We start from the raw sequence: 133,747 nt of genomic DNA on the forward strand, positions 1-133,747 counted from the left end.
GGCTCGCCGCTCTGTTGACTAATGAGTTTGCCTACCACTGACCTAGACTCTGGATTCCAATAATTACAGCCTGTTGTTGTTCCTTGTGATGAAGCCCCTATGCCTGTGACTCTGTAGAGATAAACCATAGCCGACCGAGAGAGTAGCATTCTGGTTTTCCATGGAATTTCCATCTCTCACATCCTCTCTCTGTGCTCCCAAATGATCCCTGACATGGTAGGTGGGAGAGCAGGACAGTTACAAGTCCTATTGGAGCCGTCACGCCAGGTGGGAGAAGAGTGGGAAGGCCCTGACGACGCATTTTGGAAAACGTCACTGAAATTATGAGTGCAGACATCCTTTAATGAAGTTATCCTTCGTAAATACTCTTGCACATGGACAGTGATGTGTGTGCAGGACTGGTTCAGTCAAGTACATATATCCGTACAATACCATGAGGTCGTGGACACTACGTATAGTTTGCTACTATTTGTGTAGAAACGTTGGGAGAATGTTCCTGTCTATGTATATGTATAAAATGCCCTCAGAAAGATACAAAATAAAGTGGTAATTTCAGTTTCTTTGGAGAGAGGAACTGGTTGCTTGGGAGCCTGGATGGGAGGGAGATTTCCCCCTTGCTGACTTTGTGATTTTTGAACTTTTCAGTGCATTAAAAATATGTACAATTTTAAACGTAAACCATTGTTTTATAAATGTGGATGCTAAATAAATTTTTTTTCCAATGTGAGGAGGAACTTAATAAAAATTATTCACTTAATATAATCAAAGCAGGGCCCCAGCTGCTGCTCTGAAATTCATCCCTGAATTTATATTCAGGCCAGGCCATGCCTCCTAAGGGTTAGTTCCTAGCCCACTGGGGACAGAAATATTGATTTCCCACTGCAGGCCAAAGCGTGTTTGTGAACCACTGTGGCTTCTGCTGTCAGCTCAAGTCTTCTTAAAAACTTAAAAGTTTTTATTAAATATACTTATTACATATATACAAGAAAAGCAATCACAGTTTAAAGAACATCCGGGTTCTTGAATACAAGCTACGGTAATGAAATAGCCTGTCCTCCTCCCTTTCTCCTGTTCTAGGGTAACCGTTTATTTCTGAATTGAAATCCCTTTTAAATTCTCGCCATATTTGTGTCCTTAAATTATCGTTAAATTTGCAAAATTCTGAGCTTTACAGAGATGCAATCAGACCAGTTATGTTCTGTAAGCTGCTTCCCTCCCTCCTTCCTGTGTTGTCACTTGTCACTGTAATTAACTTTCACTAGTCTTTTGTTATATGAATAAATTTTACTTTTCCAGCAAACAGTTTTGGACATTTGGCTTCATTTTAGTGCACTGCTAATACAGTCGGCAGCAATGGATCTTTTAAAAAACATTTTTATTGACTTTTAGAAAGAGGGTGGGGGGGAAAGAGGAAGATGGATGTGAGATGTGAATGCTGAATGTCAGTGGCCTGCTTCCTGCACGACCACAACCCAGGCCCGTGCCCTGACCGGGAATCGAATCGGCACACTTTTGGTGCACTAGATGATGCCCAACGGAGCCACACCAGTCAAAGCTGCAATGAATCTTTTTACCTGCTGTTTCTTGAGTAGTGGTTTTCAAACTGTGGGATATGTCCCGACTGGGGATCAAGCCTAACCAATTGAGCTGCTGTGCCAGTGCCAGAACCAACCTTTTTGAAATGAATGAATTTAGGATGAATTTTAGATACATCTCATATTGTAAGGTGGCATTTCCCGCAGTGTTTGCATGTTGCAACACACATCCATATTCCCTGCCCCTCGACAGAGCCGGTCCTACCACGTAGCTCCTGGTCTGCTGCCCATCCACACACGCTCAGTAGTATGGTTTTTAAGGTGCGCCAATCTGGTGGTAGTGAAATGGCTTATCACTTTGGTTTTAATTTACGTTTCCCTGACTACCACGAGGCTGAGCAAGTTTCCTGTTTGTCAGCCTAGCTGGATTATTTTTTTAAAAGGTAATTTGTTCTCCCAATTGCACAAACTTAAATCTTGAACAAATCCATCTTTGTAACGAGAAGACTGCCTTCTGTGGACATTCGCTTGGAAGTGACGGCTGCGGGGCGCACACACAAACACAACTCCTCTCAGGTAGAGTACGATGTCAAAGGCAGAGAGAGGCAAGGGAACGGCCTCTGGATGAGCCATCCTTAAAAGAACTAAATTCTAGAGTGATCGACAGCAGACCTTTGATAGTCACAGGGATATACCCCAATACCTTTGAGAAGCATTTCATTATGAAATACTACTTCAGAATAATTTCTCTAGTAGAAGCCTGTGCAATAATCGAGAAAAGTAAGGCCGTACGTAGGAGCGGATGCTTGGAAATCAGTTGGGCTGATTCGTTGGATTGCATAGGCCAGCCTGTCAATCCTGATTCAAATCTGTGCTTCTGCAGAATCTGAAGTGACTTTTCTGGTTTTAATGCTTTGGAGTTATGTGCAAATAGTTGAGACCACACGTGTTAAGAATTTGAATGCTAATTGTCTTCTGCACTTCCTTTTATTATCATCGTAGCCTCTGCATCAGGATACACAGCAATGATAGCAGATTTCTTTTTAAAGCTTAGTATTAAATATTAAATATCTCTCCCCATTTTACATTACTCTGCCAAGAAAAAAATTGAAACTCAAGTTATCTGAAGCCTGGACACACTCCCATGATTAGCTGCTGCCTCGAAGTCGGTGACTTCTTCCTGCCGTCAGCAGATCCAGGCCCCAGAGGGACCAGTTACAATCATTTCTGAAAAGTGTGCTACAAAATGGATGGCCTGTTCTAAGCCACGTTACAAAGTAAGGACGGGGGTAAGGGAGGGACGTTTTCTTCCAGAAAAAATTTCTGAAGAGTCCCAGTCCATCATTTTTCCCCAAAATGGTTGGAGGAGGGATAAAATCTCAACGTGAGCTTCAAAGCGCTCTGTGCTGAGGGGACAGAGCTGCCTTGCTGAGGAGGCATGGCCAGTGGATCACCCCTCCTCGCGAGGGGCATGGAAAGCTTTCCCCCGCCCTGAGGTGGGAAGATGGGCTGAAGCCTGGCTGGCACTGAATTCTCTAAGAGGTTTCTTCTAGAAACAGACAACTCAGACGCTTCCTTTCACTTCAGCAAGGAAGTTATTTTTGAAAGCACTTGGGAAGGTCCCCTCCAGCCTTGCGGGGAGGCTCAGAGAAGAGAGTCATCAGTACAGCCGCCCTCCAAGCCGTAGCGGAATTCCTGAAGGTTGGAGACCCCGTAGAAGTGGACGAAGGCTGCTGCCACCACCAGGACGTGAAAAATCTGATGCGACTGGAACTGGGGGAACAAGAGATGACCCTCAGGGTGATGGCAAGGAGGGTTCAGACATGAGAAGAGAGCTCTTACCTCATCTAACTTCTCTCAAAGTTTTATATAAAAAAATGATATATTTGCTATGAAAAAATTTTAATATTTTTATTGATTTTAGAGAGAGGAAAGGGGAGGGAGAAACATCGATCAATTGCCTCTGGCATAGACCCTGACTGGTGGATTGTATGCACAACCTGGGCATGTGCCCTGACTGGGAACTGAACTAGCGACCTCTTGGTGCACAGGACGGATGCTCAAGGAACTGAGCCACACCGGCCAGGGCTAGGAATTTTAAAAAGTCTTATCAGAGCTCAGCCAGCTTGGCTCAGTGGTTGAACCTCCACCTAGGGACCAGGAGGTCATGGTTTGATTTCCAGTTACGGGCAGGAGGCAGCCAATCAGTGACTCTCTCATCGTGATGTTTCTGTTTCTCTCTGTCTCCCTTCCTCTCTGAAAAAAATAATTATAGAAATACACCAAAACATTCATCCTGATCACCTCCCCTCCCTGCCTACTTCCCCTGTACATATATGTACCCCAAACACTACATGACCCCATGTCTGTACTGCCTTTCACTCAGACCTTTCACTGGGGCCGGTCCCTGACCACAGGCACTGCCGGCAGGGCCGCTTCTTACCCATATGTCGAACTTCCCGGGAAAGAAGCGCTCAGGAATCCGAGCCGCGTAGAGGCCGGCCCCGGTGATGTACATCACAGCCATGAGGAAGAACCAGCCCATCTGGCCCACGGTGGTGGCCTTGACAAAGCCCTCGGCGATGGTGAAGTGCATGGTGGGCACGACGCCGCTCAGACCGAGGCCCAGGAACACCCCTGCACGGAGCAGACAAGACGGTCAGGAAGGGGACGGGGACGGCTGCCTGGAGGTGCACACTGCTGCTTCTCTCTGGAGTTCAAGTGTCTATGGCCATCAGCTACTTTTCAGGAAATTTGGCCACAAAATGGAGAACCGTTAGCAGCTATTTCTTCAACATCCGGAATGGGAAGAAGGCTGTGAAAGTGCTCATAAGGATATTACCCTCTAAACAGCACCAAGAACAAGCATCTCATTTTTATCGCTATTTGGTAGGCAAAGTGACAGACCAAACCCTCTGGGGCATCAGATCTGCGAGCAGGTACAACAGGTGAATGAGTCATCCTTCACCTGCTCGAAGCTCTGCTGCCATCAGGACTCGATGGCAAAGCTCCAGGTGCCTTTGAGGTGGGAGGAGTGGAGTTTCTTGTAAGATCAGAAAACATTAAGTAGCCAGGCTCTGCCCTGAGCAGGCAGACATTCAAGTTAGAAGCTGTTGTAGCTATTGGGACAGACAAGTGAGGTAAGAGGAAGGGGACCCCTGCAGTGCACACAACAGGGAAGCAGGGGAGGGGGGGGGGTCTGGGGTGGGGGCGGACAGGGACCACCTTCTCCACTCCTAGATATACCTCGTTAAAGCACCACGCCCAGCATGTGCTGATGCTTGATGAACATTTAATTCTTTTAACTCAGTTACAACATTCCAGATGATGATGAGGTGTTGCTGCAAGTAATGAAGCTGGAGAGAGGAGTGTAGGTGGCACAACTGAGAGATGCTCAGGCTTTAGCTGGTCCAGTGGCTGACATCCATTGGAGGCCTTCCGTATGCACCCGACCTGGGACCAGACCGACAGCCTGACTGGGAATGGAACTGCTGACCTCTGGGTGCAGGGAATGATGCTCAGTCAGCTGAGCCGCCCTGGCCAGGGCCGTACATTTTCGTAAGAGCAGTCATTCCTATACTTGCAGCCAGTTGACAAACTTGGTCATAATGTGGCTCATTAGCGTGCTTATGAAATATGAAACCTGGGGGTTAATGGAGCTTTAAAAGTCCATGCTGTTGCCTGACCGCCGTGGTTCAGTGGTTGAGCACCGTCCCAAGCACCAAAAGGCTGCTAGTTTGCTTAGGGCATATGCCCAGGTTGTGGGTTTGATCCCCGGTGGAGGGCATACGATCAACGTTTATCTCTCATCGACATTTCTTCCTCTCCCTCCCAGTCTCTAAATTAATAACAACAACAACAACAACACTGCTCTCAGGATTCCAAACACAAATCAGGGTTTGAGGGGCGTCCTCAAACTGCCCATCTTAGGGCCTAAGGTTGAGCCTATTAGGATCAAGGTTGTGCGATTACATCACCTTCGTACCCACCTGCTCTTGTCTGCCGGTGTTTAGGCGTGGCAAACCGGTCCCACTGTGCCACAATGATGGCGGAGATGCCCAGGACACAGATGATGGAGAGGTAGATGAGCCGTGGCTGTGGGGAGCAGTAGAAGGAGTAATAGAGCCAGGGGACAAAGCTCCCCATAATCAGTAGGGCAATCCCTGAATAATCCAGTCTGAAAGAGAGCCAGAATTAAAACGCATCAGTGGAGAAATGAAGGCTTCTATGGCTCGTTCAGCTGTGTTTTTATGTTTTCTCTTCTCCATTGGCTCGCAGACCTGACCATCGCCCGTCTCTCATCTGTATCCTGGATTGAAATCCCACAGGCCACACACCTGTCTTTGCAGTGAAGAGTTGCTATGAGTCCCAACCTCGGAACTCTCTTCCTCTCAGTCATGAAGAGCCACCCCCCTCCCCACCCCGGGCACTTAAATTCAGGAGCTGCTTCCAGCTTTTCGCTCGGGCGGGCTCTGACTGTCCCCCCAGCTCTGACAAGTTGAGTTCTAAAAACAAATCCTTAAATTGGGAGTCATATTAAGGGGTACTGCTGTTCTAATTGACTTTTAAATGATAAAAATGTATTTCCATTACTGGTGTTATTGGGGAAAAAACAAAACAACCCACCACCAAAACCAAAACCAACAACAAGAAGCAAACACGAACTCCAGCTCAGCACGGGGATTACGGGAGGCACCGGATGACAGGCATCGGGGCTTCCAGCGACGTGTGGGCAGCAGAGATAAGCCGCTTGGCTGCGGGTAGGCGCACAGCAGCACAGGCCACGCCGCCACGCCCAGTGACCCGGGTGCGTGGTCCTGAGAGGAGCCCACTCGCACCCAGCTCACACGGGACAGCACGAGGCAGTGGGAACCGCACTCCGCAGCTGGGTTCCAGCTGCTGAGGCTGCCGTGAGTTTTTCATGAAGGATTTAAATGAGCCTCACCGACAAGCTAGAAAGCCTTTCCTCTGGCACAGCAGGGTGTCTTTAGGGGTCACAGGACGTGACAGCAGGGCCTGGTATTCTCCCCCCGCCTCCCCCTCCCACCACACCAACCTCAGGTCTCCCACTCACTTGGAAAAAGTCCGAGAGACTTTCTCGGAGTGACAGTAGACGGTGTGAAAGAGCCAGGAGAAGCTGAGGCAGAGCACGGCGCCCAGGAAGAACATGCCGAACACCACCTTCTCCTGCAGCGGGGCCATGAAGTACATGTTTGGTCTCAGCATCGTCAGGATCCCCAGAAACAGGAACAGCACAAACCCTGGAAGAGGAAGAAAAGAAAGCCTGAGGAAGAAGGGAAGGTGTGCATATCGATGGTGTTAAGTCAGCGCTGACATGACAGGGTTTAGCTGTGGGAACTGTAGTCCAAAGTTTCTGGAGAAAATGGCACCAGGCACATAAACCCAGACAAAACGATCATTTAAGAAAGTGCTGGCATTCTGCTGTGACAAAGGGAACGCAGGAAACGGAAGGAGCTGTCTCCATGCCTCCAGCTTCCAGGGAGACCAGACAACACACCTAGTTGCATTTTCTTCTCCCATTTCTCATCTTCCCCCCCCGCCCCCGCCTGTCTTACAGACCAAGGACCAGAGCCGACCACGCTCACTGGCAGTTTGGAGGCGCAATACTGGCTTCCCACCGGCCAGAGCCATGGTTCTTCCTTCCCAGAGACACAGGCTGTAAAACTCCTTTCCCGCCCAGATCGCTCACCGAGCAGATGGGTCCAGATGTTGCCGGTCTCTGTGTGGATGCGGAAGATGCTCCGGAAGCAGGCCCGGAAGGAGGGCATGGGCGGGCGGTGGCCGTGGAGCAGGTAGTCGTTGTCTTTCAGCCAGTCAGGGAGCACGTCATACGGGATGACCCTCCAGCGTCCCTCCCAGACCTGGGGCAGGTGGGACATGAATATGCATGTGGCCCCCTTGACCCAGTCCTGGAGAGGCTGGCTGCCCCTGCTCTGCCCTTCCCTCGAGAGGCTGAGACAGTGTCCTTTGGAGCAGGGGCTCTTAACTCAGGACACATGGACAGCGAGCAGAATCCAGGACACTCAACATTCCCCTCCATCACAAGTGTGAGCAGCAAACCACAGTGGGATTAGAACTGTGACTGTCATCAACAGAAATCACAGATATTTTCATACATTAGTTTTACAGATATCAAAATATTTTTATTCATCACTACTTAGAACTTATAAATTTTGTCCTGGCCGGGTAGCTCAATTGGTTAGAGCTACCCAATACATAAAGGCTGTGGGTTTGATCCCTGGTCAGGGCACATACAAGAATCAACAAATGAATGTATAGATAAGTGGAACAACAAATTGATGTTTCCTTTCTTTCTTTAAAAATCAATAATAATAATTTAAAAAACCATGAATTTTTTTATTATTTTTATTTTTAAAAAATATATTTTATTAATTTTGTACAGAGAGGAAGGGAGAGAGATAGAGAGCTAGAAACATCAATGAGAGAGAGTCATTGATCAGCGGCCTCTTGCATACCCCCTACTGGGGATATGCCTGCAACCAAGGTACATGCCCTTGACTGGAATCGAACTTGGGACCTTTCAGTCCCCAAGCCTACGCTCTATCCATTGAGCCAAACTGGTCTCAGCAAAAAACCCATAAATTTTAATATAATATTTTAAAGCTTGTCATTAATGTGTATTTAATGTATTAATAAAGGAGCCCAATCACATTTTAATATTTTGATGACTGCCAAAGGGATCCACAGCAAAAAAAATAAAATTGAGAGCTCCTGTTCAGAACATATATAAATTTTTATTTATTTACTTATTTATTTTTATTGTTTAAGGTGTCTCCCCCCCGCCCCCCACTAACACTCCTGCTCAGAACATATTCTGAATAATGCTTTAACACACCAGGCAGTAAAAATCTGCTAGCCCGGTATTTACTGCACCTTAAGCAAAAACAAATCCACACGCAGTAACAGAAGGTCTTTAGCCCACCGTAGGCCCACCGCCCTCCCCTCCGGGCCTGAGCGCTCAGCACCTTGTACACGAACTCCTCCATCTTCTCCATGGCATGGTGGGCCTGCAGCGGGAGGGTCAGGACCCTCACCTCCTCCTCCTCCTCCTGGGGCGCTGGGCATGCTTGCTCTTCTTCAGCCTGCGTGAAAAAAGACACACAAACCAACCCAGCAGTCATCTCCTGCACGGGGCTACTTCAGGTCAGCCGTATTGGGGAAACCAAACGCAGTGCTGGTGCACAGGGCCTTGTGGCCTCTTCTCTGAGGCAGGACAGTTAAGTTTACGACACTCTGTTCAAGGTTTACTGATGCTGTGTGAATGCTGGCGTGAAGCTCAATTCACACCCAGGAGACAGGCTGATGGGAGCTGGAACGAGGGAGGACACAGGATCAGCACATAGTCCCCCCATTCTTTAAGTCTGAAGGCCCCCCCCTCCCCAATCTCTAGAATAGCGCTTCTCAAGTCCCCCATTTCCCAAATACTTCCATCTTCCAGACCACGAGATCCTCAAACAGTGAGCAGGTTTGAGGAGAACTCCTGGCAGAGGAAGGAACTCCGGAAAGACAACTCACTTTGGCTGGGTCAGTGATGCCGCAGGCACCCTTCTCCTCCAGCAGGGGCCCCAGTTCAGCCAGCTCCACCGTGTCGGTCTCCCTGTTACTGGCAGGAGCCCCATTGCCCTGTGCCACCGCCGGTCCTTTGTGAGCAGACATTTAGCTGGTACCTCAATGCCCTGCAGCTTCAGCTTGGGGGCGGGCTGGGTGTCTCGGCCCCAGGAGGCAGAGATCTCCCTGTGACGGCAGACACTGAAAGCAAACACAGGTGAGAAGGGTGCTGACAATTCGGTCCTCTCACAGTTCCATTTCCACAAGTCAGCACTGAGTAAGATGCTGATAAACTCACTTCTGTCTCCAATTCTCAAGGCCAATTAATTGCTAGAATGAAATCTGTTCCTTTTCCCTCTTTAATAGTATCCTTTACTCAGAACCCCACTAATCTTACAGGTGAGGCTGAAAACAGAGCACCTGGTTGCTTGCCTTCAAAGCATCTATGGTTTTTATACCAAACGGTCACCACAGAAAAACAGGTGTCTACCCTCAAACCTCCTCTCCCACCAATTTGTATGGACCCCATTGAGTGAGAAGAAATAGCCCATCAATCCCAAAGCTATTCTGCCCAAGGAAGGTCTGGCTTTGAGACTGTGGAGCAAAAATACGAAGTCAACACCTGGCTGTAACTACAAGCCCTCCCAGGCTTGGAAAGGAAGTGAGTGCCAGCTGACCCAGCTGGGTCTTCCCTACAGAAGCTCTGAGGAGTGCAGATGCCTGCATGCAGAGGAGCCTGTGGGCCAGCTGCCCAGTGGCTAACTTCCTGTACGGCCTACTATTATGATTCTATTATAGATTAGAGCGTGGGCTCCACACTCAGAGAACACGCTTCCCCACAACTTCCCTTTAAAGGAACAATAACTTACCTGGAAGCAGGAAGCGGAGGACAATCAGGAAGCCTTGCCCTTTGCCACACAAATACCCAACAACCGGCTCAGCGAGAGCTTGGCCAGCTACCACAGGTCGTAACCAAAGCCCCACTCAAACTTAGCTTTTCAGAAACCAGACAGGCACACAGATTCTTCCAGAAAACCAGAGAAACCTAGAACTCAGTTTTCTAGGAAGTCTCCAGCCCTTCAGGTGTTCCAGAGTTGGATTTCAGACAGCAGCCTTTAATCAGGCCTCAGGGTGATGAAAATATTGAAAAGTGCCCAAAGTGACCAGGTTTTCCCCCTCTCTCATAAACAAAGGAGTTTATTACTCACAGTTATAGCAGTCGCCATAGTATTAGCATTTTCTTGCCCTGGTCATCTGTGTCCCTGTAACTCCAGGGCAATGCAGAGGACCAGGTAACACCTGCACACGAATGAGTTGCTTTACAGGAGTGGAAACTAAGCTCAGGGAACCAAAACGTTTATAAGGGACAGTAAGGTGACTGCTCCCAGGAGAGACTGTCTCTTCCATGGCTTGTGACTGCATTTTGTACCAGTTCTTCTTCTAAAATCCAAGAGGAATCACACTTCCTTCTCAGAGATTATGGCTGGGTTTATGTAGTCAAATGAGGGCAGTCCTCAAGTTTCAAAAGTCATGCTGTGCTCAACTCTCAAGCACAACTGAAAGCAACAAGCAAACTTGGTTCAAGAGACAAACAATAATTCACCGTACAGAGGCCTTTACACCGTGTCAACACAGAGAGAGTTCCTCTTTCTTCAATTGCGCAAGACCGGCAAGACAGATGCCACTTGGGCAACAGCGGAGCCCGGGAGAACAGGAAACGGGAGAGGCAGCCCGAGTGAGAGGGAACGTTGGGAAATCCCTGTCAGCAGGCTGACCACAAAACACGTCTCCTCACAGGGAAGCACTCCCCCATCAACAGCTTTCCTAAGAAATAATGTATATTGCCGAAACTGGTTTGGCTCAGTGGATAGAGGATCGGCCTGCGGACTGAAAAGGTCCCGGGTTCGATTCCGGTCAAGGGCATGTACTTTGGTTGCGGGTACATCCCCAGTAGGGGGTGTGCAAGAGGCAGCTGATCGATGATTCTCTCATCGATGTTTCTAACTCTCTATCCCTCTCTCTTCCTCTCTGTAAAAAAAATCAATAAAACATATTTAAAAAATAATGTATATTGGAAAAAACATATGAACAGCTTTGGGCATTTTCAGAAGTCAGTCTCAAAAGGAGGATGCACGTAGCTTGGTGTACTGCTGGCAGTACTTCAGGGGTGGCCAAAACGTCCCTCTCAGGTGCAGGGGTCTAACACCACCTCGCTAGTAAGTGGATTCCTATCCCCGATTCCAGTCAGAGCCCTCAGTCCACAAGGAATGAACGGATGAACAGGGCAGCTTTCCAGCCAGCAAGCATGTGACTCGTTAACTTTTTATCACCAGCTGAGGGTTTATGCACTCTCTTGTGTTTGTTGGGCTTTCCCTGTCACTGAATATCGAACTCCTGTGTTTAGTGCAGACCCTAAAGCGTTCTTGGGTACGGTGCAAAACACAAAGGGGAACAAGGTGAGTCCTTTTCTTCAAGGAGCCTACAACCAGATGCACAAGGTAATCTGTGGCCCGTGCAAAGCCAGGGATACAAGAACCCTTGACCTAGCACAGCCACACACAAAGTTCAGTTTCTCTGGATGTTGGGAAACTATTTTACGGGAAGCAATCAAGAGTAATACAGACAAACTTTAAGTTGGGCAATTAGGGTCAGGAGATCAGATGCAGAGCCCAGCTTGGTAGCCTTAACACCTCATTTGATAAGAAAAGTGCCTTTGCCTAGCATTCTCCCGGGATAACCTCAGCCTTTGGCCACCAGCAAAGTCTTTTTTTTGTTTTTGTCCAAATCACTTGCTGCTAATTTTTCTGATTCCCTCCGACTCCTCTATTACTCACTCATATACTCCCTCCCCCTGGCATTGTCTCCTAGACTCAAGTCACTAAGCCTAACACCCGGTGACTCATGAACCCGCCATTGGCTACAAGATACGTCATGCAATGAAATACATACAGAGGAGGTCATCATAGTGAGCAAAAGTCCACTGTCCACTTTGGTCTTCTAAACTGTAGCAACACAGAGACAGGAGAGGGAGAGAGAGGGATCGGAGGTCTGGCGAGAAAGAAGAGCAGGTGATACTAGGACCTGAACATACAATTTCTGACAGGGCAGACCACTCAAACAGCTGGACGTTATTGCAAACAGTCTCTAGAACACATAAAACCTGCACGAAGCCCTAAGTTGTTAAGACGGGTTCTGTGAGCACTAAGGACTTCAGCCAGCTATATCCTTATGTATTTTAGAAAATTCACCACACCCGATAATAGCAAATTATAATTGGGCCAAATCCCACCAAATGCATTTTTTTTTTTTTTTGAGAGATTTCTTCAATCCCAGCTAATAAGTCTTTACCACCAAGCTTTCTATCTGGGTAAACCAGTATCAGGGAGTAGACTATGGAGGCAGGGAGGTGTTTGTGCTCCTATAAATTAGATAATCTTGTGCCACTCTTGGGAAGGACTGACTCTCAATCACTCGCCAGCCAGCTGGAGAGTTTACGTCCCTCACAGGTCTCTGAGACACTTATGCTGCGAGCCAGTTCCCAATGTTCCAGGCTACTGCACACTCCTTCCCTGCAGTCAGAAGCACAGAGCTTCTGGAGGTTTTATTCTGGGGTCCCTGCACCCCTAGAGGTTCCAAGGGTAGGCTCAGCCTATCCTGCCAGATTCTCACTAGTTCTAAAGCAAGGCTAGTCTAGCGGAAAAGACAAGACAGAGCACAGCTGCCTTCTCCCCGCACGCTGCTGGGAAAAGGTCTACTGCTAGAAAATTACCAACTGCAGGGACAGCCTCCGCTTTCCTACTTGATGCCAAGTCACTGGCTTAAGAGTCTGAAGCGGAAAATCACAAGCTTACGTCCTTTGTAGCTCTTCTCCAGCTAAAGCAGTCCCAGCAGGAGAGGTTTTTTATGCCCCGGCCCCCCCCCCCCCCAGACAGGCAAGCCTTTCAAATGCCATGATTAAAAAAAAAAAGAAGAAAGCAAGCGGTACACAGGCACAAGCAGCACTCTTAGCCAGTCCCCGTTTTTACGTGAATACCTGGCTATCAGTACATTACAGATACACGGTGAGTAGTCACACAGCATGGTGGTCACTCACACTGGGTGCCCCGGAAGCCCCAATGAAACAAACGCAAACCAAGCACACACTTAGAAGCCCATGACTGAGAACAGGTTTGTCTAGGGGGCACTTCCAGGGTCCTTTCGAACCAAGACAGCTACAAACTTTATAAGGAATAGCCACACCCCAACACTTCTGAGCAGGAAAAGAGAAATCGGAGTGCAGTGAGAGGAACAAAATCCAGGGAGCAACATCAGGGACGAATGCACCTTAAGGAGAAAACGTCATGATTTTAATGGGTGTCAGCACCAGCAACCCCCCCCCCCCCCACACACACACACTTCATAAAACTTCTAATCTAAAGATGGATGTTCAGTTCGCCAGGGTGACCACAGGGAGATGGAACTTAATGATGTCGTGTACCAGGAGTGTCGGTTTGGCTTTATGTTATAAGGAAGCAGAGACCTTCCAGGGAAATAGAGAACTGGCCTAGAAGGAGACATACATTTTGTTTTTGTTCTTTCTTTTTCTTATTTCCACCCCCCCTTTTTTTAGTCCTCCCCCCACCCCACTTTTCCATAAAGGATTTGTGGAAAGGTAAACTGAGGCCAGCCTGAAGACCCGGAAGATGGTCTGACAGCCGGCCATTAGCTGATGGAGCCTCCTGCCGCTTCCTGAAATTCTTTCCCACTTGCAGGTACAGTGACCGGATTTTTCTAATCCCTTGAGAATCACAAAAATGCTTGGCCACAGAACAAAAACACTTTCTGACTCTACTCTGCGAGCAGGTACAGTGGACACGCTCGATGGTGGGCCTCCACAGGCTCTGAGGACTGATTCCCCCCAAGGACCAACCAGGACCCTGGGCAGAAGGCACTCCCGGAGTAACTTCTGTGGCTGGGAGCTGGGACCTGTGATCTGACATCACGATCTGTTGAGCACCGCCCAGGGTGCACTCCTACTGCAGACGCTGTAAAAACATGGGGAGCAGCAGCTGCACCACAACAGGTGACCCTGGCCCTACCGAGAGAAAGCGGTGGGCAGACCCCACCGCTTCGTTTCAGAAAAGAACCATTCACTTGGTCTCAGTGGGCAGCGTCGCTCCCTTTTGCTGTCGGTCTTCTAGCTCCCGGGGGAGAGACTACGGGTAACTCAGGGAAAAAGTCCTACGTGGGCTCCGATGGCTCCTCCCACACCGGACTGTGTGAACTGAAATGCCGCGTCAGTTTCCCAGGAAGCAGGAAAAACCGAGGGGAAGCATCTATCTACTTTGTTTTCTTAAAAAACCAAAGGCGTGAAGGGCAAACCTCACACATTAAGATGACATACATCAGTGCAGAATTTCCGAGGGGATGAGATTTCCTTATCTGCACAAAGTAGTTGAGCCTCTGCTCCATGTCAGCGTCCAGGATTCCCGTAAACAAAGGTAAACTGCCCACCAGCCTCCGCTTTTCCAACACCAAAGGGGGGGGGGGGGGAGAGACACTGCCTGGGTCCGATCTGACAAAGATTGTAGGTCGAGGATCCTACAGGCAGGCGGTCCTAGGAGCCAGCCAGGCCCCCAGCCTCACCCCCGCTCCCCACGCGCTCGCGCCGCGGCCGGGCCCGGCCTTCGTTCCGGGCCCGGCCCTGCCCCAAGCCTGAGCCTCAGCCCGAATCCCGTCGCCTCTCCCGGCGGCGGGGCCCGGAGGACGCCGCACTCACCAGCTCGGCCGGCAGCTCGGCAGCCGGGGCCGCGGCCCATCCGCCCGCCAGCGGCTCTGAGGTCGCCCCGGAGGCGGCGCGCGGCGGGGAGGGGCCGGAAATGTTTACACCGCGGACCGCGGGGGAGCCGGGGGCGCGGCCGGCGGCAGGGCGGGGTGTCTCGGACCTCGGGGCGCCCCCGCCCCTCGCCGGCTCGCTCCCGGAACTTACCGCCGGCGACGGGCTGAGCTGGGGCCGCGGACGCCGCGCTACATCCCGCAGCGCCGCAGGCGGCCTGCAGCCCGGCGGCCCTGGTCCTGACGCTCCCCGCGCCGGAAGGGGGCCAGGCGCTGACGTCACCGCCGCGACGCAGCTCCTGGCCACGCCCCACGGGGCGTGTCTTCCTCCAGCGGGCCAATCACAGGCCCGCTCTCCTGAGCCACGCCCCCGCGCAGCTCCAATCCCGAGCCCCGCCTCCTGGGCTTCCTGAGGACCACGCCCCCTGCTGCACGCGGGAGGGTTGTCAGGGAGTTGGACCGGACCCCAACGAACTTCATCCAATGCAGGCAAGTCCCCCCATCTCACCGTGACCGGTGCCAGTTGTTGGCTCCTCCAAACACTCTGGGGTCCCTCCCCTATTTATTGAACGGAACCATCACGTGCCGAGTGCTAGGGTAAGCGTTCGTTGGGCGCCTGCTAGTCTTTGCAGAAACATAGTTGCTTCCTTCCTGGCAGGAGAACTCACTGCCAGGTTGTGCTCCCACGCTCCCCTTTTTCCAACTCCCCCCCCCCCCACCTGAGTGCAGGTCTGGGAGACACAGGTGGTGTAGCACTCCTCTTAACCACAGAAAGTGATTCGAGGCAGCGATTTTCGACCCAAGAGTCAGATCAGCAAAATTTATATATTTTTTAGTGTGCTACAGAATTTCAGTAATTAAGTTTACATGGGCTATGAGATGAAAAAGGCTGGATATCACTGATCGGAGGAACCACTTTCTCAGTTCTCCAGAGAATGGTGCATAACTAGTGCTACTTTAGATGGTAGTTGGTTAACGTCTATGGATGCCTGGAGGCAGTGAGATTCTCTTGGTGCTGGTTAAAAGCAGGGGCTTGAGTAACACAGACCCAGGCTTCCATTCCTGGTCAGCTGATGATCTTGAGCACCTTACTGAATGCCTCACCTGAGGAATGGGAAGAAAGCCGTGCTACTTCGCTGGGTCTTTGTCAGGACTGAGATGATTTACGCAGGCTCTCTCGTATGATGCCAGGTGAATGGCAAACGCTTCATACGTGTTAGCTGCTAAGTGATGTCTGTTGTATAAAACCCTCAGAAACATTCATTGTCCACAGGACTGACTTTAATTTTCTTCAGCGAGACCTTGGCCAAATCCTTAATCTTAAGACTCAGGATTATCATAAGGATGAAATTGTGAATACTTAAGCAAGTGTCTGGTTTGTGGCTGTGAACTCAGCCACGCTTTTTCTTCTTTTCCTCCTCCTCCGAATCCTCCACCCATCCATATCTTTTATCTCTTCTCCGATAATTATTTATCACACGTCGATCTTATTTTAGACTAGGAATTCTTAGGGGGTGGGAGACCAGTTTTGTCACGGTGTTTGGCACATGGCAGGCCCTAAATAAATGTTTGCATATTGAGTGGATGAGACAGAAACCCGTGCAAAACAAGGAACAATGACCTTGTGTGTGAAAAGTTTTGTGTGCTGTGTGTGCTGCTGTACTATCTGAACCCAACAATCCTAAGCACAATTTTCCTTTTTGGAGATGAGGAAGCTAAGATTCTTCCCTGTATACACAGCTAGTAGTGCACACATGCTAGCTGACCAAGAAATGTTTGATGGAAATACCAGTAACAGAATTTACTGGTTCTGCTTTATGGAAGGGTTGAATTCTCAGGGTCCCATAAGCCGACTTTTAGGGGCCCCAGAGAGAGCAATACATGGTTCCATGCAGAAAATCAATGCTGGCCTTTCCTCCTGAGACAGATGCAGTTTTATCCCAACGGGACTAACAAAAAGCTGCCTGGTCCTACCCTGGGAGTTGGGAGTGGATTGGGTCATGATGTCATAACAGGAGAGGGCAGACAAGACGGATGGGCAGGGGAGGGCAACTCTGTCCAGGCACCAATAAGTCTGGCCGGGCTGATGTCAGGTTTTTTTTTTTTTTTTTTTTAATGTATTTTTATTGACTTTAGAAATGATGATAAAGGGAGAAATAGAAACAATGACCAGAAAGAATCACTGATTGACTGCCTCCTACAGGTCCCCTCCTGGGGATTGATATCCCACCCGGGCATATGCCCTAACCTCCTGGTTCACAGGTGAACACTCAACCACGGAGCCACATCAGCTGGGCTTAGGTTACTTTTAAAGGAGAAGGCTTCTCTTCCAAACAAAAAGACAATGCTTTTATTTGTGTGCCAGGTACCCTGAAGGGTGTCGATGGTGAAGGAAGGGTCAAGAGGAGGGAGAAGGAAGAATGGCCAACAAAAGGACTACTGGACCTGGGCTCAAAACGCATCCCCTTTCAGCTGTACTCTGTCCCCCACCTGAAAAGCCTCCAGGGAGAGAGTTAAGCTTCTGCTTCTGCTGAGACAGCTGCAAAGATGATCACAGTTTGGGGACAGCTCATTTTAACACCCAGGACAACTGCTCAAGGGTTCTTGGGAAGACCTGGAAGAATTCTGTGCTGAGAAGCCCCCTTCCTCCCAAAATTCTCAGGTGTGAAAAGCCTTGGAGACAAGACCCCTAGACACAATAGCCCTACAGGTATCCCACTGGGGCCTCAGTCCATTTATTCGCACAGCCAGGGGTTCCTGCCATAAGCAGCAGCCTCAGGCTGTGGACAGCCACTTCCCTCTAGCCTGGGCTGGGCAGGAAGAGTCAGACATACAAGTACATATTTGAAATTCCTTTCTCTGAGGCCTGCAGGTCTGAAGAAACCACTTGCTCCTCTCCTGCAACCTCAGTGAGACTAGCTCTAAAAGTCTGCTCAGCTTGCACTCACAACGAATCTGCTACGAGTTAAGCACTGAGCAGTAAGTAAAACAAATCACATAGGTTGTTCCTTCCAACACAGACAAAGAAGAGTGCGATGCTACCCAGGAATCAGCCAGGCTTGGAACGAACGTACACTGCTCCATGGCCTGACCTGGGCCTTTTGTCACAGGGAGGTTTGGAGGGGCCTTCCAGGGAACAACTCAGCCTTAGCTCTCTTCCAGGGCTACAAGGATGCGGTTCCTGTAGGTGTACCATCAGATTTCAGCTTCAGAGAAAGACAGAAGGCTTATCCTCCAAGGAAAGAGATCTAGGACTTACAGCAGCCGAGCACTGACCGGGAACATGGCCGGGAGCGGTCAGTAGGTGAAGCGCATCTTTTGAGAGTAGCCCAGTTTGTCCAGGGTGGGGTGGCAGGCCAGCTGCACCATCGGGGGAGGCCCGCAGAGGAGCAGCAGCACATCGCCCCCCGGGGGTGGCAGGTGCTCCCGGATCATGTCCGCAGTCACAAAGCCCCGGCTGTAGGCCCAACCTGCAGTGGAGAGGAGAACAGTCACTCCAGACCCCTGCTGGCAAGGGGTGTAGGGCCCTGAGGTGGGGAGGCCCAGGAAGGCTCTGGGGAAGGAGTCAAGTGAAACACAGACTGCACTCAGCCTGCCTCAGCAGCACAGCCGTTCCTGCCCCCGCCCGGTGAACAGGAAGCTAAAGGAAAGGGCCAGGGGACCACTGCATCCCGGTACACAGACGTGGGAGCCCAGCAGTGTCAGGAAGGTTGGTTCCATCGAAACCAGAACCCAACAGGGGTGAGGCCCTGCTCCTGGGATATCCAGCATGGGGAGGGTACCTGCTGGGGCATGATCCAGAGTGAACCAGAGTTTAAAGCGATCAGGATATTGCGCCTGCAGCTCCTCCAAGTCCTCCCGCAAGATGATGTCCTTTTCAGTCTGACATGAAACGGAGAAACAAAGTCTTTAGGAATCTTCTCAGGCCCACATAACATTTTGTAACCAGGAGAGAAAAAGAAAACACGACTGTTTAGGTTGTTAGGATGAGGGGCAAGGAAAGGGGAGCGGGTTTTATTTACACAGCATGGTGAAATAAAGATGGCATATTTAACCCAGGTAACCCCATGAGCAAGTTTTTATGCTCAGGACGATATTCCAAAAATGTTTTCTTCTTTCCTTGGGCCCAGGGGAGGAACTGGCTCAGGGCTTTGTCCTCTTATTGTGGCAGAGGGTCCTCTAGCTACTGGGGGGTCTTGGGCACTGGCCTGTTTCTGCCCATGGGTGCCACATCTCTGAGCTGACCCACACAACTGAAGAGTCCCAGGACCGAGAAAAGCAAACCAACCTGGTTGGCAAAAAGCAAAGAGCAGTGGGTTGGATCTGTGGGGTCTTTCAGGATGGCCCGGATCAGCTGAAGCATCGGGGTGATTCCTGCACAGACAGCCACAGGGAGACATGGCAGCCACAGCTTACCTGTTCCAGCTCCTTAGCCAACCAACGCTTTTATCTGAATGCGTCCCGTTCACCACCGCACCCACCTCCATTCAGTGTCCAAATCCTCTAACCTCCTGTGTGTTCTCCAGCACCCACTTTTCTAGGTAGACATGCCTCTTACCATAAACTCACAACAATTCCTATCTGGTAGGTGAACTGTAGTCATGCTCCATAGTCACATAAAGCTCATATTGTTAAAGTCTCTCTAAGACTTCCTCTCAACAATCCCTGTTGGTTAGGACTCAGATGTCACAGGTGTGACTCAGTGGGACAGGGCTGAGGAGGGCTGGCAGGTTAAGGTCAAGTGTTCTGGGACCAGGCAGAGCTGGACACCAATCCTTTACCTCTTAACCTCTTTGCAGCTGCATTTCCTCATCTGTAAAAGGGAAAAGCAACTACCCACTTCACAGACTCAGGCGTAAAGAGACTACCACAGTGGTGAATATTGGAAATGTCCAATGCTAACTCCCTTCTTGACTGGCCTGTTCCTAGCTGTGTCCCTGTTCTCATCTGAAGGAGATCCATTCCGTGTGAGGTCTTAAGGAGAGTACAAGTGAATTATTTCTCATTCTGTCGGTTAAAAGAACTTGCTTTTGGTTTCTACCTGATCATGATTTTATTTTTCAGGTACTGGGGAGCCCTGGGCATTGCTGGGAGTCCCAATTCCCAGCTTGATCTTGATCCCAAAACCTTCTGAGGGCCCCTGGGAAGCTCTCATGGCGACATCAACAATGGTGGGAGAGACGGGCCCCCAAGCAACACACACCTGTCCCGCCGGCGATCATGCCCAGCCTCTTCGCCACGCGGGTCTCTGGTGGAGACTTTTTGTTGGGCTGAACGCTAAAATTCCCTGAGAAGTCGAGCGAAGAAGGGGCGGAAGAGTGGAGTCAGCGGAGCAAACGAAGAAAACAAATGCAGCGCTAAAAACGTCCCAGGCCAGGTTAGCAGCTGCAATGAAATCTGACCCTGGAGCCGGGTGGACATCTGAGTTGAGCCAAACCCTAATAATACACAGGAGGGACAATGGGGCCGGGGCCACATTTATTAACCACCAGTCAGTTCAGGCCCACACAACTGAGTCAGCAGCTGCTTTGGGCAAGAGGGTCACCCCTAGTCAGGGCAAGGGGCCTGGGGACAGGTGTGAATCTCCTCTTCCAAGTGCGCAGAGCAGCCCCAGGGACTTGCTCAAGCTACTCCCCTGGGAAGGGCTAAAAGCTCTCTGAATAGCTCAGCCTGAAGGGCGAATCTGTGAGGCAGGGCTGCTTCACTTATCTCCACAGCTGTCATGGTGGGCGAATTCAGGTGGACAGGGAACTGACCCTGATCCCGGTGACAGGTGGGCTGAGACCTCTGCCCCTCTATACTGTCAGAGCTACGTGTACAGGAAGGGCAGCCCTGGCCCCTCTGCACGGCACGTGTGCCCAGAGGACAGGAGAGCTGGGGGGGCTCAAGGAGCAGAAGGGCCGTTACCTTTCCCCGTGTAAGTGAGCAACCCACTTGGCCCTCGAAATTCCACCACATCCCCAATCTCCAGGCTATCCAGGTACTGGGACATCTTCCCTCCCTCAGGAAATTTGGGGTGAACGCCTTTCAGGTAGACCTGATAAGACAGAATGGAAAAGACTTTATTTGGGAGGGCATACAGAAGGCCAAGAGACACATGAAAACATGCCCAAAGTCACTGATCATCCGAGAGATGCAAATCAAAACGACAATGAGGTACCATCTCACACCTGTCAGAATGGCAATCATCAACAAATCAACAAACGACAAGTGGTGGCAGAGGATGTGGAGAAAAAGGAACCCTCGTGCACTGCTGGTGGGAATGCAGACTGGTGCAGCCACTGTGAACAGTATGGAGTTTCCTCAAAAAACTAAAAAATGGAACTCCCATTTGACCCAGTGATCCCACTTCTAGGAATATATCCAAAGAAACTAGAAACACCAATCAGAAAGGACATATGCACCCCTATGTTCACAGCAGCACAATTCACCATAGCTAAGATTTGGAAACAGCCTAAATGCCCATCAGCAGATGAGTGGATTAAAAAACTGCGGTACATCTACACAATGGAGCACTATGCTGTGGTAAAAAGAAGGAATTCTTACCATTGGCAACAGCATGGATGGAACTAGAGAACATCATGCTAAGCGAAATAAGCCAGTCAGAGAAAGATAAATATCACAAGATCTCACTCATTTGTGGGATATGATGAACAACATAAACTGATGAACAGGGACAGATCCAGAGACAGAGAAGCATCGATCAGACCGTCAAACCTCAGAGGGAAGGTAGGGGATGATGGGGGTCAGGGGGAGAGATCAACCAACGGTCTTGCATGCCTGCATATAAGCCTAACCAATGGACACAGACACCAGGGGGATGAGGGCATGAGTGAGGGTGCTGGGGGTGGGGGGACAATGGGAGGGATAAGGACACATATGTAACACCTTAATCAATAAAGAAAAAAAAAGACTTTATTTGGACTCTCTAGGCTGGGGCCATGTATGCACATGCTGTCTTTTCCCCAGTCCACGTACTCTTCATAGCTACAAAGGACACCCATCTCCTGCTATCTGACAAACTTAGAAGTTTCCTCAAATCCCAGACAAAGTAGGGTGGAGAGCTCCCAGGGTTCCTTCCTATCCCCTTACCTTGATGACAAGATCCACATAGCCTTGGTCTTCGTCACTGGAGACAGGAGTGTATGGTCTGATGACCAGGCTGCCATCGATTCGGGCTGATAGGTAGACATGTTTGCCTGGGGACCATGCAGAGAACGAGATGAGGGTGGCTTGTGGATGTGCTGCCTTCCAGTTACCTTTCAAAATACCCAGGGAGGTTTGAGAGAACGAGGACATCTTGCCCCCATAAGCTACCAGGCAGGGAGGACTCACCCCTTGGAGCCCCCAGGGGAACCCCTCTTCAATGCCCAAGGGACAAACTCTACTCAGTTACAACCAGGGCCTTAGCAGCAGCAGCAGCAGCAGCAGAGAAGCTAATGAGTATAAAATGAGTGTTTGCTCAGGGGGAGGAAGAGCAAATCCTGCGGGGAGGAGTGGGACTGCTGAGTGTTAAAAGATGTCTGGGGCACAGAAGCCACACCCGAGAATGAGCCAGTGACAACCTGGAGGATCCAGCCAGGCGAGGAAGGGGAGAGAGTGAGGAGGGAGGGCATGGACGGAAGCTGCGTGTTTTGGGAGACTCCAGAAGGAGAATCGCACTCTTAGGATGCCAGGAAAAGGAGCCCACACGTTCCTTACCCACAGGCAGCCCCAGCGTGTGCTGGGCGGTGGGCAGGGCAAATCGGAACCTCCTGGTGTTGTGGCTCACAGTCTGGAGGGACGGATGACAGTGTCACCAGGACATCCCAACCGCAGTGGACGCTGTGGCTTCACATCAGGAGGGGAGCTCTGGTCCTGCCTCTACCCCAAACCCCTTCCTCCTCCGCAACTCACCGTCTTATCTAGCAGCCGCAGCAGGTACTTCTCATTGGGGTCCAGGAGAGTGACCAGGGGGCGGCGGGACCTCCGAAGCAAGTAGGAGCCCAGGGCCAGGCCGAGCAGAGTCAGCAGCCCCGCCCCGAGGGAGGCCAGCAGGCCTGGGCTCTGTGGGGAGAGGAGGCGCGGTGACCGCCCCGCGGAGGTGACCGTCCCGCCCGAGCCCCAGCGCGGGAGCAGGCGCAGGCCGGAGGGGTTCCCTGGGCAGGGTCTTGGGACCCGCCATCAGGGCGAGGGCGGAGGGGGAGACCCCAGGCCCATAGCCGAGGGGCCAGAACCAGGTGGAGTGGAGTCCCTGGGGCAGGGCCTGGAGTCCGGTCTCACCAGCTGGAACCCCATGACCGAGCACCGCGTCCTCCACCGCTGCGCCCGCGGGGTGTTCCCACGAGTCGCCGCGGGGCGGGCCAGAGGCGGGGCCTGGAGAGAGCTGGGCTGGAAGGGGCGGTCGAGGGCCCGGAACCGGGGAGGCGGAAGGGGCGGGACAGGAAAAAGAGGTGAGGCCTTACTGGAAGCTGGCCGGAAAAGCAGGCCCGGAAGGGGCGGGGCTAACAGGAGTAAGGGGCCGGAAGCCAGAAGAGGGGTCTGGCGACGGAGGACCAGAGGGGCGTAGCGCTGGGGGTTGAGGCTGGAAAGAGCGGGGCCTGACAGAGCACGAGGCAGTGTCGGGAAGCGCCGGCCTGAAAGGTGCGTGGCCTGGCAAGAGTGGGGGTGGAAGCGGCGGCGCCGGAAGGGGCGGGGAGGCGGGCCTGACCGCAGTATCAGCCCGGAAGAGGCGGGGCCTGTGCGCAGCGCCGGGGAGGAAGGAATGGGCGTGAAAGGGGCGGGGCCTGTACGACAGGGGTCGGGCGGAAGGGGCGGAACCGGACCCAGGGTGTGGAGACCGGAAGTGGCGGTGCGGAACGGAGCGGGGCACTCCTAGGACTTTTGGTTCCAGGCAGGGCAGACTCCTCGGAGGAAAGATGGGAGCGTAATGCTTGTGTGCAGATAAAAAATAGGGCAGGTCTTGCCAAAACCGGTTTGGCTCAGTGGATAGAGCGTCGGCCTGCGGACTGAAGGGTCCCGGGTTCGATTCCAGTCAAGGGCATGTCCCCAGTAGGGGGTGTGCAAGAGGCAGCTGATCGATGATTCTCTCTCATCGATCTTTCTAACTCTCTAGCCCTCTCTCTTCCTTTCTGTAAAAAAATCAATAAAATATATTTAAAAGAAAAAAGAAGTAGGCCAGGTCATGGCACCTCCTTCCCCCTCTCTCTGGCCCTTGGAAGCCAAAAGGACTTTGTCTTGTTTCTCCCCCTTCCTCAGACTGTGCCGTCTATCTTAAAATCCCACAAAACTGGATTAGGTTGAACACACACCTCTGCTTGTGGGGTACAGGCTGGCTGTCCTCTGCGGTTGTGTGCTTCCTTTCCTTCTCTCACGTACCCCCCCGGCCGGCCCCCCCCCTCCCCGGTGTGGACAGTAACTCAACACGGTCACCCCACTCCGAGTGTGCACAGGCTTCGACCAGGTTCTAGCTTTATTTCCTGCCAGCCATGTAGGCTGGGTTCCCGAGACCAACAATGCCTGCAGAATCCCCTGGGTGCCTCCAGCTCTCCTCTTCCTCGGGCTGAGTCCAGACCCTGATCTGCCTGATGAAGAGCCAGGAGTCCTGAGAGGCTAGCACCAGCAGCCGTATGCAGCTCAGCTTCTCCACGGTGCCTTCCTCGTAAAACACCCGCTGGTCCAGGTTCCCCTGCACCAGCGGTCCCAGCAGGGTGTAGCGCGCGCAGCCTGCGGAATGCGCCAGGGGGCTGTAGCCCAGTTCTACCTGGCCCTGCTGCAGCCGGTACTGCCCTTCCTGGTCCACACCTGTCAGCACCTCGATGCGGATGACTTTCTGCGGCTTTTCCATAATCACCACCAGGTAGTTGCCCCTTAAGGCTTCGAGGGTGACGAAGCCCTCCTCGTTCAGGACATACGCGTACTGGGGAAGCACGTCCCGCACGGGGCTCATGTCCGTGAGGACCTTGGCCAGGGGGTTGTCTGGCTCACCAAAGGCCACTTCCTTCTCCACGGGAAAGCAGGCGTCCTCGGACGCAGAATAATTGCCCGCGGGATAGAAGACCGAGGGGCTGAAACGAATGGGAACACGCTGGGCCAGGAGGAGGCGGAATTCAGAGAGGAGCGAGTGGGTGGGCGTGTCCGTGGGGAAGAGGAGGAGGAAGGTGGTCAGGCGGGGGAGGTCGCGGCTGTGGAATACTCTCCCGGAGAAGCTCAGGCTAGAGAACTCCAGGGTCACCCAGGGTCGTTCTTCCCAGCCTGCCAGCGCCCAGTAGACGGTGGAAACGAACTTGGGGGCGCAGTCCACGTGATCTTCTACCATCAGGAAGTATTCGGAGAGGCTGACGGCAAAGGTCATGAGGAGGGCGTAGTCGGCTTTCTGCCTGGAATAGACGGCTTCACAGGGTGAGGGGTCGTTGATGTGGCCCAGATCCCCTGGGACAAGAGAGCCACTGAGGTGACCGTGGATCACAAGCAGCTGCTGGGCCTCAACACGAGCTCGGAAGAGGCCTGATATGTTGGCGACCATTTGGTGGAGCCATGCAGGGTCGGGGTCTGACAGGTGGACCAGCACCACAATACAGTCCAGCTCGGGCTCCGAGGAGGCTTGGAACAGGGACTGCAGGGTGTGCAAGAGGGCGCTCCCCTGAGGATGCTGCGCCGAGGAGATCCCCACCGTCAGTAGTTCTGGGGGTGGGAGGCATAGGGCACCATTAGCACTCTAGGTGGTGTCAAGACCCTCCTCCCCTCTCCCCTTAATGCCAGCCCCTGGGGACAAAGTCACATTTCCTTGGAGAGTGTGGTTGGATAGAGATTAATCTTTGGTCAGAGGTTGTGAGGTGTTTTTTTTTTTTTTTAATATATTTTATTGATTTTTTATAGAAAGCAAGAGAGAGGGAAAGAGAGTTAGAAACATCGATGAGAGAGACTCATCAATCAGCTGCCTCCTGCACACCTCCCACTGGGAATGTGCACACAACGAAGATATATGCCCTTGACCGGAATCGAACCCTGGACCCTTCAGTCCGCAGGCCAACGCTCTATCCACTGAGCCAAACTGGTTTCGGCTGTGAGGTGGTTTTATTTGATTACTACTTTACCAGGTCGTTGGAGGACAAGGCTCTCTGATGGGGAAGGCTGCCATGTACCAAAGGAAAATCTGCTGGCATGTGAGCCTGACTGTGACCTCAGACCTGGGTGGCAGGGTCTGCAGGGGTGGAGGAACCTGAGGGCTCTCATAGTACAGTGTCCAATGCATTGGCACCATTCATGTTCATCTCCCTCTGGTTCCTCTCCCTCCCTCTTCCCTCAGTCTGACCTCTCTCCCACATACTCACTCTTCTCCTGGGGAAGGGCTCCCGCCAGGACTTTGTAGCTGGTGAGCTGGCGCACCTGGGAGGGTCTCTGCATCTCCTTGAAGGTCTCCAAGCGCTTCTTGCTTTCAGAGCTGATTTGCTCTCGGTCCAGCTGCTGCAGTATTTTCTTCTTTTCCTCCTGCTAAAGATGGATAAGCATCAGCCCTGAGCTTCACCCCTGCTCCTCTGGAGACAAATGAGGGAAAATCCCCCTTCTAAGGCAGACCCAGTAAGCCCCATGATCCAGCCACCGGGGAGCTCCAGTATTGGGGCTCTGAAGCGCTGTCCCCACCTCATCGTGAGAACACCCATGGTGCTGGGAGGGTGGTGGGCCTTAGGGTCAGGGAAATGGGGCTCTCCAGTTCCCTGTGGAATGCCTGTGGGAAGCTTCCAGGCAATAAGAACCAGCTGCCCACCTTGCCCATCTCTCATTTCTCCACCATTACAGCCTGGCAGGACCCCTACTCTGCTTGGACCGTGCTGGGTGCTGGGCCAGCTGCTGAAGACCAAGCTATCTTGTCCTTAAGGAATTGCACATGGTGCCTCAATTCTATAGCTGTTTCTTTGCTCCGTTCTGGCTGCACACTTCCCCACACCCACCTCCCCCTCTGCTCTAGCTCTTCTGAGGCACGTAGAGAGAAGGTGGACCCCAGAACCTGAGCATGACCTTGTCTACCTGCAGACGCAGTGCACGTGGGAGGAGTCATCTTAGGGCTTGAGCCTGTCCCTGAGGTGAGGAGAGTGGCAGCACCCAGGCAGCTCCCTCGCATCCTGGGCCTGGCAGGCAGCACGGCCGCCAAGAAGGTCTGGGCAAGGCTCTCTCCACGGTTAGAATGCCCTCTTCCTCCCTCACCCTATTCCAATCCTAGCCATATTCAAGGCTGGGTTAATATCCTTTTTTGGACACTCTCCTGAATCTTCAAGCGCCCTCTTCTTAGAACTAGGGTGGTACTCGAGTGTTTACATAACTGGACGTACTTCCTCCCCGCCGAGGTGTTGGGAAGTAATCCATCTCAGTTTCCGGAACTTACCAATGACACGCTGTACTCAAGGTGCTTGTTCGTGGTGTCCCGGAGGAAGAAGCTCAGGGAGATGAAGGACACAGCCAGGAGGGAGTATTTCCATAGCGTCATGGCGCTGGGCCTGGCACTTGGCAGGAAGTGAGCGGGAGTTGGATCCTGAGTGAGAGAAGCCCAGACTGTCCTGTTGCCTGTGGCCTCCCCTCCCTTCCCCCACCCTTCCTCCCGGACACCTCTGCCAATTTTCTTCCTGAATCCTTTCCCACCCACTTCGACTGCCCCCTCACCCCCATGTAGCCGTCGAAGGAGAGACGAAGGTTCTATTCAGCTGCTGCCTTCTGCAGCGCCTGTCTGGGCTTCCAGGTGGAACTGGAGCGCGTTAGGTCAGCCACTTGGAGTAGAGGCCCCGCCAGAGGGGGGGTGTTGCCAGGAATCAATGCTCAGGTGTTAGCTCCCTAAACTCATACTTGAGTTAAAGTCTCCACTGGGGGTTACTTTGGACAGGTGACGAGGTTTTGAATCAGGTCAGAAGGGCCAAGGGAAACTCTTGTGTGTCTCCCCCACCCCGGACCGGAAGGAAGGATGGAAACGTAGAAGTGGCCGGAAATTTCTAATCCTGCGGGTGTCGTGACCAGGCTTGCAGAGGCACAGCGATTGGAGGCTCTGTGTCTAGAAAATGCAGCTTGATAAACCCCCAGAGGGCAGGGCTTTCTCTGAAATCACAGAGAGAAAACTCCAGTGCTGCAGGTGGGAGCCCAGAGTGGCTCCTTTGAGGCACTGGCCACCCTCCCGGGAGACCCTCCCTGACAACCATTGTTCACCCTGAATGGGGACTGCCCGCATCAAGCACCTGCTTCTGGATGCGGCGGGAGTAAGGGTTTAAAGCCAGCTTTCCCGTCTCATCTCAACCCAGAAGCTGAAAATTAACTGTCCGCTTGAATCAAATTGACAGGAGTGGATACTGAGTGATCCCTTCCTTATTAGAGGGCCCCCCACGGCTCCTGGAGGAACCATCCATGTCCCAGGATATCCAGTCATAGGGCATGTGCCCTGACAGAATCGAACTGGTGACCTCCTCAAATGTCTGGGTGTTCCCCTTTCCCCAGTTTACAGCTCCCCAGGTACATGTCTGCAAGGCGCTGTGGTGGCTGGTGGTGGTGGGGCGTCTGGGGAATCTTACAGAATTTGTGTCTCAGGGACCTTCCTTCTAGGGGCCTGCCCACCTCTTCCATCAGTGCACGTGGACCTGAAAATTGGAGATCCAGAACCAAGCAAGGGATCGTCTTATTGGGGTGACTGTCAACCTCCTGCCCCTCCATTTTTACTTTTAAATATATATATATATATTTTATTGATTTTTTACAGAGAGGAAGGGAGAGGGATAGAGAGTTAGAGACATCGATGAGAGAGAGTCATCTATCAGCTGCCTCCTGCACAACCCCCACTGGGGATGTGCCCGCAACCAAGGTACATGCCCCTGACCGGAATCAAACCAGGACCCTTCATTCTGCAGGCCGACGCTCTATCCGCTGAGCCAAACCGGTTTGGGCCATTTTTACCTTTTGTGGTTGTCCTCTCCTTACCTACTTTACCCACAGTGATGCTGTTCTGTTAACCTATTTTAACCTCTATTTTCACAATTACCTGAGCATCATGAGGAAGCCAGACCCAAATCCCCACCTTGCTGTCCATTTCCCCAGAATACTCTGAGCGCCCCTATGCCAGTTCACACCCACCCAGCTGCTGACAGGAGCCTGGGATCATGCATCCCAGAGCTTCACTGGTGGAGGGGACGGGGCAGGGGAGGCTTCAGATTGCCGTCAAGGTCTGACAAGGGTGGGAGTGACGAAGGAAGGCTTGGCCAGGTTCTTCCCAAATATCCCTCTCAGAGCTCTCCTTTCCTTTCTCCTCTCTCCGCCTTCATGGATTATAGACAAGCTAGTGAAAACTAGACACTGCACATTAGCTGAGCTCAGGACTCAGGTTTTTATGGAAATAAAGATCTCATAGCCAAACTGAACTAAAAAAAAATAGTAAGCCGAAGCCGGTTTGGCTCAGTGGTAGAGCGTTGGCCTGCGGACTGAAAGGTCCCAGGTTCGATTCCGGTCAAGGGCATGTACATTGGTTGCGGGCACATCCCCGGTGGGGAGTGTGCAGGAGGCAGCTGGTTTATGTTTCTCTCTCATCGACGTTTCTAGCTCTCTATCCCTCTTTCCTCCTCTCTGTAAAAAATCAATAAAATATATATTAAAAAAAAAAGAAGTAAAATATCCAAAGGTTTTCCTATCAGAAACCTATATTACCTTATAGTCCCAGAGATAAGACTGCTGGACAGGAGCTATCACAGATCAGAACAAATGATTTTCAGTAGCTTGGAGGCTATTTGAAAAGGAATACCTGACATGTTGGGTGACCATGGCGACGAGGACTCTGCCTGACCATAAAGGGATCAGTAGATTGCATCGAATGGCCACCTTCAATGGGAAATGAGACCACAGAGCACACAGTTGTGTTTCTTTCCTGCCACACAGGAAGTTCCGCCTTTAATGAGTCCATTTCTGCTGGTGGAGAGACCCCTTTCCTGTCGTATGATGTGAGCATCCATCAGTTCTACCCACATGGTCCTGCTGTTTCTGCTCCAAGGGAAGAATTCCGAATGGTAGACCGTCTGGTGAGTAAACCAGGAAGGCTTTTAACACGCCCACCTCGTCCACCAGTGGTTCTGGGACCAAGAGCACTCTGCCTTTCAACACCCCTCTTCTGAATGAACAATCCTGAAGGGACCCATGTTCAGTATTTTAATGTTTTGATTATTTAACCTCTGTAGACTCTAACCTCCAATCTGACCACTCCCAGCTCTCCTGGTGGCTTCTCCATTTATCACTCAAACCTCAGTTGGTCCAGAGGTGGATGTGCCTGACCACTATTCCGGAGGGAGCAGCGGCTGTCACAAGCAGTCTCACACATTTCACCTTCTTCGCTGACAACGTGGGAGATAGCACCTGCTTGTTCAGGATGCCATTCACCACCAGCCCCAGCAGAGTGTAGTCGTCACAGTCACTGACCCTGTTTGTAGCGTCACAGCCCAGTTCTACTTGTCCCTCTTCCAGCTGGTTCCAGCCTCTCAGGTCAGAGCCAGTCAGCACCTGAACTCGGGACACGTGGGCAGGTACATCCAAAACCACGGTCAGATGGCTGCCAGGCTCAGCCGCCTGGGTGTAAAAGAAAGTCTCATTCAGGCTGTAGGCATGTGAGGGGACCGAGTCGTTGGCAGCCTTCAGGCTGGTGTGGATGGAGGCGGCAGGGTTGCTGGGAGAGCCAGCGTCCTCTTCCTTAAAGGAGAACGAGTTGCCCACGTGCTGGAAGAGTGAGGGCAGGAACTCAACTGGTGTGTGCCGTGTGAGGTCCTGGAAATGGGCGAGGAGGCAGTGCCAGGGCAGTTCTTGGTAGAAGAGGAGAAGGAAGTGAACCAAGCGGGGCAAGTCTCCTGTTCGAAAGAGCTTCCCGGTGAGGCCCAGCGGGGAGAACTCCAGAGTCAGCCAGGGTCTGTTTGCCCAGGCCGATACTGCAGTAGCTATGTGGGTGACAAATCCAGGGGCACATTTCACATCGTCTTCGACCATCAGGAAGTAGTCGGAGTGCTGGGTGGCAAAGTTCATGAGGAAGGCATAGTCCATGTTTTGCTTGGAGCGGACGGCTGCGTGGCCAGGAAGGTCCTCAAAGGTCATTTTAAGATCCTTCAAAGGGAGGTAGCTGGTGAGAGGAGTAGTGATCACCACCAGCTCTCTGGCCTGGATGTGTGCTTGAAACATGGTGGAGAGGTTGTACATCATCTGAACAAGCCATTTGGGGTCAGAGTCTGCTAGGTGTACCAGAACCGTGAAGTGTTTCCGCTCGGATGAGGAGGAAGCAGAGAAGAGAGACTGCAGGGTGTCCACGAGGTTGCTCCCTTCAGGATGCCGCCCTGAGGAAATCCCTATGGTCAGCAGTTCTAGGGTTGGGAAGAAGAGAGGACCTTTGTCAGCTTACGGAAGTGAGGAACATAGCTGCTACGGGTAAGGTCGTAATACTCGCGTACACCAACTTAATGTCTTCCTGTGGTTATTGTACATTTTCTCCCCCAGTCCACGACTATGTTAGGAGTTAATAATCTGGTCATGAGTTGTGAGTTAAAAAAAATAATCATTACCTTTGAGAAACTATTGTTGGAGAAATAAAGATGATAAACTAAAAACATTTGCATTTATGTCTCCTCAACCAGAGTCCCACTGAAACACCAGAAAGGTTGCCATTAGAGAACTGTAATATTTGCAGAATTCCCAGAAGATAGAGAACATGGAACGAGGGGGGCGGGGGGTGGCGAAAAAGTCTTAAGTAGAAGAATTCGTAGTTCAGAAGACACACGGAGAAAACAAATGCACAGATGTCGTTTCATACTGAAAGCCTCAGAGGAATTCTAAGTTCGAGCCTCCACACGAAAGGTGTGAGCTCTGGGACGGTCCCCTGGGTAAATCAGCCACAGGACTGCTTCCAGAACCACTGGGCCACTGACCACTGAGGGGCTGGCTGTGGCAACATCCATCGCAGGCAAAAAAGTGCTACGATTTTCTACGTAAAGTGGAAGGTCTGCCTGGGGAGAGGCTATGGGTGAGTCCTGGGCTGGCGGGACCCCAGGATGGAGCAAGAACCCTCACACAGCAGGAGGAGAGGGCAGAGCTAACATGGCAAGTTGGATCCTGAGTCTTTCTGATACAAATTCAGTCATTTTTAAAGGCTTTCTTGCTATCTGATGGGACGTTTCCCGCCCTGGACCTGGAATCAGCCCGGTTATTTTCAGTGGAAAACAGTATTTATGTAACAAAGGCTCACTTCTAGGACATTGGATAGAACCAAAATATATATTTCTAAAGAGAGAAAATACCATCATGAGTTCATACTGATACTTCATAGCGCATTTAATTAAAAAAGTACAGCATCATAGCCAGTGAGGTTTATATAAAGTGGGACTATTGCTAATTGAAAAATAAAAAGCATTTGATTTTGAAGAAAAAAAGTTTTTCTTTATTCAGCATTCTTATGTTATTGTTTTTTTTTTTGTTTTTTTTTTTAATTTATTGATTTGAGAAGGAGGGAGGGAGAGAGAGAAGCATTGATTTGTTGTTCCACTCATTCAAGCATTCATTGGTTATTTCCTGTATGCGCCCTGAGCAGGGATTGAACCTGCAACCTTCGTATATTGGGATGACACTCTAATAGGCCTGTGCTACCCAGCCAGGGCAGAGTTCTTGTATAATTAAGGCCAACATTCTTCAGCCCCCTTGAACTTAACTGTATTTTATTAACATAATAGCTTTGTTTTGCCCTTTGAATTCTAAAACTCTTTGAGTCAGAAAAAGCTTATTCTGTTATGGTTTGTTTTTTTCTTATCATTGCAACTTATGAGGATCCATTGAGTACCATAGGCTGACCTCAGGAGGGTCCAGTCCCAAAGGGAAGCTTGCCGAGCAGAGGGAACAGCAAAGTCCAACCGAGTTGACAGATCAGAGGCCACATGTTGTCTAGACACAGATCTTAGCGACAGCTAAGATCTATGTCCTTTTACCGTAGTGGGAAAAGGACACTGCAGGGGTCAGTGAAGACCACAGACAGATCTAGCTGGAGCTGTATTGTGAGAGTAATGGGCCTATAGATGGTACTTAAAGCTGTGAGATTGGGTGAGGCCACCAAGGCAGTCCAGACAAGGACTGAGCTCTGAGCACTTCAACATCTAGATGCCGGAGAGAGAAGATCAACCAGCAGAAGACACTGAGGATCTGTGAGTGAGGCTGGAGGGAAACCAGAGATTGGGATCCTGGAAGGAATCGGAGAGAGTGTTGACAGGGGAGTGGTCTACTATGCCAGATGTCATAGGTCCCTGCTCTCCACCTGTCTGTCCCGCCCTTTCATGGTCTAGACCCCTTGTGCACACTCACTTTTTTTCCTTGGAGGGTCTCCGATCAAGATATAGGAGTTCACGTTTTTGAGTCGTTCTGAGTTTTTCTGCATAACTTTGAAAGTTTGCAGGTGGCGTGTCCTACCAGGGTTAACCCGCATCCGCGCTTTCTGCCAAGCTACCAGCTCCTTTTCCTCCTGAGAAGAGAGTAAGTTGCAGCTCTGAGTACTGCCCTTTGAGAAGAATGGCTGGGTGGGTTCTGCTCTGCATCACATAATAAAACGTCTCCAGGATACAGGCAGGTTGCTCAGGTTTCTCCCTTATCTTCTGATAAAGTCCTACCCTGGGATTCTTGTACAGGTTATGGGTGCTGTGGTGAAGGGAGTCCAGGTTACATATAGGAAATGAGATCGTCTCAGTTCACGCCATTCTTCCCCCACAGTCATCTCTCTGACTAGTCTGATATGGGCCACTTAATCCCATGAAGGGCAAAGCATGTGCTAGGCATGAGAAGAGACAGTGATGCCACTGCAATGCCCCAGTCTAAACCCTTCACCCTCCAAGTTCTTTCCCTCCCACCCCCCTTTTTTTTTCTTTTCTCGGTTCTGGTGAAATTTCTCATCCCCTTACAGTTTTTCTTGGCTTGGAAAAGTGAGTTAACTTTGAAACCATAGGAAAGAAGTATAATTTCTTCCCATCCCTGAATTCTTTCTTCCAGAGTGCCACCTCCTTTATTGCCCCATCAAAGAAAAATATGTTGAGTCATCAGGCTTTATCATGTTTCTCCTGTGAGTGTCTACAATGTTAGTGACTGTGGCACATAGACAGACACTTAGACACTGTCTCCTTTTTCTCAGTCCATGGACTTCAACTTTGCCCGACCCACAGCTTCTGGTACTCACCAAGGACAGGAAGCTTGTAGTGTCAAAAGGGTTTTCTTGAATGAAGTAGAAGACTGAGAACAGTGCTGCCGCTGCAGAGAGGAGCATGCACAGGACGTCTCTCATGGTGCCCTGGCGCCGGTGGGAAGGGCCTACAGCGGCTTCTTCATCTGTGACCATGGGCGTTCACTCAGATGTCTGCACTTACACTGTCAAGAAAAGTTACCATTGGACTGTAATGTGTTTTTAAATTTTTATTTTTATTGATTTCAGAGAGGAAAAGAGAAGGAGAGGGAGAGATAGAAACATCAACGATGAGAATCATTGATTGGCTTCCTCCTGCATGCCTCCCACTGGGGATCGGGCCAGCAACCCTGGCCTGGCCTGAAGTTTCAGCTCACCTTCTTATCTGTTGATTTTACTAAGGATCCCTTGTGTGTGATTATTCCTCTCTCTCACTGCTTTTCAGATTCTTTCTTTGTTTTGAAAGTTTGATTATGTGGCCTGGTGTGGGTCTTTTTAAGTTCATTTTACTTGGAGTTTGTTGTTGGAAGTTTACACTGAGTGGCCAGATTATTATGATGCCTGAACTCATATCAGGCCCGGTGCATGAATTCGTGCATGGGTGGGGTCCTGCCAGCCTGGCCCAGGGGAGGGGACATGAGTGGTTGGCCAGCCTGCTTGCTGGTCGAACTCCTGGTCAAGAGGATAATTTGCATATTAGCCTTTTATTATATAGGATATACACTGAGTGACCAGATTACTATGCGTTCAGAAATCATAATAATCTGGCCACTCATTGTTTATTCGTCAAATTCAGGAAGATTTCAGCCATTATTTCTTCAACTGTTCTCTTTGACCCTTTCTCTTTTCCTCTGGGATTCCCATGCTGTGTGTGCTGGTCTCTCTCTGCTTGAGTTGGGACATCCATTTTCTTCTGCTTTCAGACATTGGATCCCCTGGTTCTCAGGCCTTCAGATTTGGACTGGGAACTACACCAGCAACTTTCCTGGGGCCTCCAACTTATAGACAGCAAAAACCATGGGTCTTGGTTTGCTCATCCTCCATAATTTTATGGGACAGTCCCTCATAATAAATCTCTCTTTTCTATATATCCTGTTGGTTTTCTCTGGAGAACCTAACAGGCACTTATTAAGGATCTATGATTGGGATCAAGTCAGAGATCTAAGAGGCCAACTCCCTTTCTGAGAGGCACCTTCGTTCCTCAGGGAGTGTGAAGAGGCATCAAGGAAATCATGTATCACCTTGACTGGAGCTGTAGTTCCATCTCAGATTCCTTCTTTCTGGGTACACAGGAACTCAGCGCCACACTCCCGAGTGTTCAGGACTTTTCCCAAAGTCAACAGAAGAAAATGTAGTGCTTGGGTAGTAGTGGAGAGGCTGGGATGGGGCAGAATATGCATCCTCTGAGGCAGGACCAACTTGGTCACTGCTCTCAGATGACAGCCTCCCTGACAACCATTGTCTTCCTGGCCACTCCACCTCGCACCTAGCACCGTCCTCAGGGAGGGTCCCCAGGAAGCGGTGAGTAAGTCCTGCTATCAGCTCCACGGGTTTCCGATCTAGATCCAAGGCTGTGGACTGTAACGGCGCCACATTTCTCTCCCAATAAAAATAGTTTCATTGATATTTCCCCAAGTATAACTACGATACATGTTCAATGTAAAACACCGAGTCAATTGAAAAAAAAAAAGTAAAAATCAAGATGCCAATGGTTAGAGAAATCTTTGGTTAACACCTGGAGAAGCAACAGAGCTGAAAACAGGAAGGGTGCAAATCGCGGAGCCCCGAGCACCCAGCCCCGACAGCGCAGAATGGTGACGTCACCACGCCTGTCGCTGATTGGCGTCCGAAGGGGACGTCGCGCCGGTGGGACGCAGCTCCCGGGATGAGTCATCGCGAGAGCGGCGTCCTGCGGCGCGGGATGGCCACGGCGCCGAGCGGCGCTGTCCCGCGGCTCCCGGAGCCGGCTCGGGGGCCCAGGACATGGCCCGGGGTCCCGGCCCGCTAGGGCGGCCTCGCCCCGACCCGGCCGCCATGCCCAAGCGCGGGAAGCGACTCAAGTTCCGGGCCCATGACGCCTGCTCGGGGCGAGGTGAGCGAGGGGCGGGGCGGTGAGCGGCCGCCGGGGCTGGGGGTCGGGGAGGCGGCCGGGCCCGGCGCGGGGAGGTGGGGGGGGACGCTGAAGGGAGAAGGCCTCACAGGCTCCTGCTTGTTTCAGTGACCGTGGCGGACTATGCCAACTCGGACCCGGCCGTCGTGAGGTCCGGACGAGTCAAGAAAGCCGTCGCCAACGCCGTCCAGCAGGAAGGTAGGCTGCCGACGGGCCTCCGGGCTCGGGCCGCGGGACCGGGCGTTCTGCTCCTGGGGCTCCATCAGTGTCGTCCTTGCAGCCCTTGGGGCATCTTCCCTAAACGAGTGGGCTCTCCCCGGGCTTGCTCCATAGATTCCGGGAGCGCCAGCACTTTGTGCAGCAGAAATGTCCTGTGTCATTTTTATTGATTTTTCACAGAGAGGAAGTGAGAGGGATAGAGAGCTAGAAACATCGATGAGAGAGATACATCAACCAGCTGCCTCCTGCACACCCACCACCAGGGATGTGCCCGCAACCAAGGTACATGCCCTTGACCGGAATCGAACCAGGGACCCTTCAGTCCGCAGACGACGCTCTATCCACCGAGCAACACTGGTTTCTGCTTGGTTAGTCTTTTTCCTGCAGTTTGCCGTGTCCTCCACGAGCTCTGCAGTGTTTGCTTCTCGTGGAAGAACCTTGAAGTCTATTCTTTTTCTTCTCCCCTGTTTCTCTTACTTTCAAGCTTTGTACTTACATATCCTTGAGACTTGTGTGTTTAAAAAAATATATTTTAATTGATTTCAGAGAGGAAGGTAGAGGGGGAGAGAGAGAGAGAGAAACATCCATGATGAGAGAGAATCATGGATCGGCTGCCTCCTGCACACCCCACCCTGGAGATGGAGCCCTGACCAGGAACTCAACCCGGAACTCCTGGTTCATAGGTCACACTCAAGCAGAGGCTTGTGTTTTTATGACACCTACTGTCTTCAAGCCAAGAACGTGATTAAACTGGATTTAGTGCCACTCAAAACGCTGGTTCTCAGGATGTATGCAAATGAGAACAGCACTGCCTTTAGTTTCAGCCCATGCAGGTTATAGTGGGAGAATAATGCACTCCCTTTTTCTGCGCCTCGGAGGTTGGCACTTTTCAGGAGTCCGTTTGCCCATTACTTTCCAGGTTTTTCTTTTTTTAATTTAAAATGCTTAATTTTCTTCCTTTTTAGAGTCTCAGATTTTTTCCAGCAGACTCTCATGCTGGTTATTTCTTTTGTTCCCCCCCCCCCCCCCCCCCCCCCCCCATGGATGCTGATGTCCTGCCTAAGCCGTTTATATCTCTGGATGGGACTCTGCCTTCTCACCCATTCCTTATTTCCTTCCAGTAAAATCTCTGTGCGGCCTGGAAGCCTCTCAGGTTCCCGCGGTGGAAGCTCTCTCCGGGGCCGAGCCCTGCGATGTCCTGGACAGCAGTGACGAGATGGATGTGCAAGAGGAGAGCATCCACGAGAGGCCCGTCTCCAGAAAGAAGAAGAGCAAGAGGCACAGAGGTACGGTGCTGGCTGGCTTCACTGGGGCAACAGGAAGCAAACGTTTCCAACAGCTGGTTCTTTAGTCCTGTGCGTGGCGACTGCAGTAGAGAATCTGAGTTGGGATCTCGAGAGTTGGACAGGGTTTAACGTGCCACGAAGCTTTTCCTTACTGACTCCATTTCGACATTTTGAAATTTCTTAATAATTATGTTTAAAACACGGTTCTTTAATAATTACTGAGTTTTGACCCTCAAGGCAAATTTAAAAAAATATATATATTTTATTGATTTTTTACAGAGAGGGAAGGAGAGGGATAGAGAGTTAGAAACATCGATGAGAGAGAATCATCGATCTGCTGCCTCTTGCACATCTCCCACTGGGGGATGTGCCCGCAACCCAGGTACATGCCCTTGACCGGAATCGAACCTAGAACCCTTCAGTTCACATGCTGATGCTCTATCCACTGAGCCAAACCGGTTTCGGCTCTCAAGGCAAATTTTTAATCACACTCTGCTTCGTGAAAGTTCTGATGGGTCTCAGGGGAGGAAGTGCTGGGGTCCTCTCTCTCAGACAGTGATGTAATGGGGCCCAAACACGATAGATAGAGCCTGATAATGATTGCAAGAAAGGGTAGGAACCAGAAAAGAGGATGTTTCTTTAGAGGCCTTGGTCTCTGAAAAGAGGAACTCAGCTCAAGAACCTGATTGAGTCAAAGAACTGCTGGGAGAAATTACCTAGAGAAGCCGAGGCAGCCGTAGGCAGATGGTGTAGGGGCTTTTGCCCAGGAAAGAGAATTAAGAAATCTGGTTTTTGGATAGTTCTATGACAGGTCTGAACTAAAGGTTAAAGGTTATCTTTTGGATTGAATGATTTAATGTATGCAACATTACTTTGAAAACTTCAAAATAGCATATAAATAATTATTAAGTAAATGCCTTAAAAACGAGACCTATTCACTGGGGCAACAGGAAGCAAACGTTTCCAACAGCTGGAATAAGCAGGAAGTGATGAGTTTGAGAGGCTTCCTTGGACCTTTAAACCTTTTTCTTAGCTGTGCAAGACCTGAGAGAATCTAAGTGTGGGGGTTTTAGATACATGTGTAATAGAAGGTCAGAGTTTATGGAAGGTGATTTAACTAAGTAAGGGCAGAGATTATAATTCTTTTTTCTGTTTCAGAAGACCTGGACGGGGCTGGGGGTGAAGAATACCCCATGGATATTTGGCTCCTGCTGGCCTCCTACATCCGTCCTGAGGACATTGTGAATTTTTCCCTGATTTGTAAGAATGCCTGGACTGTCACTTGCACTGCTGCCTTTTGGACCAGGTTGTACCGAAGGTGCGGCCACAGGGAGCTCCCTGTTGTCTGTGTAGCTGATTTCATGCTGTTTGTGATGTGAAACTGCTCCTGGGATGGTGATCTTTGCACTTTCTCTACTCCAGGCCTGGGGTGAGCCTGGCTTTGGGTTCCTTGAGACCCTCATTTAAAATTCACGTTAATTCATCGAGGCAACAGTCTTCCCTGTGGTTATCTCCTCCCCTGATCCAGTATCCATTTGCCGCAAAAGTGTTATTTCACGTTTTAGAACTGTCTTTGATTTTTCCTCGGGGTTGTCTTAGCTGGGATTTTCAAAAGCTTCAGATGCCCACCTGTTTTGTCTTTCCAGCCAGACTAGTTTCTTATATTTGCTGGTCGTCTTGAAGTACCATATAGTTTGTTCTTAAGCTGCCCTACATACACTTGTAGGGGTGAGGAGAGGGTGATGATGTGACTAGTAGGAGGGCTAGTTCTTGATACTGGGTACAGAAGTGTAGTGAGATTAGGAGCTGTCAGAATGTGGTGGGAAGGAAGTAGAGAACTTGGTATGTCTTCTGGACAGGGTCTGAAGTATTTGGACCTCCTAGCAAAGCTAAGACTTTCCTCTTTTTAGGGCGAAATACAGGTAATTAGAAATTTTGAAAAGGATGGAGAAGTACAGGATTATAAGGTATATTTAAGTTGAGTTTAACATAGCAACAGTAGCTGAGAAGTGAAGAGATGGTGGGGTGTGTGTGTGTGTGCGTGTGAGTGAGAGTGAGAGCGTGAAGTCACACGGAGACCAGGAGTCACAGGAGACTGACCTGGAGCCGGAGAGACAGGCCACACGTTGGTAGGAGTAATGTGTCGTGTTTCAGGCACTACACGCTGGACGCCTCCCTGCCTTTGCGCCTGCGCCCAGAGTCCATGGAGAAGCTGCGCTGCCTCCGTGCGTGTGTGATCCGATCTCTGTACCACATGTACGAGCCCTTCGCTGCTCGAATCTCCAGACACCCAGCCATTCCAGAAAGCACGCCCAGCACGTTAAAGAATTCCAAAGTAAGTGAGAATCCACGTGGGGCGTGTCTCCAGCTTTCGTGGGGGGGTGGGGGGGAGGCCTGCGGGTGCCAGGCTGCTAAGGGACTAACAGGGCTCAGGGTTTTCACGTCTCCATGCCGGCCTGGCTTCCTCATGCTTGTCTCATATTCCTTATTCTCTTTGTCTTACTTTCATGCATTATGTCCACGTTAGATGGTTTTGAAGGTGTGGGATAGGAAGAACACGCTCACAGGTCTCAGCTGTCATTCTAAGTGTTTTAATCACGAGGCAGAGGTAGAATGTGCACAGCTTACTGGTTTTCTCTTCTCGGGACATGGACATCTGCATTTCCCTACTTGTTGACCTGCTTTAGGGTCTTGGTGTAGACCTGCTCTCTTAGAATCTGCTGGCATTCTGACTGTACGTAGGTATGTTATCCTTGGTCTGTTCTCTTTCTTCTCTGTAGGGCAGATACTATGATTCAGGGCAGTTGATGTCCCCGCCACCCCCCCCCCCCCCTTCCCAACTAATATTGTTTAAATTTTGTATCTTTTGAGTCTGTAGGTAATTTTTATTCCCAGCTTACACAAAATCTGGTGTTCTATAGCACTTTCTACTCTCTTGTATTTTGTTTCTATGCTTTGGATGGTACAATGATTCTTCTTCCCTAGTGTAGCCCAAGTGTGATAATGCTCTACCTGATACATAGTGATTAGAAGGTACCACTGATTTCAAGGTTATTCATCAAGGTTCCTCCCAGGGTTGCAAATGGAGGTGGTCAGGACCATTAGCGGAGCTCAGTTCAATATCACGACAGCTGATGGATATAGGGCTAGGGTAGAATTTCACCCAGCAGCTGTTTCTGCTTGTAATGTGAGTGGACAGTGTATTGTGTCACGTTTACAGTCCCCCACACCCTCCTGGATAGTGATAGGGTCAGACTAACTCTGATGAGGAGGGCATCGCCTCAGCGCTGACCAGCCAGGGGCAGGTCGGCTGCTGGAAGCAGAGCAGCACCGGGCAAACTCGTGCTGGCACATCGTAGCGGCTCCAGTGCCCAGTCCTATAGGACCTGTGTCTTCACTCTCTTATCACCGCCTAGCAGCTCTTACAGGCAGTGTGGAATGATAGCTAACGTCTAACCCAGATAGTGAGCCCAGGCTGCCTGGCTGCTGCTTCTGTGCCTTGTGGTTAGAGGTCTCTGAAGAGGACGTGGGACCTGCAGTGCAGCTGTCCCACGCGTGGCCTTGCCACCTGTACAGCCACAGTCGCATGGCATTCAGGGAGCTGCCAGCACGCCTGAAGGAGCGGTCCCATGTTCCCGGACTCCAGCTTTTCGTATACGATTCTCCCTCTCTCTCTTTTCAGTAGCATAGCTTGTGTGGGACACTGGAGCCGTTGTGATGGCAGCAGAAGTGTTTGCCCCTTAAAGCCAAGCCCATTATTTTTGATGGAACATCAGGACGTACAGGGCATGTCTGAAGGGCAGGACAGCTGGCACGGCGGACGACCCACCCCTTACCCCCTGGGAGGTACTTGACTTCTTGTGCTTACACGTAGCTGTAGCCTGCCTTCACCGAGGGGCATGCTGAATCCAGCCCGGTTCTGGAGTGTCCACCCTGGCGGTCGGCTCCCAGAGGGTCCGAGTGGCTAGCGCCTGTGGATTCCAAGGCTGGCCTCCTCGGCCTGCCTTGGATCCCATCTTGCCTGGTGGAGTGGCCTGCTGACTAAGAGAGTGCCCCAGGCCCTAGAGACCATGTTTCTGTCCTCAAAGAGGAGGGTCGACTGCACAGCCTCTGAGGTTGACTTAACGTTGGTCCCTCTTCTCTGGACTGAGTCGCCCTGGGACTGTCTCTTCACATTGCACAGCATCAAATTGGGGGGCGGGCCTCTATCTGCCAGAGCGAGCCCATAGCATTGGAGCTGGCAACCAGAAAGGGTTCTGCTGATTATTTTTTTGTTGTCTTATTTAGACTTTTTTTCTTTTTTGTCTTTTATTTATTTTTGGTTTGTTTTCTTATAGTGCTTGCTTTTCTGGTGCCGGAAGATTGTTGGGAACAGACAGGAACCAATGTGGGAATTCAACTTCAAGTTTAAAAAACAGGTACGTAATTGTATCTCCTCTTTGTTTTTCAGATATTTGTTGTAGTAAGTTGAAGTAGGCATAAAGTTAACTTATTAAAATACAATACACATCAAAACCTGTAATACTGCCGTGAAGAGAAGATGAAGAGGGAACTCTCCTGTGAGAGAACACAGGGGTAGCAGGTGAATGCAGAGGGTGGGCCCTTGGCCCAGGAGCTCGGCCATGCAGGATGCCTGGGAGCGGAAGCCATGGTGCCGCCCTTTGTACAGCACACGTCTGCAGTGGGCATCACAGGGAGTTTTCAGTCTTCCAGACGCTGGAGAGCCTCTGACAGAGCTGTACGTTCCCATTTCTTGTCGGGTGGCAGGAAACAACCATCTCACTGCAGCATTGCACCCCCTGCCACATTGCCTATCCAACGGTGCCCCTCTCAAAGAGTAGGTTTTCTTGACCTCTGTGGAAACAAACATGTACATAGGAAAAGAGGAGAAAACAGAAACACGGGTCTCGGCATCAGTTGAGCCATAGAATTTTCATTGGTGGAGTTTTGTCCATGAACATGTTCTTTTAGCCATGAGATTAACTTTCCGTTCTCCTCAGTCCCCCAGGTTAAAGAGCAAGTACGTGGGAGGGTTGCAGCCTCCTGTTCAGTACCAAGATGTTCACACCAACCCCGACCATGACTGCTGCCTCCTGCAGGTCACCACTCTCAATTTCATCTTTATTCCCATTGTCATGGGGATGGTTTTCACCCTGGTAAGTGGAGACAAGGTGTCTCTTCCACTCTTGCACAGACTCTTAACTGTACCTAGGGTTTGAAAGAAATTTGTAGATTTAACCATTGAAGAAGAAATCTTTAATGAAGATTTTAAAAAGTCTGAAAGCAGACTTGTGTATTGGGAACAGACAAATTTGTGTAGAAGTTACACATGTTTGAGATATTTTACCTCTATTCTCTGTAGCAAAGGGAATGTTTCTGCATCTCCTTTGTAGAGATTGATAATGTGAGAAACATTATCCTACTAGGGACAAGGATGTGGCCATACGTGAGCCCTATATAGCTTTTTTTTTTTTTTTAATGGTAAAATAAATAATACATATTACTTCATTTGAAGAATTTAAGTAGCGCACCTATAACTTACCGCTGCAGTTTACCATTGGGGATTGTTCTTTAATGCGTCTGTTGATCTGTGCATGTGCACTCGGCCCTTCTGCAGTAGTTGGTGTGATGTCATCCATGCTGCTCTTATTGTAGGCCCCTGTCCCCTTCCTCTAGGCAGGCCACGTTACTGACCTAGCTGTGTCTCACTCACACACCAGGTACTTGATACCCATATTGTGGCCTGCACATGCATTAACATTTAGAGGTTTTGTATATTTTACTGAGAAAACAAAAACGGGATCTGGGTGTGTTTTATGAATCTTGATTTCACTTGCTCAACAATATCTGTTTAAAATCCCTTCGAGTCATCCAGCTCTCACCCAATATTTAAAAGTTGGCTTTGGTGGTAGTCTTTGTGCATATATCCTGATTTATTCATCCATTGGAGAGGCATTCCTTAGCCTACTTATATACTATATCAAACTAAGCAGAACTTATAAAATCACACTTAATTTTTTATATCTTTTCAGGGATTATCTTGTGGCCTTGCCAATGCAAATTTTTTCCAGACTGTCTCATTTCAGAGGGGGCTGTAGGAGAACAAGGTTGTTCAGTTTGGGTGTGGGATGTAATGCCATTTGCTTTCCCTTCCCTCCAGTTTACGATCAGTGTGAGCACGGACATGCGGCATCATCGAGTGAGGCTGGTGTTCCAAGATACTCCTGTGCACGGGGGTCGGAAACTGCGCAGTGAGCAGGGTGTGCAAGTCATCCTGGACCCGGTGCACAGCGTTCGGCTCTTTGACTGGTGGCACCCTCAGTACCCGTTCTCCCTGAGAGCCTAGGCCTGTGTTCTGTCCTGTGGCGGGGGTGGCTGACTGTTCCTCTGGTTGGTGATGCACATGCTCTTCAGGCTCCTGGGGCTCCTGCTGGGCGAGGGAGGAGGGTTGACTCAAGAGGAAAGACCACGTGACTTCTAAACGTGTTTTGATGGAAGAGTTTCATCTGATAGGAGAAGCTGGGTCCTATTTTCTGTTTTAAACTCACTTGGTGCTATTGAGTTTGTTGTTCTTTATTCTTTTATCCCAATGAAAATGGATGATCTTGCTCTAGGAAAAAATTAGACTCTTGAATCAAACAAGGAAGTTGAAGCATTCCCTTTGGATCAGAGGAACCTTGGAGGCATAGAATTGCTGCTACTGTGGCTTCCAGTTTAGCTGCTCCTCAAATTCAAGTGACTATTCTCCCTTTACCCTTCTCCAGAAATAAACCAGGTGACAGGGTTTTCAGAATCTTATAAGATTGGCTCGTGTATCTTTCTTTAAAAATAATTTTTGGATATTTATCACATAAATATTATTTTGCCAGTTTGTGATTTTAGGTATTTTTTTTGCATGAGGCTGAAAATAGTAATAGTAATAACTGTGTCTTAAGTCCCGAACTAGGAACTTTACGTAATATCTCTAATTTCCACAGTCCTGCAAGGTAGTGATACTGCTCTCACCCTGTGGTTGAGGACACGGAGTCAGTGACATAGGCAGGACTCCCACCCAGGACCCTCAGCTCTCCCACAGATCATTCTTGGTTTTCTTGTGGTAGATGGTGGCAAGGGGAGTAGGCAGAGTGCACATAGAAAAAGTCAAAGGTGAGTGAAAATTTGATTGTATTTGTGTGCCTTATCCCTAATCAACCTTAAGTTGTATAATGTTGATGAAAGAGTCTGTTTTTAAGTAAAATGTAAAACAAACCAGGAAATTTATTACAGGAAAGAGGGTGGCATTTTCACTGAATTGTTAGAAAGGCATTTATTATACTGACGGTCATTAAAAAACACATCCCCTATTGGAACCGGTTCCTGAGCTACAAGCACTGGGACTCCTGCTCCGCCCCGGGCGGTCTGGCCTCCTGTCTTTCTTGCAGAAGCACAGTTGTCAGAGGTCGGGCTGTGGCTGTGTTCTCTGCGAAGGGCATCCTGACTTGGATTCTGTTTTGTTTTGTTTTTGCTAACAATAATCCTGCTGCTTTTTGCCTCCTGCTCCCCTGCCACATGAGCCGGAGCTTGCCATGAGGTGGGTGTTAAGATGATACTCTTTAGATAGGAAAACCTTGTCACCATACCGCTAAATTAGTGTGTTGTTTTTTCCTTACCATCCTCCCTGCCCCCTGCTATTTAAGGACTGTTCTTAGGGAGCATCTGCTGAATACTTCTGCTGACAGCTAACCTTTAGCCCACACCAAGGGGGGAATTAAAGCCGTGCACACAAAAACAGAATTGGGGCATTTAAATGATAAAGACAAAAGCCAAGACCGTAAGCACATTGTGCATCTCTGTAAACATTGCCCCTGAGGCAGGAGAACAGAAGCTCAGATCCCTCCCTGGTCCTGGAACTAAAGGGGGCTCTCCTGGTGGATTTCATGGCCCCCATTTAGAGTTCCGTTAAAAAGGGGAGTGAAATGCATTTGGTTAGTTGTGTTCTGACAACTTCTGAGGTTTTGTATCGAGCTGTGGTATGATGATTGACAAAATAGACGATGCTTCAGCATAGCGTTGACAGACACTTGGTTAACATGGCTTTAGTGTTCCCTCTTCACTGGCTGAGTTGCCTTTTCTAAGGTGATTTGTGTTTATTAGTGAAAGGATGTGAAGTGTCTCAGGGATTTCCCTTTGATGAGACTCCCCCCCACCCAAAAAAAAAAAAAACCACCTAGAGCAGTGGTCAGCAAACTGCGGCTCTTTGGCCCCTTGAGTGTGGCTCTTTCACAGAATACCATGGCCTGGGAGAGTCTGTTTTGAAGAAGTGGCGTTAGAAGTTTAAGTTTAAAAAATTTGGCTTTCAAAAGAAATTTCAATCGTTGTACTGACCTAGTGAAGGTTTGGGACTTTGGGGACTGCCTTTGAAAAACCTGTTTTGTAATTTTCACTTCCTTAAATACATACTTTGATTTTTCTCTGACGGTCTGATAAAACGGACATTTAGCTTAATTTCTCACTCCCTAAGTACATCACAATTATTTAGATTTTCATACATCTTACAAAAGATACCTGGAAACTAAGCTAAGTGGTGAATTTATTGTAGGGAAAAAAAAAAAAGGTTATATATGAAACTGACCTCACCTCCAGCCCTGCTTTAGTGAACACGTGCACATCTGCAAATAGGTACACAGCGTACACATACAAGTTCACACCGCTGCAGTGCACTCGCCTGTGCAGGGCTGAGCAGGCTCAGGATGAACACAAACCAGATTGGAAACAGGCATTAATAGCTACACCACATAGGGAGGAGCAGGTCAGGAAAATGGGGAGAATACCATAGTTTGTCAATCAGGAGTTTTGGCGTTGAGACTGTCGTCTTGATGTTAACACTCACCAAGGGCTGGGATTGATGAAAGTGACACAGTTCTCTAGAGTGCACACCATGGACATGTATCTGGACTTAAAAGTTTCTCCACTAAAAATGGGTGCGACCAAAGGAAAATACGTGGGCACGAGCGAGCAGGTGTGAGGTGACCCACCAGACAAGGCCAGGACGGAGGCCACTCTGGGGAGCAGGTGGCTAGATCTGAGACCGGGTGGTTCAAAGGGAGGGCGGGTGTGACGTCGCCCGGCTTAGCTGAAACCACGCAGCCTCCCAGCTGCTCTCGGGTCACGTGCTGGGGCGGGGCTTGAGGGTTTTAGCAGGCCCCGCCCCGGGGCGGGGCTCCGCAGGGAGGCTGCAGTGGTGTGTAGTCACGTGGGGGCGGGGCGTGGTCTCATTGAGGGCGGGGCTTGTGCCTGGGAGGCTGCAGTGGTGTTTAGTCACGTGGGGGCGGGACGTGTTCGTTGGGGGCGTGGTCTCGTTGGGGGCGAGGCTTGTGCCTGGGAGGCTGCAGCTGCTCGGTCCAGCCAGGGGCCTCGCAGCGACCCTGGGGCTCCTGGCCCAGCCGAGCTGCCGGGTCTCCAGGGACTGCAGGCAGGTGAGCGTCTGGAGCCTGGGTTGGGGGAGAGGTCTCCACCTTGGGCTTTGGCACAGTTCGGAGAGGGGTCTCCTGCGCCTGCAGCATCAGCCCGTCCCTCTGCCGCCTCCCCTCGCCGGCCGGTTCCCGTAAGGTGCAGTGCCCTTGGGGTGAGCGTGGGGGCGATGCCCAGTCTGCCGGGCGGTGGAGTGCGTGCTCATCCATGGACCTCGGGGGAGGGGGCTAAGCTGGCAGGTCCGGAGACAACGGGAGGGGCTGCATCCCCATTCCTCCCCCCCTACCTCCAAGCGTCTCAACTCCTGGGCCAGCTCCGCTCCAGAGATGCCAGGGGCACCGCAGGGCTGGGCACTTGGCGCTCTCCTGGGGCGGGGTCTCTCCCAGCGCCCTTCTCAATGTCGCCAGCTCTTCACCCTCCAGCTGTCAGGTGCAGACTGAGCCTGGGATGCGGGTCTGCGCAGTGCCAGCCCGAGGTCCGCTGAGGTGGGGGCGAGGCGGTCGCCCCTGAGAAAGAGGGCGGGGTGGGGTCCTGGGCAGTAATAGGGTGAGGGTGCGAGCTGACCACCACGCAGGATGGTTTCCAGGGCCGACCCTGCAGCTTCTGGGGTGGGTGGGAAGAGAGCTGCCCAGTCCGGTTGGAGGACTTGGAGCCCCGTGCGGGTGCTTTCTTTGAGCAGGAAAGGGGTGGAGGACAAGGTGCCGCTGGGTGCTGACGTCACCTCTGAGGAGAGGCACCAGCGTGTCCGCTAAGGGGCAGGGGGTGGGCGGCTGCTCTGCTGCTGCTGCAAGTGAGCAAGTGGTGAAGGGGAGGCTCTGCTTAGCGTGGGGACCACTCCCCATGCGGCCCCTCCGCTAGCTGGGCTTCTCTGAGGTGCTGGAGCTGGTGCTTAGTACTCTGTTCAGCACACATTGGGCACCTGCTGTATGGCAGGTGGTGCTGGGGGCTAGGTCTTTTGAAAGCAATTTAGAGCCCCGGGGCAGTTGGAAGATACACAGTTATTAGGGTTAGGGTTAGGGGTTAGACACTCGTAACAGTCCCCCCGCCCCCCCTCACTTTGTCATATTGCTGTTGGGTTAGAAAAGGCCAGAGCCATGAGGTGGGATACCAGCACTCCCAGGGGAGCTGCCTGCTGCCAGGAGGAGCAGCTTGGATGGTCTCCCTCGGCTGTTTTCTAGGACTTGGTCCTGAGGCCTGAGGAGGCTGCCAGGGCACATGGTATCTCGGAATAATGAGATGGTGAACATCCTCATGGTGGCTGCCTCCCTCCCGCGGAATGCTCTAGACACCTGGCCTCTGGGGACTGCGGCTCTGGGAGATGGTGGAGTGTGGGGGCAGGGGGCGTGGGAGGTGACAGGGTGGTGCTGTCTGGGCACATGATGTCAGACCCCGGGGTGTGACCTGGCCACTGGGTGTGCAGGAGGCATTGGGGGGCAGGGAGCCATGCTCCTGGGCCTCTTGCTTGCTAAACTCTTAGGGTTGGGAAGAGTTACCAGGGGTTTCTGTGGTTTTTTTAGAGCCTCTGAGGGTAATGGTGCGAGTTGGGGAGAAGGACAGGCAGTCAGGCTGTGGGGGCAGGGAGGCATGGAGCTGGGGGCAGAAGGTCTTTAGGATGTGAGGGAGCTAGCTGTGGTCACTCTATGCCAGGGATACTCTCCCCTGGGGCTTAGGCCCTGCATGGGTTGCTATGGAAACATGGGGTGGTGTGGAGCTGTGTGGAGTATGTGTGCTGGAGAGGAGGGGCTGGTACAGAGTAGGGCTGACTGAGGGATGGAAAGCTTCCTCAGGCCCCAGGTAGAGAATTAGGAGGAATGGAGGGGAGGAGTGGGCATTGCAGCCACAGGAAGTCACCATCTGTCCCCCTTCAGCCTTCTGGCTCACTGACTTCTTTCTCATCCACGTTCTTCACTGCACCCCCATAGTTACACGGATTTAAGGACCACACACACAACCACAGTTCAGCAGCTGAGTCTTGAGGAAAGATAGCTCGTCACTAACTCCTGGGAGCAGCTAAAAAGATGGGCTTCACAGATAGAGGCCCAGTGGCCTCATCAGTGAGCAGGGTAGCTGCTACTCAGAGACCTGCCCCCGGGGGCAGGGGGAGCTGTCCCTCGGCCGCAGCACCCCGACACTCTGGTGAGGGTCAGAGAGGCCTGAGAAAGGCCATGGGGTGAAGGCCCCTCTGTGGGCTCAGACTGGATTTGAACCTAGCTCTTCCTCTTCCTCCCTGTGGAAACTTGGTTATGTGACTGTGGGACCTGATTCCCATGTCTCTGAAATGGGAGGAAGAATTCCGTGTCCTTGCAAGGAATCGTGAGGACTGGACTGAGTTAAGATATGCCAACCAACAGCCCAGTGCCTGGCACGTGGTGAAAGCTGAGTAAATCATAGTTGCCATCATAACGGTTATTTTCCTTCGTCACACCTCCCTCCCCATTTCCTGCAGGCGAATTGGGAGGGTGACCTTCCTCTCAGCTCTTTGCTCTGAGGCCCCATCTTGGCTCAACTCATGGGCATTGAGACTTGAGCACCGACTGGCAGCTTGGCTGGGCCCTGTGGCCTCCGTGGGGTCGCCGGCTGGCCCTGGCCACGGCCACGCTTTCCCAGTGCTGGGGCCTGCCATCTGGTGGGGCAGCGGGGAGTACCCGTTCCTCCTGTTTGATGGGATGGGATGGGGGTAAGTTTTGGGAAGCCCAAGAGACCTCAGAGTTTTCATGACCCGTGTTTATGAGCCCCAACTCCTCCCTTCTCACCTGGAGCCCTCGTCCGCCGTTGTACAGCCTGCCTGCACCCCTCACTGGCAACCTCTCCATCCCCCCGAAATGCTCTGGGGGCAGCAGCTTTCGCCTCTGAGTCAGGGCCTGTGCGTGGTCCTGAGAGGGCAGGCGCTTTGTCAGGCTGAGGTGGTAACGCGCTATTTAAAGGCTGACTCTGCAGGAGCCCTCTGCAGGGCATCTGGCTCTACCTGGTGGCATCTTGCCACGACAAATGGAGTTGCTACCTGGTCCTGGTTGGAGGGCGGCTGGGGAGGGGCCAGTGACAGCGAAGCTGGCTTCTCGGTTGCCAGAATGACCAGGAGGACTGGGGGGAGGCCAAGTTGGACCGGATAGCCCGCATGTCCCAGTGTGCAGCCTGAGAGTCTCCGGGCCATTCCCATAGGACCTGTAAAACCTCCCGCGGGCCCACCTTTGCCCACCACTGGGTGCTTCATGCTCTGCATCCCGGGTGCTTCCTGCTGTTCCCAGCTCTGTTATCCATGAGCTCATCCCTCGGAGGGAGCAAAGCAGCCTGGTGGGGTCCATCTTACAGCAGAGGCCTCGGTGCGTGGTGAGAAGCCCAGGGCCACCCAGGCAGACTCCTCAGTGCCAGCTTTGGGTAGCTTTCCATTCCCTGCAGGCTGCCCGGGATCAGTGCCCCTCCTCAGCAAGCTTCTACCGCAGCCTCCTCTCCCGCGCTCTCGTTTCTTCTTGGGGTGGCATGGGGGAGGGGAGGGGGGAGGGCCTGGCTGTGCTGGGCTGGGGGAGGTGGGCGTGGGGTCCTGGGCACTGGTGCTGGTAGCATCAGTGAGACAGCAGCTGGCTTCTTGTTCTGGGGGCAGGGATGTGGGATGGGCAGGTGCAGACCAGGGTGCTACTTTTTTGCCTCCAGGGTGCTACTTTTTTGCCTGTCAGCTTGGGGATAGGATCCCCCGGGTCAGAGTGTGTCTGGGAGCATGTGCGTAGCCACCTGTGTGTATGTCCAAGTCTCTGTGCTCTGTGTCTACCTCTGTGCATGTGTGGGCAATACCCACACGCCTGTGTGAACCACCGTTCCTCTAGTTCTCACGCTGGCACTCTAGCTTCCTCTGGTCCATCGCCACGTTCCTCCCCATCCTCCCTCAGTGCCCGTTTCTGCCCACATCATCAGCACTTTGGGGGAGGGCATGGCAGGTGGGTTGGGGTGGAAGAGGCTTGGCTCCTCTCTGGTTCTCCCGTGGGTCTGACCTCACACTGGGGCCCCATGTGTCCTGTCCTCTCCCATCTGCCGCCTGAGGGTGGACAGGAAGCTGCCCCTGTGGCTCCAGGTGGAGGGGGAGGGGGAGGGAAGGAAGCCTCTCCGGTGGCAGGCGCTCTGCACAGTGACTCGGGGAGTGGCCTGCAGCAGCAGCAGGGAGGCTGGGAGCCGGCTGCAGGCAGAGAAGTCCCCAGCTGCCTGCTGCCTCCTTTGATCTGATCACCGGGCATCCCTGTGCCAGGCTCGGGGCATAGCTGGAGCCAGGCCGTGCACACGCTAGCACAGCACCGGAATGGCAGTTACACGGAGAGAGAAAGAAGCTTCCAAGCCTTGAGCAGGGCCCCCACCTCTTAGCCCTGCCCCAGGAGAGTGATGGCCCCACCCCATGTCCACCTGGATTTCCTCGAGTCATCTGGCCGTGGAAGCAGAATGGACACTGCCGCTGCATGCCAGGTTTCAGGCTTGAGGCGACGAGCCAGAGCCTCCATCCTGAATGCTGGGCCTCAGTGTCCGCCGGGCCTCACCAAGCAGCCTCTCTAGGGAGCCAAGCGGCACTGTGATCAGGGCAGGACCCCCGGTGTCTGCCCTTTAACCCCTTCTTAGAGACCTCTAACCCCTCTGTGCCAGCCTCAGCCCGAGTGCGCGGCCAGAGACCCTGGTTCCTCCCCTCGCTCTCTGCTCTCAGGAGGGCTCCGGGCAGCCTGCCGCTGGCTGGCTGAATCATTTCTATATTTGGCCAGGGAGCCACGTGGGTGGGAGCCACTCCACCACCGCTGCACTCTGACAGCTGAGGGGAAGCAGGGGCAGAGGCTGTGGTGGGAGTGCATTCCCCAGAGAACTGAGCGGGTAAGCTGAGAAGGGGCGTGCACCGACACCTCCCTTCCCTTTCCTCCACCCTCCCCTGGGCGCCTTCTCCACTCCTCGGGTCCTCACAGCAGTCTCTCTCTCCTCCCACAGGCCACTGCCCTCCAGAACCATGGGTGTCGCTGGACCCAGCTGGGACTCTGCCAGGCTCCAGTGCTCTGTCTAAGCAAAGGGCCTGCTTCCTGCCTGCCATGGCCACGCTCAGCTGCTGCCTGCCTGCCTGGGAACTCAGCGCACCCAGCCCCAGCCCCAGCCCCAGCCCTGAGGGGTTGAGCCAGGCCCTCGGGCCCCACTTCGCAGGGGCGCCCCAGGCACCAGGCGCCTTTCAGACCAAGAGCAACTGATGCCATGGGAGGAGCCCCCACCCACCTGTTTGCTGGCCTGGCACTGCCCGCTCTGAGGACCCTGCCCCAGGTCCCCCTGGAGGTGCCAGCCCTGTGAATCTCTTCCCTGCCCCCCACCATGTGTGAGGTGATGCCCACCATCAACGAGGGGGACCCCCTGGGTCCCCCACACGGTGCCGACGCGGATGCCAACTTTGAGCAGCTGATGGTGAACATGCTGGATGAGCGGGAGAAGCTGCTGGAGTCCCTTCGCGAGAGTCAGGAGACCCTGGCGGCCACACAGGGCCGGCTCCAGGACGCCCTGCACGAGCGGGACCAGCTGCAGCGCCACCTGAACTCCGCCCTCCCCCAGGTAAGACCGAGGCCTGCACGCCTCCCTCCCCGCCCCCAGCCCTGCTGAGCCCAGTGTCCTCAGGGCATCTCAGTCGTGTACCAGCAGAGGGAACCCTCAGCGCCTCCACAGCCCCTCACCTCCCTGCAGGGTCCCTTCCCTGTCACTTCCAAGCTTCTAGAGAAGCGGGAAGAAAACCAGCCGTAGTTGGCAGCTGCAGTGAGCTCATGCGGCCAGCAGGTGGCACCCCAGGCTAGCTGTTGCTCCCCAGACCCTGTTCTTGGAGGTGGCAGATGGGAGGCCTGGAAGGTCTGAAGCGGGTGTGTGTGTGTGTGTGTGTGTATGTGTGGGTGTGTGTGATTTCCTTAGGTGGAGTGGGCTGGGGAGGTGGGGAGGGAGGGGGTAGGGAGCCCATGGAGCAAAGGTAGACAGCAGGGGACTGAGGCTGACCAGACCTGAGAGGCTACGGAAAGGGTCCTGGAGACAGAAACTGGAAAATCAGGAGAGAAGTTCGTGTCTAACGTTGTGCTTTGTTGGGGGCAGGTGGGAGGCATCCAGGCCTGGGGAACCAGGCAGCGATGAGCGGAGGAGGCGAGGGGAGCACCAGTCCTTGGGGGCTGGGGCGTGCCATCGAGTCCTGTGTCGGTACAGTGTGTGTGGTGCCAGGCCTGCCAGGGTGTGAGATGCTTAACCCCTGGCCATGGCCTTGACAGAAAGGCAGTAACCCAGGGACAGGGGCACAGGGCCGTGGCCTCTCAGGCTCCACGGGGGCCCCATGCACTGAGGGGCTGTGGGCTTTTCAGGAATTTGCCACCTTAACCCGGGAGCTGAGCATGTGTCGGGAGCAGCTCCTAGAGCGGGAGGAAGAGATATCGGAGCTGAAAGCAGAACGGAACAACACGAGGGTGAGTGGGGTGACCTGGCCTGTGTGGGAGGGGTGGACCCCTTGGCCAGCCTGGGCACCTCCCTGCCTTCTGTGGGAGAGAGAGTACTCCACCCTCGGTGCTGGGCTTCCACCTGGGTCCCCGGGGGAGGCCAGGGCAGCGGCACGGGTAGAATTTGGTTGGGACAGCAGTTGCTTACGAACAAGGAAGTATTTCTACATGTTGACGGCACACGAGGCTGTACTCATGTGTACCGTGATTTTGTGGGCCCTCCTATAACCTTACCCCGTGCTCATGCCTCCTCTCGCCTCCCTCTGCTGCCAGCTGCTGCTGGAACACCTGGAGTGCCTGGTGTCCCGCCACGAGCGCTCGCTGCGCATGACGGTGGTGAAGCGCCAGGCCCAGTCTCCCTCAGGGGTGTCCAGTGAGGTGGAGGTGCTGAAGGCCCTCAAGTCGCTATTCGAGCACCACAAGGCCCTGGATGAGAAGGTAGCCCTGGCGCCCCCTTCTCTGTGATTCCTGCACCCCTTCCCCCCGCCCCCACCCACCAGCTTCATAGCAGGCTCCCTCCTCCGCCGCCCAATGTCAGGGGCCGCTCAGGTTCCTCTCTGTCTCACACCACAGTGGCCAGCCAAGCCCTGGCTCCCCAGCCCGCATCCAGGGGGGTCTGTGTCTTTCTCCATCCCTTGGGCAGGTGCGAGAGCGGCTCCGGGCGGCCCTGGAGCGAGTCACCACCTTGGAGGAGCAGCTGGCAGGTGCCCACCAGCAGGTAAGCGCCTGCTCACCCTCCATGTACTTGAGCTGGAAGCCGAGGCCGTCTCACCCTTTGCCCATCGGCTTCCTGTAGATGCTCCCTGCTGTCTCGAGGTCTTGGCTGGAGACTGCTGGCCGAAGGGAGGCAGGGGACCCAGAAGGGTCTGGGACAGGGAGATGCTCTCTTGTCTCTGACTCACTGAGCCGGGGCTGTGCCCTACAGCTGTCTGCCCTGCAGCAGGGAGCAGGGGCCCGGGATGGAGCGGCGGAAGAGGAGGCGGCTGTGGAGCTGGGACTGAAACGCCTGTGGAAGGTGGGTCGTGGGAGCCGCATGGCAGGGGCATGTCTTCCCCCAGACCGGTAGGAGGTGGGGCCCTGACCTGTTCAGTGGAGCCACTGCTCAAATTAAATCCAGGGCCTCTTCCCACATCCCCATCTCTTCTCTCCCCACGCCCCATCTGCAGAGAAATCTAAAGGGGTTTGTTGTCTTGCCCACGGCTAGGCACTAAGGTGCTTGTCCACCTCAACTGTCAGGGCCATCTGCCTGTGTCAGCTTCCGCAGGAAAGATGCTGTCTCTGAGCCTGGTCTTCAGTCAGGCCCCTCTCTAGGGCACACGACGCTGAGAATTCACCCTAGGAAGTATATTGCTTTTTAGGAGACACGCGGGAGAGCAGGTGTCAGGTCGTTGTCTGCCATGAGCTCCTGGGCGCGGAGGAGGCAGGTGGACTGAGGTGTACTCAGAAGCTGGGCAGAGCCGTCCCTCCTCCGACCTGCGTGGGTGGCACAAGGGAGTAGGGTGTCTTGGGCCCCGATGGTGGACTGATGGCTCGCTGTCCCTGGAGGAGGATGAGGGCCGGCTGCAGGAGCTGCAGGAGCTGCTGGAGAAGCAGAACTTTGAGCTGAGCCAGGCCCGGGAGCGGCTGGTCACTCTGACAGCAGCCGTGGCCGAACTGGAGGAGGACCTGGGCACCGCCCGCCGGGACCTGATCAAGTCGGAGGAGCTGAGCAGCAGGCATCAGCGGGACCTGCGGGAGGTGAGCGAGGCCTGGCCTGCCCCAGCGTGCTAGGTGCAGCGTGCAGCTCTGAGGAGGGCAGCTGCCTGGATGCCTGGGGAGGGGAGGAGGGCCAGGCGAGTGCTGGGGAGTGTCAGACTGAGCGCTTGGTGGGGTCCCGTTAGGGCAGGAGCTGCGGAGGGATGAGGTAAGATCAGCCCCGGGCAGGGCAGTGTGGAGAGGTGCAGACGGAGGCACAGGGGGCGTCAGTGACCTTGGCTCGAGCCCCTGTGCCCCTGCCCAGGCTCTGGCCCAGAAGGAGGACATGGAGGAGCGGATCACCACACTGGAGAAGCGCTACCTGGCTGCTCAGCGTGAGGCCACGTCCATCCATGACCTCAATGACAAGCTGGAGAACGAGCTGGCCAATAAGGAGTCCCTGCACCGCCAGGTAGCGGCTCCTGGTGGGGTGGGGGCGTGTGCTGGAGCTGGGAGTCTCCATCATGCAGGGATCTTACCTGGGTGGCCCAGCGGCCCCCTGGGGTCCTGCAGGTGGTCTTGGGCAGCCAAGAACCAGGGTTGTGCCTTGCTTCCTGGCCTGTCCTGGAGCTGTGCTGAGGCTGGGGGCTGCAGTGCTCCCTCCTGACTGTCCCTCCTGCCACCGTCGCCAGTGCGAGGAGAAGGCTCGGCACCTGCAGGAGCTGCTGGAGGTGGCAGAGCAGAAGCTGCAGCAGACCCTGCGGAAGGCAGAGACGCTGCCGGAGGTGGAGGCTGAGCTGGCCCAGAGAATCGCAGCCCTCACCAAGGTGAGTGGCCGGGCCCAGGGTCCGCCGTGTCCCTGCCACTTCCCACTCGGAGCCGCAGGAAGCCCACCGGTGTCTGCCTGTCTGTCGTCGGAGGAGCGGTCCTCGCCCTCATTGCCCCGTGGGGTGGGACAGTCCCACAGAAGGCGTGAAAGGGCTCCGAGAAGCAGAAGAGACTGTGCTCATGCAAATTACCTCAATGGTCATTTTCACCACGTGGTTAACACTTGTTTGGTTTGTGTCTGGGGTGGCGAGTACAGTGTTCACCTCTGGAAAGATGAGGTCTGAGAGGAGATGGGGTCCAAGTCTGCAGTTCCTGAAGGGGGTGGGAGTTGAACCCACACTGTCCACCTTTATTAAGGTGAAGCATCTGGATCTGGGGTCCACGCTGGTTGCTGAAGGCTGCAGCCTTAGGTTGAAGAAAGGGAGTGTGATTTTAACGAGTGGATAGTTCACTTTATGGATGATAATTCATCAGAGGGTGCAGCCTGAACACTGGGCTCTAGAGGAGCAGGGGAGGGCAGGACATAGACGTGTGTGGAGTAATCAGGGATTTAGGAGGCTTTGCCGTCAGGCAGAGGCTATCCCCCACCCGGCAGTCGTAAGCATCAGACTCCGGCCTCTGCTCGTGTAGCAGAATGGGGGCCCTGTGGATGGAACCTGCAGCCTGGTGTACCTCGGTAGACCCAGGGCCAAGTCTGCTTCTGCCCCTGACTGGCTTGTGACTAGGGAGAAGTCCCTCCCTCCCTGACTGGACACAAATGTTATCTCTATGTTGATACCATTGTCTCTTCAATGATGTCATCGTATCCACAATGATGGGGGGGGGGGGAGGCTGGGCTCTGTTGGCCCCTGAGGCCCCAATCCCTAGAGACCACTTGGCACCATGATGAGGAGACAGGTGGCCGGAACCGGGGGCGGACACTGGCTGCACTGACCTGTCCCTGCCCGTAGGCCGAGGAAAGGCATGGCAACATCGAGGAGCACCTGCGGCAGCTGGAGGGCCAGCTGCAGGAGAAGAACCAGGAGCTGGCGAGGGTGAGGCCCCTCTCACTGCCCCCAGGGTGGCTGTGGTTGGCATGGAGGAAGCAAGCATGGGGAAGGCTCTGGGCAGGGACAGCCACAGAGGGCAGGAGGAGGTGGTTGGGAGAGTTAGAGACAGGCTCATGGAGAATGAGAATGGGACAGGGAAGCATGGACAGCCCTGGGTGGCCTCGTGTGCAGTGGGCTGGCGTGCAGTGGCTGGCGTGCAGTGGGGTGGCATGCAGTGGGTTGGTGTGCAGTGGCCTGGCGTGCAGTGGCCTCGTGTGCAGTGGGCTGGTGTGCAGGTGCGCCAGCGGGAGAAGATGAACGAGGACCACAACAAGCGGCTGTCAGACACTGTGGACCGGCTGCTCAGCGAGTCCAACGAGCGCCTGCAGCTGCATCTCAAGGAGCGCATGGCGGCCCTGGAGGAGAAGGTGGGTGCCCCAGGCCCGGGGGCGGGGCTGCGGGAGAGCAGGCCTGCTGCGGGGGAGAGGCCGGAGGGGCAGGGCTGGATGTGAGAGGGTAGTCAGGTAGGAGGCTGGCCTGGGCGCCTCTGCCCTGCCCATAGCGAGGCTGGAGAAGAGAGGAGCTGCCGCCCTAGAGGGCAGACGCGAGGGCCAGGTCCCGGCAGGCGGGGAAGGAGCCCTTGGGTCCTGGCTCACGACTGCTCTCCCCCAGAACACGCTGATGCAGGAGCTGGAGAGCTCCCAGCGGCAGATAGAGGAGCAGCACCACCACAAGGTACCCCCCGCCCGCCGCCCGCCGCCTGCCTCCGAGCCGGGGAGGGCGGGCTGTGCTGGGTGCGGCTGCTCTGGTGCCCGGGACAGTGAGCCCGTTGGCTGGACGTGTGCAGGTTACCTCACTGATCCTCAGGGAGCCTGCACAGTAGGTGCAGAGAAGACCCTGAGGCCACAGCATAGGGCACAGAGTAGGCGGCAGAGACCAGGGCCAGTGAAGGACACAGCAGAGCAGCTTCCTGGAGGCTCGGCCGCTGTCCCTGCCTCAGCAGTGTCTGAGGTCCGAGGGCATGGGCCTCTGCCGCCCAGCTGCAGGGTCAGCCAGGTTTCGTGAGGGTTTCGGGCCTGCTCCGAAGGTCCTTCCTTCCCTTGTCCTGGCCCCAGCCCTGCCCGCCTGCCACTGCCTTCTGTTCGCTCCACACTCGGACCGAGTCTGGTGTGAGCTGGGTCATGGGCCTTGGCTTTGCACTCTGCCGTGCCTTCTGCTGCTTCTCCCCAACTCTGCCATCCTCTTTGTCCCTCTGTCCCCTCTCTGTCCCTCCCTGGCCACCCCACACTGGGTCTGCCTGTCACAGGGCCGCCTGTCCGAAGAGATTGAGAAGCTGCGCCAAGAGGTGGACCAGCTGAAGGGTCAAGGGCGGCCATTGGTGGATGGCATCCACTCCAGGTACAGGAGCACGGGAGGCTGGGTGGGGTCCCTGTGGACCCCGAGGCGGAGGCTTCCTCCCACCAAAGACCGCCTAGGCCCTCGGAGCGGGACTGAGGCCTGGAGAGCTCTGTCAAAGCCACCAGCTCACCGGGCAGCTTAGAAGGAAGCCCCTGACCTCGGAGGGGTGCTCAGGTCACACACAGGGAGACCTCCCAGGCCGTGGACACAGGCCATTCTGCTTCCTGGAGAGAGCCTGCCGAGTTCCATGCTCTCCCACGGCCCATGGCCCACGGCCCACAGCCCGCCCATGGAGGGGGTCTGGTTCCCTCCAGTTCTCTTGAGACACCACCTCAGGGGTCTGCAGGATTGCTGTTTGAGCTGAGGGCCGCCTAGGGCAGGTGGCAGGCACAAAGGCTCTCCCTTCCTGCAGGCTGCTCAGGAGAGACCGGCCCTGGATTAGTTAGACGTGCCCAGAGGACGCCAGACCGCTTGCCATATTGCTTTCTTCAGGGGTTGGAAACCCTGGGCTTTGACTGGAGGCATTGTGGGCCCATCACAGAACGGGCAGCTAGGAGAGGAGCCGAGACTCCTCAGCCCGGGACTCTGGGCCTGTGGGTGTGCCCTGGGCTCACCCATCCTCTCTCTGTCCCACGTAAGGTCGCACACAGGCAGCGCGGTGGACCTGCGATTCCCCCTGAGCGTGGCAGCCCCGGGCCTGCGTCGCCGCTTCTCGCTGCGGGAAGAGTCTGCCAAGGTGAGGGCGGAGGGTGAGGGGGCATCTCCTGGGAGGTGGGGTCACTTTGGCCGCATGCTTGGCTCCGGTTTCACAGCTGGCTGGCGTGTGGTACAAATCCTCCCCTGCCGGTGACAGCTGCAGCCCTGGACGGGGCCTCGGCAGCTGCAACAGCTGCGCTCCCCCCGCCTCCCGGTCCCCGGGGCCCACCGAGGCGTGTGCACGTGTGCCTGGGTGTGCAGGCGTGTGTTCGGGTGGGGATGGGGGCAGGATGGAGTTGGCATGCTTTGGGAACAATGCTGTGGTCTGTGGGGAGACGGCGGATGGCAGGGTAGCTAGCTGGCCCTGGGACGGCCCCTGGAGTTCCCTGAGATGCTGCTGTGAGACCTCACTGAGCCTCCGAGGGTCAGGAAGGGCAGGCGCCTGATGGCCGCCTGGCCCGGGGTGGTCGACCTGCAGTTCTGAGCAGGGAGAGGAGGAGGAGCTCCTCGTCTGACGGGTGGGAAGTCACAGTCCGGAGTGCTTCTTTCTCTCCCCCTCACCTTCTTCCTGTTCACGACACAGCTGCCGCCCAGGCCCCTCGCCTTTTCTCCCTGCTCCCTTGCTGTCCCAGCTCGGCGCCGTGCCCTCTCTCAGGGCCTCTGTCCACCAGAGAGGTTCACAGGATGATTTCGGAGAAGCTTCCTCTTCTCAGGATTGACCAGAGGGTGCTGCTGTGTGCACACTGGGATCTGACACACCCTGAGGCTCGGCACCCTTTGTGTTACTAGTGCTCACTTTGTGCCAGACACTGCTGAGCAATTATTCCTCAAAACTGCCCACGGCATAGGTCCTGCGAACCCCCATTTCACAGATGAGCAAACTGAGGCACACGACTTCTTGGTGGCTGCACAGCCAGTGTGGGCTGGAGCATCTCTGCTTCTGGAATCCCTGCTAAGCACTTTCCGTTGGGCTCCTTGACAGTCTAGTAGTATTTCTTAGACTCTGTGTGCAAAGAGATCAGCCAGGGCTCTTGTTAGGATGCAGATTCTGCACCCCCGGGTCTGGGCTGGGGCCACCGGGAGATGGCACTGCTACTGCTCTGGGTGGGATGAACAACTGCTCCTCCTCTTCCCTCCTCCTCTGCTCAGGACTGGGAGCGGTCTTCGCTGCCTGGCATGCTGGCCCCCGCGGCCGTCCCTGCCTTCGACAGTGACCTTGAGATCTCTGACGCGGACGAGGATGGGCCAGGGGGTCTGGTGGGCTCCACGGATGTTGTTTCCCCCGGCGGCCACTCCGACGCGCAGACCCTGGCCATGATGCTGCAGGAGCAGCTGGACGCCATCAACGAGGAGATCCGGTGAGGGCCGCCCGTGGGAGTGTCTCTCACGGGTGCTCCCAAGAGCACCACAGTCCAGGGAGCCTGGGGCTGTGGCCCAGCACTGACCTCAGACTGACCTGGGGGCTGGCTGTGCCCCGCGCATCTGCAGTGGACACCAGGGTGCAGCTCCCACCCACCAAGGCTGTTGCAGTCTCACTACCTTCTGCGGGGGGAGGGCAACGGCACTGTCTCCCCTTTACAGACAAGGGGCAGGAACCAGAGACCAACTGGTTTGCCTAGAGCAGCACAGGGAGGGGCAGAGCCAGGATTCAGATGGGGTCTACCCACCTCCCCCGCCCCTGAGGCCTCAACAGAAAGTGACCCGGGTGGGCCCTTGACTTGTCACCGAGGGCGTTTGTAAATGTTATGACCAATGACAAGGAAGAGCCGAGCCAGACAACACCAGCTTTTCAGGGCCGCAGAGGGCTGCTGGGTCAGGGGCACCCACACTGTGGCTGTCACAGGCCAGTCAACATAGCACAGAGGTGCGCGCGCACACACACACACACACGCACACGCACACGCACACACGCATGCCTCCTGGTGGCCCTCTGGGCTGATCCCAGGGCCGATGCCGGGGCCATGCTGGTCTGCCTCCAGGATGATCCAGGAGGAGAAGGAGTCCACGGAGCTCCGCGCGGAAGAGATTGAGACGCGAGTGACAAGCGGCAGCATGGAGGCCCTCAACCTGACCCAGCCGCTGAGGCGCGGCCCCATCCCCACCTCCCTGACCGCCCTGTCCCTGGCCAGCGGGTCCCCTGCACTCAGTGGCCGCTCCACGCCTAAGGGTGCCTCCCGCAGTGCTGCTCAGGACCTGGGCCGGATGGGGGTCATGACCCTGGTGAGTCTTGGGACAGTAGAGGAGCAGTCCTGTCATCACTGGGCTCAGCCTTGGGGCTGGCAGGGCTCCCCCGCCTCCCGTGATGTGTGCACCCTACACGTCCCGCCACGAGCACGTCCTGTTCTGGACACACCTCTCCCCGGAGGAGCATGGGCCCAGGAAGCTCACCGCTGCCCACCCGTCTCCCCGCAGAGGGCCCTGGCTTATGGTTCTGGGCAGCTGCTCTCGGCTGCGATGTCTGTGGACCTGAGCGAGGTCCTGACTCCCCCCCTGAGCCCTGGGCTCCCGTGGGTGGGCGTGCAGGCCCCCGGGTGCGTGAGCTCACGCTGCTCTCTCTTCCAGCCCAGTGACCTGCGGAAGCACCGGAGGAAGCTGCAGGTGAGTGGGCCTGAGCTGGTCCTGTGGTCGGCCCTCCAGCTTCTCCCCAGGCCCCAGGCCTCTGCGCTGTGCTCCTGCGGCCCGATCTCTCCCTCTATCCCCTGATGGCTTCACTGTCTGTTCAGTCACCAGTGTCTCGGGAACAGAACCGAGAGGATAAAGCCACCATAAAATGTGAGACTTCTCCTCCTTCCTCACCCAGGACGCTGCGGCTCGAGAAGCTCGGCCACCCAGCCCTGAGCCAGGAGGAAGGCAAGAGGTAGGGAGCCCTCCCAGCTGTCCCTCCCCAAGGCCGTCACACCGGTCCCGTCCCTCGGTCTCAACATCTCCCTTCTCTGAGGAGGACAGTCCCACGTCTCCCTTGTCACCTGCTCTGATCGCCCCCTCAACCCCGCTGACCTGCCTGCAGCTCCCGAGGTCTGACCCCGCCCCCGCTGCTCGCTCAGGGCGCTTTCCCCCTCCTGCGCCCTCAGTGCCATGGAGGAGCAGGGCAGCAACCCCAGCAGCAGCAGCAGCAGCCAGGACTCCTTGCACAAGGGCGCCAAGCGCAAGGGCATCAAATCGTCCATCGGCCGCCTGTTTGGCAAGAAGGAGAAGGGCAGGCTGAGCCAGCTGAGCCGCGACGGAGCTGTGGGCCACGGTCTGTGCCCCCTTCCTAGCAGTCGAGGCCGCGTTCAGGGAGAGGGCCGGGGCAGGAGGGTGCTGGGTGTGTGCCTGGCCCTGCTGCTGCCGCCCGCCCGCAGGGATCCCAGCCCGAGGGGGTCTCTGTCAGCCTGCTGTTCCCCAGCGGGCAGCTGCCCGTCTCCCAGGGACTCCCGCCCAGGGTCAGGCCACCGTTGTGAAGAGGTTCCTGTACGGAGTGAAGGCTGGGCCTGTGAGGGGTCGTCCAGCGAGGGTTCTGATGCTCGGTGCCCAGGACCTCCAGGAGAGGCAGTGGGGTTAGGACTTGGGGTCCGCCTGGCCTCCGGGGCCCACATTCCATGTGCCAGTTGGAGTAGGAGCCGGCAGCGGGCACCGCACCGCCTGTGTGATGACGTGAAGCCTAGTGCACGCCTGGCAGGTGGCAGGCACACAGCCGGGTCCGCTCTCTTCCCGTACCTCCCAGTCCTTGTGTAGCAGACCCCTGTTGGGTGACTGGACACAGGCTCAGTGTCAAGTCCACCCTGCAAGGAGCTCTAATGAAAAGGAACTGTGAAGGGACAATTCCACGATGGAGATGCCCAAGGTGCTCCAGGCCTCGGTGCCGTGGGGGCCAGGGGAGCGGCTCCCTGAGCTGGCAGCATCTGGGCTGACTCAGAGGCAAAGTAGGTGGGGGAGGGGGTCTGAGAAAGGCAACAACGTGTGTGCGAGTCCTGAATGCAGCCGAGTCTGAGTGGGTGGGAGGGGTGGGGAGAGAGGAGGTGGCCTGGACCCTGGGCTGGGGTTAGCTTACGAGGGCCTTGCAGAATCCGCTGAGGAGGTTTCGAAGCCCACGGGGCAGGGACAGCATGAACAAGTTTTAGGAAGGGGAGCCTGCATGATCAATGAGAAAAGGAACCTTTAAGCCCGATGCATAATTGCATAATTATACCTTCCTGCCCTGGGAAGGTGAGTCAGAACCCAGCCAAGCGAGCGAGGAGGACTGGGAGGGGGGAGCCCTCTACTCTGTGGGAGCCTCTGCCACGGCAGCTGAGCACACAGACCAGGTTGCTGAGTCTGGTCAGTGCAGGAGGCTCCTGCGTGAAGCCTGATTTCCTGTGCTCCTCCCGCCATGCTCGCACCTGAGCCGAGGGCAGCGCCTCCGACTTCTGGACCAGCCTCACCAGCTGCCCCGTGCGCCCGAAGGTGCTGCCTGCACATGCCCTGGGCAATGGCGTTCGCTCAGAGGCCGTGGGTGGAGAGGACAGACTTGTACTTGCTCCCCTGGTGGCTTTGGCACCGGAGGGCACCCCGAGAGGCGTCTCCCCATCCGACCTGGGCCAGGAGAACTCTCTGAGCCTCGCGGCCCATCGTGTCTGGCTCTCCTGGTCTCCTTTGCAGCTTGGTTTGGGGAGGGACACGTTCTGGTTAGGATTCTGCTGCTGTTAGTGTCGCACAGTGTGGCTCCATCCCATCGGAAAACACCCGCAGGGCCAGCGCTCAGGGGCACTGTCTGGGCTGGGGCAGTCTGGGTGCAGGGGCCTGAGCGGAGGCTCCCAGAATGGTGGGTCGTCGTCGGGCCCTGGGTTTCATGCACGGAGGAGCTTCCTGCTGGTTTGTTCCCAGTCCTAGACCCGCTGGGGGGGGGGGGGGTGGAGAAGCAGAGGGTCTTGCTGACCTGCCATTCCTTCCCTTCTAGTTCTGACAGACGCCGAGCTCAGTCTGCAGGAGACCCTGGTGCCTGCCAAGCTGGGAACCCAGGCAGAGAGAGATCGGCGGCTGAAAAAGAAGTAAGCACTGCCGTCCAGGCCGCCTGTCCCCTGAGCTCAGGTGGGCAGAGCCCAGGAGGCCCTTTCTGAACCAAGCTGGCCTGGTGCGTGGGGTGACGCAGGGGCTGGGCGCTGGTGGTATGTGCCCTGCAGAGGAGTCTGACATGGTCGAGGTCGGGCCGCATGCACGGTGAGAGCTCTCGCCTCAGGTCGGAGTGCGTTCCTGCCCGTGTCTTGGAGTCACACTGCTTCAGGCGTAGAGCAGGGGGCAGCGGGTGCGGGGTGAGGAGGGGAGCTCAGCACGGGGCACAGTCATGTCCCTGGACTCAGCCTGGGGCGGGACAGGAAGGACTGCTGAGTCTGCTCCTCTCCCTGCAAGGCACCAGCTGCTTGAAGACGCCCGCCGAAAGGGACTGCCCTTTGCCCAGTGGGACGGCCCTACCGTGGTCTCCTGGCTAGAGGTACCTAGGCAGAGGGTCCACTCAGGGCCTGGGTGGGCGGCTCCTGGGCAGAACTTTCCCAGCATGCTTCTCCCCTGCCCAGTGCACAGGGGACCTAGACTTGCCCACCCCCATGCCCATCGGCACAGCGGATACCTGATGGCGAAGGGCGGCCATAGGGCCCACAGGTGCTGACTGCTGTGGCCGCCCCAGGAGCTGGTCCCCAGCAGAGCTGGGAGCCCCTTCCGCCCCCAGGCCCAGAGTTTCCGCTGTGAAGGGAGACGTGTTTGTTGATGGTCCTCTGCACGTCTGCTCCTCTGAGACCGTGGCTGGGCCTGGCCTTGCCTGGGGGGCGCCCAGCCCTTGGAGAAAGGCTGAGTGGTGACCCGTGCCCGTGTGTGCAGCTCTGGGTGGGGATGCCGGCCTGGTACGTGGCGGCCTGCCGGGCCAACGTCAAGAGCGGGGCCATCATGTCGGCCCTGTCAGACACGGAGATCCAGCGGGAGATCGGCATCAGCAACGCCCTGCACCGGCTGAAGCTGCGGCTGGCCATCCAGGAGATGGTGTCGCTGACCAGCCCCTCCGCCCCACCCACCTCCAGGACTGTGAGTGGCCTCTCCCTCCCGAGACCCTTCCCGGGCCCTGGAGCAGCTCTGCCACGCCGCCCAGGGGTCTTCGGAGGGATGGCAGCTGTGTCTGCCCCTCCCTTCCCATCCCACACAGGGCTCCACCTGGTCTGCAGGGGTGATGCTGCTTCCGGGGTCCCAGCAGATCCAGTTCCTGCCTCCCACCTGACTCTGCCCGTAGTCCCTGATCTCCAGGCAGCAGCTCCAGCCGGGTCTCGGGGTTCTGTGGTCAATGGCAGTGGCAGAGGGAGTAGGGTCGTGAATTCTGTCTCGGGCCTCCAGCCTCTCCGTGGGCCCTCCCTGTGGCTGGGGGCAGCTCGTGTCCACAGCTGCAGCGTTCACGCTCACTGTGGAGGCACGAGGGACACGTCCCAGTGCCAGGCTCTGTGCTCAGGAAGGGACACGGAGCTGGGGCCAGGCCGTGGGAGGGTTTGGGGAGGGAGCTTTGTTCTTGTCCTTGGGGGACCCTGGGGACCTGCTGTAGGACCAGCCAGGTTTCCTCTCTCTCTGCAGTCCTCCGGGAATGTCTGGGTCACCCATGAAGAGATGGAAACTCTGGCAACATCCACTAAAACAGTGAGTTGGCGCGGGGCCTGGGATTAGACCGATGGCCCCAAGGGGGGAAGGTTGTGGGAAGTCGCCCAGGGTGAGAGTAGCCCTGATGTGTGCCTGAGTGTGTTCTCAGGTGGAGGGTTGGTGAGGAAGGAGTGAGACAGAGTGGTTGGGTGAGGGTGGGGGGCGGAGTCCGTTCTACGGTCACAGCTGGGACCAGGCCAGGGGTGGGGCATGGGGGATGGAGAGAGTTTGGCACTGCTGTGGGCCTGGACCCCGGGTCCTGCCTGGTGCTGAGCCCTGTGCAAGGACGGAAGGCCTTGCTGCCCTCTTACCGAAAGCATGGCACCCACACCTGCCTCCTGCTCTCTCAACCTCGCCGACACGTTCCTTGCTCACCCACCCAGCCCTCTCAGTGGGGCCTGGGTGCTTGCTGCCAGGCTCTTGACTTGGCCATTTCCCCCTCACGCTGCACGTTCCTGCTAGGACAGTGAGGAGGGCAGCTGGGCTCAGGTAAGACCCCCTGCCGGACGCGGGGTCCAGGCGCCTGCGGGGACCCGCCCTCCTCGTTCCCCTTCAGCTGCTGTCCTGGCTTCTCAGGTTGGCAGGGGAGAGCCCTGAGGGCTGTGCCTGCCTCGTGCCTCCAACACCCTCCCCGTTGGGTGCCCTTCAGGAATAAGGTGTAGACTGGAAGCACTCTGTTCCGTCCCCACCCTCCGGGGGGCCTGTGATCTGAGCAGGACTGAGGGCCCGGACCGCCCTCCTCAGCTTTCCCAATGGAAATGACAGCAGCCAGCACAACACCAGGCATGAGTCAAAATTACACCCATTTTTTTCAGATCTTCCAAAAATACAATTTTTTTTTTGTGTCACAGACTTTTAGTAATTAGCATATGTGTGCTCTGAGATGAAAAAGGTTGAACGTTGCTGTCTTAGAGAAAAGCAACTTGGTGATTGTAAAAACCGTTAAACCTTTCTTTGAGAAGGGACACAAAGCTCGGTGGTCCCCTCCGGGGCATGGGGCGGGGAGGAGCAGACCCTCCGGTTTCCTGGGCGCCCTCTGGCGCCCTCTGCCCTGCAGCCGTCAGCAGGGGTGAGGCTGAGACTCGAGGTAGCCGCCCCACAGGCCCCACGGCCCCGTACGCCTGCCAGGGAGCTGCTGTGTCCCTGATGGAGCCATCGTTTTGGGACCTAAAAAGCCCCATTGAAAACCCCCCCGCCCCGCCCATGGGGAACAAGCTAATGCTCACAGCGCTGCTTGCTGTGGGCGGCCGCAGCCTGGCCCTGCCTTCCTCCCAGACCCTGGCCTATGGGGACATGAGCCACGAGTGGATCGGGAACGAGTGGCTGCCCAGCCTGGGGCTGCCCCAGTACCGCAGCTACTTCATGGAGTGCCTGGTGGACGCGCGCATGCTGGACCACCTGACCAAGAAGGACCTGCGGGTGCACCTGAAGATGGTGGACAGCTTCCACCGGTGAGCAGGCCGCGGCCTTCCCGTGGCCCTTCTGGTGGCAACAGCTCCTCTTGCGGAAGCTGGATTCTCTCCCCTTCACCCCTGAAGACCAGTCGTTTCTCTAACTCCCCTCCTGGAGGTTTCTCCCAGGGCTGTTCCATTGACTGGTGGGCAGGCGGGCCTCGGTCAGTCATGGGGAGGGAGGGCCATGCTTCTTCCATGGGAGAACTTCCTTCATCCTGAGGCCCCTCTCAGAGGACCAGAGAGGGAGTGGCCTTGGCGGGTCACGTGCAGGTGGAGCAGAGAGTCTGGGCTCCCTCTGCTGGAGGATTTGGGCAGCTGGGCAGGGGCGTGGCCCTGAGGCTGGGTGGGCTGTGTGCCTGCAGAAGCAGCCTGCAGTACGGCATCATGTGTCTGAAGAGGCTCAACTACGACCGGAAGGAGCTGGAGAGGAGGCGGGAGGAGAGCCAGCACGAGATGAGGGGTGAGCGGGCCACGGGGGCCTCCGAGAAGGTGCAGGTGCCTGGGTGCAGGGGCCTCACCCCAAAGCTGAGAGGGAAGGAGAGGGGGCTCAGGAGGTAGGAGGGAGATGGGGTGGAGCCGAGGCCAGGGAAGGCTGGGTCTCTGGTCTGGGGGCTCCCCCCTTCCCCGGAAGCCTCTGGATCTGGGTCCTTCTGCTCTTTTCCTGCCTCCAGACGTGCTGGTCTGGACCAACGAGCAGGTGGTGCACTGGGTCCAGTCCATCGGGCTTCGGGACTACGCAGGGAACCTGCAGGAGAGCGGCGTGCACGGCGCCCTGCTGGCCCTGGACGAGAACTTCGACCACAACACGCTGGCCCTGGTCCTGCAGATCCCCACCCAGAACACCCAGGTGGGCGGCACTGCGGCAGGGGCCCCGCCCGTCACTGGGGGACAGGAGGGCTCTGGGACCTGTCCCTCCAGGTGTCCCTGTGCATCAGGGCCTCGGGCACGGTGCTTCACCCCGAGCGCCCGGCACCGCCCTCTCCTGCCTGCCTGAGCCTCGTGAATGTGTCCTTGTCCGGGGACCGCCATCCAGGAATACGCTGACTGCTCTGAGCTGTTTATGTCCAGCCTGTGCACTGTCCTGCGGGCAGCATGGTGGGGGTGGGGGCTGGAAGTGCTGGCTCTGTGAACAGCTTCCCCCTCCTATTTGTCCCCAACGAGCCAGCAGCCGGGGAGGGAGTCTCGGGTGTGGAAGGTGTGGCTGGTGGTGGCGCCCTGGCCTCGCCTCTGTCTCTGTGGCTCTCAGTCCCTCCTGCCTCTCCCTCTTCCCGTGGACGCCAGGCACGCCAGGCAATGGAGAGAGAGTTCAACAACCTCTTGGCCTTGGGCACCGACCGGAAGCTGGATGATGTGAGTGCCGTCTGAACGGGGCCTGGTTGGTCATTGTTGGCTCAAGGTGCCCATGGAGACACCTGACCCCCACCCCGTTTCCTGAGGACACAGCCCACCCCCTCATGCTCCTGTCCCTGGCCTGCGTGCCCTGGCCTGTCATGTCTGCCTTAGCTCCTGGGCTCCAAGCCGGTTACAGGAGACCCCAGACCGCTTATCTGGCTTCTCCACCTTCACTCCGTCTGCTCTGAGGGCGCGTCCCCGCCCGAGGCCCCGAGGCCCCTGCTCACACTGCGATGTTCCAGAGCTTCCTTCCCGGGGCTGAGTGGGGAGGGCCTCGGCAGACAGGACCCACGCGGGCCGCCAGCACCAGCTGCACGGGGTGCCCTGGCGTTGGTGACACGCACAGGCACATACACACATGTGCAGTGTATGTGTGAGTTCCAGACACCACTCTCAGGGGTCTGATCTCCCCAGTGTCCTTCAGGGGTCCCTCCAGGGTGGTGGCTGCCTGGTGAGTACGTCCCACGATGACACAGGAGATGCCTGGGAGTCCTGGGGGGTCCCAGGCCCAGGGAAGATGACGTGTGCAGGGAGACAGTCCACCTGCGTGACGGACAGATTCCTCCAGAGGCCCCCCCCCCAGACAGTGTCCGTCAGGGAGCCTCCAGGGAGCCAGCCGAGCGCCCAGGAGGGAGGGAGGTGCAGCCGCTGTGTCCCTGCAGGGGGAGGACAAGGTGTTCCGCCGCGCGCCCTCCTGGAGGAAGCGGTTCCGGCCCCGGGACCTCTCGGCAGGCGTGCTCGGCGTGTCCCCGCTGGGGCCCCTGCAGCCCCCGCCGGCCCCGCCCAAGAAGGTCACGCCTGAAGGTGAGTGCCGCTGCCGCCTGGCTGCCTGCGCTGCACTGACCGCTGTGGCCGTGCCTGGGCGCCCAGCGCCGGCGCTCCTACTAACAGCCACCCTGTGTGTTCTCGGCTCCGCCTCTCCCAGCCGGGCCGGCCGGGGCGCAGAGGCCCGAGACCTCCACGGTGCGGACCTACACCTGCTGACCTCCGGTCTGGCCTGTGCCCGCGGCTCGGGGTAAGTGGGCCTGCCCGGCCGCTCGGCCTCGGCGCCCTCCTCGCCCTCCCGGCTGGCCCGCGGGCTCTGCTGCTTCTGGCCTGGTGCTCTGCTTGCTGGGGGTGCCCTCCACCGGCCTCTGCTCGAGGCACCGTCTTCCGCTAACGCCCCCCTCTCTCTCAGCGCACTCCCACTATCTCTACGGACACATGCTCTCTGCCTTCCGGGACTAGCCACGCCCCCAGGGCGCCACAGGCTCTGCCGCTGGACCCCTCCTGCTCGACCCCGTCCTCCCAGGCTCCCGGCTCTTCGCCGACTCTCCAGCCGCCCTGGATCTCAGAACATTCACCCACCCCTGGGCGTCCGCCACCCCAGGCCCCGCGTGTCCTCTGTCGTCTGATGTGGCGGGGCCTCTTGGAGTCATGCAGCCCCGGGTGGCGTGACTCCACCTCCCTCCTGGTCCTGGCCCCACCTGGACTCTGATCTCCAGGGGAGACCAGGGCACCGACCCTGGCCAGGCGACCTTCCCAGGAAAAGAGCACTCAGACTGCGTGTGGGCTCTGCCTCTGGTCCCTGTCCCTGTCCTGGCTCTGCCCGGTGGCATGGCTTCTGCTCCAGGACCCCTGGAGGCTGGGCGGCAGTGGCCTGTCCTGGTTGAGGCTGGGGAGGAAGCCAGGCCTGGCCTAAGCGGAACCCATGTGTGCATCTGAGAAGAGTCTGGGAGAAACGGGCTGCCTGTGTGTGTGTGTGCCCGTGCTAAGGGTCCAAGTGTGGAAACAGCCCCCCATCAGTGAGGTGCAGGTTGGCCCGTGGAGGAAGCCAGAGGGCGGGCAGAGGGATGCCTCCCGTCCAGGGTGGGGTGGAGCTGCTGGGGGGCAGGGAAAGGGTGTGGGGAGGGTCGGGACCTGCTGCCTTATCTCAGGGCAGGACAGAGACCACCCCAGGCACTGCCAGCCCTGCTCTGCACCTGCCCCTCGGCCCCTGCAGGAATCCCAGCCCATAGTGTGGAGGGAGTGTCGGTTTGGGGAGAAGGGAGGCTGAGGCTGCCTCTCCTCTCCTGGGAAGAACGTGAGGCTTCCCCCTGAGTCAGGCCCCAGGATGTGGGTGAAGGCGTCCCTCCACCCCTTCTCAGGGCTCTCTGGGTGTGCAGGGCCTGCCTCCTCCAGAAGTTTGTACCCAGCAGCATGTCACTCCCAGGAAACGGGAAGTGCGGGACCCATGTTCGGGATGTGGGTGGAACCCGGCTTCTCCAGGCGAGAGCAGAGGCAGGTGCGGGGCAGCCGGACCTGGCTCTGCGGGAGGCGGTGCTCGTGGGCAGTGCCAGACTCAGCACTTGGCACCATCTCAGGGTGACGTCCCCATGCTGGAGTGGGGGCTCCCCTGTGCCCTGCCCCTTCCCCACATCAGCCACTGCGGAGATGAGGGCAGGGAGGGAAAGCCCCTGTGCTGGGCTGATGGACAGGAAGGTCCTGGAGAGACCTCAGGCTCCGGTTGGTGGAGTGGGGGCCACAAGGCCATGTGACGGTCGGGATCCAATGAGCTGGTATGTGGGCGTGGCCACAGCCGTCCTCCACCTCACCCTCCCTGTGGCTGTGTCATAAGCGGCAGCTGGTGGGCCCTGGGTCCTTCAGGCATTGTGCAGTGTTTAGGGAGGTGATGGGGGCGAGACCGGTGGGTGATGAGGCTCCTGTCTGCTCATCAGGGAGGCTGATGCTCTGTGAGTGTATTTGCAGTCACGAGGCCTGAGCCCTCACAGCTTCCTGCCAGCCAGTCCCTCCTCAGCGCTGTGCCAGCTCAGTGCCTCAGAGGGGGTGCCTGGGTGTGTGTGCGCGTGTGCGTGCGTGTGCGTGCCCTGCCAATAAACAACCTGGTTTTACAACTTAAACATGGCTCCAGTCCTTTTCTAACACGTCTGCGTCCTCCAGGCCCAGGGCTCTGCTGGGCCAGAGAGCTGGTGGGCGGTAGCTTCCACTCTACAAACCCAGCCGGAGAGGGCGGTTTGGGCTGCTGGCGCCCGGGGGTGGGAGGGAGGGGCAGCCTGCCTGCTGCCATCCCTCTTGCCAGCCATGATCTCCTTCCAGGCTGATTCCCCAAAGTCTTATTCCCGACATTTGATTAACCCAGTTTGATTTATTGTAGGTGCTTCCACCGGAGACTGGGACTTAAAGTAATTTCCCTAAAGAACTGCCCTCATTACTCATTCATCCTTCTCGGGAATGTAATGGTGCAGACTGCGCTCTTGTTAATGTGGAAAGACCCTGGGCTCCGCCACCAGCGTGAGGCTGGCGGCGCCGCCGTCACTGTGCAGTCCCAGCTGCGTCCTCTGTGTGGGAAGCAAGGCAGGCGTGGCCACACCCGGCACGGTGGGAGCGGCCAGCCCTGGGCACCGCGGCTGAGGACGGCTCCTCCTCACCAGCGTATGAATATGAACCTCAGCTCCCAAATGACATGACAACTGAGGAGGAATAAACTAAAAATGTACCCAGCAACCCCAGAGCCCCCAGCTCCTGAACAGAGACGGAGGTCCCGCCGCCCAGCCCCAGCCCAGCCCCAGCCCAGCAGGGGCACCTGAAGGCAGTGGGCAGTGTCCCCAGGAGCCTGGAGGGTGCTGGGCAGAGGCACTGGGCCTGAGCCGCCCTCCTGTCCAAGGCCAGTGAGTCAGGGAGGGACCCAGGTGCTCCCTGCACCTTCCCGAGGGCAAGAGGCAACAGGATGCAAACAAGGGGGAAACCCCATGTGGTTGGCCCAGCCTGTGATTCCCAGCAGGCCTGGCCCTCGCCCTCGCCCTCACCCTGGCCCTCGCCCTCACCCTAGCCCTCGCCCAGGGCCCTCGCCCGCCTGCCTCCTCTGTTTTTCTTCTAGCGCAGAGTTTCTGGCACACCCTGGGGGGCTGCACTCGGGTTCCCATCTTCAGGAGCAAGTCTGGAGGGTTGAGCCAGGGCCTGCTCAGCAACTGGGATCCCCCCCTTAAGGGCCCCAGAGAACTGAGTTGGCCTGGAGGATACCACGCTCAGACTCCTGACGTCTGTCATGATTCTGAAACTTATAATTTGCAATAAATCAAACAGCCCGAAGCAGTTGGAATTAATAACATTTTTAGTGGATGCTCATGGTCCATGGGAATTCTAGCTCCTGATGCCTCCCCAGTTGATCCTTGTGTCACGTGTCCAGTCCTTGTTCCCCTCAGGAAGCCAGACTGAAAAGCAGCAGCCAGGCCCCGCTTCCCTTCCCATGTGGTTCTCGGGGAGTCCCCATGCACTCCCCCCAACTGCTGAATCTCCCTCCTCCAGGCTGCAGGCCAGGCCACCGTCCCCTCTGCCCGGATGATGGACAACGGCAGGGCGCAGTGGGGTTCCATCCTCTCCCACATCCCTACGGGCTCCTGGCAATGCCACACCAGAGGAGAGGCAGGGATTAGGGAGGGAAACCCACAAATCCCAGCTGCACCCCGCCGGGCTGAGCGCCAGGCCTGTGCTCGGTTCATTGGAGGACCTGGAGGGCGATGATGAGTGCACGGTGTGAATTAGAGGGTGCCGGGCCTCAGCTGTGGGCCAACCTGGCTTCCAGGGGTGGGGCTCATTCCCAATCCTGGGCATGTCTGGACTGAGGGGGGCAGGAGCGGCAGGCACCCCTCTGTCTACATCATCACGGACATCTAGCACCCAGTGTTTATTCATTTTTTTAAAAAAGGAAATCCAAATAAGTTAGCAAAAAAAAAAAAAAATTACAAAACAATAGCAAAACCACACAACGCTTAGTTATCAAAGGAAGTCACCCCAGGAGCCCCCCCCTCCCCCTATCCTGTCCCGGGCACCTCGGCACGGGACCCCTTGGTCAGATGGCAGCGTCACAAACAGCACGCAGAGCAAACAGCGGAGGCCTGGGAGCTCCCAGTGTTCACACAGAAGCTTGGCCCCGGGGACGGGGGACGGGGCCCCTCCTCCGGCTCCCGGGTCAGGGCAGGCCCAGCCCGGCCGCTGCCTCAGGAAGAGCCGACGAGGCGCTCCGTGTGTCCGGGTCAGGACCCTCGGTCGCTCAGATGGGATTGGGGGGGGGGGGAGTGGAAGGCTGAGTTAAAATCGAAGGGAAGCTCCTGAGTTTGCCCCTGAAGGGCCCCCCAGGCGCTCTGGTCCCCTGCTCTGTCTCCCTGGACCCGGATGGCCCTGAGCTCTGAGCTGTCAGCGAGTGAGGGTGCCCACGCCCTCTCTGAATGGCGGCTTAACCTTCGACAGGCCAGGAGGGGGCAGGCTGGCCCCGGGCCTCAGGACAGCCTGGCGTAGGCGGCATCCGTGGCCGGCCTGTGGGCCGCCGGCCGCAGACCGTCTCAGTTGGGCAGGGCTTCGTCCGGGAAGGCCACAGAGACGTCCCCCATGGTGATGCTGTCCACGATGGAGGTGAGCGAGTGCAGGTTGTGGGCGTCGGCAGGGTCCGCCGGGAGCAGGTGGTCTGTGGGGAGAAGGTGGGCGGGGTCACCTGCCACAGGCGTCCCCAGCTCAGTGCTGCTGCCAGCGGCACATGTGGTGGGTGCCTCCTCCCAGCTCCCCCTGGGGCTGGACTGGGGGTGGGAGCAGCTATTCTGGGTAGAGGGAGGTGGACCCGGGTGGTGTGTCCTGGGAGACGCCCTGGTCTTGCTGGCCTTAGGCAGCACTGGCTCAGGGACTCCCAGTGACCCCTGGGGCAGGGACAGTGTCCTCCCCACGGGGAAGGTCAGCCACGGGCCACCAGGCACCAGCTGAAAGCTGCAGGAGGCCGGCCTCTCGCTGGCCAAGGCTTTAGTCCACTCTGCAGAGGCCCAGGGGAAGAGCCAGGGGCAGGGGATAAGGAAAGAGGGGCTCTCTGGGCTGGACAAGACTGAGGGGTCTGAGCCACGCTGACCAAGGCTCCACCACACTTACCCCCTGGGTTGGGGCCGAACTCCAGGGCGCTGCCCCACTCTGGACTGCAGGAGGCGCTGTGGGAGCTGCATTCGCTGGGAACCTGCTGGACACCGAGGCCCAAGGTCAGGCACAGCCGTCTCGGTGGCGCCCTCTGTCCAGTCCCCGGGGCAGAAGCTCCTGGGCCGAGGTTACCCCTCCAGCAGGTCACCCTTCGTCCGAGGAGCATCACAATTCGCCCCTCCCTCCTCCCTTCCCACCCCTCCCCCCAGCTCCCAGGCCTTTCCTGGCTTCCATCTGGGTGGACAAGACACCAGCTTAAAGGGCGCCTGGTTTTCCTGACCCTGAGAGCCAGATGTCCAGCCCAGCAGGGGCCCCTGGGGCAGGAACAGTGTCCTCCCTGTGCCAGTGCTGGGGTACCAGCTGGGGTAGGGGGGTGGGGGGTAGAGCTGTCCATCCCAGTCAACACCCCACTGACTCTGGACTTGTTCCCTGACTCCTCCTTTGGACCCCTGACCCCCCCTCCCCACATCTCTGCTTGTCCTGCTGCCTCTGTCCCATCTGGGAAGGACACAGGACACAGGATGGGCCCGAGGCTGCGCCCCCCCCCCCGGGGGGGCAGGCGGGCAACCACTTACCCCGGCCTGGGGCCCGCCCCGCGGGCAGCGCAGCCCGCGCTCCTCCTGGCGGAGGGAGCTGAGCAGGGCCTGCAGGCGCTCGATGTACTGGATGGCGCTGCGCAGGATCTCCACCTTGGGCAGCCGCTGGTTGGGGTTGAGCAGGGTGCTGCGCTTGAGCGCCTCGAAGGCCTCGTTCACCTTCTTGAGCCGACGCTTCTCCCGCAGCGTGGCCGCCCGCCGCCGGTCCACGGACACCGACTTCCGCTTGCACGCCTTGCACGCCCACGGCAGGCACTGGCCCGGGCAGTGCTCGGGGGTCCCCAGGCCCTTGTCGTAGAGGGGCCCCCGGGCCTCGGGGCTCAGGCCGAGCTCGGCGTGCTCGTAGCTGGGCGGCTCGAAGCCCTGGAGGTGGGCGGGCAGGTAGTTCTCTCCGTCGAAGAAGTGGGGCTCCTGGTAGAAGTAGGGGGGCGTCTCGTACAGCTCCATGGGGTCGGAAGAAGCTGGTTCCTGCCACCGGCCCCCGAGCTCCCGCAGCCCCTCACGCCAACTGCTGGGTGCCATTTAAACCCTCCCCGCTGGCACGGAACCAGAGATAAATATAGCCAACACCACGGAAACCTGAGCCCCCTCTAAGCTGTTGCTGCACATCAAGACGTTCACAGTGGATTAGACGTGACCCCCCCCCCCCCTGCCCGCCCGCCCCGGCCTCCACCCACCCACCCAGCCTGCCTGCCTGCCCCGGCCAGCCCTGGGCTCCTGGCCCTGGAGGGAGGCATCGGCTGTAATTTGATTAGTTTTCATTTCTCGGCGCCCCCCCTGGGCCGGCAGGGGAGGTGGGGAACATTCTCATCTGCTCCTTTCAATTACTCCTGGCAGGGGCCTGCCTGCCCCTGTGGCTGGTCCCAAAGAGCCAGGGCGGGGACCGACGGGGTGGGCTTCGGCTGGAAGGGGTCCTACGTCAATTCATCGCCTGCTTCCTGGCAGCCCCGAGAGCCGCGGCCAGACAGGAGTCCCTCCCAGAGGGCAGGCTGCTGCCCGTCTGGCAGGCGTGTCCGGGGGCGAGAAGGGCCGGTCGAAGGGCCACTTGGCCTGCCCCTCTGGTCTCCACAGCAGCCTTGGCCGTGTCTCCCAGGGCCCAGTTATGGGGTACCTGGAGGGAAGAGGAACTCGGCGTCTGTGGCATGGCCAGTGGGAGCCTAGAACACGCTGGTCAGGTTGCCACCCTCCAGCTGTGGAAAGTCAGGTCTGGGGGACCCTGCCTCTCCGCCCTCCCTCCCCCTGAATCCTCCTACGTCGTGTCCTCCAGTCTGTTTCTGCCCCAGTCGGACCCGAGGTTTCCCCGAGTCCTCTCCATCGTGGTGGGGGGGTGGGGGGGCAGAGCCCCTCCACACAATTTAAATCTCCTGGCTCCTGGCCTCCTGGCTGGCTCTGCCTCTTCCTGTCTGAGTCTTCATGGCCACCGTCCTGCAGGTCTCTCTCGAATGCGAGTGCAGGAGGGACTGGCTCACCCCTGGGCCTCTCAGTGCGGGGTCCCCTCTTAGCAGAGGCCTTGGGTCAGAGAGGACCCGTGCTGCCGTCCAGTGGGGGCGGGAGTGGACAAGGCCCACGTTAGGGCTACAGGGTTACTACACGCGAACCCTAGGGGCCCTTAGAACAGGAGGGATGCTGGAGTTACTATGGAAACCCAGAAATGGCATCGTTCTGTCCTTCTGGGACCCCACGGGCCTTGTCTCTCCGGTCAGCGTGTCCATGTCCTGGAGGAAGGGCAGCGGGAGGACCCGGCCGGCCTCCCGGGATCTCACGCGCTAGCTGCTGCGCCGGCCGGAGCGGGGAGGTCCCGTTACAGAGCCAGGTCCCGGCCCCCGTGAGCGTGGCGCTGCCGCCGTGTGCACGAGTGGGTTCCTCGAGCAGGTGTGTCGGAGTTTGCAGAGAGTCTGCGTCGGCTGTGGGAGGAGGAGAGCAGCGTTGGGACAGGAGGTCACGCAGGGTCCAGGCGAGAGGCGGAGGGGACGGGGGACGGGTTGGTGGAGCTCGGGGTTTGGGACAAGCCTGCAGAGAAGGGGGCGCCCAGCAATGATGGGGGGACTTGGAAGTCAGGCAGGGGCACCCATGGGAGAGGACGGCCGGCCTTCGGGAGCGAGGCGCGAGGTCCTGGGGTAGAACGGCCAGCTTAGAGGCAGGAGGATGCGTGGACGGGGAGGATGGGCGTGTCCGCTGGCAAAGGCTGGTGCGTGCGTGTGTGTGTGTGTGTGTGTGTGTGTGTGTGTGTACGCACCGGGCCCATGGATGCACCTCCTCCCCACCTGGCCTCCCTGAGGCCGTGTCCCCGGCTCCCCGCGCAGCCTCCCGGGAGCCAGAGCACCAGGAACAAGGGAGGGACACCTCCTGCTCGCCGGGGACAGAGGTATTCGTTACTCTGTCCGTCAAGAAACAGGTCTGGCCCATGTGTGCTGGGCGCCGGGGCCGGAGGCGTGAGGAAGACGTGAACAGGCCTGTAACCCTCACCACCTTCTGCACACAGTGTGCTCACCGAGGTAGGCAATGAGCAGTGATAGCACCGAGGGTGGTGTGGCCCCAGGGAGGGGTGGTGTGGCCCCGGGGAGGGGTGGTGTGGCCTGGGGGAGGGTGGTGTGGCCCCAGGGAGGGTGGTGTGGCCTGGGGGAGGGTGGTGTGGCCCCGGGAAGGGTGGTGTGGCCCCGGGGAGGGTGGTGTGGCCCCGGGAAGGGTGGTGTGGCCCCGGGGAGGGGTGGTGTGGCCCCGGGGAGGGGTGGTGTGGCCTGGGGGAGGGTGGTGTGGCCCCGGGGAGGGTGGTGTGGCCTGGGGGAGGGTGGTGTGGCCCCGGGAAGGGTGGTGTGGCCTGGGGGAGGGTGGTGTGGCCCTGGGGAGGGTGGTGTGGCCTGGGGGAGGGTGGTGTGGCCCCGGGGAGGGTGGTGTGGCCGTGGGGAGGGGTGGTGTGGCATGGGGGAGGGTGGTGTGGCCCCGGGGAGGGTGGTGTGGCCCTGGGGAGGGTGGTGTGACCCTGGGAGGGATGCTGTGTCTCTGTGACTCCGTGTGCAGACGTGTTTGTGTGTCTGTCAGTCAGTGGCTGGGGACCTGCCCTGGCCCCGCTCTGGGGCCCTCGCCCTCCCAGGACTCGGAAGATAGGGCAGCTCGGGTGTCTCTGACATCAACCCCCGAAAGGGGTGCTGTCCCTTCATCCACCTTGCTCCTCTTGGAGCCGTGATGCAGGGAAGCGGCACCTGGAGACCTGGCCTCCCTCCCCTGGCACCCCCCCCCAAGCCGCCCTCTGATGGACAGGAACACATTGGGGCCACCACAGAGCGTCTTTGTGCTCCCAGCAGTGGAGATCCATCAGCTGCGACCTGACAGCGGGGCGTCAGGCCCTAATCCCCACCCACTGGCCTGGGCACAGAGGCCCCTCCAGAGGCAGCCCTCGCCCCACCACCGTCCCAGCGTGACCGCTCCTCCCTGCGCACCTGGCTGGCCTCGTTTGCATGGTCCCGGAAACCCCCTTCACCTGCTCCCTTCTCCCTGCTCCCTGCTCCCTCTCCCCCTCGGCTCCCCAGCATCTCCCAGGCCCAGCTGGCCTCGCAGGTGGGCGGCCTGGGCTGCCAGGCTGATGGGCTAACACCCGACCAGGTTCCCGGTTCAGAGCCTCAGGTGCTGGGAATCGGGGAGGGAGAGCCTTTGGCTTCCGCAGAGATGGCTGAGTCTCTGTTCTCCGTGCTGGGTTCCTCGTTGGGCCCAGGCTGGGGCCCCAGCAGCCAGAACAATGGGTGCTGACCAGCACCAGCTCTCGGGAGGGGAAGGGAGGGGGAAGCGCTGGAGGGGAGGGCCTGGAGGGACGGCTCACACTGTGTCCTTTTCCTCTGAGGACAAGCCTCAGATCACCCTGGGAAGTCCCTCCCGCCAGAGTCGGCCCAGCGCCAGGTCCCTCAGCGCCAGGGCACTCGCCAAGAATCTCTGGCCTCTGCTGGGCGGGCGAGGGCGAGGCCTGGAGGGACGGGAGGGTCCGGGGACGGGTCCGAGGAGGTGCTTGGTGGTCACAGAGCCTGACGGGCCTGCAGGGTGTGGGCGGTGTGCACCTGGGCCTTGGGGGTGGGGAGGGGTTCGAGTTCCGAGTGGTTCCCGGAGCTGGGCCCTCAGGAAGGGAAGACCTTGGAGGGAGCCCTGGACTGGAAGTGAGGGCGCGGCTGCCCTCCTCCTCCCCGCTCCCCCGGGTGTGAGGCAGGTGCTGAGTGAGTGGCCCTGAAGCCTGTGGCCTGCAGGGCGCTCACGCTCGGGCAGCAGGGCCGCTCGGAGAGGCCGTGAGGCCGGCCGCACCCTGAGGAGTGGACTCGGGGGTCAGTGCGGACCGAGCACCTGGGCGGTTCTTCTTTCCTGTCGCCGCCTCCGCCCCCACGCTCAGTCTCACCAGAGGCCACTGGATGGCTCCCTGGAGCCGGGCCAGCCCACCTAGGCCTGGCATCCCTGTCCTACTTACCACGGCCTCCGCCCTCCTGCCCCCTCCCTTCCGCCCCCCTCCTGCCCTCCTTGGGGCTCAGAAGGCCTGTGGGCCATACCCCCTCCCACTCCCTGGGCAGCTTCTATTTCTGCCTCTTTGACAAGTTGTGACATATTTGGGAGCAGCTGCTGCCGGGGTGGAGGTGCCTCGCTTTCCTCCGGCTCTGTCTTCTCCTCCCCAAGCCTATCCCACAGCCCCCCCCCCCCATGTGCTGGGGGACCCTCCCTGCATTCCCCTCCCGGGACCGCGGATGGCCAGCCCCGCCCTGGCCTGGAAAGACAGGTGGCCTCATGCAGCCCAGGACTGACCGCCTCTGTGTCAGAGGCTCATCTCTTCCCCCTCAGGGCTTCATATTTCCGTCTCCAAATGGTGACAAACTGTCTCCCCAGGGGCCGTAGCTAGTTGTGCTGCCTGTTAACTGCAGGGGCTTGGAGCTCCTCTCGTCTCAAGGACTTGATTCCATGTCCCTCTTCCCCCCAAGAATCTCTAACCTCGCCGTCTCTGCCGGCCTGCAGTCACTCCACCCAAAACCCCCTTTTCCGAGGCGTCCTGGGTGATGGCTCTGTGCCAGCCGTTCCTTCGTCACCATGTCTGGACGGGGACGTCACACTCTCACTGTCTGCCCTCTGCCTCGGCCTTCCCTGGCACAGACCCTCGGCAGGTGCGGCGCAGGCGACGGCTCTGTGTCCGTCTCATGGTTGGTCTGCCGGCCACGGTCCCCTGGGCTCCGCTCTCCCAGCTCCTGCCAACCTGCACCCTCCCGGCCCCTGTCTGGGTTTCCTCCTCGTCCTCCTTGCTTCCCTCTGCCTCCCTCCCTCCTCTGCCTCCCCCAGGAGGGACCTCTTCTCTGCACCCGGGGGCCCCGTTCTCCCGAGGGTGCACCCTGCGTGGGTCAATGCTGGCTGCTCTGTGCGTGGCTCCTCAAGGAACGACTCCCAAATCCGTTCTCTCTGCCCCGAGTGGCCGACCACATGCCAAGGTCAGGGCACGCGCGCTTCCATCAAGCACGTCTGACCGGGATCCGCGCTGCCCCATTCCCGTGTCCGCTGTGACTCATGCGCCCACTCAGCCATTCCTGGCATGGCTTCACTGCCTTCCCCGAGGTCCTCCTTTGTCTGTCTGTCCCCAGCCTCCCTCCATCCTCTCCAGGGAGCTGGGAGACAAGGAAACAAATGTTCCCGGCGAGTCCATCTGCCGCGTTCCCCGCATAGCGGCCGTGCAGACGTCGCATTCCGCCCTCGGACCCGGTGCCTGGCGTGTCCTCCCCAAGCCGAGTGTCCTTCCTCGCTGGGCCTGGGCCAGCCGAGGGCCTCCTGGGGCAGGGGTGGGGTTGGGGGACCTCTCCTCACCCCTAGCAGTCCCCACAGCCCATGCTCACCCGCTCCCAGGCTCACATCCTCACCATCTTGGCTCCCTTCTCCCCAGTGGAGACTCAGCCCCGCCTCCCTCAGCCCAGGGCTGGCCTTGCTGCCCTTACAGACGGGGAGGGGAGGTCGAGGGTTTGGGAACCGGGTCAGGGGACTGCACTGGACTGGGGCTCAGTGTCCCCCTGGCCCCCTCCCCTCCCAGCCTTTCTGTAGAGCTGTGACCCAGCACTGGGTCTAGCTCTCCGAAACTCCAGTCTCTCCTGTGCCTCATCTTTCCTGGTGCGGCCCCATTTCTGAAAGTGATGTTTCCTGTGGTGGCTGGAACGGCCTCCCAACTTCCTGGTCCCGGGCAAGGAGCAGGCTCCTCGATTCCTGAGCCCGGAGCCAGTGGGTGCTGCCGGCGGCCTCCCCGTGGGGGCTGGACGGTGGGGAGCACCCTGGGCCCCGGCAGGACTGGGGAGGGGTGGGTGGCCATGCCTACCGGGTCCTCACCCCAGCTACGCCCTCAGAACGCTCCCATTTACGAGGCGCCTTGTGGACGCCCCACCACACCACGAGGGGTCGTCACGCCAGGTGTCAGACTGGGGGTCCCGGTGAGGAAGTCTGCTCACGGGAGCAACAGAGGTGGAGGCAGGATCAGCACCAACCCGGCCGACTCCGGAGTCGGGAACAGCCTCGTCCACTAAGGTTACGCCAAAGCCCAGGCCCTGGACGACGGTGGGACCAGCTCCTCTCCAGAGTGTATGCAGTAGGCGCTTAGCAAGTGCGTGTGGTGTGGACAGCTGACCCAAGAGACAGTCCCTTCTGTGCAGAGTGAGGTTTCGGGGCTCTCTCCTTCTTGGGGTCACCTGGACGTCAGAGCCCACGTGTCTGTGATGCTGGTGGTACCCATGGGGTGAGGATGAGGAGGGAGCTCAGAGGAGCACAGGATTGTCAGGTAAAGAGCCAGGAGGCGGGCCCCTGGCCCTCGGAGGTGGGGGCTGCCCGAGGACGGGAGCCGCCGGGCGTGGGGAGCGGGGGGTGTGTGTGTGTGTGTGTGTTTATTCTGAGATGGGCGGCCTCACTCCGGAGTCGTGAATTTAGGAATATTCCATCCCCGCAGACGGGCAGCCTGGAGCAGTGCCTGGAGCCCGGGGGCGGGTGTTGGCATGATGCTCGATGCTCATGGCACCTCCTCCCTCCCTCCTCCTGGAGCAGACGGCGCCTGTGATGTCTCCTCTCGGCTCTGCTCTCCCCTCCCCGGCTGTCCTGGCCGGGACCTGTTCCCGGGCGTGAGGTCGGCAGCCAAGAGTGTGACTTCTGACCTCAGGCCTCCCAGGCCGTCCCTCCCGACCCTGGGGCTGCAGAGAAACCACAGACGCATGGTGATCAGAGCAGGGGCCTCAGGCTGAGAACGGGAGCAGGAGCTACTGGCCTGCGGAGGCAGATGGCAGAGGCGCGTGAGCCGCCCTGGACACCCGCCGCCTCCTCATCCTCAGAGCCAGTGAACACGCATTCAAGGAACCCTGAAGCCCCTCCACAAATCATCACACCTGTGTGCCTTCGCCTGGGTGTCACCTGGTGTATGGACCCATGCACCACACACCACACACCACACACACGCACACACACACACACACACACACGACACACACATGTACCACACACACAGGTCTCACACATACAGGCCACACACACACACTACAAGCACACTTGCACCACACACATAGGCCACACATGCCACACACACGCCACACACATGCAGCCACACACAACACACACAAACCACACACATGCACCACACACATGCCACACACACACTCACAGTCACACACACATGCACAGTCTCATACACGTGCATACGCTCACATGTGCACACATTCAGTCACACACTCACAGACTCACATGTGCACACACTCAGTCTCACACACGTGCACACACTCACACATGCACACATTCAGTCGCACACACACATACACACATTGCTAGTCACATACACGTGCACACACTCACACATGCACACATTCAGTCACACACTCACAGACTCACACACGTGCACACACTCACAGTCTCACACGTGCACACACTCACAGTCTCACACGCGTGCACACACTCACACATATGCGCACACACACTCCCCCAGCACCTCTTCTGGGTTGGTAGCTCCCTGTCCCCTCCCCACGCCCACCAGTGCTCAGGGTGGAGGGTTGGGTGGCCGCCGGCTGAGCTGAGGTGGGGATGCCTAGCCCTGGGCCTCTCCTCCCACCACACAAGCCAGGCGCCGGGCGAGGCTTCACCATGTACAGCTGTGAGGCTCCAGGCTGGTTACGTACCCTCCGAGCCTCAGTTTCTCATTCTGCAAACGGGGAGAATAATGCCTGTAGCTCAGGGCCTGGTACCCAGGTAGCTGTTGCTATCAGAGGGATGTTACTGTCCCTGAGGGCTGGGGTTCTCTGGGGGACTCCCCGCCCAGCCTGGTGGGCAGGCTCTGAGCCTTTCAATGGTGACAACCCCCGCCCCCAATCAGCATCAGGGAGTCCTAGAGGAAGTCTCAGTCCCTACACACCACCCCCCACCCCCCACCCCCCACCCCCCACCCCAGTCCATGGTCAGCCATGCCCCTGGTACTTGAGGGATCTCAGCTCGGTCTGTTTTGAGTTATAAATACACACAGACACACACACACACACACACACACGCCCCATCCCATGAAATCCCGATGCCGAGACCAAAGTAGAAGCTTCCTGGATCCTGTCTCTCCCTCCCTCCCTCCCTCTCTCCCTCCCTCTGCTCAGCAGAAATTCTATTTTCTCTCCTTGGAACCTAAAGCTCTCCCCCTGGTGCCTCCTCCCCCCACCCCTCCCCGCCCTCTCCATCACTGCGGATGTGAGGGAACCTCTGGGGACAGCACTCTTGGAAGGAAGTGCCCACTTAGAGGAAGTGCTCAGAGGTAGTGGCTCAGGCCAGGCCTGCAGCGGGCGGGGCCACAGCTAAGAGGTGGGTGGAGCCCGCACAGAGGACCTGAGGGGCAGGGGCAGGCCCTAAGACAGGGACTTAGGAGTCCCGGTTTTCTGAGTCCCCAGAGCTAAGCAAGCCCACAGCCCGGCGGCTGGTGTGGCTCAGGGATGGAGCATCCACCTAGGAACCAGGAGGTCACAGTAAGATTCCCGGTCAGGGCACATGCCCGGGTTGTGGGCTCCGTCCCCAGTAGGGGGCGTGCAGGAGGCAGCCGATCCATGATTATCTCTCATCATGGATGTTCCTCCCTCCCTCCCTCCCTCCCTCCCTCCCTCCCTCCCTCCCTCCCTCCCTCCCTCCCTCTCCCTTCCTGTCTGAAATCAATAAAAATTAAAATAAAAAAAAGAGACCCCAGAGAGAGCTCTCCCTCCACCTGCTTGCACCTAGGAAAGGCCATGTGAGCTGAGCTGCGAAGGAAGAGCAGCGTCCTCGCGGAACCGGCCCGCCTTGGGCCCTGACCGCAGACGCGCCGCCTCCAGAACCGAGAGGGAATAACTGCTGGCCGAGCCCGGCGGCGGCATCCTCTCACGCTGCCCGCCCGGCCGCACACCCTGGGCGCCCAGGCCCTGCCTCCTCCTCCTGAGGAGGCCCCTGTCCTGTGCTCACAGGTCGCTGCACAGCAAACACGAATGTAAAAAGCGTCGGGTCTGTTGAAACCAGTTTGGCTCAGTGGATGGAGCGTCAATGGGCCCTGATTGGTGTGGCTCAGTGGATAGAGCATCGGCCTGCGGACGGAAGAGTCCCAGGTTTCGTTCTGGTCAAGGGCATGGGCCTTGGTTGTGGGCATATCCCCAGTAGGGGGTGTGCAAGAGGCAGCTGGTCGATGGTTCTCTCTCATCGATGGTTCTAGCTCTCTATCCCTCTCTCTTCCTCTCCGTAAGAAATTAATAAAATGTATTAAAAAATAAAAAAATTGTGTCTGGTCGTTCCGTTGACATTGCACGCGGAGGGCCCTCGGATCAGAGTGATGACGGGTAGAAAGGGGCGCGGGGACCACGCACACGCCCTTGGGGAAGCAGGGTGTTGGGAGGTGCTGGTGGGCCTGGGTGGGAAGGACAGACCCACGCAGACCCTCCCTCAGCCTCCTGCGGTCCCCCCCCCCCTTCCTGCAGGTGAAGCTGGGCTTGAAGTCGTCTCTCGGCTGAGAGGAGAGCTGGATGGAGGACAACAGATGGGGCCGCACAGCCCCGTCGCCGCTCAGTCCGAGGGGAACAGGTGGAGCTGGGCCCGGAGCGTGAATGCTGGCGATTCACGGGCGAGCAGCAGGCGGAGTGCCCGGCTCAGGCTGGCGACAGCTGGCAGCACGTGGACGGGGTGGGGCGGGGTGGATTCTGCCTCAGGGAGAAGGCATCAGAGGGGACCAGGGAGGGCACGGGGGAACTCCTCCTGCCCCCCCCCCCACTCCCCAGGCTGGGGCAGCTGACCTGCGAGATGTAAGGAGACTGGGGAGATGCTCCTTGGGGGCGCCCCCATCTCCCAACCCCCGCTGTCCTGGGCCTAACCCTAACCCCCAGGCATTCGGGCCATTCCAACAGCTGTGCAGGCTTTTGGCTGGGCCAGGGCCCAGGCAGGGGACAAAGGCAGCTGCCGCCCTCCCCCTGCAGACAGGGGTGGGAGCACAGGGAAGTGAGAAGTGGCAGTACCGTCTCCCTTTTCTGTCCAGTTTTCCTGTGCCCTGAGCCCTCCCTGCTCTTCTCCAAGGGAAGGGACAGAGCAGAAAAGCAATGTCTACTGAACACAGTGCTTCAGAGCCCAGCACTACGTCCTCCCATCAGCCCTTTAGAAGTGTCACGCCCCCGTTTCACAGGCGAGAAAACCGAGGTGCCCTACCAGACTCTCGAGAAGGGACAGAGGGACAGTATTTGACACGGAGCCCAAATTTACAGCCTCTGCAGAGGACTGAATTAGCGAAATGCCCAGCAGTCCCCCAGCTGGTTCTGGGCCTGGCTTTCTGAGTCAGAGCGGAGGGCAGTCAGGTCAGTGGAAGCTGAAGACCCTTTTCTTCGGAGATTTCTCCAAGGAGGAGCCATCTCAGCACCGGGGCCTGGCTTCAGAGACTTGGCCTTGGCTTGGGGGGCAGGACCGTCTCCCCAATCTTCGGTGGAGATATCTGCTGGGCATTCCTAGGGGGCCTTCAGCTCCAGACCCTCTGATGTGGGGCTCAGTGGCTCTCTGCCTAAAGCTGTACAGGGACTTGGTTCCTCCCACCAGCACCCAGCGGGCAGGGAGCAGCAGCCTCCTTGCCCCACGTCTGTCCGGGCTTCCCTCTGGCCAGCAGGGGGACCCCAAGCCCCAGGCACCGCCCGCACAGGGCCGCTGCTCCTGGCTCTGGATGCATCCCAACGCTCAGCACACCCACATCCCGCCCTGAGTCTCAGTTTCCTGCTCTGAGAAATGGGTACAAAACGGCACTTCAGCAGCCACAACGTGAGGGTGCAGAGCTCTGAACAGCAGAGTGTGGAGAGACTTCATTCTTCAGTGGTTGCCATCCTGCACGGTCCCATAGCTTCACGTACGAGAAACATCAGAACAGGCAAATCCTTTGAGACCGAACGCATGGTTTCCAGCGTCTGAGAGGGAACGGGCAGGGTGGGAAAGAAGTGGTAACAGCTGGAAGGTTTCAGGGAGATGAAAATGCCCTAAATTAAATTGGAGTGATAGTTGCACAATTCAATGACTGTACTAAAAGCCATCGAGTCGCACCCTTTAAATGGGTGAACTTTATGCCATAGAAGCTATAGCCCAGGAAAACGTGGCCGTGTGCTCTGAATCGAATCTGGGGACCCCCCCCCCCCCCTGTATCCATGGCCTCCTCTCCCCTCAGCACGTGCAGAAGCTGGGAGCACATTTCTTTTTATTAAGGAGCAGGAGGAGCTGGATGGACAGGAAGCAGGAAGGGGAGTGGATGTGCAGGAAGCAGGAAGGAGGAAGGAGAAGGGGCAGAGGAAGTCCCATTTCTCCTGGCCTTGATTGCCCCTCTGCCCTGTGCCCTTGGTGTGGGAGGGTCTGTCCAGGAGGGTGAGGACGAACTGGGCCATGCCAGGGCCTGAGCTCTGCTGAGTCCATGCCATGGTGAGCGACCAGGCCCTCCAGGTGGTGTGGTGGATCCGCCAGAGGCTGCCTCCAGGGTCAGAGAAGCCCAGGTCCATGGCTGGCGCCCCAGGCGAGGCCGGGGCGGGGGGGGGGGGGCGCGGACGGGAGGCGATGCCTGATGAAGAGCTGCAGGTGACGAGGGAAGCCATCGTTTTTTTTAAGTATTTTATTTTATTTTTATTTTTTAATCCTCACCCAATGTTATTATTCCACTGATTTTTAGAGAGAGTGGAAGAGAGAGGGAAAGGCGAAGAGAAACGTGGATGTGAGAGAAATACATGGGTGGTTGCCTCCTGCAGGCGTCTGGACCAGGGCCTGGGCCAGGGAGGAGCCTGCAACAGAGGTACGTGCCCCTGACCAGAATCGAACCCAGGACCCTTTGGTCTGCAGGCTGACGCTCTTTCCACTGAGCAACACCGCTAGGGCAAGGCTGAGTCTTTAACTGTGGCAGGCGCCTGGGGCCTGGGGCCTGGGGCCTGGGGCCTGGGGCAGGCTGTGCCAGGTGAGAGCCTGTGGGGCGGGGGGGGGGGGGGGGGGGGGGCGGCAAAGGCTCTCGCTGCCAAAGGGGAGTGAGGAGCCTGGAACAGGAGCCCCTGGGAGTGCTCCGGGCGTCTGTGTAGCCTGGGGAGGAATTACACTTCCCAGATTCCCCAATGAGGCTCCAGGGAAGTTCACAGACTACGATGTCTGGTGTCTGAGGCAGAACTGGAAGATGCCCCCCACCCCCAGCGCCCCCAAGGCTTCAGGGGGGGATCTCTGTCCTGCATGGGGGTCAGCGCTGGGCTGGGGGGTCGGAGTCCTCAGTGGACAGCGTGGGCCACCTGGCCTGACCCTGAGCAGGAGGCAGCCAGAGGGGACCCAGGTGGGGAAGGCGGAGCTTGCTTCCGGGCTGGGCTCCCACCCGTTGGGCTGTGCAGAGCGGGAGAGGGGTCAGGAGGGGCAGGAGGGGGGTGATGGAGGTGGCCGGGGGAGCAGGTGGCTCCCTGAGCCTGGGCACCCTGAGGTCTGTAAAGGGAATTTGCTGAGAGACCGAGAAAGGGTGTAAGGGCTCAGGAGGAGGTGCAGAGGGAGGATGGGGGTGGGGGGGATGGGAACGGAGGCTGGCTCGGGGAGCAGGTCTCAGAGCTGAGGACCGGGAGGGGCGGCCGGTGAGGTGGATGTGGGTGCTGAGCCGCTGGTGTAGGGGCGCATCCTGGGGAGCGGACGCTGGAGGCGGGGAGGGTGGGGTCGGCGCAGGGACAGCTCACGTTTTCCCGGCGTTTCTCACCCAGAATCACTTCCTTTGTGGAGCGGAGGGGGTGAGGGAGGAAGGGGAGGGCGAGGAGGGAGGGGCCCCGGGGTGCCGCCGCCCCCGCCCCTCCAGTTTGGTCTGCGGAGCTCTCCTGTCGCTCAGCCCCGTGCCCGGCGCCTGAGCCAAGTCTGCACCACTGCACCCCAGCCTGGACCTGGGCTGGACCTGGACCTGGGCTGGACCTGGGCTGGACCTGGACCTGGGCTGGACCTGGAGGGCTGGCCGGGGTTCGGGCGCCCACGCTGGCGGAGGCTGAGAACCTGGCTGGGGGGCTCGGACGGCTCAGGTGGCTAAGGGCTGCCGGCTTCGGGGACCAGGGCAGGTCTGTGCTGCCTCCATCGGGCTCGGCGGGTGCGGGAGAGGGAGCGGGTGAAGCGGGCGACCAGGGAGCCCCCTTCCTGGAGGTGGGTGGGCGGGCGCGGTCTGCAGAGCTGGAGCGGGGCCAGGGCGCCGCCGGGAGCCGGTGCACACGTCCCGTTGCAGGCGGGCGGGCGCTCGCGGGGAAAGGGCCCCCTGCCCCGCCAGGACAGATTCAGACCCCAGACCCCGTTGTCCCAGGTGAGGGCAGGGCGCTGCCTCTTTAAAAGCGGCCGGGCAGAGCCTCGGCACCATGTGATGCTGGCGAGGCTGGCCGGCGGCGCTCGCTGCAGCGGAGGGAGCGAGGACATGAGCGGCCGGCGTGGTGCTCGGAGCCCAGCCCAGCCCCGCGCGCCCGGCTCCCCCGCTCTGGGCCACAGCAGGTGCCCCCGACTTCGGGCACCACCTCCGGGGCCCCCTGGCGGCCGGCAGGCAGGCTGGTGAGCTCCTGGCACCCTGGTCTGGGGCATCGGCGGGCAAAGCCGGGCGTGGGGACCTGGTGGGGCGTGTGCAGCGGGCGGGAGGGGTGAATGAGGCCCCGGGGTGTTTTGGGGAGGCACAGAGGCTAGGCAGAGAGAGGGCCAGGGGTCTCACCAGCCCCGGCGGGCACCCAGCGGGCACAGCTCCAAGGGGAGGGACTCCCGGGGCCCCGTCCCCTGGGTCCCCCGCCCACAGCCTCCCCACCCCGGCCTCCCGACCGCAGGTGCCCCCCGCCGATGTGCCCGGCCGCCGCCCGCCATGCCGCCCGTCTCGGCCTTCCAGGCCGCCTACATCAGCATCGAGGTGCTCATCGCCCTGGTGTCCGTGCCGGGGAACGTGCTGGTGATCTGGGCCGTGCGGGTGAACCAGGCGCTGCGGGACGCCACCTTCTACTTCATCGCCTCGCTGGCGGTGGCTGACGTGGCCGTGGGCGCGCTGGTCATCCCGCTCGCCATCCTCATCAACATCGGGCCGCAGACCTCCTTCTACACCTGCCTCATGGTCGCCTGCCCCGTGCTCATCCTCACGCAGAGCTCCATCCTGGCCCTGCTGGCCATCGCCGTGGACCGCTACCTGCGCGTCAAGATCCCGCTGCGGTGAGTCCTGGCGCGGAGGGCCGTCTGGAGGGGACAGACGGGGGACATGGAGTCCTCCGGGGCAGGTGTCCGGTCCCCAGGCGCCTCTGCCCTCCGCTTGGGGTGCTGGGCCGAGCTGTGGTGGAAGCAGGAGGATCTGGTGGCTGGAGGACGGGGCTGGGCAGTGCCTAGGAGCCCCGTGCCAAGCTGCTGCTGTTCTCAGGGCCCGGCCAGCTGCCCAGCCTGCTGGGTAGGGTTTGGAGGGGCCACCAGGACAGTCTAGGTGAGCGCTGGGGAAACGAGCTAAGCCCACTGGTCCCAGGGGGCATAAGAGGAACAGGCTGCTGGGGTGGTTCCCGCCAGGAGCCGGGCAGGGCAGCCTTCCCGGAGGCACTCCTCCATGTGCCCTGGCTCCACCCTCCGGTGCCCTGGTAGCCTCTGCCCAGAGATCTCGGCTGCCGGCAGGAGGAGGGAGAAACAGGCCCCTTCTCTGGATGTCCCTGTTCCGTCACAAACCCAGCAGGTCTCTGTGGTCACCGCAGAGGGGCCCACGTGTCCGGTCCAGCAGCCCCGGGGGGGTGGCCTGCTGGTGGCCGTGCTCACGGGGGTGCCGAGTCCGATAGGGCTCCGTGCCCAGGACTTCCAGGCCCCGGTCCTATCACCGGGCAATGCCTGGGCCGCCCAGTGCCAGGGGAGCGCGGGCACCCTGCCAGCCGGGCTGTGGGGACGCCCCTTGCCCCTCTCAGTCCCATGGGTCAGCTCTGGCCGCCGCTGGCACCTGCTTCCCATCTGGGGCGCGGGGCCTCTGGCCTCACTTGGCCGTCTGCCCAGGCAGCCCGGCCGCCCGCGTACCGCCTGCTTGCGTTACAGTCGTGGGACTTTTCAGAGCGTTTTTTCATGCGGCATCTCCCCCGTTCTCACCATGATCCTATCGGGAATCGCCAGGGGAGCTGGTAAAGGGAAAACCGACCCCCAGGGGGTCCTGCTGCCGTGGGGAGTGAGCCTGGGTCCCCTGACCCCTGGCTCCCCGACCCCTCACACCCAGCACCGAAATGTAGCTCTCTGCCTGCCTCCCCAGCCCAGGAGGTGGGGCAGGGACCGCTGCTCAGGGGAGAGGCAGGCGTGTGCCCCAGAGCCCCACCGGTGGGCACCGAAGGGCTTTGAGCTCTCCATCTCTGTGCCAGCCGGCTCCCCAGGATGGCAGAGGGCTGGGCAGGGAGGCTGGCCCTGCCCTCAGGGTGGCGGGACCTCTGAGCCGAGCACACAGTGTCCCTGCGTCAGGGAAGCGGCTGGGAAACCGTCTGGAGTGGGTGTGAGGCAGATCAAAGGATGGTCCCGGTGTGACAGCGGAATGTGCCCCACTGGCCCGGGGGTGGCGGTGGCTGCAGCCTGCCCCTCCCTCGGGGCGGCTTCTGTGCTCTGGCCTGGAGGAGTGAGGAGGAGGGAGGAGGGAGGAGGGGGAGGAGCGGGCCCTGAGGGGCTGTGTTCTTGGCCCGAGGCTGCTCCCTGGAGGAGGCTAAGCATGTGGACCTGCGTGCAGCCCTCCTGGGCGTCCCTAGTGTGACCCCAGACAGGACTCACTGCTGCCGCTGAGCCTCGGTTTCCTCGTCTGTAAAAGGGGCCAGGAAGTGGCGGGAAAGACGGGAAGCTCGCAGCGCTGGGCCTGACTGTGATGCGCCTGCCCCACGATGTCTGTGTGTGTGTGTGTGTGTTTGTCATTGCATCACTGTTAACCTGGGGCTCTGAGGGGCTGAGTGGGAAGCTCTGCCCCCCACTCGTACTGTTACACAGTAGCTCTCCCCTCCCCCCCGTTTTCAGGGGGTGCCACAGGGGGTGCCAAGTGCCGTGAGGTCACGTCCGCACTTGCCTTTTCTCCTTGGTGGGTCGTCCGTGTCCCGGGGCAGCGACGGAGGCAGCAGGGCTCCCCGTCCGTCCCTCCGTCTCCGCAGGAAGCCGGGCTCGGGGTCTGCCCAGGACGGACCCTCAGGAGACATGCTGTGCTGCTAACTAGCTGTGCAGCCCTGGACACGGGGCTCAGCCTCTCTGGGCCTTTCCCCGCGCCCGTCAGACAGAGGGCGTCCTTCCAGCTCTCGCTCCTGCCTGTGCTGTGTGTTGAGATCCTGGGACAGCTCTGCATGTTAAGAACTAGCTCGATGCTGGGTTTCTACAATAACTGCTTCATCTCACGCAATGCTCATGGCCTCTCAGTAGTAGACGTTACTGTAAATTCCTGTTCTACAGACACTTTTTTTTTTTTTTTAGATAAATTGAGGTCTGAGGCTCAGGGAGGTTTGGAAATTTGTGCAAACGTCTGGTCAGGGGAGACAGGGTCCACCAGCGTCTGCAGCCAGCGAGGCCCTCTGTGTTGTGAATCAGCCTGAGACTTTCCACACAGCCGTCAGCAGGGCGTCCCTGCCCCCGCTCAGCCCTGCGCTCCCTCCTTCCTCGCTCCTCACCTTCACTCCAGTGGGCAGGGGAGCCCCTCGGCCTTGCCTCTGTCCACAGCTGGAAGCCTGCCGGCCGGGCTGCTGACCGGGAAGCAGAGCCAGGCGTGGGGGAAGCCGGCCCTGGGGACCGGCTCTGCTCGGGCGGGAAAGGAATCTGGTGGATTAGGGTGTGTCCGCTTTCAGCCATCAGCGGCCTCCTGCCCGGCCAGCTGGGGCTTCTGACGGCAAAGTGCTCCTGGGCTGGGGCCCCCGGGCTGCGGTCTGCGGCCTCGCGTCCCAGAGCATCGCCCTGTCGTCTGGGCACCTGCTCTCTGCCTCTGAGTGAGGACGATGAGTCAGAGTGCCAGAGCGGGAGACGCAAGAGGAGCCGTAGGGAGCCCGGATGTCCAGCCTCTCGCCAGCGAGGAGGAAGCGGAGGCTGAGGGCTCTGGGTGTTCAAGGTCACTCCTCCAGGTGTCCAAGGTCACTGCCCTCCCCCATGCTGACATGCTCCCAGCCTCTGGCCCGAGAGGCCCGGCAGGAAGCTCTCAGCAAAGACCCTCGGCGACGCACAGCGCCGAGAGGTGCCCATCAGGGGTGGGTGGAGGGGCAGAGGGACGGGAGGATGCTGATTGTGATTGAAAAGTCCGCCCGGCCGGCGTGGCTCAGCGGAGGAGCATCAGCCTGTGAACCAGGAGGTCGCGATCTGGTTCCGGGTCAGGGTGCATGCTTCCAGGGCAGGAGGCAGAGTGTGGGTGCCCGGGCTGGGAGGTGAGGGGGAAGTGAGTCGTGATGGAGAGGGAGGATGCGGGAGGCCGATGTAGAGTCACGGGTGTGAAATGATTCCTTCGGAAGTGGACAGGGACTGAGTCAGGAGGCTGTGGAATCAGGGGCAGCAGAACCGGCCCCTGAACCGTCCCTGGAGAAGCCCATGGCACGGCCCGGCCCTGAGCCTCGTCCCGTCATGGATCCGAGGTGATGGGTCCTGTGTCGGGTGTGAGGTCACTGCCTTCGTGGGACCTGGAGCCCAAGGGCAGGAGCTGCAGGGACAACGGAGAAGAGCTCGAGGGAGGGGCCGCCTGCTTTCTCTGTGGCTTCTCCAGATCCCCGGGGGGCAGTGCGTGTCTCCAGAAGCTCCCAGGGGCGAGGACTGAGGTGGGGGGTGGGGTGGGGCTGAGGCTCGGGGTCAGGAGTTCCCATTCTCCTCTAAGTGCACTGAGAAGCCTCTAAGTGCTTTAAGCAGGAAATGCCGGAAAACCAATTTCATATTGAAAAGGTCAAAAGTCCCGAATAAACTATTAGCGAGCGAGAGCCGGGGATGCAGGAAGCGCAATGCGTGTCCCCACCAAGCGGGGCTGTTGGCGGGTGCAGGGGGGGCGCTGCGGGCGGTGGAGGCTGAGGAGGTGAGAGGACGGGAAAACCACAGCCTGTGAGCCGTAGACCGGCCGGCCCTGGAGCGGCCGTGCCCCGCGGGAGAAGGAATCTCGGGGGCCGGGGGTGCGATGGTGCTGTGACCTCTGGAAGGGAACAGGGAGGTTGCGGGAGGAGTTAGGGGAGACCGCATCCTCTAGACTCCAGTGCAGCTTCGGGGTTCCTCGGGGGTCCCCTCTCGCTCACCCCTGCTGCTGCCCCTTCCCGTGGTCCGGCAGACGGGCCCCGCTTCCAGCTCCAGGAAGGGGCCTCTCGAAGGCCCAGCCGGTTTCCGGACGAGCCCCCCGCGGCTCCGGCTGCTGTCATTCCCAGGAGGCCGAGCCAGGGCTTCTCCCTCAGGGGCTCCATGTAGGAGGAGACACGGGGCCAGGTCCTCACCGCCGTCAGGAGGAGACACGGGCCCAGGTCCTCACCGCCGTCAGGAGACACGGGCCCAGGTCCTCACGGCGGTCAGAAAACACGGGCCCAGGTCCTCACAGCCGTCAGGAGGAGACACGGGCCAGGTCCTCACAGCCGTCAGGAGGAGACACGGGCCAGGTCCTCACTGCCGTCAGGAGGAGACACGGGCCCAGGTCCTCACGGCCGTCAGGAGACACGGGCCCAGGTCCTCTCCGCCGTCAGGAGGAGACACGGGCCCAGGTCCTCACCGCCGTCAGGAGACACGGGCCCAGGTCCTCACGGCCGTCAGGAGGCTTTCCGCTTTCAGCTGAGAGGGGAAGGGCCTGGCAGGCCCGGTGCTCAGTGGTGGGGGCGGGGGGTGGGGGTGGGGGAGGGCAGAGGGATGTCCCGAGTGTGTGGGGACTCAGCAGACACCGCACGGGCCTGTCCTCTGCAGAGTAAACACCCCCCTCCTCCATGCCCGCCCCCTCGGTCTCCCAGGGCCCTGTGATGACAGCGGCCGGGCCGGGAGGAACACAGACGCCATTCAGAGCTGCTGGCAGGCCCAGGCCTGGGGCTGAGAGTGGACTGAGCCGGGGGAGGCATCACTGCCAGAGGTCACGGCGGCTTCAGGCGATTAGAGGGAGGGGGGAGGCGTGTTCACACCTTCACACCGTGTGTGCGCAGGGGTTCTGTCTGTACTCTTATTTTTAGAAATTAAAAAAAAAGCGCTGTCCCACACAGCCCCTCCCTCCCAGGCCCAGATGTGAGTCCCAGCCAAGCTCTGCTCCTTCCGGCCGGCGGCCCTCCCCCACCATCAGTCTCCCTGAGTCAGGAGCATGGTTTGCATGTTCTAGTCAGCAAGTGTCTTCTGGTGACACCCGCCCTGTCCTCAGGCCTCGGGGCACAGGCCCCCAGGCTGATCCTTCATCAGCTGCCCCGCAGGAGGCCCGAGCGGCCGGCCCCGGGCACACAACCCCCACAACGCTCACAACACCTACCAGTGCTCAAACACTTCCTGCCCCCATCCCAGTTCCCCCCTACCCCGCCGCCCTTGGTCTCCCGCCATGTTCCGCGCCACCCCCTGGTGGCCAGTGCACATCATAGTGAGCAATCACACTCCCGGTCTCCTGGTTGAATCCCGAGGGGACACTTTGCACATAAGCCTTTTATATATAGAGATATAACCTATCACTGTTTCCCACATTTCCTAAGAAAGCTGAGGCTAACAGCCACATACCTGCTAAGTGTAACCATAACTGTCAAATGAATAGTTGAACAGATGAATGAAAAGACCCATATTCCAGCCTTGATTCCAACACTTAATGCTGAGTGAACTTGGGTAAATCACTTACCTGCTTGGGTCTCAGTTTCCACACCTATAAAATGGGCTTAATTCCAACCCCTCCTGCAAATGTTTGTCTGTAAGGCAGCGCTCTCGGAAAGGGAAGGAAAAATAGCTTCATTGTTCAGGGGTGAGCTGGCTCTGGGTGCGTGGGGGAGGAGGTTGGATCCCCTGACCCTTCTCCCCCCTCAGCCTCCCCCATCTGGCCTCTGGCCTGCAGTTCAGAGCTGCTCAAGTCTTGGCCTGATGGCTTGGCATCAATCTGCAGGCCGAGTGTGGGAGTGAGTAGTTAGGAGTGGGCGTGCCCCATGCCTGGAGCTGACCCACCTCCTCTCCGTCTCCCACCCACTGGAGCTGCTGGACTATGAGCGTGAGGCTTGGTGATCGGGGCCGGGGCAGCGGGCAGGGGCAGTGGGCAGCCAGCGGAATGGAGGCTCCGCACCCATAAGAACTCCCTGAGCCACAGGGAGGCTCTGGGGCTGGTCCAGGTGCAGCGGGTGTTGAGCTCTAAGCCCTTGCGGCCGGGGCTGCTCCAGGGCCTGGAGGGTCAGCCAGGAGGGGACCTTCCCAGGCACCCCTTCTCCCGTCAGAATGTGTCCCAAGTCTGAACTCAGTTTGCAGTCAAGACGGGAAGAACAATGATCAAGGGAAACATCTTTGAGGCGACTCAAGCGTAGGGGAGCCCCTGCCCTCTGGGGGAGGCTGGGAGAGAAGAGACACCGCCATCCGCCAGGAAGAGGGGAACTCGGGCCTGGGAACCCAGAGCCCCAGCTCAGGGCCTGGTCTGCCCCGGGCCCACTGCACAGCTCCTTGTCGGTTGGTCAGTGACCGAAGTCACGGCCCAGCTCCTCAGGGTGCTTGGCACCAGGGCATGGGGGTCCGAGCCTCAGCTCTGCTCTCTCCTCGGCCAAATCTCTGAGCCTCGGTTTCTTCATCTGTAAACTGGGAAGACTACCACGTGCCTAGAGGCTCGGAGGTAAACTCCCCTCCTTCGCCTTTCCTGCAGCTGCTGGGAAGAGGATGCGGGGCGGACCGCGGTGTCCCCACACCTGTCTGCCCGCCTGCGTGGTTAAGGTGAGCAGCTGACACACCCACCACAGTGAGGGCTGAGGGTTCCTTTACACGGGCAGTGCTGGCGCTAGGCCAGGGGAAGTGACTGGCGCGGCTGGGAGCCACAGAGACCGGGGCCCAGGTGAGGGCGGGTCTTGTCGCTGCTCGGGCACAGGGCTCAGTGCCAGGGCCTCCCTCCGGCTTTGAGCTGGTCTGGGAGAGCCACTGTGGGCCGGGCTTGGGCGTCTGCCAGCTGACGGTCTCCCCTGGACCTCGGGACAGCTTGGAATTCTTTGCAGCAAATTTAATTTTATTTCCTTTGGTGAGGCTGGTGTCCACACAAAAGGAAATAAAATTTCACAGATGCAGGTAGTGAGAGGCAGGGTGATCAAGGAACCTGAAAACAAGAGAGCAAGCAGGAAAGTGGGATCTGAGCCTCTGCCGGTAGATCCCGGAATGGACACTGTGTGGTAACTGTCCCTCAACCGCCGTCCCCACGGAGTGTCCCCGGTGAGACGGGCTGGAGGGAGATAGGCTCAGCCGAGCCGAAAGGGCGAAGCCGGGACCGAGGCGCAGCCTGGCGTGGCTTCCTGTCGGCCCGGCTGCTTCCTCTCAGGGCCCAGGGCCTGCAAGAGCTCCTCCGCACGCCGCCTGGTCACAAGGGCAGGGAAGCTAAATCTGGGTGCTGCTGGCATCCGGGCGGCAGAAATAACCCACCAGGCGCTCGGAGGTGAGAGGTGGAGATGGCTCAGGGAGGCACAGGCCCTCCCTCCCGGCTTTGAGCTGGTCTGGGACACCCACCATGGGCCAGGGAGAGGCACGCTGCAGGGCACGGGCAAGGCTCCACTCCAACCCCAGCCCAGCCTGCTGTGGCCCGTCCTGGACCTCGGTCTTCCCATCTGTGAAATGGCTCCAACAGAAGCCCTGGGAGTGGTGCTGAAGAGCCTCTGCCCGCTCGTCTCCCACCCGATCCCGCCTTTTCCTCTGCGTGTGCCCCGAGGGGGGGATCTCTCCACAGCAGGAGGTTCGTGGTCCTGTTTCCTACGGGACCCACACGGCCCTTGCTCCCGGGCTCCTCGCAGACCAGGTGGGGCCGGGCTTCCTGTGAGGCCTGCTGTACAGAGGCAGTGCCGGGGGCCTGGGGGGAAGCTGGTGGGAGTGCGGGAAAGGAGGCTCTGTGCTCACCTCCTCACGCCCTGCCTCGGGGTTCAGGGCCCGAACAGGCCTTGCGGGCTCTGACCCACTTGCAGTTCCGTGTCCAGCCCCAGCGGTGTGACCGTGGCCGAGGAGGGAAGGAGATGTGGGGAAGCGGTCCGGGACCATGGAGACCAGGCCCGTGGCGAAGGCGTCACTCACTCCATGTCACAGCGAGGAAACGGGCGGCGGATTCGCCGACCTCCTCCCTCCAGGATGGCCTCTGTTGGGGAAGCGGGAAGCCAAGGAGGTCAGGGGTCAGGGGTCAGGGTCGGGGAGGGAGGGACAGGTGTGGTGTTTGGCTTTCGGGGACCTGAGAGCTGGTGCTCGTGGACAGGACCATCCGAACGGCCCTCGTGTGGGGACTGGTGTCCGTGGGGGAGGGAAGCACTGTGGCTCCCCCTCACCCGCCGGGGCTGCCCGCGGCTCCGGCCTGTTCAGTCCCCAAAGGCCCATGGCTGCCCGCAGCCTGATGTTCTGTTTCCAGCTCTGAGCACGGTGCTTTCAAGCTTTCATGAATGGTGGGTGGAAAAAAGGCTCTGACTTAATAAGCTTCCTCTCTCCCCTTCCTCTCTCCCTCTCCCCCTGCCTCCTGCCCCCCACCCCCGTCATTGAGACCCCCCTCCATGCTCCTGGCCCATGTGAGTGCTCTGCAGGGCTTTGCTAAGGTGGAGCACTGACTGAGAATGAGCTGCTTGATCTGCCCTCAAAGGCGGCTCTGGGACGCTGCCAGGCTGCCGCCCGGCTCCCTGCCACTCCATTCAGGGGCGCAGGACATGCCCCAGAGAACAGGCTGTTCCCCTGCACCCTGGCGGGCAGAGCAGAGCTGGTCCTGCAGCAGGAGGGCCTGAGTTGGACTCCTGCTAGAACCCCCCAATTACGAGGCCTAACGTGGTGGCTGGGGCAGGGGCACAAGCGTGGACTAGAAATCCTGAGGCTTCTGTCTGTGTGTCTGTCTGTCTGTCTCTGTGTGCTGGCGGGGGGGTGGGGAAGCAGGAGGGATGGAGAGGAGCATGAAGCCTCGACCCCCCTCCTCCTTCTCTCACCCCCAAAGTGAGGACTGCTGCCGTTGAGTTAATCTCTCTCACGTTCGTAACTGTTTTCCGTTCATTTGGCTCACTCTCTGCCTCTTCCCCAGCCCCCTCCTCTTCTGCGTTTTCTGGTCTTAATGGAGCTTTGTGCAGGGATCTGCTCTCCTTCCGCAGTGCTGCTGGGTGCCCACTGTGTGCCAGGGATGCTGGCAGGTGCTGGGATCCCACATGGACCCGGGCCTGGCTCCCACCCTCTGGGGACTTGGAGTGAAACGCTCAGGGAGGAAAGCAGAGAATTGGATTGATGGATCCTCAGGGGATCCGCCCACCTCCCACCTCCCACTGCACCAGGCCCTCCTGCCCCGGCCCCCGTGGCTGGAGGGGCAGGGAGTGGGAGCCGGCGGAAGCTGGACCCCAGGGTGGACTTCCTGACGTAAACCTGCACCCCAGGGGTCAGGGGAGGGAGGTGCTGGGCCGGCTCCCACTCCCACTCAGGCCCTGTTGGGCTCGGCACCCGTGGACAGACCGGGAACACAGGGGTTCTGTCCCGAGGCGGAGCTGTGAGGGGAGCTGGATACAAAGTGGATACTGAAGCCATGTAAACAGCCTCCCCGAGTGAAACAGTATCTTTTTGTTGCTGTTGAGTTGTTCCAGGGGGTCCTTCGGGAGGGGTGTGTGTGTGTGTGAGTGTGTGTGTGTGTGTGAACACAATGGGCACCAGCTGCTGCTGCTCACTAGGGGGGCCTGGCTCAGCCACTATTCCGGCCAAGCACGCCTCTCAGTCCATCGGGCCCCAGACGAGCCCCAGGACAAGGAACCTCGACCAGCTGGAGGCACCAGCTATCATCAGGAGAGGGGGCGGGGGCGGGATTTGAACGCAGATCTGAGTCCTCAGCGAATGTTTTTCTCTCTCCATCCCGTGGTGCCCGGTCTTCCCCTCCTCGGGCAGGTGGCTAGAGCGCAGCACCCTTGGGTGGCGCCCTTCCTGGAACTGAATGTGCCCGCCCCGCCCCCCACACTGGTCCTTGTCCTCCCCCCTCCCCTCCCGGGTGCCCACTGGCCTCGCTTCGGTCCCCCTGAGGACTCAGTTGCCGCCAAGGGGAGGGTTTCAGCAAGGCCAGCTCCCCCTCCGGCCTGGCCGGGACCTGGGCTCCTGCCGCTAGCAGTGTCCCTGCAGGAGCCGCTCTCGGGGTCCTGGCTGGCTGCCCCGGGGGCAGCCCCCTCTCTGGGCAGTGTGGGCCCCTCTCTGCACTCCCCAGCCGGGGCGATGGGATGAGACGCCGAACAGTTGGCTCTCCCCTGCGTGGCAGCTGGGGACCACGGTGGCTCCTTCCCCCGTGACGCCTCTGACGCCAGGCCGCCCGCGTCACGGAGAAGGAATTCCACCTCCCGCGTCTGCGGCGCCCTGGGCAGCCGGCCTCTCACAGCTCACTGACCCCTGGGCAGAGGATGGATTTTTCCATCCACCTGGCGAGTCGGAAAGTCACCACGGCTGGCGGGAGTGTCCTGGCTTCACGTGGGGCTGGAGAGCCACGCCCCTGAGCAGGAAGTGGCTGGAGTGCTGAGGTCAGGGCTGTTTCCGGGGGTAACTGCCGGGTCAGACGCCCTAGTCCCCACAGACCGGCCTCAGGGGTCAGGGACCTCCTCCCACACCCCCTCCCTGTGGCCTCCTCTGGGTCAGAACTTCTGAGCAAACCCACCCCCTGGGCATCCGAGTGGGAGCACTAGGAACAAGGCACCCGTGAGGCCGGTCCCAGTCCCGTGCGACCTCTGAGGGTGGGTGTGGCCTTAGATGCTTCAGCACCAGCTGGCCCCTCCCTGGGGGCTCCCTTTGCCTGGGGAGGGGGGAAAGGGGGGGACCTCGGCCTCCATCAGACCCGGCTCCCGGGCAGGAGCTGTCTTCCTCCTGCTCCTCCCAGGTGCCCGGGGGCAGGAAAGGGGTGGGAGGCACCCACGGTTGCTGGTGCCTCGTCTTTCCCGCCGGCCGTGGGTGGTTAGTCCTCCCACGTGACCAGGAGCGGCTCCGAGGGCCACGGTGCTGAGAACCCAGGACCCATTCTGCCCTCCTCCCCCAAGGGCTGCGGGGGCCTGGCCCGGGCTCAGGAGGGCCCCGTGGGGGGGGGGGGGTGACACTGACACTCCCAGGTGCCGGATGCCACGGGGCCCAGGCAGAGTCTCAGCCGGGTCTCGGGACCCAGACGCCCAGCCCCTCTGGGGCCCTCCCCCAGATTCCTCTGGGCAAAGTTAATGCCGACAACGTGGCCCCTGGCACGTGCCCAGCCCTCCGCCTGCCGAGATTGCATCTGGTTTCCTGCGCTCCTTGGGGAGCAAGACTCTCTCGGCAGGAAGTAGTTTAAATGGTCTGAAAGCCTCACTTCCTGGTCTTGAGATCCAAGTTTTGAGTTACAAGTGGCTGACTTCCCGCTGAGGAGGGAGGCTGGGGGAGAGGACGGAGCTGTGCACCAGCCGCGCCCCCGGACGCCAGGGAAGGAGGACGCCAGACAGGGTTCGGCCGGTGCCCCAAGCCTCAGGGCAGCAGAGGATGCCAGAGAGTGCTGACCCCACCCCCACCCCTGTCTCCTCTCTCCCAGCCGTGGGCCCGTGCGGGAGCCGGCGACAGGGAAGCGGAGGACAGCCAGGCCTTGGGTCCCTGCCCGGGTTTCGGACGTTGGCTGGACGCTTCCTCTCCCCTGGCCTCACACACCATGCCTTTCCCGACACCTGCCCGCCCCCTACAATTCTCTCTCCTCTGAGTCAGCACCATCCGTGAAAAGGCTGGCAGGGAGTCCTCTGTGGTGACTATACTCAGCTCCTCTGCTTCAGGGTCAAGACAAACCTTTGGGGTCCGACCAGGAACATGGGGGTCATGTAGGTGTTTCCAGTTCAGAATGCGTTTAGTGCCAGAAATTGGCTGAGCCCATGGTGAAGCCCCAAAGCCAGGCAGGACAGCCAGGTGGCCGGGGCAGGCAGGCCGCAGAGGTCAGCACCACCAGCAGCCACACACACACACACACACACACACACACACACACACACCCGGGGCTGCAGGCGCTGGGGGAGACGGGTCTGGGACCCCAGGGCTGGACTGTGGGGGCCTCTCTGTGGCAGGTGGAGCCCAGGAGACGCAGCTGCTGCCTAGCATGTGTAGTGGCCTCGGGTCCGAGAAGGAGGAGCTGTCCTGGCTTCTGTCCCTCCCTGTGGGCACTGCCGTGCCTCCCGAGGACCCACCTGGCCCGGGGGCTGGGAAATGCCGCCGTCAGGGCTCAGACCCTGGGACGCAGAGCCGGGCTCAGGACCGGCGTGCTCCAGCCGCTCCGCTCCTCAGTCCTAGGTCCAGCAAAGGGGCTTAAGGCTTAGAACAAACCCCAGAACCTTGACTGTGACCCGCGCAGCCCTGGATGACCCTCCCTGACCACACCTGAGGCCCCGCCTTTTGCCCGGCCCCTCCTCCTCACCAGTCTCTGTCCCTGGAGCGCCCTCTGGGTGCAGGGTGTGAGCCTCCGCCTCTGGCCCTACTTCTGGGCCGTTCACTTGCTCTGGTACCAGCTGCAGAGGGACCGGCTTTCCCCTCTAGCCAGGCTCGCTCTCGGCATCAGGGACCCTCCTCCCCGCCTCTCCTTCAGGCTCTGCCCTCCCTCTGAGAGTCTGCACACACACACACACACACACACACACACACACACACACACACACACACCGGCCTTCCACGTTGTGGTCTTCCACAGATGCTGATGGATTGGTGGGTGCTGTGGAGCTGGTGTCTGCTTCTTCTTCTTTTTTTTTTTAAATTTAATATATTTTATTGATTTTTCACAGAGAGGAAGGGAGAGGGATAGAGAGTCAGAAACATTGATGAGAAAAACATCCATCGGCTGTCTCCTGCATATCCCCCACTGGGAATGTGCCCACAACCAAGATACATGCCCGTGACTGGAATCGAACCTGTCACCTTTCAACCCACAGGCCGACGCTCTATCCACTGAGCCAAACTGGTTTCGGCAGTGTGTCTCTGCTTCTAAGAATCACAGGGAGGGCAGACTCAGGTGTGGGTCTCAGGCCCTGAGGGGCTCGAGGTGGCCGGTCCCTTTATGGTAACTTCAAGGAGCTGCCGGGGACAGGCCCCCTTGGAGTGCCACTGCCTTCTGTGGCTACCCCTCCCGCCGGCTGGGACCACCCGCTCCGGAGGCAGCCCTCACTGCTGAGGGCCAGTTCCCAGCATGCCCGAGGTGGCCAGGCCTTGCACCCTGATTTGGGAGGGACACCCCGATGTTGGAGGCACGTCCCATCCTCAGCCACGTGCACTCAGGACTGCAGCCTCTGCTTTCCTTTCCCACGTCCAGGAGAGGTGGTGCTCCTAGCCTGGGGGGAGGGGAGTGCTGGAGGGAGCCTTCCTGTGAGAACCTGCCCCACCTCAGCCGAGGTCCTGCCCCGGGCCTTTCCCACGTGGAGAAAATAGCAAGAAAAACAGATGGGAGCTGATACCCCAGCTGGCCGCAGGGTCTGCTGGGACCTGGCCCGAGGAGCCCAGGAACGAGGTGACCAGGGGCTCCAGGAAGTCAGGGGGGGAGGAGAGGGGGCCTCTCCCAGGAGGAGGTGCCTCCCCGCCGCCCCCACCTGGACAGTCAGCACCACCTCCTCTCGCGGCGGGTCCTCCGAGGACAGTCAGTGCTACCCTCTCTCCGTGGTCCTCCCGGCCCACCCCCACCTCCAGGAGGCCCCTCTTTGAACGGGGTCCAGACGATCCCATGGTCAAACTTGTAGGAGAGGGGCCTTCTCCACCTGCCAATCATCCTGCATCCGAACAGCCCAGCCAGCCCGTCGCCCCAACGGAGCTGGTCTGGGAGCCGGAGACTCGGCATATGGTTGCTCGATCGCTTCTGGGTCTTGAACCTCAAACTGGGGTTCCCCTGGGATGCTACGGGGTTCCGGGGTGTGAGTGCGGAAGGGCTTGCAGACAATACACGCGCTCCACCCCCTGCAGGCGTGGGTGGTGCCCGGCAGCCCTTCCTTCTGCCGCTGAGGGCGCTGGGGCTCCCCGTCCCTCGCCTTCTTCTCTCGTCATGGAGACCTGCTGCTTTGGTCTGGCCCAGGGACTCACGGCCGGGCTTCTGGGACACGGAGAGCTTCGAGGAGGACTTGATGCAGTAGCTTGCAGACTTGGGGGGCAGACTGGGGCTCCTTGCATTATGGGCACCAGGCGGGCCTTCCTGCTGGGGTCCCGGCGGAGGGAACGGCTTCGGCTTGTTGTGCTGAGGTTCGTGATCCCCAAGGACCACCAGGGAGCCGGATCAGATTCAATTGTAGAAATTCTGAAGTCCACACTAGCATGGGCTCCGTCCCACTCACGCCGACAGCATGGCAGACCAGAGCGAACTTTGACAAGTCTAGGGGTTTTATACGGCGGTGATGTCACTGCTTTGGCTGACCCTGATTGGTTGGGTGAGGGCTAGGGTTCAGTTACACAAAATGGAGGACAGCTCCGCCCTGCCCTCTCAGGCTGAGGCAGAACAGAGGTCCAGGCGAAGGGAACCCCAGGCAGATGCTGCCTGTGGGGCAGCTCCCGGGCTGTGCTGAGGGGACACAGGATACTTGATCCCAGGGGAGGGGAGGATGGTGGAATCACCTGGAGGATAAGGAGATTAGCAATGAGGTCCCATCCACCTCGCTTTGCAGACCCCTCCCACCCCCAAACCGCCCTCCCCTGCCCTCCCCTTCCCGTGAGGCCTTCGGGGGCTGTGGGCCGTGGTGAGACCCAGCAGGACGGGCCTGGGGCGTCATCGCTGCGAAGGGACCGGGAAGCAGCCGGGAGGGGGCCCCTCACCCACGGGCCTCAGGAGCTGTTTACAGGCTTGGAGCCTGGCAGCCGCTTTGGAAAATGACCACGAGGCTGTGCTGAGCCGGCTGCGGCCTCTGGCTCCCGCTCCTCGGCCGTGTGCGGCCAGAGAACACGCTGGCCGCTGGCCGGGCGCGCTTACGGGAATGGGGGGGCGTGGACGCCCTCGGCCTCCGGGGGGCGGGGGGGTGCGGGGCTGTCACCTCGTCAGGCTCTGGATCACCCACATGTCTGCAGCGTCCGTGTGTCGTGATGTGTGGAAGCTCGGCCCCTCGACAGGGTCCCGGATATTTCCTTTCACGGACACAGGCCACGCCTGCAGCCGCCTCACTGCCTGCCTCCTTCCTGTGGTGCTACCTGGGTCTTCTCCCCCAGGTGGGCTGAGGGAGGGCGGCCTCGGCTCGCTCCCCGCGGAGAGCAGTGCCCGGGACTCGGCACACAGAGCTCGCTGAACAGGCGCAGAGGCTTAGGAGCACAGCTTTCTCTCCTGAGAGCCATCCCCCAGGGGCCTGGGTGTGCGCAGCCGGTTCTGAGGCCAAGCCCTGTGCAGTGACGGGGCGGGAGGGAGGGAGGGAGGAGAAGCTGGGCACGGGGTGGTGGGGGGAGCTGGCCGGGGAGTGGACCAGCCCGGAGGAGGGTGTGGGTGCTTCGTGAGTGTCGCCGGCACAGGGGAGGGGCTGGTGCAGCCGTGGCTGTGTGGCCAGCACAGGGGCTGTGTGGCTGTGTGGCTGTGTGGCTGTGTGGTGATGGGGACATGAGCTGGGAGGCGCCTGCAGGTCGCAGGACGCTGTGAACCTCCGCGTCTTCACCTGCTGGTGCTTTCCCCCCACGAGGGCCGTCAGGAATCAGGGACGAGGCCACCAGGGCACACGCCCAGCACACACAGGGATTCCACGTTGGTGATTTTATAAAACTGTAAAGAGCATCCTCCACTTTCCATGTGATTTCCATCACTAACCAAGAGCGGTGAGCCAGGGCGTCCCCCAATCTCAGACCCTGAGAGACGGCACTTTAGCCAAAGACACCCACTCGCGCTCCCTGGGCCCTGGCGGGGCGTTGGGGGGCGGTATTGGGGGAGCCGGGAGCCTCGGGGTCTCACTCTGCCCTCCCCCCCAGGTACAAGACGGTGGTGACGCCCCGGAGGGCCGCGGTGGCCATCGCCGGCTGCTGGCTCCTCTCGCTCGTGGTGGGCCTGACGCCCATGTTCGGCTGGAACAACCTGGGCGCGGTGCAGCGGGCCTGGGCGGCCAACGGCAGCGCCGGGGAGCCGGTGATCCGCTGCGAGTTCGAGAAGGTCATCAGCATGGAGTACATGGTCTACTTCAACTTCTTCGTGTGGGTGCTGCCGCCGCTGCTGCTCATGGCGCTCGTGTACCTGGAGGTGTTCTACCTGATCCGCCGGCAGCTCAGCAAGAAGGTGTCGGCGTCCGCGGGCGACCCGCACAAGTACTACGGCAAGGAGCTGAGGATCGCCAAGTCGCTGGCGCTCATCCTGCTGCTCTTCGCGCTCAGCTGGCTGCCGCTGCACATCCTCAACTGCATCACCCTCTTCTGCCCGCGCTGCCACAAGCCCAGCCTGCTCACCTACATCGCCATCTTCCTCACGCACGGCAACTCGGCCATGAACCCCATCGTCTACGCCTTCCGCATCCACAAGTTCCGGGCCACCTTCCTCAAGATCTGGAACGACCACTTCCGCTGCCGCCGGGCCGCGCGCCCCGCGGACAAGGACCCCCCGGAGGAGCGGCCGGACGACTAGACCCGCTGCCGCCCGGGCCGCGGCCAGGGCCCTCCGCGCCCGCTCGCCCTGCCGCCTGGACTACGGTCTCCCCAGCTCGGCTGGGGTGGGGCCGTCCTTGCGGACAAACGGGGTGACCGAGGGAAGGAGGGAAGGGCCTGGAGCCACCCCCCCTGCCTGCCTGCCTGTTCCACGGGCAGCCCCTGCCTCAGGTCGAGGAGGCCATCTCCGCGCCTGCGGGCGGGGGCGCTCTCGCCCCAGAGGCTGGGACCATGCCGTCTGCCTGCCGGGGACCAGGCTTCAGGAGGGAGGGCACCCCTCTGCGATGAGTGACGAAGAGAAGCCACACATCCTGGCCTTGTTTTCTCTGGAGGAGCAGGGCCCGAGCCAGGGAGGGGCAGCCATGGAGGAGCCTCAGTCCCTCCCTCCCTCCCACAGCCCCAGCCTCCCGGCCACGCTGGGTGCCACGGCGCCCGCCCCCTTGCCCTGAGCAGCCCAGGGCTATCCTTGAGAGGGAGGCAAACAGAGCCAGTCCAGACATCATTTCCAGCATCAGCTTTATTCCCACCAGCCTTGGGAGCCTCAGCTTGGAGCTCAGCAGCCAGTGTGGAGTGGTGGTGTGGGCCGCACCCAGCCTGAAGGTGGCAGCACTGAGCGAGTGGCCTGTCCTCCGGGCTCTAGCCCAGCAGGCCCCCTGCTCCCAGGGAGCACCCTTCTCTGCTGCATCTGGCCTGGTGGAGACAGTCAGCTCTGGAGAGCACTGTGCCCGCTGCTGAGGGTGGACATGGTGACGGGCACTCCTGGGTGGGGGTATGGCAGGCTGGAGCAGACAGAGGAGCCAGCCTCTGAGTGAGGAGGCGGGAAGGTCCTGCTGGCCTTTACCTGCCCCAGGACCCCTGGAATCGTCCAGTTTTCAGGGGCGGTGGGCTCTGTTCCAGAGCCTGGGATTCCAGGGTTTCTGGGGGACTCCCTCTCACACACCCCCCCCCCCCCCCAGCCCAGAGCCGGGTGCAGAGGGTGGAGGGGCAGGATTCTGTGCGCGTAGCGACTCCAGGCCTCAGTTCCGGCCTCGCCTCTCTCAGAGGTGCTGTGCTCTGCTCCCGGGGGCACCTGACGAATAAAGACTGTGAACCTGCACGGAGAGCCACTGCTAGGCGCCCGCCGCCACGCCGAGGGCGCCAACAGCCTCAGGAGAGGACCCCGTGGGGCAGTCAGGGTGTGGGAGTCGGGAAGTGTGGAGGCCCTCGGTTCCAGCGAGGGGGGTGTGCTCACAGCTCTTATCTGGGCCTGGCAAGCCCTGACCGTGAGAGCCAGATCCTCAAACGTCTCACGTCAAGAAGGCCCCCCCTCCCCAACTCCCGCGTCCTCTCCTGCCAGACCTTCCATGTGGAGACCCCTAATGGTGACACATCCCCCACTGTCCCCCACGAGATGATCATCAGTCACAGAGGCCCCGACAGCACACGTGCACCTTTATTTGGGGTTTCTGCCCGGCATGTAAAGCCTTGCTGGGCACAGCCGTCTTGGCACCGTCCTGGGTCCTGGTGCCCAGCCATCCTATCCCGGGGCCTGCCAGGCCAGCCCGCTCCTGGGCGCCAGGCTGCAGCCTCGGGGGAGGGAGGTGAGGCTGGGCCAGGGGGCAGCGCTGTCGTCGTCACAGCAGAGAGGGGTCTGGAGACTCCTGGCGCCGGATACGGGCCTGGCGGCCCTGACCCCTCAGGCCCACAGCACCTGGCAGAGGACATGCCCCATGACCCTGGTCTGGGCACTGTGGCTGAGGGTTGAAGAGTGCAGGGGAGGGGCCCTCTGTCCTTCCTCTCGTCTGGGCTCTGCCTCTTCCCCCTTGTCCAGCGCCTAAGAACCTCCTCTTAGAGAAGGGGCGCGCGCTGTCGGCCCTGCTTTTCTGACAAGAAACAGTCCCCCCCCCCCCCAGGTCTCTCAGAACCAGGACCAGATCGTCCACCAAATCCCTGCCCCCAGGTCCCACCAGCATCGCCCTGAGGGGTGTGTGACTGCCCCTCCCCTGCTCCCCTGCCCGCCTCGCCCAGATGCCCCCAGGTTTACCTGTGTCTCCGTCACGGTCTTCAGTGTGTGGCTAAGGGTGGAAGAGACCCCGCGGTTAGAGGGACCGGGTTGGGGTGGAGAACCCAGAGCAGCTCCGGGCTTCCTCCCGGCGGACATGCCGCTCCACCACATGGGGCCTCCGTCCCGGCCGCCCAGCACCGTCGCCCTGCCCGGTTCTCCCGCGGGTTTCAGGGTGCGGCCCCCCAGTCCCCAGGAGAAGAGGGGCATCTCCTGTGCGCCCCACGGCGGGTCCCTAAGGAGAGATCCTCCGCCAGCCCTCACCTTTGACCTCCAGCCGGCAGTCCACGGACGCCTCCCCCAGCATGTTGACGGCCTTGCAGGTGTAGACCCCGGAGTCGAAGGGGCTGGGCTTCCGGATCTCCAGGGTGTAGACGCCTTGCTCGGAGAAGGTGCGGTACTTGGGGTCCCCCAGGATGTTCATGTTGTTCTTCATCCAGATGATCTTGGGCTGGGGAGCAGGGTCACAGGGAGGCTGGAAGGCAGGTGCTGGGACGGGCTCTCCCAGCAGGCCTTGGTGGAGATGCCTGCTCAGATTCCTCTGCCCCACTGCCCTGTGGTCCTCCTCCCCCTTCCCTCCCCCGCCTCTCCCCAAGGCACTGCCGGGCCGGCCCCTCACCTTGGGCGACGCTCGGACACTGCAGGAGAGCTGGGTGCTGTAGCCGGAGGTGGTGGTGTGATCAGCCAGGGGCTGGGTGAAGGAAGGGGCTTCTGAGAAGTCTCTCTCAACAAACTCCTTAAGTTTGGCAACAATGTCTGGGATTGCGGGAGAAAAGGGGGTAAAGGTGAGATTAGAGGAAGAGATCGCCTCGGAGGGACCTCAGCCCTCTCCCCAGATGCGGGCCACAGTTCCCATCTTCTGAGGCCTGCGGCGCTGACAGCACAGAGAACGGTCTGAGCGTCCAGAGGAGGATGGGAATCCACACCGTCCGCCCCTCCCTGGAGCTCCGTGCGGGCCCTGGGTTCCTGGCCAGTGTGCGGGGACGGAGGGGGAGAATGTCTCCCGGGGGCAGAGCACAGCTGAGACCCGGGGGCTCCGCAAGGGGAGCTGAGAGAGGGCGGGCAGGAGAGCCAGGGGAGGAGAGGATCTTGGCTGATGGAGGCCAGCAGCCAGAGATGCTACGTCTGATTTGTTTGTCTTTGGAGAAATAGCTGGCTTTACTTTTTTAAACAGAAATTTCTCCCTAGTTCTCTGCAGCTTAGGGTGCTGCTCACAAGCGTGTGCCTTCCGGAGCCAGACAGACTCCACTTGGGGGAGGCCTGGGAGCGCGCAGGGTGACGGAGATAGGCCTGGGGCTTGACACTCCACGTGAGGGGTCTTGCCGGTGTGGAGAGAGTAAAGGCTGAGTCTCTCCTGTGCATCACGTGGACTTATCGTAGGGTTGGGAGTCTGTGTTATCAGCAAACGTGCTGGAGTCCACTGTCCCCACTGCCCTCATACCCGTTCCTCCGGGACAGTGCACTCGAGGCCCGTGACCACTCTGATGTCTGCAGACACATGGCGTCTTTGGAATAAATACAGTCTCCCTCTCCTAAGGGACACTTCTTATTTGCATGGGACTGCTGTGTTGTCTTTGTTAAGTCAGACCACCATATCCATCCCTTTGCAGGTGCATGTGTGTACATATGTGTGCATAGTTGTGCATAGCTGTGTGTGTGCATGGTTGTGCATGGCTGTGCATAGGTATTTGTGTGCACAGCTGTGCATGCATATGTGTGTGCATGGCTGTGTGTATGCATGGATGTGTGTGTGTGTGTGTGCATGGCTGTGTGTGGAGCAGCATCAGTGAGAAGTCCTCAGCGAGGGCAGCTGACACCCAGGAAAAGGTGGGAGTGAAGGTGGGGGGGCGGGAGTCAGCCTTGCTGGGACTGGCCTGCTTCCCATCCAGGCCCAGGCCTACCTGTCTTCCGGATGTGAGCCAGCTCCTTGGTGACGGCGGGCGAGTCGCTGAGCCCACATAGGTTTTCCGAGAAGACGCGGAAGGAGTACGAGTTGCCCACGATGAGGTCGGAGACGGTGCAGGTGGTCGGGTGGTAGCGCTCCAGCACGGTGAACCATTGCTGCGGGGACCGGCCCGTCATCACCGCCCTCCCCCCCCACTCCCTGCTCACCCTGCGCTGCTCCCCTGGGAGCTGCAGCGTCTCCCTCGGCCGAGGGGCTTTCACTCGGGAGGCGGGGCCTCTGGGTCATTCGGGGTCATTAGGGTCCTCAGAGAGCCTCCTCCCTCCCCTTCCCCCCGCAGTCTTCACGGAGGAACTGAGGCCCAGAGAGGACAGGGATTGTGCCAAAAGCCTCATGGGGAGTCGGGCTGAAGGCAGGCAGATCTGCACTCAGTCCCCGATCTCAGCGGGCTGGGCCTCCCACTCCTCATCCACGTCCTCCCTCGCCCCCACACCTCCCCACCACCCCGGTGTCCCAGAGCCTACCTGTGTCTTCTTGTCCGCCTTCTGCACCGTGTAGCCCAGGAGCTCAGTGTTGCCGGTGTCCTGGGGCGGCGTCCACTCGAGGGCCACGTTGCAGCCCCAGACGTCCACTAGCCGGACGCTGCTGGGTGGGTTGGGCTTCTCTGCAGGACCAGTGTCCGGGGGAGTGAGAGGAGGGCCGGGCTGGCCGGACAGCCCCACCCCCAGGATCTCGCTCCTGTCGCGCCTCCCTTGCCTGCCCCACAAGCATCAGCTGCGGGGTAGAAGGTGGGGTGTCTGGGCCCCGGCGGGGTATGCTGCCCCCCCTGCCCCGTACCGATGACCAGGATGTTGATGGCCGCCCGGGCCTCCAGCGTTTCCAGCCGCACGGTGAGCTCGTAGCAGCCCGAGTCCTCGCGCTGGGCCGAGCGGATGAAGAGGATGGAGTCTTGGTCTCCGTTGCGCACGCTCACTCTCTTGCTGTCCAGAGCGAGGCCGTTGTGGGTCCACGAGACTTGGGGCTTGGGGTTCCCCTGGGAGGGAGGAGCCCTCAGGGTGTGCAGGGAGGTGCCAGCACCCTACCGCCACCCACGCTGGTGCCCGGATCTCCGCACACGCACGTACACACACCTGGAAGGGGATTTGCAGGTTGACCATCTCTCCCACCTGGCGGAGGTAGGTCTGGCGCAGGTGGCGGGGCACTCGGATCTTGGGTGGCTCTGCATCAGAGTGAGGGTCCACTCAGCACGGCCGTGGACTGCTGGCCGGCGAGGCCATGGGCTGGGCTGGAGGGCTCTCGGGTGTGTTGTGGGGTCATCTTGTGGGATGAATGAAGCTTGCTCCAGAAATCGAGGGGCCCCAATCCCCCTAAAGCCCTCGGGGGAATTAAGCCAGAAAGTCCCAGGAGGGCAGGGCCTTCATGGCGTGGATGGAGAAGCATCCGGATTCCCTAGGCTCCTAGACCCTGGCTGGCTGGGACTCTCCTGCAGCCCCCGATTCCTGGGTCCACATGTTGGGGATCCTCACCCACCTGCCTGCATTCCGGAAAGGGGGCACAGCCTAGACTTCCGAACTCAGCCCCCTCCCCCCTCAAGAGCCCAGGACCTTCCAAGAGACCCAAGTGCCCATGTTCTGCCTCCTGGTCACGTGGGAGGGTTAGGAGGTCTCCTTCCTAAAAGACGCCAGAGCAGACAATCCCCTTGCTCTCTGTCACACACGCGCGCGCACACACACACACACACACACACACACACACATGTATGCACGCACGCACACACACACAGTCCAGTCTCAGTTGGGAAGCCTCTCTGGAATCTGGCGAGGACAGGACACCAGGGTCCTTACATCTCCCAACCAGGTGCAGCTCGGCACCATGGGCATTCCTGCCCCACGGACATTCCCGGGGGAGCTGTTCAGCCAAGCCGCTGCCCGGCGGGGGTGTGGGGGGTGTGGGGGGCAGGGGACTAATGCCTCTGGATGGACAGGTGGCGGCAGTTGGTGGCTCTCAGGGCGGAGGGAGGAGACAGGGAGAAGGAACACTGTGTCTCCGAGGATTAGCTGTGTGGGCACTTGGCTCTGGCAGCTTCGGGTGGAATGCTTGGCAGCTGCAGGTGGCCAAGGAGGGACAGCTGAGCAGCTGAGGAACCTGGACAGGCCCCCGCCCTGCCCTGCCCACCAGGAGGGCTGGCTGGTCCTGTTTGTTCACAGTCTCTCCCCTCTTCTCTCCAGGAAATCCCCTTCTCGGCTGCCAGAGGAATTCTCACAGAGTCGCAGGGGCCGAAGCTGGCTGTCAGCGCCGGGCTTCGGGCGAGAGCCTGAGCTCCCGGGGCCCTCCCTGGGGCAGGTCCCTATGTCTGCGCTGCAGAGCCAAAGGCTGGGAGCACCTTGGTTTTTGAGCACCAGGGAGAACATTCCTGCTCCCTGCATGCAGGAGAGGTCCCGCTGGATGGGGTTCTGGGAGGCGCTGCCCTGGAGGCTGGGTCTCCGAGTCCCTGACACTGAGGCCCAGCTCGACAGCCAAGGGCTCTAAGTTGCCGTGGCCACATCTCCAGGCCCTGGAGCTGAGATCATCTAATTGAACCCAGATTTGACCCTCCCATGGCCACCAAAGGCCCTATTTCTGGAGGCCTTGACCCGAGCTGTGGTTCCACCTCCGAGGCTGGAGGCGGCCGAGGTGAGGAGGCCTCAGTCACCTGCTGGCCTGCGTCTCTCCTCACTGCACCCCGGGTTGTCCCCAGAGACCTTGGACCCGAAGGAATGACTCACGGCCGTGAACAGACTGAAACCTGACCGGCTCTGGCAGGGAGAGTAGGCGTGAGGCCGGTGCGCCCCACAAATAGAAAGCTTAGCAAGGGAAACAGCTGGGTCCCTGGGGCCGCGCTCCCTCGGGGATGGAGACATGGTCATGGGCCGTTGGAGGGCCCTGTCGTCCTGCCACCAGAGACCTGGACCCCATGGGAGCCCTGGAACCCAGGCCAGAGGAATGAGCAGGGGTGAGCAGAGGTGAGCTCTCCTTGCCCCCCCCCCCCGGGGGGGTGGGAGACAATAGGAGGATGACAGGAGTCTAGGACTGGGACCTGAGCCTAGGGAGTCCGGATGCTTATCCATCCACACCATGGAGCCCTGAGCCTCCATTCCTGGGTCAGGAAACCCTTTTCCCAAGGCTCGGGCGATGGGCACTCAGAGAAATGGGCCCCTGGACCTTCAGAGGGTTATTGCTGCTGGGAACCTGGACCTGTGTAAATGCAAGATGGCGGCAGCACGTGGCTTGCGTACCACATGATAGGGACGGGGATGACTGCCGTCCCCTCTGCCCGCCGGCCTCGGTCTCCCCATCCACCCCCTGAGTGCCTGGCCTCACCGATGATCTCCCGGATGTGGACGGGCTGGTCCAGCGTGGCGGGGGGCCCAGCCCCCGCAGGGTTCGTGGCAGCCACACGCAGGAAGAACTTGTCTCCCGGCGCCAGGTTCCGCACGGTCTGCTGGGTCACCATCATGGGCCTGGCGTTCACGGGCACCCACTCCGAGGCTGCGGAGGGAGAGGCCGGAGGCCCTGGCTTCGTGGCTATGGGCACCCTTCCCGCTGCGGAGCTGGGCCTGGTCCCCTTTCCTCCCGCTCCCGGCCCTCGTGTCTGTGGTTGGGGACGCCTGATGGAGGAGCTGGGGGGAGTGGCCAGAGGAGTGCTCCAGCCCAGAGGTGGGCAGTGGCCAACCTGCACAGCAAGGTGGGGTCAGAGGCCGAGGCCAGGCCAAACTTGGCCACCATGGAGGTGGAAACAGGAATGTGTCCCATTTCTCCTCACCATCTCCTTACTCTCCCTCCACCCCCAGTTCCTTCCTCTGCTCTGCCTCCTGCTGCTTGCCCGCTCCCGCGTTGTCTTCCGAGAGGCGGCCCCTCCCTCACTTCTCCGCAGAGCAGTGTCCCGCCCCCATCCTGTGTGCTGTCACTCGGGGGCTCCCTGGAGCTGGGGGACTAGTGCTTCCTGGGGACACGCCGACCCCCCTGCCTCCTTGCCTGGCCCTGCACGGAGTGGGGTCTGGGGCCCGCGTCCCCCAAGCCCTCTCCCTGGTGCCTGCCTGCTCCGTCCGCCCAGAGCTCACCTCCCTCCCTGCGGAGCTCCAGCACGTAGCCCTGCAGGCCCTGAGTCCCCAGACTCTCTGGGGGCTCCCAGCTCACGGTCACCGAGCTGTCACTCACGTCCTCGATGGTCAGCTTCAGGGGGGCACTGGGCACGTCTGCGGGAGAAGAGGGGTGGGGATAGGCGGCGTGGGCTCAGAGCCCCCCCACCCCCGTCCTTGATGGTGCCGCATCCCTCCTCCGCCTGCCCCACCTCTGGTACCTTCACTTCGAGGCGCAGGCTTGGTGGCCTCGGGGGCAGGAGCCTCGGGGGCGGCCACGGGAGCCTGCTCCTCGCCCGTGGGCTCCGGTGCTGCCCCTGGTCCAGGGGGCTCCGCGGGCACCTCGGAGGCAGGCTCCCCCGGACCCTGGTCAGGGGCCTGCGGGGCCTCGGGGGCGGCCACGGGAGCCTGCTCCTCGCCCGTGGGCTCCGATGGGGCCCCTGGTCCAGAGGGCTCCGCGGGCACCTTGGGCACCTCGGGGGCGGCCTCCTCGGGGCCATAGTCAGGGGCCTGCGAGGTCGCTGTCATTGCCGGCTGGCTGTGGTCAGGCTGAGCGTGCCGAGGTCAGCGTGGAGGGTCTGGCCTACAGGGTGCCGGGGCACCCAGGCCCCGGCTTATATAGGCAGGCCGCCCCACCCCCAGCCAGATGGCTCCCAGCTGTGGGGTCAGGCCAGGTGGGGGCTGGGAGCGGGGAGGCGCCCAGGCCAGGAATAGCTCCGGGGGAGGGACGGAGGGTCCCTTGAGAGGGCACTGTGTCGTCCATCACCCGCTTGGCTCCCAGCAGCCGGGGTGCCAGTGCCCAGATGGGAGGAAGGCACAGATGGGCGAGAGAGGACGCTGGCAGGGGCCTGTGCCAGGGGTCAGGGCCGAGGCGATGAGCTTCCCTCTGGAGGGTGAGTCCAGCTCAGGCCGCCTTGGCCTCCCGGGGGTCACGTGTGCCCAGGCTCCGGAGCCTGGGGCTGGGGCCCAGACGGCCCGAAATAGCCTCCCCGGGAGCCGCGCCCCGCCCTCCCGCCCCCGGGGGTCTCCCTCGTGGGGTATGCGGCCGAGGGCCCCAGAGAGGGCGTTGTTGGGGCGCCAAGGAGGGTCTATCAGCAACGGGATCCCAGGAAGGGCGTCCAGGGCCCCTGTTACTGCCCCTCTGAGATGCTGGTGGGACCCTCTTGGGGCCTCCGCTGCCCCCTCGCCTGCCCTCCCCTCCCCCCGTCACAGCGCCGCTGACACACCCCAGCCCTGGGTGGGTTCGTGTCAGTAAGGCGGGCGTGGGAAGGACCACGGAGGAAGCCGGCACTCGGAACCTTCTAGACGCTTCAAAGCAGGGCCTGGCGTGGCATGGGCAGGGGAGGGGATGAGGCAGTGTGTGTTCCTCTTCCCCGGTTCATTCCCTGGACACGTCAGACTGGTGGCCATGCAGTGACCAGACACTAGGCGTCAGGGACTCGGAGACACGAGCTCCCACCCCCGGGCGTGTGGGCGGAAGAATCCCTTTGGGGCGGCTGGCTGTGAGATGGGACCCAGCCCAGAGCAGACATCGCACACTCCACGCCCCTCGGTGCGGCCGAGCCTCTGGGGAGACAGCCCTGCAGGAAAGGTCCCGCTGGATCACATGCCTCAGCGGGCGCCTCGGGAGAGAGCACCCCAGGCGAGGGGTGCCTGGGTGACTGAGCGAGTCCGCACCCAGAGTGCACCAGGGTGCCATCCCACCCACATCACATGCAAACGCAGAGGGGGGCAGGCTCTCTGCTCCAGTGCGTCCCCCAGTGGCGAGACCACGGAGGAGCCAGGATGTGGCCGGCCGAGCGGAGTTTCGGGAGCATTACTGAGGTCTCCTTTCCCCTCCTGGGCGGTGGCTGCACAAGTCTTCACTGCGCAGCATTTCTTTAAACGAAAGGATTGCAGGCCAGGCGTGCTTCCCAGTGTACGCATGGCCTTGCCACGTAAAATTAAGCACACATGTGACTTATGTGTGTCCTCAGCCGCAGGCAGTCTCCTCCCTCCCCGGGGTGAGGCCTCGCTGTGGCTGCTCTCACCCCTGGCTGTCCTTGTCGGGAAGTTGCGTGCGGGGCCTGAGCCAGCTGACTCAGGGTCCTGCTGGGCAGGGGGTGGGCCCTGGAAGCCCCATCCCTGCGCTGAGTCTGCAGCTATAAGTGAACGTGACTAACGGCAGGACCCTGAGTCACCCTGCCGGGCGTGTGAGCGGGAGGCTGGCCCAGGGGCAGGGCGCAGGGGGTGGCTGCCGTGGAGGGCTCACAGCCCCGCTTTCAAAGACCCTTGTGTGGCCCTGCCTGGTTTGGCTCCGTGTATAGAGCATCAGCCTGTGGAGTGAAGGGTCCCGGGTTTGATTCCGGCCAAGGGCACATGCCCGGGCAGAGGGAGGTGCGCAGGAGGCAGCCTATCCATGGCTCTCTCTCATCATTGATGTTTCTCTCTCTCTGTCGCTCTCCCTTCCTCTCTGACATCAATAGTGTTATATATATATTTTTTTAAAAAGACCCTTGCGTGGTGGAGTATAGCATGATGCAGAAGCATGCATAGCTTATATTTCCCTCGGGCATTAGGGAAGGCTTGGCCCTACTGGCCAGGGGGGAAATGTCACGTTCCTCGCAGCCTTGGCCAGGTCCCCACCGTTTTTTGCCTTTGGCTGAGCTGTGACCTTCAGACCAGTTGCATCTGTCCAGCTCCAGCTGGTTCAGATTTCAGTGCAGCCAGTAGGCATTTCCTTCCCCATGCCTCAAACCAGTGTCACAAACCACTGGCCAAGTCACAGAGTCCAGCCGTCAGGCCTCCACGAATGCATCCCCGAGGACTCTCTCTGGCTCACAGCACTTCCTCCCTCACGTCCCCCCTGCCCACCCCTGTCCCCGGCCAGCCCGGCGGAGGAGCCCTGCGGGGTTGAGGGCCCAGCGTGTCCCCGGAGAGAGACGAGGGTTGCTGTGGCGATAGGAAGGGCCCTCCGTGGCGGTGAGCCCTTGGGAACGGCAGGACCATGGCTGGATCCAGACTTGGGACATATTGAGGACATAGCGTGATGCAACCTGGGTGTCTCCTTCCAGCTGGAGAGCTGTCGGAGCTCCACACCCCGGCCCTGTGCTGGCTCCTGCACCTCTCCCCTGGCAGCTGAAGGGGTAGGGTGGGGTGTCCCCCCTCTCCTTCCTGCCGGTCTTACAGACACTGGGCTCTCTCACCCGGAGCCGAGCCGAGGTCCCTGGATGACGGAGTTTCAGTGGACGCTCCCAGCCCTGCCGGGTGAAGCCACGGCAGGCGGGTGTGAAGAGGCGGCCTCCTCTGGGGACCCCCAAGGCCCCAGCAGTGGCCATGCAGGGCCCCAAGCTTGGGAGGGAGGAACCAGACGAGAGCGGAGAGGGAAGCCACGGGCCTCAGAGACGGGACAGCAGGTGCCAACGCAGATGCTGTGGAGCTTTATTGAGCGACGGGAGCTGGGCGGGAGGCACGGGGAGGCTCCTGGGGAAGGTTGAAGCCGGGCCGTGCGGGGGCTGTGCCTTGTGTGGTCACTGCTTCCTGCTTGACGGCCGTGCTGTCGAGGAGGCCGGGGAGGGGCAGCGTTTTCACTCCTCAGCATGTGCGCTGTCCCTGCCTGACCCCGTGGGATCCTCTCTGCCCACATCCCCTCCCCAACCCCTGCATGTACACAAAGCGGAGGGCTGAGCTCAGAGCTGGCCCCTCTGCAGGGCCCGGGAAGGAGCCTGAGTTGACCAGCTCCTGAGCAGCAAGACCCCGGGTGCCCTGCCTGCCCAGCGCGTGCTGGACGGAGCGCTAGGCGGCGGCCAGGGCTTCCTTGACGGCGCTGGTGAGAGGGAACGGCAGGCTCTGGCCGCAGAAGGTGCCCCGGAAGTCGTCCAGGTCCAGGGCCCACACCATGGCGCCGGCCAGCCGCCGGTTCTTCAGGTACTGCACCTGGCGGGGAGGCCAGGGGGCAGCGCTGGGTTCCTTCCCGAGGAGTGTGGGGGGGACCTGCTATCCTGGCCCCTCCCCGTCGCCCTCCCGCCGGCACCCAGGCCTCCTCTCCCTCCTCCTCCTGGGGCGTGGCTGAGGCCCTACCTTGGTTCTGACGCTCTCCCGGTCATCGTACCCCAGCCACTGGTTGCCCTTGGTGGCGTAGGGCACCCGCTGGTCAAGGAGCTGGTGCACGGTGGCTCCATGGAGGAAGCCGCAGATCTGAGCAGAGGACGGTCAGGGTGAGGGGCTGCAGGGCACCAGGTGCGACGCCTCCAGCCTCTCTCAGCCCCACGCCAGCCCATGTCCCCGAGCTGCCGGCTTCGAGCAGCGGGGGCGGCCAGAAGCCAGAGCGCCTGGAGCTGGCGGCCAGAGGAAGACTGTATGGGCCTCACTGCCCTCAGCCTGGACGCTGTCCCCTGGGACAATGAAGAGGGGTGTGGGGGGACGGGGAGGGGGCTCACCCTCCCCTGGAACCCCCTTCTCCCGACTCACCTCATAGTAAGCCAGGGTCCCGTCCTCCTTGGTGAACTGGCCGGGCAGCCCGGGCCCCGAGCAGGGGGCGCCCACGCCGATCTGGGCAGAGGCCAGCGTGAAGCTCCTTCCGAAGGTGGGGATGCCCATGAGCAGCTTCTCGGCCGGCACCCCCAGCCTGAGCACGTAGCTCACGGCATAGTCCTGGGGGTGGTGGGGGGGAGCCATCAGTCTGTCCTACGCACAAGGGGGCTCCCCTTCCTCCAAGGGACCATACCCCGGTCTAAGGGCACTGCGCAGCTTGGGTCTCCAAAAGCCTCCTGACACAGGGAGGCTGTTCGCCCCGATGGCTGTGGACCGGGCAGCAGGCTTGCTCCACGGGCACAGAGGCAGGTCTAGGCCCAGCCGGCCTCCTCGGCCCCGGCCCCAGCCCCAGCCATCCCCTCGCCCCCCTCGGCCTGCACGTGGGCCCTGGAATGTCAGTTGGGGTCAGGCTACTCCACAGAGGGGTGGCGGCCTCTGTTCTTAGACTGTGGGGGACGCGTGGCCCCCGGGCCTCAGTTCCCGCATCTGTGACCAAGGCCCCTCGTCCCCCCGCCTGCCAGGACTCCCCCACTCACAACGTTGCTGTATCTGTCAGAACTGGCCATCTCCTGGCCTCGGAACAGGGGGCTGTGGTGTCCCGTGCTCTGGCGCCAGGCCCCGTGGAAGTCGTAGGTCATGAGGCTGATGAAGTCCAGGTGCCTGTGGGAGCGGAGGGAGCGCGAGGTGGGAACCAGAGAGGCCGCCAGCCCTGCGCGGTGTGAGCACAGGCTCACACAGGCCGGTCTCCCTGCTCCTCCGCCAGACCAGGGAGACAAGCCGTCCACCCGGACCCGGTCTTGCCCACGACCCGCTGCCAGGCTCACAGACCAGCCCCTCCAGCCCAGAGGCTCGTTGCGTTGAGAGCAGATTCAAAGTGTCATCAACTGCCCAGCCGTTGCGACTCAGTGCTTGAGTGTTGACCTGTGACCCAGGAGGTCAAAGTTTAATTTCTTGTCTGGGCACAGGCCTGGGTTATGGGCTTGATCCCCAGTATGTGGCGTGCAGGATCCATGATTCTCTCTCCTCATTGATGTTCCTCTCTCTCTCTCTCTCTCTCTCTCTCTCTCTCTCTCTCTCTCTCTCTCCCCCTTCTTCTCTGAAATCAATAAAAAAATTTTCCCCCCCAAAATGTCAACAAGACAGAGGGCACCGGACCTGACCCCACACACAGCTGAGGCAGCAGGTAGACGCGTGGCCTGAGCGTCAGGTGCTGGGGGCCAATGCCTGAGCCCTACCCTCCTCTTGGTCCATTTGGGCTCCGAGTCTCCCCTCCCTCCGGTGGCAACGAGGATTCCAACGTCACAGGGAAGCCCTTGTCCTTCACTCCTGGCTTCCTGAGGCCCAGGCCAGGCCCCACCGGCCATCAGGTCCTTGGCTGTCTGCCTCTCACTTTGGGGGGTTGGGGCAGGTGGAGGAGCAGGGGGACCCGCCTGTGTGAGCCTCTCAGGTGCCCTGGCTGCCGGGGAAGGAAAGGCCGGCTCAAGGGGAAGCACTCAGCCTCCTGCGGACAGCGCCCGGCGGGCGGCCGGTGTGTAAGCTCTTCCTGTTTCCTTTCCCCACACACTCCTTCCTAGCCACTCCCTCCCCGTCGGTACCGACCCAGGTGAAAGGGAGGAGGGGTGTTCTTGTTCCCGTGACGGAGGGGGAGACAGACAGAGAGGGAGCGTGGCCCCCTGGCTGCCTGGGGCTCTCGCGGAGGGCGGTGGCGGGACTCACTGGGCCAGCTGGGCCATGTCGTAGCCTCTGTCCAGGGCCACCTTCCCGGCGGACACCGCGGCGCTCAGGAGCAGCGGCTGAGATTCCTTCTGGGCTTCCTTTACAAACTCGGCCTTCATTTCCTGGTGTGAGGGAGGCAGCCAGTGAAAGGGGCCCCGGGGGTGGGAGAGAGCCCCTGGTGGGAGGCCAGCTCTGGCACCTCACATCCCCCTGAGGGCCTCAGCGGTCCTGTGCCCAGGCCTACCCACCTCCTCCTGGGCTCATCCTGTGCTCACCCCACCCCGTCACCCCAGACTCCGCCCTGGCGGGGCCATGCGCTCCCAGCTGGACCGCAGGGCACTGTGGTGGGATCTGCTCCGGTCTGCGCTGTCCCAGCAGCCACACGAGACCAGAGTGAGCGTGCCTGGTGCTGCGGCCATCTCTCTGGACGGCCGCTCCCCGGCCCCTGGAGGTGCGTGAGCTGCCCTCCCCGGATGTGCCTGCGTGTCGCCCGCCAAGGACTGTGCACAGTGACACCCACTAGGTGGGCATGATACATGGGTGCTTGTGTACTGACCCCACCCCGCCCCACCGTGGCCACGGCTCTTCCTGCTCTGCGGGGTCTCTGGGCACAGGCCTGTGGGTCCTCCTCCGGGGTCAGGTCCCAGGACCCTGAAGCACAGAGGCCTCAGTCCCTCTTCCCCGCCTTCCCAGGACATCGGCGGGAGACAGCTCTGTCCACCCTCCTGGTCCCGCCCGCCTCCCTGCCCCTGTCCCGAACCCGGCCACACCTTGACCAGAGAGGTGAGATGCCGCTTGTCCCTTCTGCCCGGGTAGAGCCAGGCCAGGTCCAGCCCGTCGAAGCCGTGGGCCCGGAGGAACGGTGGCACCGACTTGATGAACGTCCTGCGACTCTGGGCGTTGGAGGCTATTTTGGAAAATCTAGGAAAGCAATCACCACCGAAGAGTGCTCAGTGCTGAGACCCTGGGCAGGGTCCCTTGGGGTGGGGGTGGTCTCTGTGCCCCAGGAGCAGGGAGCCTGAGCCCACAGCCCCAGGAGACACGGCCTCGGTGGTTTCTGAGGGCGGCTCGGTCACCACAAGCCAAGCCCCTCGCACAGGTGGTAGCCTGGGTCTCAGTGAGCTCATCTGTGAAATGGGGACACCCAGACACTCTTTGTGCTGCTGTGAGGATTGCCTGTGAAATGGCTGGAAAGGGCGCCTGGCACTTAGTAGCCACTCACTGAATGGGAGCTGCTGTGGCCGTGCCCCGCACCCTCGGTACGCCCTGCTCCCACGCCACCCACCCCGGGAAGTCCTCTCAGGCTCTCCTCCCATTTCCCATTCTTCCCACCCCTCGGTCCGGCCTCAGGCCTAAGTTGGTAATAAGGACCTAGAAGATCCACTGTCAGCGGTTGTGCGACTCTTGACAAGTCCCGCTGGCTCTGTGGGCTCCGGTTTCTTGGCTTTACCGAGGTGGTGCATTGATGGCATTTCCGCCCCTGTGCTAACCAGTGTGGGGTCCTGTGACCCTCATGCCTCCGCACTCCCAGTCCAGCTTCCTCTGGGGAGGGGTCCTACCTTTCAGAACCGAAGCTCCATCCTCCCACGGACAGGAGGGTCTTCAGGTTGGGGTTCCTGTGGGGCAAGAGGAGGCGGGAGGCAGGTGGTGGAAGTGCCGAGACACCAGGTGTCCCCAGGTTTGGCTTCTGAGGTCCTTCCATCCCCAAGTTTCATTTTCTAAGACTCAGGCGGGCTGCCTGTCTCCCAAACGCCCCCGCCCCCCCGAGCCCGCTCCCCCAGGAAACAGGAAATGGAGCCGCAGCAAGGTCTATGCCCCCGAGAGACGCCCTCAGGGACAGCGACAGTGACCAGCAGCCTCTCTTCTCAGAGCTCAGTGGCGCCCTCTATCAGCATCCCACACACTGCCCAGCACCCGCCCTCGTCACCGCCTCCCACGAGAGCCAAGGCCCTGGACAATCTGCCCAGAGGCGGGTGCTGGGTGGGTGTTGTGCCCTGGGCCAGCCGCCCTCCCTCCTCCACCCTCCATCCTCCCTCCTCTCTCCTCCCTCCTCCCTCCTCCATCCTCCATCCTCCATCCTCCCTCCTCCATCCTCCATCCTCTCTCCTCCCTCCTCCCTCCTCCATCCTCCATCCTCTATCCTCCATGCTCCATCCTCCATCCTCCATCCTGCCTCCTCCCTCCTACATCCTGCCTCCTCCCTCCTCCCTCCTTCTTCCTCCATCCTCCCTCCTCCCTCCTCCATCCTCCATCCTCTATCCTCCCTCCTCCCTCCTCCATCCTCCACCCTCCATCCTCCACCCTCTCTCCTCCATCCTCCACCCTCCATCCTCCACCCTCCATCCTCCATCCTCCATTCTCCCTCCTCCCTCCTCCATCCTCCACCCTCCCTCCTCCATCCTCCATCCTCCATCCTCCACCCTCCACCCTCCACCCTCCATCCTCCCTCCTCCATCCTCCATCCTCTCTCCTCTCTCCTCCATCCTCCCTGCCCCTCCCGGCCCCACCTGGTCTTGAGTGCGTTCAGCGTGTCGTAGAGCGTCACGTCGTTCCACTCCCAGGTGTCGATCTCGTCGTTGCTGATGTTGGCGAAGCTGTAGATGATGTGGGTGCAGAGGAACGGGTCTATGGCGTCCGGGAAGCAGCTCGCGGCGCCCTCTCGGTACTGGGACCAGCTGGTGTAGTAGCAGACCAGCTTGTAGGTGGCACCTGCGGAAACGTTGGGTGGGACCCAGGCCAGGGTTTTGCCAGGGACCCCTCACTGAGCTCTGAGCTCAGCCCTCAGGGCAGAGTTGTGAGCCAAGTTAGGATGTGAATGAAGGGGCGGCTCCCGCGCCTCTGCCTCTGGGAGCCCCTGGGCTGAGAAGTAGGAGTGAGGTTGTAAGGGTTCCTGGGGGAGACCCTGGCCTCTGTGTTGACCTGGCAGGTGCTGAGGGGGTCCTTGACCTGAAAGACTCTGGCCACCTCTTCTCTGCCCTCCCCTGGGAGTCCTGGCTTGTGGGCCCCCTGGCTCCTCAGCCCGTCCCCCAAGCTGGGCCCAGGGCAGGGTCCCAAGTCCTCCTGCTGCCAAGGAAGCGTTTCTGCCCTCCTGGCCGGGGAGGCAGGGCAGCGGGCATCTCCCTGCCAAGCCGCACTGGGCTCCCCCGGCCTCACTGAACCCGAGCCTTTGAGATATTTGTATTTTGAAAAAGTTCAAATATACAGAAAAGTAGACACTAGTAAAATAAACACCAGATAGCCATCACCTCCCTTTAACAAACGTTAATCTGCCAGTCCTTCCTCGCCACTCCCCTCACCACCCCCGCCTCCCGGGACCCGAGGGGGTTACTTACAGCTCTGCACCACCAGCAGGACCACAAAGCCTGTGGGAGATCCAGGGTCAGACCTTGCAAGCGTACCTGCCCTTCCTCCTCTTCTCCTCCCCCCTCCACTTCCTCCTCTCCTCCCTCCCCCGCCCCCAGCTCTGCTTCCTCTCCTTCCACTGCCTCTGCCGTCCCCACTGCAGGTCCAGGCATCTTTGTGCAGTGGCTCTGCAGGCTGTCTGGGCCCTTCAGCCTGAACACCCACAACCCAGACCCGTAGTCAGCCCAGAGACCTGTCTGAGCCACCCTCAGCCCCATCCTGGCCGCAGCAGAGAGCGGCATGGTGTGGCCTCTTGCTGTGCTCCTGTGACCAGCTGGGGCCTCACACTTCCTTTTATACCTGTCCCTCCACCCCCCTGGGCCCCAAACCATCCCATTTATGGGAACTGACTGGCAGTGAAGGAACCAGCAGGCTGGGGAGTGGCGGGGAGGAGCACCGTCTGCCCAAGGAGGATTGAGAAACCTGCAGTTTTGAAAACCCAGGCTAGGTCTTCCTGAGGCACCTGCCAGCCAAAGTCAACAGGGTGAGGGGGTTCCCGCAGCTCATCCTCATTTCCAGCCTCCACCCCCGGCCTCTGCGACCAGCCCCAGCTCCCCGGCAGCATGACCAGGCTTTCCTGGCAGCCTCTAATTCGTCCAGGCTCTCGGCCAGGTGGAAACTGTTGTGTAACCCCCGCGCCCCAAACAAGGCTGCCCAGTGTGTTCCAGCGAGCCCAGCAGCAGCCTACCCCTCCCCTCCGCGATCCTCTCCCCACGCTGTGTCCCACAGCTCAGCCCGAGAAGAGAGCCAAGGCCTTTCACCAACGGATGTGCTGGCTCTGAAAGAAAAAGTCGGAAAAGTCGGGGACGTCCCCCAGAAGGAGCTGAAGAGGCTGTTGGGAGCCTGGGGCTGCAGGAGGCTCCAGGGAGCAGTCCCGGCTCCTGCTTCCCCAGGAGCAGGCCATCCCTCCTCATTTTCACAGCTGCTGCTCCCCCTTCCCAAGCCTTTTCTAGGCTAGGCCCAAGGACGTCACTTGGTCTTCATTCCTCTTGGCCCTCATCACTCTCAGAAGAAGACCCAAACTTCTGACCGAGGCTCCGCATGGCTTGGCCCTGTTTGCGGGTACATAGTTTGGCCAAAGCTCCGGGGCAGGCCCATTCTTTGCCGGCTCTAACGTAATGAATAGGCAGTGAGTGAAAAGTTCAGAACAGCGAGTGCTGGCATGGGTCAGGGCCTCTCCGCCAAGGCCTTTCCTTGCACAAGAACGTTCGGTCCTCATCAGAGTTCGCCACACGAGCCTCCCAGTCTCATGCGAGTCTCCTCGTCTCCCATCTGCTCCCTGCAAACCCGGAGCACGTCCTCGTCCGACTGTGAGTGGGTCTGAGTCACCCTCTGTGAACACTGAAGAGTCAGTGCTCCCGCTTTGAGGCCTCTGACTGGTTTTGTGCCCAGATGGTGGGCACACTGACCGCCGAGGGCCCCTGTTCTTCTCCCAGTTGGGTCCCCGGGAGGGACCTCCTCTGATTTCCAGTTTTTGCTCTAATAGAGCAGCAGGCATGCAGAGCTTTTCACAATGGGAGCAGAGTTAGGAAACACCCAGTTTTCACTCTAAATTACCTCATAGGCTCAGGTCGACTGAAGCCCGGCGTACAACTTCTCTACGACTAAGAGGCTTATCTTATCCTTAACCAAACCCTGTCCATTGTTCCACTTGAGTCCGCAGGCTGACACACTATGCACTGAACCACATGGGTTTCGGCTGTTCCACTTTTTAAAAAATATATTTTTATTGATTTCATAGAGGAAGGAAGGAGAGAGAGATAGAAAATATCAATGATGAGAGAATCATGGATCTGCTGCCTCCTGCAAGCCCTCCAGTAGGTATCAAGCCCACAACCAGGGCCTGTGCCCTTGACTGGAATCGAACCTGGGACCTTTCAGTCTTCAGGCCAATCCTCTATCCATTTAGCCAAACCAGCTAGGGCTCTCCTCCACCTCCTCCTCCTTCTCCTCTAGGTTAACACACCCTTTTGAAAAGTCATAACTAAAAAAATAAAAAGAAGAACAGGAAGAAAAAAAATAAGCATAAGCACTGGTAATCAATGGAGCACATAATCTTTTTAACCACCTTGTAATCCAGCCCTCGTCTGGCAAATGCAAAAAGGCCTGCAGAAGCATTCTCAGAGATCTTCCTGGTAATTGTCTTCACTTGGACGCAGATAAATTCTTAAAAATATTTTTTGAGGATTTGAATGTTTCTTACATTAACAACGGGGAGAAGAGGCAGAGCCGGGGAACAATTCCAGGTCTGGCATCCTTTTCAAGACTCTCTGGGTTCCCTTGAGTCCAACCCTCTCTCCTCTGCCTTCCACACGGTTCTGCTCATTCCTATTTCATCCCCCTCCCAGGCGCCCATATCCCACCCGTTCCCCAACAGGCCGGCCCCTTAGGAACAAAACTGTTTCCAAAAATAAGACAAATGTGACAGGAAAACGACCATAGCCCTTCATCAAGGCAGAATGCTGTCTCAAAACAGTTGGCCTCATTTCCTGCTGTTGAGAAAGCGCGTGTGTGTGGTGACCAGCTTGCATTGCACACTCTTGAGGAAGAGAGAGGAATGTGTCTCCCCGAGCTTGTGAGAGAGAAATGAGGTCAGTCCCAGGGGACTGCAGGCCAGGCCCTCACCCCAGGAACAGCGCTCAGGACAGCGGGCAGGGCTGCACGAGCTCACTCTGAGGGCTGGGTCTCAGTGCCCAGGAACCTGCTCAGTCTGGCCCCGCCTCTCCTCCGTCCGATGGCGATGGCAAGTCGCACGCCTGGTTCGTGTGGGCGTGCCCTGGGCATCCTGGCTCAGTCCTCCCTGGGTTGTGCTCTGCCTGGGTGTCTAAGGAAGGTGTGACGGCGTTCAAGGCTCCGCCTCAGGGCCGGTGCCTCGGTGTGAAAGCCCTCGCCTACCCCTCATCCAGAGGTGGCTGCCCCTTCCTTTGGAAGTGTCTGGTTTGCTAGCATCATGGTTCACAGCGCAGTTCATCTCGATTCTCAAGGCTGTGGGCAAGTCTTCTCTCCCCCGTAGACTCAATACATGTGAGACGATGAAGCCATGAGTGTGGTGTCAGCGCTCAATTACCTCCATCCACAGTCCCAGCCAATAAAGAAAGGATGGTTTTTTCTTCCTGCAAAAATCAGGAGTGTGGTGCTTCCTCCATCGCTTGCAGTATACTGGCAGCCTCAGCAGCACCCGCACTGACACTCTTTGACGTGACATTGCTGTTTGGCCCTCACAGCACTATTTTCCCAGGAGATCACTCTCTTAATAGACCATGGCTCCTGCTCCTGAATCAAAGGAGTAGGAAGAGGTTGTCTCCAGTCATGTGGGGCCTGGTGCTCTGGAGATCCCCCCACCCGTGGGGGTGGAGACGTGGAAGCCGTCCAAGGCCAGACACCCCTGAGTCACCGGGGAGTCTCTGGACACAGCGTGGATGTGGCGCTCAGCCACTGGCTGACGTCGGCTAGTGCTGCCCCTGCAGATATGGAGCAGGGCAGACAGGAGGGAGCGAGCCCCCGAGTCACCTCAAGGCTTCGGTTGAGAGGAGGCCTGTGGTTAGGGGAGCTGGGTGAGGGTGACACCTAAGGCAGAGGAAGCTCAGGCCCTCCCTCTCTGTCCTTTTCCCTGGGCAGTGGCATTCAGGGGCAGGTGGCGGCGGCCCATGGCTATGAAGCAGGGGGTCACGGTGTCACAGTGCAATTTCCGATCAGGGCACGGAACCAGGGTGCTGGCTCGATCCCCAGTGTTGGGCGGCTGATCCATGATTGTCTCTCATCACTGATGTTTCTCTCTCTCCCCCTCTCCCTTCCTCTCTGAAATCAATAAAAACATACTTAAAAATAAATGGGCTGGGTGGAGATTTCCATGCTACAGAAGCCCACTTATAAGGTCATGGGAACGATTGCTACAGCTTGAGGATCTCAGATATATGCCAGGAAGGAGTTCAGGGAACACAGCCAACCGGCCTGCAGGTCCGGCCCCTCGGTGCTGTGGTCTCTGCCACAGCAGAGAAAGGCCAAGGGCAGGTCCTAAAGAAGGCGGGGTTGTGGGCACTCGGTCCTTCTCCCCTTTTAGGTGTCCCCTGAGTGTTTGGTCTCCAAGGAATGGAGGAGATTGTGAGTGTGCAAGGACTGGGAGGGTGTCCTTGGCTAAGCCTGGGCTGGGTGCTTGGCAGCACCAGTTATTCTTGGCCTGCACAACAGCTGGGAATGGCAAGAACCCACTGAAGGAGGGCCATTCCCAGGTCTCACCTGCCGTCTTTGGGAGGCCATGGAGAGGAATGCCAGGAATGGCATGTGATCTCCCCTCCCCACGCCATGCTGCACAAAATGGGACGTGACCCCCAGGAAATGTAACAATGGGCTTTGGGAGGAACACTTCTCTCCCAGGACACGTTTGGAAAACACTTGTTGCCCGAATGAATGAAGTATTGGAGGAATGTGGCTGTTTCCTCTTTCCACTAATCTCTGAAGCTGGGAAGCTGGGTCTGGTGCTCAGGAAGGATAGTGGGATGAGCACAGGAGACCAGGTTGCTTCTCAGGAAGGTGCTGAGAGACAGTAGTTGCCTGGACAGCATAAGTACGGGAGTGAGGGGTGTGTGTGTGTGTGTGTGTGTGTGTGTGTGTGCCTATGCATCTGTTCTCTGCTCCCCTCTCCTGATAAAATACCCTCCACCGACCCGTCAGAGGCAGCTCCGTCCAGAATGCTTTGCCATGGCTTTGTCCTCTGCATGTTGGGGCGCTGCTCCGTCAGCCAGGGTCTCCTGGGACAGAATCTTACAATGTTGGGAGAGTGGCATTCTGCAGCTTTAGCCTCGCCTAGTGGGGTGGGGGGTCAGGGAAGAGGGAGGAAGAAGGTGTAAGTGCAGGGGTTAGTGTGCTGGGCCTGCACGTCCCTCGGGAGCTCTGTGGAAGGAGGCAAGGATGGTGTTTCTAGACGAACAACGTTTGCCTTTTGCAGGAGGTTCATGACTGTCTAATGGACATTAGACAATCTCGGGGGACTCCAGCAACCTCTGGGGGAATTGCAGGTTTACAGCCTGACCCACTTGAGAAGGACCGATGGAGAAAAGGGACAACCAAGTTCCACGACTTCATCTCAAAAGAGTGCCCTACACAGGGAACCCACAGTCTGAGTTCAGAGTGAAATAGAAGAACATTTTGATGATGTCACCGTCACCCTGGGACCCACTTGTGAGGAAGGGGGGTGGGTGGGCACTGGATCTTTGTTGTGGGGAGTGCTAAAGAGTTTCAGATCCAACCTACTTAAGGAGAAATCAGAAATTTGGTGTAGTGTTGAACAGCTAAAAGACATTGAATCGCTAGTTAGAAACAACCTCCCCCCCCCCCCAAAAAAAATCAAGCTGAGCCCTAGCCGTTTTGATTTAGGGGACAGAGGCGAGGACTTTGGACTGGAAAACCCCAGGTTCAATTCTTGTACAGATCACATGCTTTGATTGCATGCTGGATCCCAAGTATGGGGCATGCAGGAGGCAGCAGATCCATGATTCTTTGTCATCATTGATGTTTCTATCTCTCTCTCTCTCTATTTCTGAAACCAATAAAAATAAAATTTGTAAAGATACCTAAAAAAGATCAATTTTTTCTTAAAAAGGTGAATTTGTCTAATTGAATTACAGCAGCATGAACATTGAGTCACCCCTTCCAGGATCTTAGTGAATTCCAATATTGCTTCATATTTTTTCAAGTAACTTCTGTGACATTAGGTTGTTATTACTGAGTATTTTCTTTTCCTCTTAGGAAATAAGTTTTAAAAATATTTCCCCCCCCGAACATAAGATTCCAGGTAGTGCTTTGTTGTTGAAACATATTGTTTTCAATACGTGTTCTTGTAACTCATAGGGTTTAGCTTGATCTTTGTTTATGTCTCTTTCAGAATGAAAAATAAAATAAATCTGTAGAAATGTGCTAAGACCAAGCATCCCTTATTTATTGATTTATTTGAACTTAAACATAAAGCAGACTTTCCTAGTGGTTTTATAGGATAAGCGCTTATCTTTTCATTCAAGTAAATAACTGATTATGCGGTACACCTATATGATTTCTAGATACTCATTACTTTAGCCCTCCAAAGACGCGCTCAGCCAATTCCTGTTTAAAAATAATACTATGCTGCCCTCTTGTGGCTGTTGAAGGAATAACACACCATGTTTCGGTCCATGGTGCTGAACTTCCAGCTAAAGCCCTGTGTACGCAACCAAAAATTGTACCCCAAAAAGGAAGGAAAACCCACCAAATCATCAAAGCTGTCCAGGGCAGCAATCATTCTCTAGTGACAGGTCTGTGTTCTTACCTCTTCCCACCCCAGGTATGCAAAGGGAGGCCCCCGTAAACTGCTGCACTGAGGTTCCCTTACGGCCACCCACCCACCCACCCTGCCTAAGATGTTTCTTTGTGCCATTGTTAACTGGAGTGGTGAGTGTGTGTCTGGCAAGCAAATGGTCTAACCAGTGAGCAACACCAGCTACGAACTGTATGCACTTTTGTTGTTACGATTCTGAATTTATTTTTATGTATAATTGGCATACATTGATACATTACTTTCCGGTGTACAACACCGTGATTGAACATTCACATCCCTATTACCTGGTAAGTCTAGCTCACATCTGTCTCCGTTGCCTGTGCTGCAGTTACACCTTCGCATCTTATTTTCTAAATGGTGTGATGGACTCTTCCAGGCCCGGTGATTACAACCCAGGGCTGGTGCTGTTCAAGGTGGATAGTGAGCAAGATGGATGCAGAAGAGCATCTGGAGGCTAATGTGTTTAAGAGGGTTGAGGGGCTGTGTCCTGGAGCAGCGTGTGTGACTGCAACACTTCAGGGCCTTAGGCTAAAGGAGCAGTGGTTGTTTGGAACTGATTGGGGGAAGGAGGTGAGACTCAAAGTCTCCTGCAGCTGCTGTCACAAGACAGGTTCTTCCAGAAGTTCTAGGGAGAACAGGCAAGCCTCCTATATCCCCTGAGAGGGGAGCACCCTGGATACCCCACAGGTCCCAGTGTGATTACAGACGCCCTTAGAAGGGGAGGCAATAGAGTCAGAAGCGGACAAATAGATGTGGCTGTTCTGCTTGCTGTGGACGACGGAGGCCAAAGGAGAGGCATGTCTTGGGGGAGGATGCAGTATCATAGTGGGCTTGTCCTCCCCGTGGTTGTGGATGCCATGCATCAGGCCCTGCAGGTTCTGGTGGAACATGCGGCTGATATGTCCTTGACCATCCTGAGGGCCCTAAGGACGGTGGTTGGTGGGCCGGAGACCCGGGAAACCCGATGCCAGACAGTGTGCAGGGACCAGGGGCTGCCTTGCTCCCTGGGGAGCTGTGCTCTGCTGCCGCCACTGCGGGGCATGCGACCAGGCCAGTCCCTCGGCAAGATCCACTGGGCAGGCTGCGCCCCATTCCCTTCCCCTCTGGCTCTGTCTACTCACTTCTTAAAATATTAATTTTAGTGCAGTCAAGGGTCAAAGGCCAAGGCTGGGACTTGGGCTAGGGCTGGGGTTGATGTTAGGGATTCAGGGTGAGGGGTCAGTGTTGTGGTCAGAAGTGGAAAAGGTAAATTATAATTGGAAAGAGAATTTGCTTTGCAAAAGATGACTTTGGTTTGCTGAAGATGAATTTGAGGTGTGTTTCAAAATGTGAATTACTCTGTATTTGAGAAGCATCCAAAGGAGTCAGTCTGTCCTGGATCCTAGTCAATTTTAACATTGCTTCATATTTTTTCAAGCTACTTCTGTGACATCAGAGTTATTATTACTGAGCCATTTTTTAAATGTTAGTAAAGTAGTTGTAAATAAGTTTTTTAAAAAATATTTTGTTGATTTTTTTCAGAGAGAAAGGGAGAGAGATAGAGAGCTAGAAACGTCGAAGAGAGAGAAACATCGACCAGCTTCCTCTTGCACACCCCCTACCGGGGATGTGCCAGCAACCAATGTATATGCCCTTGACCGGAATCGAACCTGGGAACTTTCAGTTTGCAGACCGACACTCTACCGCTGAGCCAAACAGGTTTATGCTAAATAAGTTTTTTTTTTCTGATTAAAATATTGTCGTTAATAATTTGGCGTTGCAGCACATTTATTTTGAACTGTTTTCGGGTAACTTAAGGTCTTCTGTTTGATAACTATGCCTGTTTCTTTTAAAATTGAAAGATAAAATAATCCTGTAGAAATATGCTTCGTAAGGACTCCTTATTTTGTTATTTATGAGAATGTAACCATAGAGCAGAGTTATACACTGGTTTTATAGGTTAAACGCTTTCATTTTCCTTCAAGTTAGTTACTGTTTATAGTGTACACGTCTGTCTACGGACCTTCAAAGGAAGCGGTCAGATAAAAAAACTATCCTCTGCTGCCCTCCTGTGGCCATTCAAGGAATGACACACTGTGCCTCTGTCCCTGGTGCTGAAATTCCAGCTAAAGCCCTGTGAACCTGACTAAAATTCTACCCAGGAAAACATGGTCACAAGATCAGCAAGGCTGTCCAGGGCGGCAATCATTCCATCCCTGGAAGGACCGCAGTCATAGTTGTGTGTTCTTCACCTCTTCCCTCTGCAGCCCTGCAAAGGGAGGCCTCGGCTGCTGCACTGACATAATGAATTCCTTCTAAACCTGGAAGCCACCATAATCGAGGCAGGCAGTCCTTACAGAGAGGTGCTGGAGTATGGCAGCCAGTCCTCACAGAGAGGTGCTGGAGTCTGGTGAGGCTGAGGCGTCCTCGATAGAGGTTGCCAGTCTCGATGCCATCCGTACAGCGAGGCCTCCACTGATCAGGCAGCCAGTCCGGGGCGGGTGGCCTCTTCTAAGGCAGCCGTTACGTTGGGGGCCGCTGTCCGTGAGGCAGCGAGTAACCTGGAGTCTGCTACGAGTACAGCAGTGGGTACCATGGAAGCCGCCATTATGGAGGCAGCCAGTCCATACAGCGAGGTACTGGAGTAGTGTGAGAATCATTGTCCTTTCGAGAGGCCACCATAATCCACTAATAAGGCATGCAAGACGTCACAAGTATCCTTCACTAAGGTTATTAGTCATAAGTTTACAAGTTACTAAGATACTGGTTACTAGTTACCAGGGTACATGTTACTGCTTACTAGTTACACGGTTAGCAGGTAACTGATTGCCTGGTTACTGGTAAACTGGTAAACTGGTTACCAGGTAACTAGTGGCCAGGTTATTACTTGCCATGTTACTAGTTGCCTGGTTGCTAGTTACCTGGTTACTAGTTACCAGGCTATGGTTACTAGTTACCAGTTTACTTTTGTAGCCATGCAAGAAATAACACTGTACGCTTCTGTCTGTGGCACTGAAATTCTAGCTAATGCCCTGAGAACGTAACAAAGAATTCTGCCCCAAAACAAGGGAGGGGGGCAACAACAAACAAACAAACAAACCTCAAAATCATCCAGGTGGGAATCATTCCTTCCCTGGATGGACGAGATTTTGCAATCCTTCCTGGCCAGCCCAAAGAGAGGGCTATGCTGCTGCAATGACATTGTGAACCTGTGCATTCACTGTGCCAGTCAGTACCCTAGAGGCTGCCATTATTTTTTTTCTTTTCTTTTTGAAGTTTTTATTTATTTATTTTTATTAAGATATTACATGTGTGCCAAAACCGGTTTTGCTCAGTGGATAGAGGGTCAGCCTGCAGACTGAATGGTCCCCGGTTCGATTCCGGTCAAGGGCACGT

The 133,747-nt window shown here is 58.5% G+C and overlaps 9 protein-coding genes across 29 annotated transcripts; 3 read left to right on the forward strand and 6 right to left on the reverse strand.

Moving 5' to 3' along the window:
• Positions 1-2,490: 2,490 nt before the first annotated feature.
• ADIPOR1 (adiponectin receptor 1) lies at positions 2,491-15,231 on the reverse strand. Of its 5 annotated transcripts, none has more exons than XM_036423006.2 (8): positions 15,094-15,231; positions 9,093-9,326; positions 8,543-8,659; positions 7,246-7,417; positions 6,610-6,796; positions 5,525-5,712; positions 3,979-4,172; positions 2,491-3,308 (listed from the first exon to the last, which is right to left on the reverse strand). In XM_036423006.2, the coding sequence occupies exons 2-8, from the start codon at positions 9,231-9,233 to the stop codon at positions 3,180-3,182; spliced, it is 1,128 nt and encodes a 375-aa protein (XP_036278899.1). In that variant the 5' UTR covers positions 9,234-9,326; positions 15,094-15,231; the 3' UTR covers positions 2,491-3,179. The 5 variants fall into 5 exon arrangements, with proteins under 5 accessions (XP_036278899.1, XP_036278896.1, XP_036278898.1 ...); XM_036423003.1 differs by having other exon boundaries at positions 9,093-9,306; positions 15,094-15,217; XM_036423005.2 differs by lacking the exon at positions 15,094-15,231 and adding an exon at positions 14,884-14,976 and having other exon boundaries at positions 9,093-9,306.
• A 2,812-nt stretch (positions 15,232-18,043) lies between these two features.
• On the reverse strand, positions 18,044-23,384 carry LOC118710499 (NADH-cytochrome b5 reductase 1). 2 transcript variants are annotated; one of them, XM_036423007.2, is made up of 9 exons: positions 23,202-23,384; positions 22,836-22,985; positions 22,641-22,713; positions 22,032-22,198; positions 20,847-20,976; positions 20,143-20,226; positions 19,228-19,313; positions 18,722-18,821; positions 18,044-18,409 (listed from the first exon to the last, which is right to left on the reverse strand). In XM_036423007.2, exons 1-9 carry the CDS (start codon positions 23,214-23,216, stop codon positions 18,237-18,239), a joined length of 978 nt encoding a protein of 325 aa, XP_036278900.1. In that variant the 5' UTR covers positions 23,217-23,384; the 3' UTR covers positions 18,044-18,236. The 2 variants fall into 2 exon arrangements, with proteins under 2 accessions (XP_036278900.1, XP_036278901.1); XM_036423008.2 differs by having other exon boundaries at positions 22,032-22,138; positions 23,202-23,380.
• A 997-nt stretch (positions 23,385-24,381) lies between these two features.
• LOC118710519 lies at positions 24,382-36,019 on the reverse strand. Its single transcript, XM_036423042.1, is given in 7 exon segments — positions 24,382-25,601; positions 26,252-26,411; positions 27,301-27,447; positions 30,354-31,279; positions 33,261-33,417; positions 34,123-34,299; positions 35,918-36,019. Coding segments are annotated over 7 exon segments (2,880 nt in total). The 3' UTR covers positions 24,382-24,390.
• Positions 36,003-44,536, forward strand: TMEM183A (transmembrane protein 183A). Of its 5 annotated transcripts, none has more exons than XM_036423046.2 (8): positions 36,004-36,217; positions 36,344-36,433; positions 37,576-37,740; positions 38,902-39,058; positions 39,895-40,075; positions 42,078-42,158; positions 42,741-42,896; positions 43,901-44,536. In XM_036423046.2, exons 1-8 carry the CDS (start codon positions 36,109-36,111, stop codon positions 44,084-44,086), a joined length of 1,125 nt encoding a protein of 374 aa, XP_036278939.1. In that variant the 5' UTR covers positions 36,004-36,108; the 3' UTR covers positions 44,087-44,536. The 5 variants fall into 5 exon arrangements, with proteins under 5 accessions (XP_036278941.1, XP_036278939.1, XP_036278942.1 ...); XM_036423045.2 differs by having other exon boundaries at positions 36,005-36,217; positions 38,899-39,058; XM_036423048.2 differs by lacking the exon at positions 36,344-36,433 and having other exon boundaries at positions 36,003-36,217.
• A 2,511-nt stretch (positions 44,537-47,047) lies between these two features.
• On the forward strand, positions 47,048-71,628 carry PPFIA4 (PTPRF interacting protein alpha 4). Of its 8 annotated transcripts, XM_036423066.2 has the most exons (31): positions 47,048-47,195; positions 52,141-52,743; positions 53,526-53,627; positions 53,931-54,095; positions 54,301-54,375; positions 54,583-54,672; positions 55,203-55,394; positions 55,657-55,803; positions 56,024-56,158; positions 57,110-57,193; positions 57,484-57,615; positions 57,860-57,922; positions 58,494-58,585; positions 59,225-59,321; positions 60,431-60,639; positions 61,261-61,501; positions 61,844-61,879; positions 62,005-62,138; positions 62,353-62,519; positions 64,197-64,287; positions 64,646-64,727; positions 65,111-65,311; positions 65,846-65,908; positions 66,371-66,397; positions 67,184-67,359; positions 67,725-67,822; positions 68,034-68,209; positions 68,644-68,712; positions 69,417-69,558; positions 69,680-69,769; positions 69,932-71,628. In XM_036423066.2, exons 2-30 carry the CDS (start codon positions 52,510-52,512, stop codon positions 69,736-69,738), a joined length of 3,579 nt encoding a protein of 1,192 aa, XP_036278959.1. In that variant the 5' UTR covers positions 47,048-47,195; positions 52,141-52,509; the 3' UTR covers positions 69,739-69,769; positions 69,932-71,628. The 8 variants fall into 8 exon arrangements, with proteins under 8 accessions (XP_036278959.1, XP_045432131.1, XP_036278961.1 ...); XM_045576175.1 differs by lacking the exon at positions 69,680-69,769; XM_036423068.2 differs by lacking the exon at positions 66,371-66,397.
• A 1,559-nt stretch (positions 71,629-73,187) lies between these two features.
• Positions 73,188-75,878, reverse strand: MYOG (myogenin). 2 transcript variants are annotated; one of them, XM_036423070.2, is made up of 3 exons: positions 75,261-75,878; positions 74,644-74,728; positions 73,188-74,194 (listed from the first exon to the last, which is right to left on the reverse strand). In XM_036423070.2, the coding sequence occupies exons 1-3, from the start codon at positions 75,801-75,803 to the stop codon at positions 74,073-74,075; spliced, it is 750 nt and encodes a 249-aa protein (XP_036278963.1). In that variant the 5' UTR covers positions 75,804-75,878; the 3' UTR covers positions 73,188-74,072. The 2 variants fall into 2 exon arrangements, with proteins under 2 accessions (XP_036278963.1, XP_036278964.1); XM_036423071.2 differs by having other exon boundaries at positions 74,644-74,725; positions 75,261-75,877.
• Positions 75,879-89,589: 13,711 nt separating this feature from the next.
• On the forward strand, positions 89,590-108,127 carry ADORA1 (adenosine A1 receptor). The gene is made up of 2 exons (XM_036423064.2): positions 89,590-89,927; positions 105,711-108,127. Exons 1-2 carry the CDS (start codon positions 89,590-89,592, stop codon positions 106,351-106,353), a joined length of 981 nt encoding a protein of 326 aa, XP_036278957.1. The 3' UTR covers positions 106,354-108,127.
• Positions 98,760-115,805, reverse strand: MYBPH (myosin binding protein H). Of its 4 annotated transcripts, none has more exons than XM_045576148.1 (10): positions 114,657-115,803; positions 114,418-114,552; positions 113,678-113,845; positions 111,448-111,536; positions 111,155-111,350; positions 110,842-110,981; positions 110,316-110,475; positions 108,679-109,170; positions 108,412-108,433; positions 98,760-98,769 (listed from the first exon to the last, which is right to left on the reverse strand). In XM_045576148.1, exons 1-9 carry the CDS (start codon positions 114,961-114,963, stop codon positions 108,417-108,419), a joined length of 1,704 nt encoding a protein of 567 aa, XP_045432104.1. In that variant the 5' UTR covers positions 114,964-115,803; the 3' UTR covers positions 98,760-98,769; positions 108,412-108,416. The 4 variants fall into 4 exon arrangements, with proteins under 4 accessions (XP_045432104.1, XP_045432103.1, XP_036278951.1 ...); XM_045576147.1 differs by lacking the exon at positions 98,760-98,769 and adding an exon at positions 107,926-108,063 and having other exon boundaries at positions 108,397-108,433; XM_036423058.2 differs by lacking the exons at positions 98,760-98,769; positions 108,412-108,433 and having other exon boundaries at positions 108,440-108,865; positions 109,034-109,170; positions 114,657-115,805.
• Positions 115,806-117,831: 2,026 nt separating this feature from the next.
• On the reverse strand, positions 117,832-124,402 carry CHI3L1 (chitinase 3 like 1). The gene is made up of 10 exons (XM_036423062.2): positions 124,259-124,402; positions 123,996-124,025; positions 123,171-123,372; positions 122,223-122,279; positions 121,434-121,584; positions 120,664-120,785; positions 119,484-119,607; positions 118,885-119,067; positions 118,495-118,611; positions 117,832-118,350 (listed from the first exon to the last, which is right to left on the reverse strand). The coding sequence occupies exons 1-10, from the start codon at positions 124,395-124,397 to the stop codon at positions 118,210-118,212; spliced, it is 1,266 nt and encodes a 421-aa protein (XP_036278955.1). The 5' UTR covers positions 124,398-124,402; the 3' UTR covers positions 117,832-118,209.
• Positions 124,403-133,747: the final 9,345 nt, after the last annotated feature.

This window comes from Pipistrellus kuhlii, unplaced genomic scaffold (assembly GCF_014108245.1).
Source record: "Pipistrellus kuhlii isolate mPipKuh1 unplaced genomic scaffold, mPipKuh1.p scaffold_m20_p_75, whole genome shotgun sequence".
NCBI lineage: Eukaryota > Metazoa > Chordata > Mammalia > Chiroptera > Vespertilionidae > Pipistrellus > Pipistrellus kuhlii.

Coding starts and splice junctions, on each gene's coding strand:
- ADIPOR1 (XM_036423006.2), bottom strand. CDS start 9,233: ATGTCTGCTCACAAAGGACCGGCGGTGGCACAGGGCAATGGGGCTCCT. Junction 8,660..9,092: donor GCATCACTGACCCAGCCAAA/GTGAGTTGTCTT, acceptor TTTTTCACGCAG/GCTGAAGAAGAGCAAGCATG. Junction 6,797..7,245: donor CATCTGGACCCATCTGCTCG/GTGAGCGATCTG, acceptor TTCCTCTTCCAG/GGTTTGTGCTGTTCCTGTTT.
- LOC118710499 (XM_036423007.2), bottom strand. Junction 22,714..22,835: donor TGCGGCTGCTAGATAAGACG/GTGAGTTGCGGA, acceptor CCGTCCCTCCAG/ACTGTGAGCCACAACACCAG. Junction 19,314..20,142: donor CATGATCGCCGGCGGGACAG/GTGTGTGTTGCT, acceptor CTGTCTGTGCAG/GAATCACCCCGATGCTTCAG.
- TMEM183A (XM_036423045.2), top strand. CDS start 36,109: ATGGCCCGGGGTCCCGGCCCGCTAGGGCGGCCTCGCCCCGACCCGGCC. Junction 36,434..37,575: donor CAACGCCGTCCAGCAGGAAG/GTAGGCTGCCGA, acceptor ATTTCCTTCCAG/TAAAATCTCTGTGCGGCCTG. Junction 37,741..38,898: donor GAAGAGCAAGAGGCACAGAG/GTACGGTGCTGG, acceptor TTTCTGTTTCAG/AAGACCTGGACGGGGCTGGG.
- PPFIA4 (XM_036423066.2), top strand. CDS start 52,510: ATGTGTGAGGTGATGCCCACCATCAACGAGGGGGACCCCCTGGGTCCC. Junction 60,640..61,260: donor GCCATCAACGAGGAGATCCG/GTGAGGGCCGCC, acceptor GTCTGCCTCCAG/GATGATCCAGGAGGAGAAGG. Junction 65,909..66,370: donor TGGCAACATCCACTAAAACA/GTGAGTTGGCGC, acceptor CGTTCCTGCTAG/GACAGTGAGGAGGGCAGCTG.
- MYOG (XM_036423070.2), bottom strand. CDS start 75,803: ATGGCACCCAGCAGTTGGCGTGAGGGGCTGCGGGAGCTCGGGGGCCGG. Junction 74,729..75,260: donor GGGGCGGGCCCCAGGCCGGG/GTAAGTGGTTGC, acceptor CTCGGTGTCCAG/CAGGTTCCCAGCGAATGCAG. Junction 74,195..74,643: donor GTTCGGCCCCAACCCAGGGG/GTAAGTGTGGTG, acceptor TTCTCCCCACAG/ACCACCTGCTCCCGGCGGAC.
- ADORA1 (XM_036423064.2), top strand. CDS start 89,590: ATGCCGCCCGTCTCGGCCTTCCAGGCCGCCTACATCAGCATCGAGGTG. Junction 89,928..105,710: donor CGCGTCAAGATCCCGCTGCG/GTGAGTCCTGGC, acceptor CCTCCCCCCCAG/GTACAAGACGGTGGTGACGC.
- MYBPH (XM_045576146.1), bottom strand. CDS start 114,963: ATGACAGCGACCTCGCAGGCCCCTGACTATGGCCCCGAGGAGGCCGCC. Junction 111,351..111,447: donor ACCTGCAAATCCCCTTCCAG/GTGTGTGTACGT, acceptor CCTCCCTCCCAG/GGGAACCCCAAGCCCCAAGT. Junction 110,982..111,154: donor CATCAACATCCTGGTCATCG/GTACGGGGCAGG, acceptor CTGGTCCTGCAG/AGAAGCCCAACCCACCCAGC.
- CHI3L1 (XM_036423062.2), bottom strand. CDS start 124,397: ATGGTTTGGGGCCCAGGGGGGTGGAGGGACAGGTATAAAAGGAAGTGT. Junction 118,612..118,884: donor GGACCCTGGCTTACTATGAG/GTGAGTCGGGAG, acceptor TCCTCTGCTCAG/ATCTGCGGCTTCCTCCATGG. Junction 118,351..118,494: donor GGGAGAGCGTCAGAACCAAG/GTAGGGCCTCAG, acceptor CCTCCCCGCCAG/GTGCAGTACCTGAAGAACCG.